At 32.9% G+C, this 144,179-nt stretch overlaps 2 protein-coding genes and 1 pseudogene across 2 annotated transcripts in view; 2 read left to right on the top strand and 1 right to left on the bottom strand.

The window, feature by feature from the left end:
* Positions 1-36,095, bottom strand: part of LOC145268780 (valine--tRNA ligase-like) — a 116,632-nt gene extending 80,537 nt beyond the window's left edge. Inside the window, exons 1-7 of the mRNA XM_080124392.1 lie at positions 35,771-36,095; positions 16,127-16,172; positions 15,883-15,986; positions 11,967-12,079; positions 9,232-9,393; positions 5,944-6,025; positions 2,517-2,636 (exon numbers count right to left, since the gene is read on the bottom strand). Coding sequence (XP_079980518.1) covers positions 2,517-2,636; positions 5,944-6,025; positions 9,232-9,393; positions 11,967-12,079; positions 15,883-15,986; positions 16,127-16,172; positions 35,771-36,064 — 921 coding nt within the window. The 5' untranslated portion in view covers positions 36,065-36,095. The remainder of the gene's footprint in view (positions 1-2,516; positions 2,637-5,943; positions 6,026-9,231; positions 9,394-11,966; positions 12,080-15,882; positions 15,987-16,126; positions 16,173-35,770) is intronic.
* A 13,520-nt stretch (positions 36,096-49,615) lies between these two features.
* On the top strand, positions 49,616-115,591 carry LOC145268779 (general transcription factor IIH subunit 4-like). The gene is made up of 14 exons (XM_080124391.1): positions 49,616-49,775; positions 57,978-58,082; positions 59,915-60,046; positions 65,701-65,794; positions 74,052-74,137; positions 75,476-75,587; positions 80,671-80,739; positions 85,398-85,481; positions 91,904-92,036; positions 96,204-96,255; positions 99,667-99,745; positions 104,400-104,447; positions 105,201-105,341; positions 115,255-115,591. Exons 1-14 carry the CDS (start codon positions 49,651-49,653, stop codon positions 115,357-115,359), a joined length of 1,365 nt encoding a protein of 454 aa, XP_079980517.1. The 5' UTR covers positions 49,616-49,650; the 3' UTR covers positions 115,360-115,591.
* LOC145268888 (5S ribosomal RNA) lies at positions 96,319-96,435 on the top strand (annotated as a pseudogene).
* Positions 115,592-144,179: the final 28,588 nt, after the last annotated feature.

Below are 144,179 nucleotides of genomic sequence, written 5' to 3'. Positions count from 1 at the left end.
GATCTAATCTATACGAGATACATAAACACTTGATCTAATCTATACGAGATACATAAACACTTGATCTAATCTATACGAGATACATAAACACTTGATCTAATCTATACGAGATACATAAACACTTGATCTAATCTATACGAGATACATAAACACTTGATCTAATCTATACGAGATACATAAACACTTGATCTAATCTATACGAGATACATAAACACTTGATCTAATCTATACGAGATACATAAACACTTGATCTAATCTATACGAGATACATAAACACTTGATCTAATCTATACGAGATACATAAACACTTGATCTAATCTATACGAGATACATAAACACTTGATCTAATCTATACGAGATACATAAACACTTGATCTAATCTATACGAGATACATAAACACTTGATCTAATCTATACGAGATACATAAACACTTGATCTAATCTATACGAGATACATAAACACTTGATCTAATCTATACGAGATACATAAACACTTGATCTAATCTATACGAGATACATAAACACTTGATCTAATCTATACGAGATACATAAACACTTGATCTAATCTATACGAGATACATAAACACTTGATCTAATCTATACGAGATACATAAACACTTGATCTAATCTATACGAGATACATAAACACTTGATCTAATCTATACGAGATACATAAACACTTGATCTAATCTATACGAGATACATAAACACTTGATCTAATCTATACGAGATACATAAACACTTGATCTAATCTATACGAGATACATAAACACTTGATCTAATCTATACGAGATACATAAACACTTGATCTAATCTATACGAGATACATAAACACTTGATCTAATCTATACGAGATACATAAACACTTGATCTAATCTATACGAGATACATAAACACTTGATCTAATCTATACGAGATACATAAACACTTGATCTAATCTATACATGATACATAAACACTTGATCTAATCTATACAAGATACATAAACACTTGATCTAATGTATACAAGATACATAAACACTTGATCTAATCTATACAAAATACTTGAACACTTGATCTAATCTATACAAAATACTTGAACACTTGATCTAATCTATACAAGATCCATGAACACTTGATCTAATCTATACAAGATCCATGAACACTTGATCTAATCTATACGAGATACATAAACACTTGATCTAATCTATACGAGATACATAAACACTTGATCTAATCTATACAAGATACATAAACACTTGATCTAATCTATACAAGATCCATGAACACTTGATCTAATCTATACGAGATACATAAATATCTAATCTATATGAGATCCATAAACACTTGATCTAACCTATAAGAGATCCATAAATATCTAATCTATATGAGATACATAAACACTTGATCTAATCTATACGAGATCCATAAATATTTGAATATTTCATTAAACTTCTCCTTTATCTCTTAAACACTGAGTAAAGAAGTTGATGCCATAATTTTCCTCTTTTCAATTGGCCATTTTAATATGTTATAGTATTAGCTTTCTTTTGGTCTCTTACTGGATTCCAGGACAAAAATTTGTCTAGTCTGGTGAAGTATCTGGCTTAGTGTTGTTACTTGAGGTAACATCACTTGGAGAAGGTGCACCATTCCTTGTAAAAGCCCAGTGTGGATTAGCCATATTGAGGGGATCTTCTCTGGGTAGTGAATACTATGTGATTTTTTGGTCAGGGTTTACTTGAAGGGAAAAGCATCCTCATGCCAGGTTGACCTACACAAAGAGTGTCTAGCCGGCATTCAAGTTCTCTTCAGGCATTATGCACACACATGTAAAATGAGAAAACACGTATCACTGAATAATCATATTTTAAAAATATATATGCTCCTATATACAGCAGCATTATACTGGTGAAAGGAAAAATTATTTTTGCCTAGCATTTAGATAAAATGATTTTCCATATAAATAGTTGAATATCTTCAAAGCATCTCAAGTAAACAAATATAAATAAAATAATAAAATAAATTGTGATACATTCTTTCCCAACCTTGAGTCCACATTAAAATAAAATGATATCTATAAATTATGATACATTCTTTCAAATTTTACTACTGGGGGTTGGCTCAGTTGTAGAGCTTCAGACATCAGTCTCTGAATTCTTAGTTTAGAATCTTGCTAGATCCAGCCATGCTGATGCATCAGAAAGCTGACAAAAAAATGTGTCCGTGGATAATTATATTTTTAAAATATACACGCTCCCATATATGGGGGCATCACATTGGTGAAGGAAAAAATCATTTATTCGGAGGAGATAGTTGCATCTTTTAAAAGTACTATTTTATAAGGTTAAATTTGAAAATTTTTGAAAATCAATTTATGAAATGAAAAATCATTTTTTTTATATAATTTTTTTCTGAAACTTTCAATGGCATCCACCCTAATCATAGAAAACTTTATATTTTTTTTCATTTTTATTCCATATTTTTTCCTCACTTTTCTCATGAAAAATTATTTCAAGTAAAATGTTTACACTCACCTCAATATCTGATATAGCTGATTGAAGCTGACAGGACCAGTTTACCAAACGATCACTTCGATAAATCAAACCTTCCTCATGGAAACGAATGAAAGCTTCCACAACTGCATTTGATAATTTCTGAAATCAAATATTTTTTTATTAAAAAAAAAATGATAAATTCTAAATTATTTCCAATTATACTTTTTAATGAAATAATTATATAGATTTGCAATTCTTTTTAAATGCAAAAGAAAATTCATCAACTGAATATGAAAATAAACACGTTTTTATATTATTTGGATTCTTTGGACTACTGTTCTCATCTTGAGTGCCATTTTCATAACATTTTGGTCAATATAACCTCCGATCTTCATCAGGTGAATCTTTTTGTCGAACTTGGGAATCTGCACAGAATTTTGAATGGAATATTTTATTTAATCCACAGAGGTAGTATGCGTTCATTCCGTCATAACTGGATATAAGTACTAAGTAATTTGCAATTGTATCTTGAGTATTGCCTGCAGTGAAGATTGGACCTTCAACCTCCAGAAGAGTTTAACTTTACAACTGAATTTTACCACATACTTTATCCACTATACCACAGATCCTTGCAATTTCCAAGTTTCACAAGATATGAGGTCCTTTCAATAAGTTTCCAGACTATTTTTGTCCAGGCATTTAAAATTGTTGTAGATTCCTGAAAATTCAGTATGTTATTGCTATACATCTTATGAGATGACTGGCCAATTTTTATGATTTGAAGTTCAAATGGACAGCTACAGCAGAAATTGGAATACATACTACTAAAGCTGGTGAATTTCAAAAATGCAATCTGAACATAAGGACACTTTAGAAGAACGATATGCAATAAAATTCTGTTTTAAACTTGGAAAAAATGCCATAGAAATGTATTGAATGCTTCAAACTGCTTTTGGACCATCTTGCATGAATCGACATCAATTTTTGAGTGGCATAAGAGACTTAAGGAAGGCAGAGAGTCTGTGAGGGATGATGAGAGGTGTGGGAGGAGTAAGGAAATCAGAACACCAGAGTTGATTGACCAAATAAAGAATTTCATCAATAAGAACTATCGCATATCTATAGAGATATTAAGTGCACAGTTTGATGTCACTGTGGAAACTTATTTACAGCATCTCATATCTTCAAATATTTATTCATGGCAGTTGGTTTGCTTAATTTGGTTGTTATTTTTGTGTTTAGCTTTTCAGACATGAAAAAAAAAACCCCGATAACATCAATGTTTAGTGTATTTTTTTTTATTCGTCCTTTTCAAGGTGTATTGTAATTTGAACGTGAGCAGTTTCTAATTGGAATCACGTCTACAAGGAAGCATTTAGGAAGTTGAGCAACAAGATGTTTGTATTATTATTCATCGGACTACTGTTCTCATCTTGAGTGTGATTTTCAAAACGTTTCGGTCGATATAACCTCCAACCTTCTTCAGATGTATTTTGTTGAACTTCGGAATGTTTCTGTTGAACTCTGGAATTTGGACGGAATTTCGAGCGGAACCCTTTATTTACTTCATGGGGGTAGCATGCTCTTGTTTTGTCAGCCATGACTGGGTAGAGGTCCTAAGTAATTCGCAAATGTATATTTCAGTCGCCCACACTGAGGATTGAACCTTCAACCTTCAGGAGAAGGTCACTTTTACAATTGATTTTTCCCAGTACTCTAACCACTGCACGACGGGTCCTTGTGTCTGCAAGGACCCGTGGCATAGTGTTTAGAGTACTCGGAAAACCGGCAGATATGCAACACTTTGGCGATGGGACAGAGGTTGGAGTACAGGACTTATTAAGTTGGAGACTCTTTTTTTTTTAACTCTTTTTAAGAGGGAGAGACCAACAGGAGATGCACCAGATGTGACAAGAATATTCCATGCATGGGTGAATTGTGGTTTTGTAAAAATACAAGATACTCTCAGGTGTGAATAATTTTCTAGCTTTGCAGAGGGAGCCCACTTTTTTCTGCAGCTACCTTGGCAATGTCCTCAATGTATTTCTTCCAATTCATATTGGGTGCGAATGTTAAGCTGGGGGAGTTTAAACAATTTTCAGACAGCTTGATTTGGTAACACCAAGATACTTTTGGAAGGAATCTATTTAGATCTGAAGTTGAAAATATGGCGTAATTTTATCTATTTGATGCGAAAACATGTATAAAGCAATGAATCAAATGAGGTTGTTTATCATTTTGATTATATTGAACAGTTCATTTGATTTAAATGCAATTCAAATAATGGAGCCTCACATCAGTGAAGAGGGGACAATATGCAGAAAAGCCACCGAGAATGCCCTGAAACGGTGCATATTCTTTCCTGATGATCCAACATTATTTAGAAACCGGAATGAAATATCCCACAAATGAAAACAGCTGATAAACACAATTATATACAAGTCTACACGGTACAGTTTGTTTTTTTTTCAAACAACGCTATCTTCTGTTGGTCGCTTGTTTCATAGCAAGTTTCTGCTACTGTTTTGGTAGCAAATATTCTATAGAGACATGTCTAGTCTGTTGACTTTCAGTTGAATGGTGACAGGGAATAGACCTGCAACACCTGGGGAGAGGAGGGACATGAAGAATGACCAGATGAACTCATCAGGCCAGCAATCCAGAGTTTATATAATCTATGCTATAGACAAAAATACAAGAAAATGCCCTCAATATCCATCAAAAAGGATAATGGATAAAAAACGAACTATCAAAAAACCACTTGAACAGACCATAAGTTCTTGTCCTTAAGTTGAGATGCTGATGCTTAAAATAACAAGTTACTTCGAAAAGACTGATTGGGAAGCCATCCGAAAACACATCTTTTCTCTTCTTGCTGAACAATGTGCTAATAAGATAACTGAATGGTGCAAAACAGACATTGAAGCACGTTCCCATATGGAAGTACTATAGCAATCCCCATTCTCCTCAATGGTTTATTTCAACGTGTGCAGCCACTGCATAAAGGTAGCAAGCATTCCAACAATTCATCCATCTACCTTAGACACCTCAAACCACTTCCTCCCTAATTTCCCTTTGCAGACAGAAGCCACACTCATAGATCTAAAAATCTAAAAGACCAAACAAGTTTAATAGTTTGTTAATAGTTGAAAAATAAAAAGAAAAGATTACTTTGTAACCCTTCAAAATTACAAAGAAATTTGAAAGAATTCAAACTTGAATAGAATGGTGAGCCAAAGAAGAGGAAAGAGGAGATGGAGTGGAGTAAAGAAAGAATAGAGAAGAAAAGAGGTGATAGGGTTGTGAAGTGATTAGTCAGGGTGAGGAAGGAAAGAGGGTGGAGGAAGGAAAGAGGTGATTGATAGAGGTGGGGAAGGAAAGAGGAATTCATAGGAGTGAAGAGTTGGGTTAGGTGAAAAGAAAGAGGTGTGGCAGTGTCTAGCAAAGCAAAGTAAATCAAGTTTACCTCATCCAGTGTGAAATATTCCCTTGACCAATCAAGAGAAGCTCCAAGTCGTCTCAACTGCTCAGTAATTCGAGTTCCCTTTCTGAAATTAAAAAAGATTACATTTAATAAGAGCACAATTTGTTGTGATTGACAGCTAACAACTGTCACTAATCAATCCAATATTTTATTTTCAACCAATCTATATTTTTGATAGCTGTAGTTTGGTTTAAATCATTTTACGACAATCAATTTATTCAGGTTTTATTTTTTTGCTTCAGGTTTTATTAATTATTTTTTTTAGATTTTAAGTTTCTATAACTTGGTTGAAGGATTCCAATATGGGTTTTTCATTCTTATATTTCTCATCGGTAGGTTCCTGTGCGTTTTTTCTGCTAAATGACTTCCGTCAGCATTCAATTCGTAGAAAAATCATGTTTAATTTTCGATTTTTGAGCGATTATTTGGAAAAATAGGTAACTTTACACGAATAGGGAGGATTTTTTTTTCATGTTTGAGTGATCTGTCCGTGATTTTTCATTTTAATATATTTCATAGAAATGTTTTCTTTATGTGAAAAAAAAAACTATTTTCTTTACGTCACAAGTGTCACGCTCATACATGAATTTCATAGCTAATATAACATACTGACCCAACAGGTCACGGGTAATCTAGTAGTTTATAAGAATTAAGGAATTGCTCTCTTTTACAGTAATTTAAATGGGAGAATTGTTTTTTTGTGACAGTATCGTTGAACGTAACAATAATGACGATAATGGTCGTGGAAAAAAGAGCATTAAGAAAGGTTGTTATGGTATTGATTTAATATTTAATACACATTAAATTGTGGATATATTGAATTGATAAAGAAGAAATCTGTTTTGTTTCCTGATAATTGGGATGACACCCAACAGCCATTAAAAATATGTTAGCTGAAAAAGCTGGCACCTTGGATTATGAAATGTCTCCAAAAAATATCAGAAATGATGCCTTTTAGCAATTCGACAAGTCTCATCTCAATGCCACTCTTGTTAAGAGAAACAGTTAATTGAATTCCTTGGGGTGGTTGAATTTGTTTGGGAAGTTACCTAAAATATAGGTAAGATGTTATGAGTTTCTTTGGATAAAAAAAACAAGATAGCAGATATGAATTCAAATGGCCATTAATTGTTGTTTAGGCCTTAGGATTATTCCAAAAGATAACCGATTTACTTATTTTTTTTTACTTATATGAAATGGCATTTTGGAAAACTCTTGATTATGCAAATGAAGCTCAAGAAAGAGGAAGGACCCTCCCACGTGAATGATGGTGAAAGGAAAAGAAAAGAAAAAATTTTTTAGATAATTTAAAAAAACTGCCTTTATTTTTTTGTTTTTTTTTACATGGTGGTCACCACTTATCAAGACCCAGAAGCCACTCGGACTCGGGGATAAGAGTTATTGTGTGTACAGTAATCAATGAGATAGTATCGTAGTAATCGTTAGTATTGGAGATTTGATAAAGTGTCTTACTTAAGGGGACGGTTCATCAGGAATTTGTTTATGTTAGACTTGAAGACATCCAAGTTGTAGTCAGGTGGGAAACAGGCAGATGGAAGAGAGTTCCACAGGCACGCAGTTCTAAGAAAGAAGCTTTGTTCATGGAATCTACGTTTTGATTTAGGCACAGATAATATGTGGGGGAAATTATTGACAATGGTTTCATTTAGACGAGTGTCTATCATGAAAGATTGGCGAGGGGGGACCAGAGATCAGAGCTCAGACGAGCACTTGCCATGGAAATAAGCACCAAATGAAAGATTGTTTCAGCAATCTGCCCCAGTATTATCTCTACAATAATCACCGATCGACCATGCATGGAGTATTGTTTTCAGATTTAGTCTCTTTCTCTCAAACAGAGAATCTTGGGCATTTTCCAGTATAGCTAAGAAAATAAAAAAAGTGGTAAAAAAAAAGCAACAAATAAATGTTACCAAAGGCAAGATAAGTTATACCCAATAAATGTAACCATAATATTTATTGTGTGGGTTTCTACTAGTATTTTGTTTAATTTTCAATTTTTGAGCGATTATTGAGACTCCCTAAATGAACAGCTAATGTCAGCCAATTATTTCTAACTTAAAACGCAACAGTTTCAAATTATTTTCAAGTGTTTATTCAATTAAAAACACAATAAACTTATCCAGGTAGATAGAAGACTCATCTTGCTTTTGGTAACATTTGTTTCTTTTTACAACATTTTTTGTTTTCTTAGCTAAACTGGAAAATATCTAGAATCTCTAATTTAAAAGGTCCTACAGTCTGCAGAACTCCAGCTTCTGTCCTATCACTGCAATGTGCTTGTTTTATAAGTACTTCAATGGAATGTGGTCCGATGAACTTGTTGCTCTGGTACTCCTTTGACGAACATACCTCCAACCAACTCAACATCAGCTAAACCCCACCCCTTTATTGCTGAGGTCCCCAAATGCTTGAGGGATTTCTACCTCTTTCCTTAAACTGCTAACTTTTGATATTTATTTCCTACTCCCCGTTTCCTTGATTGTATCAACATGCAGAAGTTTAAATGTAATGTGAACAAACATCTGGCTGCACAACTCCCCACTTAGAATGCCTGATGGACACGCATACAAACTTTGTGATACCTACGTGTTACCACGCTCAATAATGATTGCTGACCACAACACTGGTTCCATGGTCTTTTCTTTCATTTTCTCCTCTGGCCGTGTTGTTGTCTCTCACTTTAATGGCTGCACACAGGTTCACAAGTACATATGAAAAAATAAAACCACTCAAAAGAAAAAATAGAAAACACAATCTATTGGTGTCAGTTGGGCTCTGGGTGTGTGACACCATCGTGGGAAAAGTCTGTCATCAGTTGATCAATTCATTTCCTTATCTCGGCCTTCTGAAGCTTTTCGATCTTGTCCAAGTCAGGATCTATCTTCAACTGTGTCCAACTGTCACTATTGTCAACCATCGCAACCCAAGACTGTCTAAAAACTCCTCCCAACCACCATAAAACCCACTGTCACTCCTAAAACTAACTCCAAAATATTATTGAGCAATCTTTTGTTCATGTTATTGCCACACACTGATCAACTATCCTATCTCACCTTTTTTTGTGTGCCTTTGCGAACAACTTCCTATTTATTTTTCTGCCGATAAATTCATTTTTCCTTTCTTTATGTTATACATTTTTCTCTTCCTTCTTCACTTCCCAACACTGGGGCGGGGGGGGGGGGGGGAAGGTGAATTAAAGAAAAAATTTGTGATCTATAAACGTCTACACAATCAAAAAAAAATTACTGATTTTTCCAGTTCCAAACTTCTTCAACGAATTTCTCTCGTCCAATGTTTAACTTGGTCTTCTTTGTCTTCCACAAATGTTTTTCTACAATAACCTGGGTAGCAATTCCTGCATGGTCAGTGCCAGGTACCCATAAGACTTGGTGACCCCGCATACGGTGCCTGGAAGAGAAGGAATAAAAGTTTCAGTCTTGTTTTGTCTGTTTTAGGAAAAAAAATAAAATAAAATCAACAATTTCAGATTATTTAGTGATGAAAGTATTTTAATAGAGTGTGCTATGATAAACACATTGCGTTTGGACCCCTCCCCACCCCCTAATGTACATACCTTCCAACAAACCTGTTCGGAAACAAAATCATACTATTCCCTAGATACCAGAAAATACCTCTTTACTATAGATACCAGAAAATACCTCTTTACTATAGATGCCAGAAAATACCTCTTTACTATAGATGCCAGAAAATACCTCTTTACTATAGATGTCAGAAAATACCTCTTTACTATAGATGTCAGAAAATACCTCTTTACTATAGATGTCCCTACAAGCAGGAAAGCATTCTACTCCAACAGCTCCTTCCCTCGGACTGCTAGACGTTAGAATTCCCTCCCTGCTGTCCTGACTGCTCTGACATGCTAAACTTTAAATGTAATGTAAACCAATATTTCACTCAGCTCCTTATATAGTCCCCTGTAAACATGGTCCTTTAGGACCATGTTTATAGGGGACTATGTTGTAGCCCCTTATGTCCAAGCAGCAATGCAACTTATTTGAAGAGAACAAGACTAAAAAAAAAAAATTTATTGGAAGCGATGAATGGAACACAAGTTGCCATTTTACACATAGCTGAGGAGTGTGTTTATACTTCTACTAATGTTATTACTAATGGAGATTTGGGATCTGTCTTTCCGAAGCTGAAACTATACTCTTTGTTTTTTATTAATAAATCATCACTTAATTAAACCAGAAAGTCGCTCAAAGATAAGAGTTAAAGAGATTGTCCATTGATGATGAATAATAACACGAGAGGATTGGAAATGATGCATTAAATGGGTCAAATTTGACTACTTAAATTATATATGGCATAATCACATTGACACACCGGTTCCCGTCAGATCACCGAAGTTAAGCAACGTTGAGTCTGGTCATTACTAAAATGAGTGACCAATTTGGATGTTCTAGGCGCTGTATGTAGGAGGACGTTGACACCTCCCTGCAAAAAGTTGCAAAAACCTAACGGGGATATACATGTGACTGGGGACTGCTTGTGAATTTCATGCTCCCATGAAACTTCCTCCTTCGTAGGAAGCCGGTTAAACCCGAATAGGGTTGTGCTGACTGCACACACACTTAAATGGATGGCTTGATAAAAAATTGTTGACATTGGATTTAGAGATGACCATGTTGTAGGCTGCAGGGATGCAGTATCGTGGTATTGTATTCCACAGATGAAAAATTCTTTGAAAAGAACTTTATTCATGGAAATTCCATTTAGTTTTAAGTATACGGAGGAAAGAAAAAATTCTTTACAGTGGTTGTAGTTAGACAAAGCTGTGAATGATTTAAGAGGTTGGAACTCAGTCAAAGACTTACCATAAAAATAATGACAGAGTAGAGAAAGACTAGTAACATCTCTTCTGTGTAAAAAAGGGCTGTAGAAAAGAAAAGAAATCTCCCCACCTCCATAAGTCAATTTTTGGTTCTTATTCCCATATTAAAAAGTAAAAATACAGAAGAATCTGCAGAATGTACATACTCGTGATGAAACAAAAATACCATATTCCAAAAGTTATGTAAATTAATCAAGTAGTTTTGTTTTTATGAAGAAAATAATTTTTAAGTGATTAATGAGAATTCATAGGCATTAAAAAATAAATCTTATAAGTTTGAAGTATTGAGTTATGTCCCTTTGTGTTTTTTTTTTTTTTAATTATTTTCAAAATTGCAGACAAGACAGCTGCTCTTCCGTTACTCATAAAACTTGAGTTTCTTATTAAAAAAAACTATTTGATGAATTTACATAATTTTTGGAATATTATAATTTTATTTTGTCACAGGTATGTACATCATACAGATTTTAAAAAAAAATTTTTTATATAATTGTTATTTAATAGAAGGGGTATTCTGGACAAGAACTCAAAATTCTATTAATAATGAAAATTTGGTATCTGTCTGAAGCCGAACCATACTATTACTATGTTAATACCGAATTAAGTTTACTATTTCAGACTAATGCAGCATTTTTTAACCAGCAGCAGAACAACTTAACTGTTGCAGTTGAAAAAATTACATAAATAAATAAAAAAAAAAATTTTTCTTTTAGAGAAAATCCAAAGAAATGAATAAACAATTTTTTAATTGTTGTCGTACTGTGTTTGTTCACCAAAATCTGACCCTCTAGTGAATTTTGTTTGGCCCGCCATCTTACTCAGAGCAGAATATAATGACATTTTTTTTTGTAAAACATGCAATTTTTCTTTCTTTTTTATTTATTTTAATATTTCTGAAGTAAAACAAGTGTTTCTGTTTAACTCATATTAATACTTGTTTCAAACGCACATAAAATTATTTACTTATTTAATAACATTGTTGTCCTCCATGGCAATGTAGTCAAAACTGTTTGCCCACCTCCTATAATCAGCATAGCTTTTTGGCCCTCATGCTACAAAAGGTTGCCGACCCTGTTCTATAAGATTAATTCACATGAAATAAAATAGGTGTAAAATACAAACTGACCATCGGACAAGAACATCTTGGATTGAAGAGGTCAACGCATGTCCAAGATGAAGAGAACCGGTCACATTTGGTGGAGGGAGACAAACAACAAACTTTTTCTTTTTGGGAAGCTCCTATGTAAAAAATACAAAAACAAAAAGTTAAAAAAAAAATTTAATTTATTTCAGCCAGATAATTATTTGGTGAAATCTATGCATTTGAGGTGTCATTTGACCATTCCCTCTCCTATATATTTATGTAGTCATAATGAAGAGGAGCAGGTAAAGAATGAAAGGGGGAGGAAAGAAATAGAAGAGAACGAGTGAAAGGGGAGGAAGAAAGAGAAGGGAAAGTATAAAAAAGGGGGAAGAAAGAGAAGAGAAGGGAAGGAAAGAAAGGGAAAAGAGAAAGAATGAAAAGGGAAGAGGAAGAATGAAAAGGGAAGAGGAAGTATGTAAGGGGAAGAGGAAGAATGAAAAGGAAAGAGGAAGAAAGAAAAGGAAAGAGGAAGAAAGAAAAACTATTTTTAAAAGCTCACATTTTAATGTGCATTAAAAGTGAATTCTTCAACTAAACTGATAAGTTTCTGAATTTTTTAGATGACGATTAATTACATCGTATCATTTGGATACTTTGGACTACTCTTCTCATCTTGAGTATTATTTTCATAACGTTTCGGTTGATGTAACTTCTGATCATCTTCATGCAATCTTGTTGAATTCGAGAATCTGCACAAAATTTTAAACAAAACCTTTTATTTAATCCACATTTATTTAATCCTCCCCTTTCACTCTTTCCCTTCTCTTCTATTTCTTTCCTCCCCCTTTCACTCTTTATCTGCTCCTCTTCATTATGACTACATAAATATATAAGAGAGGGAATGGTCAATTCCATCAGCCATGACAAGGTAGAAGTCTTAAATAATTCACAATTATATTTTGGGTTTCACACACACCCTGGCGACTGAATCTTCAACCTCCAAAAGAGTGTGATTTAAACTAAATTTTACCAAGTACTTTATTCATTACATCAAGAGTCCTTCTTCAGTACGGGTGACACTCAAAATACAATTGTGAATTACTTACAATTTCCACTCAGTCATGGCTCACGGAACGAGAGCATGCTACCCCCATGGATTAAATAAAGTGTTCCATTCAAAATTCTCAAGTTGAACAAGATATACCTGAAGAAGGTCAAAGGTTTTATCAACCGAAACGTTACGAAAATAACACTCAAGATGAGGACAGTAGTCTGAAGTATCTGAATGCAAGTATCAATTAGGTATTTGTATTATCTTTTACATATTCCCATGCCTGTAAATCCTTCTTAAATAAATTCAGGTTGACCATCATGGTTGGATGTCAAAACAATCTATATAATTATAAAACTCCAATGACCTTGTAACAGGTGTTGTAACTCAACATCTGGTTTACAACTTCCGGTTGTGCATGCAGACGACAAACAAATAATCAACGCGACAATAAAACATATTGCTTTACTATTTACGTTTTCAGCATCCCAATTGTTTTTTTTCGTATTTAAATTATCCAAATAAACAATTGTTAATACTTTCTTCATTTTTTACATTGTTCATTTCCATATTACATTTAAGTTATTTTAACGCAATTTTCTTACAAATAAATCTACTTTAACCCGTTGACAACCATAAGAGCATTTTACAACGGCGATTTACCCACCGCCTTCCTCTTTTTTTAAAATTTATTCTCCATTTTTTAATAAACCTTTCTTAAAAACATTCATACATTTTCTTCTACACTACCAACATAAATAAATAACCCCAAAAATATTTTTTTTTAAATTGCATTACAAATAAATAATCAACACGACAATAAAACATTGTTTTACTGTGTACGTTTTCAGCATCCCAATTGGGTTTTTTTTTGCGTTTAAATTAAAAAGATATATCAAAATTTGAATTTAACTTAAGTATTATGGTATCTGTTCCGTGCACATTTATCTATAAGTATGGCAAACCACTAATAATTCAATGGCTGTAAGTTTTTTCTTTTCAAAAATAAACAATTATAAACAGAACGACTCATAGAAATCTATGTATATTCTTTTTTCATTTTAATATACTTTCATAGAAATGTTTCTGTTATTCCACAAAATCTATTTTCTTTATGTCACAAGTGTCACACTCATACATTAATTCCATAACTAATATAACATACTGACCCAACGGATCACAGGTAGTCTAGTATGATATAAATGCGAGTGTACCTCAAGAGTCGATCCTTGGACCTTTATTATTCCTGATATTCATAAATGACCTCCCTGATAAAATTGTCTCTGAGATGGGCATATTTGCTGACAACACCATCTATAATATAAATCTCACGTCTGTTTAAATGTATGTATGTATGTTTGTTTGAATGTTTGCCTAAAACTTTCGACAAAGGCAACAGATTTTCATGGGATGGTATCGTTTTGAAACTCAATGTCTTGGACGACAAATATCGAAAAATTGGCCAAAAACATTAATTCCTTCACCCTCAACTGGGCAGTTTTCTACAAGGAGGGATCGATTTTTTGTGAGCCATTTTTGCAAGTCAGGGTATCAGTTGGATTGACTTTGTCTAATTTTAATGTTCTGAACTTCCGGTCACGTCATGGAGAAGCGGTAAGACGTCAGATTTTCTTTCGCTTTCTTTTCCGCCTTCGTGTCACAGGTTTGAGCCTACCTGCCTACTAGCACTTTTTTTTTTTGCTCAACAAACATCCGGGCAATGTCGGGCACCCAGGCTAGTGGTCTTTATATATAAGGGGAAACGAATAGTCACATATCCAAGGCAATAGCAGAAACCCTAGAGGAAAACCTCTTGTCTGTAGTGGAATGGAGACAAAAATGGATAGTAACGTTCAATGCTGCCAAGACTAAGCTCGATCCTTTAATAATTACAAGAAACTTTCTCAACCACCAATAGCTATGGCTAATGATACATTACCTGAAATTACTTCGTTCAAACTCCTTGGCTTAATATTCACAGGGAACATGAGTTGGAACGGATACATCAAGAGCATTGCCAAGGTTACTGTGATGAAGGTGGGCTCTCTCTACCGTGCTAGAAAGTTACTTATGCCTGAAAGTATCCTGTACCTCTATAAGGCCACCATTTGCCCATGTATGGAATACGGCTGTCACATTTAGGCTGGTGCATCTGCTACTAGTCTCTCACTCCTGGACGGTTCAAAAGAGAGTCGCCAACCGAATAAGTCCCGAACTGTCAGCTAAGCTTCAACCCCCTTCCCATCGATGAAATGTTGCATCCCTCTGCCTGTTTTTACAAGTATTTTAATGGGAGATGCTCCAACAAACTACAAGCTCTTGTACCCCTCCACATAAATACCCCTGACAAGCAGCAAAGTCTCACCCCTACACTGTAGAGATACTCAGATGTCAGAAAGCCTTCTAGTCTAATAATTTCTTCGCCAGAACTGCTAGACTTTGGAATTCCTTTCTAGGTTCCTGCTTCCCCAACTGTACTGACATTCACAAGTTATAGTGTAATGTAAATAAACATCTTGCTTCTCAACTCCCTACATAGTATCCTTGCAATTTATGTCCACGATAGTAGCCTACATCAAAGTGGCACTGTGCCTTGTTTGGGGTGAAAATGTAATAAAAAAAATTTGAAACCTTGCATTCTTAATAGCTATCTTCGTATTTCTTCTCTTTCAATGCCAATTTTCAATTTCAAGATATATTTATGTAGCAAGGAAAATTCTTCAGAAAAAATATTGTTTTGGAAATTGCATCGTTTTATGATATTGCCCTGAAAATGCAGTTTTACCAACATTTTCCTTTTTAATAAATTTTCAAATGAAATCATTACACGAATCCAAACGTTTTTAGTTTATTTAGGAAGTGGGGAGTAAATAAAAATAAAAAAAACGAATGTCTTCTATTTCTTACCTCAAGAGGAGTTGGCTGATGAACACCTTTCTCTTCCCACCAATTATACCAGCCAGATTCAACATACGCAGGGTCATATGCTTTCGGAAGTTTCTTCGCAACATCTGAAACAAAAAATTCGACACAAACATAAATTCATAAATATTTGGTTTTGTTTGTTTTTAGTTAAAGAATTTATATTAGAATTTAAGAAATATGAAAATATTCAAGACTTTTGAAAAAATAAATAAAAATGGAGGCATACCTTTCTTTTGCCATGGTACAAAATTGAGATCTTTTTTTTCCGGATTCTGAAAAGAAACCAAAAATTGCAAAAAATTCATTAGAAAAAAAAATTAATAAAATTGTGAATTATTTTTAAAAAGTTTACATTAAAAACAAAATAAAAATGTGAAAAAACAAAGAAATATTGGTGCGTGTCAAGTATTCCCCGATATTAAAAACAAAATAAAAATGTGAAAAAACAAAGAAATATTGGTGCGTGTCAAGTATTCCCCGATATTAAAAACAAAATAAAAATGTGAAAAAACAAAGAAATATTGGTGCGTGTCAAGTATTCCCCGATATTAAAAACAAAATAAAAATGTGAAAAAACAAAGAAATATTGGTGCGTGTCAAGTATTCCCCGATATTAAAAACAAAATAAAAATGTGAAAAAACAAAGAAATATTGGTGCGTGTCAAGTATTCCCCGATATTAAAAACAAAATAAAAATGTGAAAAAACAAAGAAATATTGGTGCGTGTCAAGTATTCCCCGATATTAAAAACAAAATAAAAATGTGAAAAACAAAGAAATATTGAGCGTGTCAAGTATTCCCCGATATTAAAAACAAAATAAAAATGTGAAAAAACAAAGAAATATTGGTGCGTGTCAAGTATTCCCCGATATTAAAAACAAAATAAAAATGTGAAAAAACAAAGAAATATTGGTGCGTATCAAGTATTCCCCGATATTAAAAACAAAATAAAAATGTGAAAAAACAAAGAAATATTGGTGCGTGTCAAGTATTCCCCGATATTAAAAACAAAATAAAAATGTGAAAAAACAAAGAAATATTGGTGCGTGTCAAGTATTCCCCGATATTAAAAACAAAATAAAAATGTGAAAAAACAAAGAAATATTGGTGCGTGTCAAGTATTCCCCGATATTAAAAACAAAATAAAAATGTGAAAAAACAAAGAAATATTGGTGCGTGTCAAGTATTCCCCGATATTAAAAACAAAATAAAAATGTGAAAAAACAAAGAAATATTGGTGCGTGTCAAGTATTCCCCGATATTAGAAACAAAATAAAAATGTGAAAAAACAAAGAAATATTGGTGCGTGTCAAGTATTCCCCGATATTAGAAACAAAATAAAAATGTGAAAAAACAAAGAAATATTGGTGCGTGTCAAGTATTCCCCGATATTAAAAACAAAATAAAAATGTGAAAAAACAAAGAAATATTGGTGCGTGTCAAGTATTCCCCGATATTAAAAACAAAATAAAAATGTGAAAAAACAAAGAAATATTGGTGCGTGTCAAGTATTCCCCGATATTAAAAACAAAATAAAAATGTGAAAAAACAAAGAAATATTGGTGCGTGTCAAGTATTCCCCGATATTAAAAACAAAATAAAAATGTGAAAAAACAAAGAAATATTGGTGCGTGTCAAGTATTCCCCGATATTAAAAACAAAATAAAAATGTGAAAAAACAAAGAAATATTGGTGCGTGTCAAGTATTCCCCGATATTAAAAACAAAATAAAAATGTGAAAAAACAAAAAATATTGGTGCGTGTCAAGTATTCCCCGATATTAAAAACAAATTAAAAACAAAAATACAAAAAATCTGTATGGTCTACGATAAAATGAAAATATCATATTTCAAAATTCATGTAAATTAATCAAGTTTTATTTTTATAAAGAAAATCATTTTTAAGGGATTAATGGGAATTGTAGATATTACAACATAAATCTTACAAGTTTAAATAATGTAGAGTTATCTATCCTTTGCTTCTTGCCATGTTTTTCAAAATGGTCTTACAACAGATCTGATTATATTAAATATTTGTCTAGTAATAAATTAATTTTCTTGAAAAAAACCTTTAATTCGTACAAGATTTGTCGAAGGTTTCAGAGACCTCTAGCCATAGTGCTCTAACTCCGTCAGTCTTATCCACGTATGGTGCATATATTGTTGAGAGTAGAATGGAACGCGCTACATCTAAATGGTGTTTCAGAAAGGTTTAGTATTGTGTTACGTTGTGTGTATGATTGGTTGGTTGGTTGTTTTACGGCATATCAACCCTTTTCAGGTTATTTAATGCCAAATCCAAAGATTTTGAAGAAAAGTTTTTAATAGAATATTTGTTGTTTTCAAGTCAGTTTCTATTTAACCCATAGTTGGGATCCTAACAGGTACTACCACTCCAGGTCAGAGTGGACCTGAGAGCAATGGCAATTAAAGGGTTGCTCCACACTCCCCAAAGCCTGCAAGCTGGGGCCTCACCACTGGATATAGTTTAAGGTCATATCCAGGACGTTGTGTGTCTGAATATGTTCTATAACGACGTACATGCTAAAATGCGTGTATGTATATACATCGTATCATTTAGTTGATCGTCTAGTGTGTATATTTTAACATTTATGCAACAGTTCTAACAGGAAACGATTGACGTGGACGTATCGAAACAGTTGAAGACAAACAGTTCTTTTTAACATATGTAAATAACACAACACATACCTGAATTATTTACGAACATTTATTTTCATGATCTGGCCGGCATTTTCAGATATTATACAGCTTGGCTGCCTGAGATGATGCTGCTCCCTGCATCATGGAGACCAACTCCCTTCTTGAGTCGTTTGTTCTCTCTGATGTCCAGCTAATGAACAGCTGATGTCCCCAATCTAGTTATTTGTTTATGCGAACCAAAAACAATGTTTGCATCTATTTTCTATTTTCACATTCTTTTTGCAATATTATTATATGTCAATCCTTTTTTTCCCCAATTTGTTTATTTTTCTATTCATAATAATTGATCCAGCGACCCGCCATTGCTCGATAAACTAGTAATAATAATAAGAATGTTTTGCCCCTTGACCCTGCTTGACACAGTTAACACAGAGACTACGCTATTATCACAGCCGAAAGCGTCACAACATTACAATTGTTACATAATTGGAAAGTATAAGGTCTGACTCCGATTTCTAAGATTAAAAAAAATTTTGACGCAAATTCCTAGAATTTGAAAATATCCAACTCTGATTTCTTATTTTAAAGTTTTCCAGTATTTAAACTGCTGATTCTTTGGAGATTTAAAAAATAAAAAATCTAACTTTGACTTCTAACATTCTTATGAGTCAGATATCATCTTTTTCCAAAACATTCAACTCGACAAGCCCAGTTAATAGTATTAGAAATAATTTTTTTAACATAAAATTATCTTGTTGGATTTTCCAAGTCAAACCCAAATAGCATTTAAGCTGAAAAATCAAAATTTACAGTTGTAAATTTTTTTAGATGAAGATTAATTATTTAGATTATTTGTATTCTTCACACGTATTTTAAGTTTTATTTTTCACACTTCAGTTAATATAACCTCTAACCTTCTCCAGGTGTATCTTGTCGAACTTGGCAGTCCTTCTATTGGATAGAATTTCAAACAGAAACCCTTTAATCCACAAGGGTAACATACTCACATTCCATCAGTCATGACAAGGTAGAAGTCCTAAGTAATTCACAATTGTATTTTGAGTGTCACCTGCAATAAGGGTTGAACCTTCAACCTCCAGAAGAATAACTTTTACAACTGAATTTTACCAAATACTTTATGCACTATGCCCTTTTCAATTGTTATTGTTGTAATGTTTAATTGGCAAAATAATAATGTACTCAACTAAAATTTCAAACATTAGTTTCATCCAGATGATTGCTAATATGAAACATTTAAATCATCACTAAAAATTAAAAGTCAGCAAGGGGGATAACTCATTTTAAATTGAAGAATATAATAGGAGTTGTCTAACTTCAGATTTCAAACTTCCGACAAAATTTGAATGGTTATAATTCAATGGCTAATTGTGCTATCAAAATAAATTTTAAATTATAATATTACATGCGAGATACAAAGCTGTTATACGACATGGAAGACACCAAGTCATTAAGCATTCAGTTTTGATTATATTGAACAGTTTTGATTTAAATACAATTCAAATAGTAAGGCTTCACATCAGTAAAAGGGGAGTGGTATGCAGAAAAGCCATTGAGAATGCCCTGAAATATTGCATATTCTCTCCTTATGACCTGGCATTATCTGGAGGCTGAAATGAAATACACCACAAGTGAAAACAGCTGATAAACACAAGTATATACAAATCTACAAGGTAAGCCGTTTCTTCCAAATCTTCTGTTGATTGCTTGCTTCATAGTGAATTTCTATCAGTCTGGTATCATTGTTTATGTTTTGCAGAGATCATGTGGCCTCATTAAATTTTTTTTTAGATATAATCTTATGATTATAAAACTCTTGCTTGCTTGAAGTTTATTATAAAGTCATATTCCTGTCAGTTTGTTCACAAATTGATGTACAAAAGGTATACTGTTTCACAAATTAATTTTCATACTGAAAACAGACATTTACATATTTATATTCAAGCATGATATATATATATATATATATATATATATATATATATATATATATATATATATATATATATATACACACTATGTATATATACAAAGGAAATCTACATTCAAGGAATAACATCATTTGCATATTACATTAAAGAAAAAAAATTTTAATAATTTTTTTTTTTTTTACACGGTGGTCACCACTTATTAAGGCCCAGAAGCCACTCAGGGATAAGGGTTATTGCAAGTACAGTACGTTAGTGTGGAGATTTAATGAAGTGTTTACTTAAGGGTCGGTTCATTAGGAATTTGTTTACGTTGGACTTGAAGACATCCAGGTTGTAGTCAGGTGGGAAGCAGGCAGATGGAATAGAGTTCCACAGGCGTGCAGTTCTAAGAAAGAAGATTTGTTCATCGAATCTACATTTTGATTTAAGCACAGATAAAGAGTGGGGAAAATTTTTGACAGTGGATTCAGCTAGACGGGTGTTTTTCGTGAAAGATTGGCAAGGGGGGACTAGAGATTGGAGTTCAGACGAGCACATGGAAATAACGATAAAACAAGGATAGGCTCGCAACATCTCTTCTGTGGGAGAGAGGTTGCAGGGAAGAGAAAAAGGGCATCCCCCACTAAACCAGAAAGTCTATTTTGTACTCTGTCAAGGCAGGATAGACTGTTTTTAGCAGCTCCTGCCCAAATGTGGCAGCAGTACTCCACCCTTGGACATACTTGGTTTTTATATAGATAGAGAATTGCATCAGTAGTGAGATATCTTCTGGAGCGGTAGAAGGATCCCACCTCTTTCCAGCGACCTTGGCAACAGACTTAATGTACGTGTTCCATCTCAGATCAGGAGTAAAGGACAAACCCAGAAGCTTGTCAATACATGGGGCTTCTCCTAGACAAGAGCCATCCATTTCAATTGATGCCAGATGGGGATCAGAGCGTTGATGATGTAAAGATAGGAGTTTGGTTTTAGATGCATTCAAGGTGACCAGCCACATCTTACCCCACTAAACCACTCGTTCGAGATCAGAGGAGAGAGAATCAGAGAGAGCTTTGTCATTTACAGCCTTTGATGTGTTGCCGTAGATGGTCGTGTCATCAGCATAGATGTCAACGAATGATTTAGGTATGTGTTTAGGGAGATCATTGATGTAGATCAGGAAGAAAGTTGGGCCCAGGATTGACCCTTGAGGGACTCCAGCATTAATACTGCAGGCCTCTGATTTTTGTCCATCGATCACTACTCTTATGAGCCTATCGGAGAGAAATTATTTAACGATTGAGAAAACATTTCCAGTTATACCGTAGCTGGAAATCTTGTGAAGTAGGCCCTTATGCCATACCTTGTCGAAGGCCTTTGATATGTCAAGAGCAATTGCCCTAGAAAGGAAGCCTTTGTCAAGAGATTCACTAATCCTGTGAGATATAACTGTTAGCACATCTGTGGTAGATCTTGCAGAACGGAAACCATATTGTGTGTCACTAAGAAGGTTATTTCTGCTGAGGTGGTTGACTATTTCTCTATTTAATATGGATTCCAGCAACTTACTCATGACGCACAGGAGACTTATTTGCCTGTACTGAGAGGGAGATGACTTATCACCTGAGTTCTTAAATACAGGGCATACTGATGAGGTTTTCCAGGGAGTCGGAAAGCACTTCTCCTTAAGGCAACACTTAAACAGTTTCGTAAGTATGGGAGCAAGTTCTGGTTGAAGCTTTTTTAACACTATAATTGGGATGCCGTCAGTGCCAGTTGCTTTACTGGAATCAAGGTTCTTGATTAGCTTGGCGACCTCATGCACAGATATTTGTATGTTACCTAGTGTGTTCTGTGTTATAGGAGGAAATATGGGGAGTTGATGGCCTTTGTCGCATAGGGTAGAATTAGCTGCAAAGTTCTTTGCAAATAGTTTAGCCTTGTCTGATGCTGACGAGATGACCTCAGGTCCATTGATAATGGTTGGGATAGAACGCACACTTCTGTTCAGGATCTTATTTGTTATTTGCCAAAACTGGTGGGAACCAAGCCGCTGATCAGCTACTTTGGATCCATTAGATCCATGTTAATAATAATTTGTGGTAATAAATTTGTCTTCATTATTCTACTTAAAAATTTTATTTCAACTTTATTTTAATTTAATTTATATTTATTTTCAATTATTATCAGGCAACACCGATTGCCTATAAAAATGAAAGTTTATTTATTTAAGCTGTGAAAGTTATTTCCCGTTTAATTTTCATAGATAAAAACTGATGTATTTTATGCTTCCATAAATCCAACATGTGATCCACTTTAAGGAAAACTGTAAGAAGTTAAGATATTCAGTGTATCTTATATAGTATAGGACTAAATCCACCATTCACCAATACGTTTCAGTCTGGCAACGCTGGGTATACACAGCTAATGAAATTTAATACTTTGGGTTGGAATGCATAATATTAACTTGACTGTAGTAGAGGATGATCCAAAAACTCTGTTCCCAGAAATATAGAAGATGTTACTCCTTTTGCTGGATTACTCCATTTACCTTTGACCCCAACCTTATAATGCTAAGTGTCTGGAAAGGAGGAATGAAGGACAATTTTCTTTTTTTTTTTTTATCATTGGTATAAAAGGAACAAAATAATTAAATTTGTTTGTTTTGATCTATAGTTGCTCATTATTCATTTTCCATTTATATATATATATATATATATATATATAAAAGTGAACATGTTTGTGTGTGTGTCTGTGTACATTTTCCAACACAATAACTCTGTCAATTTTCAGTCTACAGACGCGAAATTTGATATACAGGGTACTGAGATTTGGGAAAATCTTTGTAATCCGTTTTCCGCCAGAAATTTGTCTGTTAAGGGGTCAAAGTTCAACGATTTGCCCCTTGAGAACTCTACCAAACTCCTCCAACAATTTTGGGTCTAAACACTTGAAATTTTAGATATAGGTTCCTTGGACATGGATCTAACTTAATAACTTGATTTGAGCCCAAAACAATAAAGCTTAAGGGGTTATAATAGGGATCAAAGTAAAAACAAATTGACCTCTGTGGTCTCTACCTAATTACTCAGATAATTTCTGGTCTAAATATTTGAAATTTTTCATAAAAGGTATTCAGAGATAGGGCAAGCTTTTTAATTGGTTTGGGTCAAAAATCTTTAGTTACCAATAAATAAATGTATGTATTTATGTATGTTTGCCTAAAACTTTTGACAGAGGCGACGGATTTTTATTGTTTTGAAGTTTTACCTTTCAGACGACAAATATCGAAAAATTGGCTAAGAACATTAATATCTTCACCTTAAACTGGGCACTTTTCTACAGTGTGGAGGGGGTCGCTTTTTTCGCCAATATTTTTGAAAGTCATCTTGTCCTTTCGATTTTCTAGCTTTAATTTAAACATAAGTCACTTCCGGTTTAACGGTGGTCGTAACAGCAAAGACGTCAGGTTTTTTTTTCCCCGTTCTTTTCCTCCTTCGTGGTACGGGTTCAAGCCTGCACTCCTACTACTTTTTTATTTTTTTGCTCAACAGACACATCCAAACACCTGGGCAACGCTGGGCTGAAATGCTAGTGTTATGTAATAACTGTTCATATTGTTGGATATAGTGACAGATCTCATATATTAAGGGACAGGGTACATTTTAATACAGGAGAGCCGAGAACATGTAATTCAATGAGAGGGAGATATAGATATATAGATAGAGAGATTGATAGAGCTATTGACATTTATACTGTTTGACAGTTCTGTGAATGCGAGTGTTTCTATAACATTGACACATATTTCTGAGATGAGGATTTCAGTCTTTTATCATAACGAAGGAACATTCATCATTTATAATAGCTGAGGGGGAGACACATTCTTAAGATGATAGTGACACATTCTTAGATTAGTTTATACACAAACTCCTTATAATACAAATGAGTGGAACACAAGTCTTATAATTCAAATTCACAATACCTTTGTTGTTGAATAATATAACACGAAGACGACAGTTACAAAAATATGGTGATGTTCGTTTATTCCATTTCGACCGGTCAATGGTTTTGCATCAAGGAATTCAAAGTCTCTACATGATTTCTTTCTTCTTCCTGTCGCTTCTAAGGTTCGGTGTCAGCTCTGTCTCACGGGCTTCTCTCTTCTCCCCTGACTGCCTGACTTACTGACCTAAAGCTCTCTATATTGAGAACTCATGACGTCATTGCGTGAACAAACACATGCATCTCGGACTCGTGGCCTGATATGCTTCCGTCTCTAAGCATGCATTGTTTTTCACGTTTCTACAAAGCAGATTTCTCTAACCTAATTTTTGATTATTCCACTTTACAAATAAGTATAACATTTTCCATTGTTCGGATCTAGATTCCTTATTTTAATTTCATTAACAGAAACAAAATTGCATTATCACATTCCTTTTTCAATAAACAGATATCTATTTTATGTGAACTAAACAATGGTTAATTCTACATTCCATTTTCAATAACATTCTGTGTTATTTATTTTAACTTATGATCGGAATTCTTAATTCCAATCCTAGCTTCGCAGGTTCAAATCCTCGGCTATCCTATCTCATATTTACTCACTTACAAGAAGAAGCGACTTGTTCGTGTAACACTAGTATATATCTATAAAAGTGATATTGTCTGTGTGTGTGTCTGTCTGTGTGTACATTTCCCTACCAAATAATTTTGTCAATTTTCGGTCTACAGACTCGAAATTTGAAATACCGGGTATTGAGATTTGGGAAAATCTTTTTAATCGGGTTTCAGCCAGAAATTTGACTGTTAAGGGGTCAAAGTTCAATGATTTGACCTTTGTAAACTCTGCTGAACTCCTCCGCCAGTTTTGGGTCTAAACTTGAAATTTTATATATAGGTTACTTGGACATGGATCTAACTTTATAATTTGATTTGAGCCCAAAACGATAAATGTTAAAGGGGTCAAAATTGGGGTCAAAATTTAAAAAAAAAATTGATCTCTGCAGTCTCTAACAAATAACTCAGCCAATTTTTAGTCTAAACATTTGAAATTTTACATAAAAATATTCAGACATAAGGCAAGCTTTTTAATTGTTTTTTTTTTTTTTTCTTAAAATTTGAGCTGCCAAGAGGTCAAAGTTAAAAAGATATGACCTTTGCGGTCTCTAGCAAACTATTAAGCCAATTTTGGGTCTAAACATTTGAAATTTTACATAAATAAAGGCTATTCAGATTTCAGCAAACTTTTTAATCAGTTTTTGGGCAAAAAAGTTGAAAGAGTTGACCTTTGCAGATTCTGCCAACCTCCTCCGCCAGTTTTGGGTCTTAACACTTGAAATTTTAGATGTAAGTTACTTGTATATGGGTCAGACATTTTAATCTGATTTGAGCCCAAAACAATAAATGTTAAGGAGGGTCAAAATTAGGGTCAAAGTAAAAAGAAAAAATTTGACCTCTGCCAGTCTCTAGCAACTTTTCTCTATGGTAGTTAAGGAAGCCTATTATATAGAAAGGCATTACGGTACATATGCACACTTTTTAATATATACATATGCATATAAAGTTATGAACAGTATATATGGCCTGAGCAAAGCCGGGCTGAACTGCCAATTCAAAAAATGCTAGTTTTTAAAAATATACATTTTACTTAAAGTCTGGAGTTTGTTTGAAATCAGTAGCAGCCTATCAGCCCTAACTGCTAATATGGAAGAGCAGCTTGGTTTCCATGAATTTGTGAATAACAAAACCGACGGTCCTGGACAGAAGCGGGTCTTCTATCCCAACCATTTTCAATGGGCTTGAGGTAATTTCAAAAGCATCTGACAAAGCCAAACTCTTTGTGAAGAACTTTGTAGCAAATTCTACTCTGCAATCAGAAGTATTTCTTCCTGTGACTGAAAACATGCTATGAGGCATACAAATATCGGTGCATGATGTCAAACTTATCAAAAACCTTGATTCCAATAAAGCAACTGGCTATAACGGCATTCCAATCATATTGCTCAAAAAAGCTTTAACCCATACTTACTTAGAGAAGTAGTCAACCACCTCAGTAAAAATAACCTACTCAGTAACATGCAATATGGTGTCTGTTCTGCTAGATTTACAGCTGATGTGCTAACTGTAATATCACACAGGATTAGTGAATCTCTTGATGGGGTTTCGTTTCTAGAGCAATTGCTATTGTCAATATGAAAAGGTCTACTTCAGAAGATTTCCGGCTATAGAATAGCTGGAAATGTCCTCGTGATTATTAAATCCTTTTTCTCTGGGAGATTTATAAGAGTAGTCATTGATGAACAGAAGTCAGAAGTTCATAGTATCAATGTTGGCGTCCCTCAAGGTTCCATCTTGGGCCAAACTCTCTTCCTGATCTTCAACGATCTCTCAAATCACATTCTTAGATCATCCGTAGACATTTATGCAGATGACACTACCATCTATGGCAACACTTCAAAGGCCAGCAATGACCAAGATCTTTCTGATTCTCTTTTCTGACCTTGAACACGTGGTGCATGTAGAGAAAAAGGTTGCAAAACCAAGCTTCTCTCTTTTCATCATCAATGCTCTGACCTCTAACCTGGAATCAATTAAAATGAATGTCTCTCGTCATGGCAAAGTACTACCACCATAGTTTAACATACTTCTGGAACTGACTTTTTACTCCTGAACGGAAATGAAACACATGCATCAAATCCGTTGCTAAGATCGCCAAAAAAATGGTTGGATCATTCTAGTGCTCCTGTAGATATCTCATTGCCAATCCACTCTACCTGTAAGAGCGAGGATGGAGTACTGTTGCCACATCCGGGCAGGAGCTGCTTGGAGCACTATATCCCGTTTTGACAAAGTTCAGAACCAGTTTCGAAACTTAGTAAGTGATGCCCTCTTCTCTGTACTCTTTCCCACAGAAGAGACATTGTGAGCCTATCTCTGCTCTATCATTGGCAAATGCTCATCTGAGCTTCAATTTATGGTCTCCCCTCTTGCCAGACTTTCATAAAACACTAGTTACAACCACTATCAATAATCTCTCTACATGTGCCAAAACCTAAACACAAGTTCCATGAACAAAGTTTCTTACCAAGAACTGCCTGTCTGTGGAATTCTATTCCACCAACCTACTTTCTGGCTGACTACATGATCGTCTTCAAGTCCAATGTAAACAAATTCTTGATGAGCTGTCCCCTTGTATAATCAAATTATACCCAATTTCCACCATTAATGATTACTACGCTATTGTTCCAGTGACCACCGTACATTCATTAACCCTTATCCTTGAGTGACCTTTGGGCCTTGATAAGCAGTGACTGTTTCAGAATTTTTAAGATGAGGATTGATAATTTGTATTATTTGGAATCATTCGGACTACTGTTCTCATCTTCGATGTTATTCACGCAACGTTTCAGCTGATGTAACCTCCGAGCTTTATTCATCTTGTTGAAGTCAGAAATCTGTAGGGAATCAAACCATGGAAATTTCATGCAGATCCCTCCCTTCCAGATTTTGACAAAAGGCATCTGAAGAAGGTTGGCGGTTACATCGGCTGAAACGTGAGAATAACATTCAAGATGAGAATCTAAACTCCTCAGCTTAACATCCACAGGTAACATGATTTGAAACAAATATATTGAAGACATTGCAAAGGTCGCTGCAAAGAAGATGGGCTCCTTTTACTGTGCTAGAAAATTACTTACACCTGAGAGTATCCTATATCTTTACAAAACGACCCTTCACCCTTGCATGCAGTATTGTTGCCACATTTGAACTGGTGCACCAACCACTAGTCTTCCCCTCTTCGACAGGATTAAAAAGCAGTCTCCAATATAATATGTCCCACATTATCAACCAATGTTGCATCCAATGAGCTCATAGCACTTTTTTTTTTTTTTTTTACAAAGGAATCACCACTTATCAAGGCCCAGAGGCCACTTGAACATAAGGGTTAAAGAGTGTACAGTGGTTAAAAGGACAATATAGTAATCGTGAGAAGTGTAAATTTGGTAAATTGGATTACTTAAGGGGAATGGTTCAAGAACTTGTTTACATTGGACTTGAAGACACCCATATTGTAGTCAGCTGGAAAGCAGGCAAATGGAAGAGTTCCACAGTCGAGCAGTTCTAAGAAAGAAGCTTTGTTCATGAAATCTACATTTAGATTTAAGCACAGATAAAGAGTGGGGGAAGTTATTGATAGTGTTTTCAGCCAGACGAGTATTTCTCGTGAATGATTGGCGAGGGTGGACCATAGATTGGAACTCAGATGAGCACTTGCCATGAAAATAACGATAAAACAGACAGGTTTGCAATGTCTCTTCTTTGAGAAAGAGGTTGCAGGGAAGAGAAAAGGGCATCTCCTACTAGGCTACGAAGTCTATTCTGAAGTCTGTCAAAGCAGGATAAGGTCTTCCTAGCAGTGCCCCTCCCTTGACATACATACTGCTGACTAACGAGACGAACAGCAAAATCCGACTTCTTTACTGTTAAAAAGCCTTCTACTCTAATAATTTCATCCTTTGGACTGTTAGACTTTAAACTTCCCTAACTGTTTCCTGCTTTTTTGACTGTTCTAACCTGCAGAATTAGTGTATTCATTTCTTTGCTTGTGAAACAATGATGAGGATGAGGATAACAGTCTGCAAAAAAAAAATGATTATATGAATTATAAAGCCTCATCTCAAAGGATTCCAAAAAAATAAATAATAAATAAAATAATATATGCAGAAGTTTAAATGCGATGTGAACAGACATCTTGCTACAATCCCAAAGGGTAACTCCTTATGTTCCAAGTGACAATATGTCTTGTTCGGGATGAAAAAGAGTTAAAAAAAAAAATAAATAAAATATGCGTCAAATGTGCTTGAAAGCCAAATCACAACACAATATTAAGAAAGTTAAAATATTTGTTTTCCTAATATTGCATTGTGTTTTGGCTTTCAAACGCACTTGATGTTTATTTTATTCAAATTAAATCAACGTTTTTATAATGAAACTCACACCCTTAACATAAATTTCGCGTAGCCAATGCCACATTCCAACATTTCAAAATACAACTGCTGAGAGATAATGTGCAGATTCTTACAGACTTTTCTTTCTCAAACTTTACAACATGGCAAGAAAGAAGAAAAGAAAAAAAAAGAAAGAAAACATACTGAGGATGGAGTTTAACTTAGAAATATATTTAAATTATAAATTTCAAGCAGTTAAAAAATTTGTTCATTTTCCTAATATTGTGTTGTGATTTGGCTTTCAAGCGCACTTGATGCACATTTTATTTCATTCAAATATAATCAACGCTTCTATAATGGAACTTACACCCTTGACGTTAAAAAAGTTTTGTTATCTTTTTAAACTTTTCTTTCAAATTTAAAACATATATTTGAAATTATTTCAGACCAGTAATCTATCTACATGAGCAATACCTGCTAGTAGTAAAATAAAAGCAAACTTATTTTATGCTGCCCCCCTCCCCATTCCCTGACACATCTCCAACGATGCTTCATCATTCATCCAAATGACTACATAACAATGAAACATATTTGGCTTTTTCTGAGTCAGCAACATCATTCCTCACCCCTGAAATCAACAACAGACACTGAACATCATAACTTCATCTATTTATAAACAAAATATTGTCTAGACATCTCATAACTATTTTAAAATAATTGCATAAAGTCCTTCTCTCAACAAGAGAAATCTTTTCTCTGCTCAACACTGGGCAGTAAAAAAAAAAAAAAAAAAAATAAGGTTAATTATTCATTTCTATATTTAAATTTTAAAGGTCGTTAATCTGATTATTTATTTCTGTCCTTTAACATGCATGTTTATATTTCTACTTGCTGTATTTCTCCGGTGTTACCCGGGAGCCTTTACTTCCATTTCTTTTTTGTCTTTTTTTTTTTCTTAAACTTTGCCATTTTTTTTTTTTTGACCAGATTACCATTTTTTAAAATAGAGTTTTAAAAGTTGAATTTAATTATAAGTTTATTTTTTGTTTATTCATTTTTTTTTATTTTACAGTTGTTTCTAAACTTTTTTTTATATAGTGGCACACTACAGAGATCTTTAAATTCTCACAGCATCCCATCACCAAAAATCCATATTCTTTTACTCATAAAACCTTTTTATGCAATAAAATTATAAAGTTTAGTCGGAAGCTTAGGTTAGTAGTACTGATGGGACAATTCCAATATTTTTCTTCCTAATTTTGATTATTTAACTAAATATTTAACTATATTGTTATTTTTTTTTCTCCAATTATTATAAAAACATATGTTTAATGGGCAGATATTTTCCTAAACATAAAAATGCACTTGTGAGGATTGTAGTTTTACTGGTCGTTTAAAATCTATAATTTTTTTATTTTATCATTACTACCAGCAGTGGAATATTTTGCTTTCAACAAAATCAAATAAAAAAAAGACAATAAAAAGAATCATTTTGGCATCGGAAAAGAGGCACAAATTTTTCCAATTCCAGTACTCTAAAATGTTCGGATTTTTCTGATTTCCGATTCCAATTAATCGTCCCAACACTAGTTAGTAGTAAGGTGTCTTTTCATCTACCTTGAAACCATTACTTCATTAAGCAACGTTTGGCTGCACATAACACACAATGGAGAAGGAACGTTTATATCTCCAGTCCAGTAAAATCTAAATTTCACGTAATCATTACCATACAACCGGTAAACTTTTGCTTTTAAAAAAATAATCTTATAGAATTATCATCATCACTTTTTCTTTTTAGAAATTTGTCCACAATTAAGGTTGAATTGAATTTAACATTGAACAAATAAAAGAGGATTTTTAACATCTTCAATCATATTTTTTCTCAAATTAAAACCTTAATTTACAAACCTAAATATCAGATAAGAAATATCAACAAACTGTTAATATGGTAAACAAGATTAATGATATAAAACATAACGTTTACCAATGTTTATTATGGAAAAATGAAAATATTTAATAATTTAAACAAATAATTTATATCAAAAAATCTTTTATCGTTTAATCATTAATATCACAAAAGTAATAATGTGGGAGTTTGTATTTATTAATAAAAGCAATTCTGCTTATAACGATATGAAAACTTGTAACTTTCACCTATAACCTCTTTGTGGAACTCCAGTAATTGTGCCATGGCATATTGGTTGGGAACCACTAAATTAGTCATTGCTTATCAAGGCTGAAAGTAGTGACGTAGCAACTGTTTTTGCTGCCCGGGATGGTTGTAAAATTTGCCCCCACCTCTGCCAGCATTTAATAACTTGTTAACTTTCAAAATTCCAGAAAGCCTTCAAAATATTTATTTTCATGGAACTACAATCAAGGGTCTGATTTGAGACTGCTGCTATTAGTCGTAGACTTTCATTTTATTACAGCACTCCTATACATATACAGTCGTCATCAAAGAAAACCAAAGATTCTTTCAAAACCAAAAACTTAATTCAAATTATTAAAAAAAAAATTGTTAAATTAAAGACTGAATACACAAACAAAAGGAAACCAAATATTTTACAAAACAAAAACGTATAATTCAAATTATTAAAAAATGTTAAATTGGCTACACAAATGTAATAAATTTAAATGAGAACACCTGAAAATTTGAAAACCTGAAAATGTTATGAAATGATAAAATCAATTTTATTTATTTATTTTTTTTGTTAAAGTCCAAATTTTTGCCAAAAATATGGTTTTATGAAGGAGAGGATGGTCCAAAAAGAGTTTCTTAGGTTTTTAATTTCATGTTATAGTCAGTTGGGAAGCAGTGCCACTGTACTATGTTCCACAGACATAATTCTAGGAACTTTGCTCATGGAATTTTTGTTTAGATAAGAGGAGAGAAAATGATGAATAGAATGAATTACTTATGACAAGAATCTGTTGACATTGGAGTTGAAGACGACCATGTTGTAGTCTGCAGGGAAGTAATTTCATGATAAGGTGTTCCACAGGTGGGAATGTTTTGTAAAGAAAATGTTCATGAAAGCTCTGTTTGATGTTAGGCACATGGAGTAAAAAGTTATTTACAGTTGTGGTAAGGAAGTAAGTTCTTATTGTGAATGTCTTAGGAGTAGGAACCAGAGATTGGAACCATGGAAATTACGGTAGATTAGAGAGAGACTATCAAATTTTCCTCTGTAAGAAAGGACCTGCAAGGAATAAAAAAGATCATTTCCCACTAGATTGCAAAGTTGATTTTGTACTGTCAGAAAAGAGAAAAGATGTGGCATTGTGGCAGTAGTACTTTAGTCATTAAATTGTTAATTACATCACATTTTTATAAAACAACTAGCAGGGAAACCCGACGTTGCCTGGGATTGAATGATGATCAACAAAGTTTCACATTCCCATGTTTTATTGTCATTGAAATCAGTGAAATCGCCCATTTTTTCAATCAAATTGATTGATTGCCTGCTCTAGCTGGGGACCCATCGCAGTGCACTGAGAGAAAGCTTCACATGCCTCTCCACAGTGACAATCCACATTACATTGTAGTCTACATTGCACTGTAGAAAACCTACTGTTGAATTTATACAATTATTATATTATATTATTATATATTATATTATATATAATATCCTGAATTAAAGTTTAAAATGCAAAAGTCAAAGGCTACTGTAATTTCTTCTAAACTATCATTAAATTCTGGATTTTTTAATTTCACTACGCAAAATCTATAGAGTGAGATAAAGGATGGAATTATTTGAAATTCAGGAATTCATGTTAGAATATTTTTGCATGTCCTTATAGCAAATCATTCTAAGTCTTATTTAGACAAAAAAATTGATTCAAAAACCTTTTAAAAGAAATATTTGAATGTGTTATCCATTGAGATAAAAAACAAAAATGGTGGTGAATGGTGTTTTTTGGGGGAAAATTTAAATTATATTAAAAATAGTGGAAAAAGTTCTTTATTATTCTGCTTTTCATGTTATTTTATTTTCATATATTATTCTGCTTTTCAGACTTTTATCTTTCTGGAAAAAAAAAGTTGCTCAAGATTAATGGATTTTAACAGATTTTAATCCGTTAAAAAAAAACCAAAAAAACAACTTGGTTTTTCTACCATTTCTTTGGTCGTGCCTACATTTTGGGCTTCCATAGAATCCATACTTAGATGAGTTCGTTTTGTTTTCGCGAAGCCAGAATCTCTCGCTTTTGGGGGCTAATTAAGCTATATTTTAGTATAAACAAGGTGTGTTTGTTTGTTTTTTTATTTAATATCTTAGGACTTCACTTTACTAATTATCTTTGAAATAGTCACAGAAAACTAATATTTATCTTTCAAGGGATTTTTACAATGAATTTATTTAACTTCATAAATTTAGCTGAACTTGTCAATTTCCGAATGTCGCCATGAAAACATTTTTCAGGTTTGTATTACTGTACACATAGATTCGAAAAAGTTGTCAAAAAACAAATATATAACAAATAAATGTTATCAAAGGCAAGATAAGTTACTTTTCTGCCAAACTGAATATATTTTTTGTGTTTTTATTCAATGTAACATATTTATTCAGCTCGAAAAACATACAGTGTTTACCGATGTATTGGAAAATTCAAGATGGCGTCTGATTCTCTCTTTAACACGGTAAGTTTGGGAAAAGGTGTTATAAATAAAAAACTAGAAAAAATACTACTAAAAACCCGCCGAATATATGTCAACCTATGTCACGGTAACATATATTGAGCGAGTTTTTAACAGTATTTTATCTAGGTTTTTATTTATAACACTTTTTCCCAAACTTACCGTGTTAAAGAGGGAGTGAGGCGCCATCTTGAATTTTCCAATACATCGGTAAACACTGTATGTTTTTCGAGCTGAATAAACATGTTACATTGAATAAAAACACGAAAAATATATCCAGTTTGGTAGAAAAGTAACTTATCTTGCTTTTGATAACATTTATTTGTTATATATTTGTTTTTTGACAACTTTTTCGAATCTATGTGTACAGTAATACAAACCCGATTTTTCATTTTAATTTTTTGTTTTTTCAGGTGTACAAATATTTTTTTTATATTTTGGGGATTAACTTTACGCTTTAATCTTTCAAATATAATTAAAAAGCAATCGGAAACCTACAAAGAAATTATGATAAACCAGCTTTCAAAACTATGCCCCCACCCCATCAGATTTTCGCCATTGTTGCTCGTACCTACTAATGTATTACTTTATAAATTTCAGTGGTCGTCGCCATTCTTAACATAGGGAGATGTAACAATTTGTGTGTGTGTGTGTGTGTGTGTTTTGTAATAAGGCTAGCCCGATCGAAACGTTTATTCCCGTCATCTGCCGGGCAGTGGAGTAACTTTGTGGAAATTGCCGATTCATTAATGCTGAAGCAGAAGCATCGACAATCTCATTGACTCTTATCCTCGAATGGTTTTGTGTCGATACATTAGTTAAAAAATAGAAACTGGTTCCAAATCTGAACAAATTTGGCTATGATCTCGCTGATATATAAATTCCCTTAAATCCAATGAAGTTAAGCAACGTTGAACCTGGCCAGTACAAAATGAGTGATCATTGGGGAAGACCAATTGTAAATATATTAAAATTAATCATGTCCGACTTCGGTGGTTGTTGATATGCCGTAAAACCCAACATAATCCGAACAAATTCGATAGAAAAGTTCAAATCAAAAAAAAAAAAAAAAAATATGTCAATGTGCACTTGCACTGGTTGCCCAAACCACCAAAGGGTGCTTATTCCGAAAGCCGTTCTTAACATGTGGAGGGGAGGGGGGTATTCTGAAAGGCATTTTCTTATTTTTTAAATCGTATTTCAAAGTTTAATTAAAGTTTTATGATGTTTTTTTTATTCAATTGTATAGAATAGTTACAAAAACACCCTCCCCTCCCCATGTTAAGAACGGCTTTTTAAATAATAACGTTATTATTTCAGCACGGATCAATAAGTGCACCACTGGGCCTGCACCACTACCCAAATAAATAGCACAGTACCTTCTCTGCATAAGTACCCAAATTTTGACGAAAACTAAAGGAAGTCGAAACGTCACGGTATTTACGCGATCGTCCTTCAAAATGTTTACGCGAAAAAAATCCAAAAAAAAAACACGAATGTCAAGGATGTTTGCCTTTCAAAAAAGCCTTAAAAAGTAACTTTTAATAATCGAATTGAAGGCCTTAAATAGATTTTATATAATATTCAGCTTCTGCTCTTTAATTTAAGGGGTTTCTAAAGGTTAGTCGATGGAAAATAAGGCCTGAAATATTGAAAACATGAAAAGTTAGGTGGGTAGAGATTTACGCTCACCTCTGATGAGGAGGGCGCTGCCTTGTTCTCGGTGTTATCAATCGGTGGGGTCACGTAAGTCCTTCGTGGGTAGACAGTGCAGGCAAATACGAGGTGATGGCCGTCTCCGCCGGGGTAGATGCCTCTCAGGGTAACCTTCCGACGAAACCCTTTCACTCCGAAACAAGAATAGTAAAACCGCATGGCAACACAAGTGCGTGCTGCCATCACGGTGAAGACTTTTCGCTCTTTTTTAACGTTGGTCTTTTTTGCTTTTCGGAAATAGGAGAGTTGCACACTTGAGGGAGAAATCATTATTTTCGCTTTTTTTATTGTCGACTTATCAGACACATTATAACCAATCTCTTGAGGCAACCCAATGCCAACATGAAAATGTAGATTTTTTTAGATAAAAAAAGTAAAACAAAGCAAAAAAAAACAAAAAAAAAAACTTTGCAATCATGTTTTACTATAGACAACAAACCTAAAAAATGGTCCAGAGACAAATAAATGTTACCAAAGGCAAGATAAGTTACTCTCCTATCAACATGAATACGTTTTTAGTATTTTAACTTATTTTAAAGCGTTCATTAAATTTGAAACGCAAGTAATAGCGAGCGCTTAAGTTAAAACGATAACAAATATGATGGACATGAGTCTACAGAATCGCTCAAAACTCGAAAATAATTGAAAAATAATGCTAAAAATTAAACAAATAAATATCATTGTGACATTTTTGGGATGGATTTCATTCAGTATTTTGTTTTATTTTCGAGTTTTGGGTGATTCTCAAGATTCCAAGTAGCATAAATTATATTTTAAATATAGAACTGATTAAAATGAGATAACTTAATAAGTACTGAGTGATAGATACTCAGAAAGTAATATTGCATTATATAATTCAATACAAATAATAAAACCACATTGTAAGAAACAATCTTCAATTTACTCTTTCAGTTCAGCACCGTTAGCAGACAATGTCTTTTTTTCTTTTTTCTCTCCCTGTTTTTTCGAATGTTGGCCTTTTTTACATAACATTTTTCTGACTGCTTTCCTCAGTAAAAAACTGCACATCAAAATTATTCCGAGTTTCTTTTCTTACACTATTACAACAATGACGATATATTATTATAATAAAAAAATTTGGAGTTTGTATTACTGTACACATAGATTTGAAAAAGTTGTCAAAAAACAAATATATAACAAATAAATGTTATCAAAGGCAAGATAAGTTACTTTTCTACCAAACTGGATATATTTTTTGTGTTTTTATTCAATGTAACATGTTTATTCGGCTCGAAAAACATGCAGTTGCAGTGTTTACCGATGTATTGGAAAATTCAAAATGGCGCACGACTCTCTCTTTAACACGGTAAGTTTGGGAAAAGGTGTTATAAATAATAAACTAGACAAAATACTATTAAAAAACCACCGAATATATGTCAACTTATGTCATGGTAACATATATTGAGCGAATTTCTAACAGTATTTTGTCTAGTTTATTATTTATAATACCTTTTCCCAAACTTACCGTGTTAAAGAGAGAGTCGGGCGCCATTTTGAATTTTCCAATATATCAGTATACACTTTATGCTTTTCGAGCTGAATAAACATGTTACATTGAATGAAAACACGAAAAATATATCCAGTTTGGTAGAAAAGTAACTTATCTTGCCTTTGATAACATTTATTTGTTATATATTTGATTTTTTGACAGCTTTAGAGTACAGTAATACAAACCCAAAATTATAAACCAAGGCTACATCAAAGAGAGGTCACTTTGTGCAGTCACTCACGCACACACACACACACACACACACACACACACACACACACACACATGCAAATAAACGAACCTTTATTCATTTCAATTTTCCCCGCGCATTTTGCAAAAAAATATCTTTTTTCAGCAACGGCACAATTTCAAATACGCCCACACACTTTTCTCAAACAACAAAAGTAAAATGAACATATTTTTGGCGAACGTAGTTGAAAACACAATCACGTGACACAAGTAACCAATGAGAAAGTTTAGAAGATTGTTTTTTTAACGCTGTTCCAAAAACCAAAATATCAGCAGTAGCAATCGTGTTCTGGAGCCGCCCAAAATCTATAAAACAGTCGTCTACTAAGAGATTTGAGCTTTTTCCCTCTCAGCTCACTTCTGTGATGGTGGTGAAAAATAGGGAAGATGAATTGAATTGAAAAAGAGATGAAGTACATGTTAAATTAAATTAAACGAACTAGGATTTATTTCGTGAAGAAACAAATGAAAGAAAAGGGTACAACACGTGTTCATGTCCACGTTCGTCTCTCACTGTTTACTGGTGAGAAGGAAAGCCTATTGTCATAGAGAGAGAAAGGGAGAAAGTCAATCCAGTTTGGTGTGCGTCTCTCGCTGTTAACTGGTGAGAAGGAAAGTCTGTTGTAGTATATATAGAGAGAGAAAATGAGAAAAAGTCAATCCTGGCCATGGAGATAGAAAACGTGTAAGGTTTACATACAGTCTGTTAGCTCGTCCCCCATACATAGTAGCAGGGGACGTGATGCGTGCGGCCGCCCCGAAAGGGGGGATGAATGGTCCGACAACCGCTCAGCTCGAGAGCTAAGTCAAAAAATAGGAGGAAGCAGCTTATTGCTCTTGCTTTTATATTTGTTTTTGGTGGTCTTTTGCACATGTGTGGATTTCCTTCGAAAAGGGAAGTGACGTTGCCCATGTGTGCGTACGTGTGCACGTATGTGAGTACATGTGTGTACGTTAGCATGTGTGTGTATACACGTGAATGTGAGTGTATGTACGTGAACGTGAATATATGTACGTGTGTGGACGTGCGCGCGTATGTTTGTGTGCGCGTATGTATATGACAAGTAATATAGCTTGAGATGTGAACTCGTGTTTTTGTGTGAGACTAGAAAAGGCTCGCGCACTTCGACAACACGAGAACATGCCTCTCATGTTCACAACATCGTCACTGCCAATACCACCATACACACGCCACGCAGACACTCAAAAATGACTTATACACACACGCATTCATTCCGCACATCTTCTAAATTGATAAAAACAAATCACTCTCTTCTCGAATTACTTTCCTCATGGGACTCTTTAAGTAAGGTGAACTTTGCCAGATAAACACAAACTTTAAATTAATCTTATTATTTTCACACAGGACTTTAACCTTCAAAACTCATTAATTCCACGAAGGACTTTCACCTAACATTTTAATCATAATGACTTTGAAAGAATTCTCACCGATTGGACCTTTGGGAAATCACCTTATTGTTTTTGTTAAAAAAATAAATGCAGTGCATTTAAATCAGAATGAGGTGTCGTTTTATTTCATTCCTTTTTGTTTTTATTATTTTGTTTGGGGCAAGGAAATTTAATTTTACTTAAACTTCGGAACCCCTACAACTTTCATGTTCTAATATAAAATGACAGCTCAAATAAAAAATATGATCAAGCGAGACACAAACTCAAACAAAATCAATTAGTTTCCTCCCTTGAGGCTTGCATTCACAAATATTCACAAACTTAGTACTAACTTAAATGATGTAGAATCATTTCTCTTAGCAAACTCCCCGGATATCTTAGTGCTAAATAAAACTAACCTTCACTCCTCCATCCTCTCTAACCACTTTAACATTTCTGGTTATCTCCATCTTACAAGGATTGCTCTCTGTGAGAAGAAGTAAAGAGTACTACTGCATTTTAAATACCGTTTTTCCTCAAGTTTCACTCGGCAACATCCAGCAAACAGCGTAAATTGTCCCAGAAAATGCTGAGTGAGCTTATCCAAAGAGAAACCGAGTCATTAAAAGAGACAGGAACGAGCAGACGACTCCAAATTGGAAGAAAAAAGAAAAGAAAGGAAAGAGTTTCCTTGCTTTTCAACAAATCTACTGCAAAAACAAACAAAAAAAAATGTTTATTTTTGTAATGAGAACCATTCTAGGTCCCGCAATGAACATTGGTTACACACACGCGGACATGAACCATGAACACATGTTATACTTAAAACATACGTTCCATTCTCTCAACAATAAGTGGTGACCCCGTTATTTTTTAAAATGAAACGAATGGAATTGAAGGAAACAAAAACTTAATTGATGAATAAGATAAACGTCGTTTATTTACTGTTCAAAGAATGTTTTAGATACAACATGTGTTCATGTCCGCGTGTATGTAACCAATGTTCGTTGCGGGACTGGTGGTGTAGAAAGAAATGGAAATGTGTGTTCATCTCAAGTTCAGGTCACTATCGTTTGTTCACGCGTGGGAAGAGAAATGAGTGTTTCAGTGGAAATTGGAATGATAGTCCAGCGTGTAAACACAGAAAAGGATAGAGAGTTGATATCAGTTAGTAGTCAGCTACGCGAAGGTTTTTTACGGGAACAGTAGTAGATAGAGAGAGAAAGAGTGTGAATGTGTACATACTGTCTGTTAGCTCGTGCGCCATACATAGTAGTAAGTTGGCATGAGGTACGCGTGTGCGTGCGCCGAAATGGCGGCGGCTAGCGCGCCGACCAGCCACCTAGGAGGCTAGTCTCGAAAAAGGAAGAAGCCGGTTGTTGCTCTTTGTTTTATACTTGTTTCCGGTGGTCATTTGCGCATGAGTGTATTTCCTTAGAAAGCGGAAGTGACGTCGTCCACGTGTGCGTTCGTGTGCGCGTGTGTGTGAGTACATGTGTATACGTTAGCGTGTGTGTATATACACGCGAATGTGAGTGTATGTACGCGAACGTGAATATATGTACGTGTGTGGACGTGGGCGCGTATGTTTGTGTGCGCGTATGTATATGACATAGCTTGAAATGTGAATGTGTGTTTTTGTGCGAGCCTAGAAAAGGCTCGCACATTGCAAAAATAAAACAAAAAAAAATGTTTATTTTTGTAATAAGAACCATTCTAGGCTGGAAGTTATCGTGAAGTTGCTGGAAACAATCCTCGTGTTATGAAGAAATTTTTGCATAAAATGTATTAAACAAAAAATTTGCCATCGTCGTTGGCTGCTTATAAAAACAACAAAACTTTTCTTTGGAAAAAAAAAAATTGATTCATAAAATGCAAAAAGAAAATAAGGAAAAAAAACTCCAAAATTGTTACAATTACCAAAAATTATACCTTTTCTTTGAAAAAAAAAATTTATGAATATCCCCCCCCCACCACCAATATTTGTTCTTTAATACTGCAAAAATAATTGTTTGTTAATTCAAAGAAAAATAATTTTCATACAAAATAGAAAAATAAAATAAAAACCAGTTGATAATAAAAAAATAAATAAAACAGTAAATTCCATTAAATTCTTATGGTAGGTTGTTGTTTTTTTGTATTGATCAGTTTGATCAGTATCCGGCAGTTTGTGTCGTCCACTGGGTGTTTCCGAGCAAGACTCACAGAAAAACGGGATTTAAAATGCAGTAGTACCAACTAAATGTTAGGTTTTTGATTCTTATATAAACACTGCCTGAAAAGATACCTGAATGAACTTCAAGCACACTAGTTTGCTCATATAACAGAAAGCTTGTTCTTGCCCCCACCTTACTCATCATTCGTATGAGACAACAATACGGAAATGATCTGTTTTTGTTCCTATGTGAGGAGAAATATATGTTAGGTTATATTATTACTGTGGTTATTACGATGCTGCTACACTGTTTTCCCAGTGACATGCCTTTATTAACCTTTATCTTCGAGTGGCCTGCAGGCCTCGATAAGTAGTGACTCAACTTGTAAAAAAATGTTAAAGAAAATGAAATGCTTCTTTTTTTGAATAGTTTTATTTTTAATAAATATAACAGATATGTGTGGCTGTCTGTGTGCACATATTTAACCGATAAACCCTTAAAACTACTGGTCTGTACTGTTTGTGTAAGTATTTAACCGATAAACTCTTAAAACTACTGGTTTCTACTATTTGTGCGTAAATATTTAACAGTCAGTCTGTCTGTGTGTAAATATTTAACCGGTAAACTTTTAAAACTACTGGTCTCTGCTGTTTGTGTACAAATATTTAACAGTCTATCCGTCTGTGTGTAGATATTTAACCGATAAACTCTTAAAACTACTGGTTTCTACTGCTTGTGTGTAAATATTTAACAGTCTGTCTGTGTGTAAATATTTAACTGATAAACCCTTAAAACTACTGGTTTCTACTGCTTGTGTGTAAATATTTAACAGTCTGTCTGTGTGTAAATATTTAACCGATAAACCCTTAAAACTACTGGTTTCTACTGTTTGTGTGTAAATATTTAACAGTCTGTCTATCTGTGTGTAAATATTTAACCGGTAAACTTTTAAAACTACTGGTCTCTACTGCTTGTGTGTAAATATTTAACAGTCTGTCTGTCTGTCTGTGTGTAAATATTTAACTAATAAACTCTTAAATACTGGTCTCTACTATTTGTGTGTAAATATTTAACAGCCTGTCTGTCTGTGTGTAAATATTTAACCGATAAACTCTTAAAACTACTGGTATCTACTGTCTGTGAGTAAATATTTAACTGATAAACACTTAAGCATCAGGGGTACTGTGTAGGAAGTTGGGCAGCAAGATGTCGGTTCATATTGCACTTGAACTTCTGCATGCCAGTGCAGTCGGGGAAGCAGGGACCCAGAAGGGAATTCCAAAGTCTAGCTATTTTGAGGAAGAAACTACTGGAGTAGAAGGCTCTCTTGCATCTAGGGATCTCTACTGTGAAGGAGTTAAATTTAGCTGCTTGTCGGGTTTGTCAGGGATATTTACGTTGTGGGGACACAAGTGCTTGCAGTTCGTCAGAGCATTCTCCGTTAAAGTACTTGTAGAACAGGCAGAGGGATGCAACATTTCGTCGATGGGACAGAGGCTGAAGTTTAGCTGACAGTTCAGGACCTATCAGATTGGCGACTCTCTTTTGAACCTTGTCTAGGAGCGAGAGACTAGTGGCAGATGCACCAGCCCAAATATGACAACAATACTCCATACATGGGCGAATGGTGGCCTTATAGAGGTATAGGATACTTTCAGGCGTTAGCAGCTTTCTAGCATGGTAGAGAGAACCCACCTTATTCGCAGCGGTCCTGGCAATGTTCTCAATGTAATTGTTCCAACTCATGTTTCCTGTGAACATTAGGCCAAGGAGTTTAAAAGAAGTACTTTCAGATAAAGAGTCATTGGCCATTGCTATTGGCGGTAGGGAAGGGTTCTTGTAATTATTGAAGGAAACAAGTTTAGTCTTGGCAGCATTGAAGGTGACCATCCATTTTTGTCCCCATTTCACTACGGATCGGAGATCATCCTCTAGTGTTTCTGCCATTTCTTTAGATATGTGTTCATTTGTTTTCCTGTCATGTCTGTTATAGAGCGTGATGTCATCAGCATACATACCCATCTCACAGACCATTTTGTCATTTATGAATATTAAGAATAGCAGAGGTTCAAGGATAGACCCCTGAGGCACTCCCGCATTTATATCATATTGTTTAGATGTACGACCGTCAAGGACAACCTGGATTTTTCTCTTATCCAAGAAGGATCTAATTATGTTATGTATTCTTCCAGTGATGCTATATGATCTGATTTTCTTGAGAAGACCCTCATGCCATACCCTGTCAAAAGCCTTAGATATATCTAGAGCTACTGCTCTACCCTCCCCTGCTTTGTCCAGTCACAGCAATCAGTTGTATGCCATACCCTGTCAAAAGCCTTAGATATATCTAGAGCTACTGCTCTACCCTCCCCCGCTTTGTCCAGTCACAGCAATCAGTTTTAACAGTTAAGATAAAAATGAAATGTAATAAGTCCCCAGACGTACCTCTCCACCGTACTGTATATCGATACTCTATGGCTGACTGGGATAGCTTCCGTACATTCATATCTGATCTACCTTTGCATTCCATGTTTAAAAAGGATGTGTCCTCTATAGTATCAGACCTGACCGAATGGTTACTTGTAGGCATAGACGAATTCATACCATCCAAAAAATTCCAACAAAAACCTAACAGCGAGCCATGGTTCTCCCCAGAATGTGCTGCTGCCATCGCGCACAGAAATCACTTTTTCCATAGCTACCAACATAATAGATGCACTGAGACAAAAGCTGCTTTCAGGATTGCCAGCAACCACCGTAAAAGAGTAATAAAAAATGCAAGAGAGCTATATGCCCAGTCTGTTAAATCCAAAGTAGCTGATCAGCGGCTTGGTTCCCACCAGTTATGGCAAATGACAAATAGGATCCTGAACAGAAGTGTGCGTTCTATCCCAACCATTATCAACGGACCAGAGGTCATTTCCTCAGCTTCAGACAAGTCCACCAAACTATTTGCCAAGAACTTTGCAGCTAATTCTACCCTATGCGACGAAGGCCATCAACTCCCCATATTTCCTCCTATAACACAGAACAAGCTAGGTAACATACAAATATCCGTGCATGAGGTCGCCAAGCTAATAAAAAACCTAGATTTCAGTAAAGCAACTGGCCCTGATGGCATCCCAATTATAGTGTTAAAAAAGCTTCAATCAGAACTTGCTCCCATACTTACGAAACTGTTTAAACGTTGCCTTAAGGAGAAGTGCTTTCCAACACCCTGGAAAACCTCATCAGTATGCCCTGTATTTAAGAACTCAGGTGATAAGTCATCTCCCTCTCAGTACAGACCAATAGGTCTCCTGTGTGTAAGTAAGTTGCTGGAATTCATATTAAATAGAGAAATAGTCAATCACCTCAGCAGAAATAACCTTCTTAGTGACACGCAATATGGTTTCCGTTCTGCAAGATCTACCGCAGATGTGCTAACGGTTATATCTCATAGGATTAATGAATCTCTTTACAAAGGCTTTCTTTCCCGGGCAATTGCTCTTGACATATCAAAGGCCTTCGACAAGGTATGGCATAAAGGCCTACTTCACAAGATCTCCAGCTATGGTATAACTGGAAATATTCTCTCTATCATTAAATCATTTCTCTCTGATAGGCTCATAAGAGTAGTGGTTGATGGACAAAAATCAGAGGCCTTTTTTTTTTTTTTTTTTTACATAGGCATCATCACATTATCAAGGCCCAGAGGCCACTCAAGGATAAGGGTTAAAGAGTGTACAGTAGAAATTGGACAATATAGTAATCATTAGTAATGAAAATTTGGTAAATTTGATAACTTATATGGAACGGCTCATCAAGAACTTATTTACTTTAGACTTAAAGACAACCATATTGTAGTCAGCCGGAAAGCAGGAAAACGGAAGACAATTCCACAGGCGTGCAGTTCTAAGAAAGAAGCTTTGTTCATGGAATCTACGTTTAGGTTTAGGCACAGATAAAGAGTGGGGGAAATTATTGATAGTGTTTACAGCTAGACGAGTATTTCTTGTGAAAGTTTGGCGAGGGGGGACCATAGATTGAAGCTCAGTTGAATACTTTCCATGAAAATAACGATACATCAGAGACAAACTCGCAACATCTCTTCTGTGAGATAGAGGTTGCAAGGAGGAGAAAAGGACATCTCCTACGAGGCTACGAAGTCTATTTTGAACTCTATCAAGGCAGGACAAGTCCTTTCTAGCAGCTCCTGCCCAGATGTGGCAACAGTATTCCATCCTTGGACGTACCTGGCTCTTATATAGATAGAGAATAGCATCAGCAGTGAGATATCTACCGGATCGATAGAAAGATCCCACCATTTTTCCAGCGGCCTTGGCAACAGATTTGATGTACGTGTTCCATTTAAGATCAGGAGTAATGGTCAAGCCCAGAAGCTTGTCAAAACTTGAGGCCTCCTGAAGACGAGAGCCATTCATTTCAATTGATGACAAATGTGGATTAGAATGTTGATGATGTAAAGAGAGAAGCTTGGTTTTAGATGCATTAAAAGTAACCAGCCACTCCTTTCCCCATTGTACTACGTGCTCAAGATCAGAGGAGAGAGAATTGGAGAGAACTTGGTCGTTTACTGTCTTAGATGTGGTACCATAAATGGTAGTGTCGTCAGCATAAATGTCTACAAATGATGTAAGGATATGATTTGGAAGATCATTAATGTAGATCAGGAAAAGAGTTGGGCCCAGGATGGATCCCTGAGGGACACCGGCATTAATACTGTGAGCTTCTGATTTTTGCCCCTCAACTACTACTCTTATGAACCTATCAGAAAGAAATGATTTAATAATTGAGAAGACTTTTCCAGCTATACCATAGCTAGCGATCTTATGAAGTAAACCTTTATGCCATACCCTATCAAAGGCCTGCAGTATTAATGCTGGAGTCCCTCAAGGTTCCATCCTGGGTCTAACTCTCTTCCTAATCTACATCAATGATCTCCCTAAACACATACTTAAATCATTCATTGATATCTATGCTGATGACACGACCATCTACGGCAACACATCAAAGGCTGTAAATGACAAAGCTCTCTCTGATTCTCTCTCCTCTGATCTCAAACGAGTAGTTCAGTGGGGAAGACGTGCTGGTTACCTTTAATTCATCTAAAACCAAACTCCTATCTTTACATCATCAACGCTCTGATCCCCATCTGGCATCAATTGTAATGGAGTGCTCTCGTCTAGGAGAAGCCCCATGTTTTGACAAGCTTTTGGGCTTGACCTTCACTCCTGATCTGAAATGGAACACGTACATCAAGTCTGTTGCCAAGGTCGCTGGAAAGATGGTGGGATCCTTCTACCGCTCCAGAAGATATCTCACTACTGATGCAATTCTCTATCTATATAAAAGCCAAGTACGTCCAAGGATAGAATACTGCTGCCATATATGGGCAGGAGCTGCTAAAAACAGTCTATCCTGCCTTGACAGAGTACAAAATAGACTTTATGGCTTAGTGGGGGATGCACTTTTCTCTTCCCTGCAACCTCTCTCCCACAGAAGAGACGTTGGAAGCCTATCTTTGTTTTATCGTTATTTCCATGGCAGGTACTCGTCTGAACTCCAATCTCTGCTCCCCCCCTTGCCAATCTTTCACGAAAAACACCCGTCTAGCTGAATCCACTGTCAAAAACTTTCCCCACTCTTTATCTATGCCTAAATCAAAACGTAGATTTCATGAACAAAGCTCCTTTCTTAGAACTGCATGCCTGTGGAACTCTGTCCCATCTGCCTGCTTCCCTCCTGACTACAACTTGGATGTCTTCCAGTCCAATGTAAACAAATTCCTGATGAACCACCCCCTTAAGTAGAAACTCTAAAATGTCCACACTAACGTACTGTACTTACAATAACCCTTATCCATGAGTGGCTTCCGGGCCTTGATAAGTGGTGACCCCCTTGTAAAAAAAAACTAAAAAAAAACCACACCTATGTATATGAAGAACACATAGGAATATGACGTCGTGAAACAACCACTGCACACATAAAGCAAAAGGAACTATGTTATGCTTCCTTGCATAGGAATACAGTAACGTTCGAAATATAAGGATTTGCCAAAATCAAACTAGTTTTCTCTTCAATTTCTCAAGTGTCAGCACATATTCGAATAAACTCCATTCCGGGAGGCGTACAAACATCCATCATGATTTTGCGCATGACAGGCATGAACTTTATTACCCCCATGGAAATTTACCACATTGAATGAGGACTTAAATTTTCCTTCACACAATTTTATTTCGAATTACTAATACAAACACACACACATGTATTCACTTATTTGATTTTTGGACTGTTCTTCTCAAAAATAGTCACATCGACTTAAAATGCTTGTGTAGCATCTGATCATAAAAAAATCAGTAATTTCAAGCCTCGTGCTATTTCCGCAAAATCCTCACTTCATTAATCGTTCATTATAAACATTCCACACAAGAAAACATTTATGTTGGAACAATTTAAACTAATATTCCTAACACGTAAATAAATGTTGTTCATTTCATATTAATACAGTGATTTTGTGTTCTTTATCGAGTGTTGCTATTTTCAGAATTTCATTTTTATTTCTTTATGTAAGGATGTGGATTGGTGAAACCTTTTTATTAATCAGTGATCTCATTAAATTTACCCTTAATGGTCCTGCGGACACACTTGTCACGGGGTCAAAATCACTGCCTCCATTTTTCCTTCTTTCTTCCCCTCCCCCATTGTCTCTTCACCTTCCCTTCCCATAAACAAAGGATGTGATAGGCTAACACGAGCTAAACGTATGAACATATCCAGTTCAGGGAATACATTCACCTTCCCTTTCTTTTCATCATCAACTTCGCTACGCACATCGGAATTCCAATATATCAAACAAAACGCCAATAATTCAGGCAATGAACTTTTTACTTTGAGACGAAATTAATTTAAATGGAACCAACAAACTCCCAAGCTATCTTTGATTGCATAAATTTTGTTCTAGAGTTAATTAGAGTCGTTTGTTTGTCTTATTGGTAGCGACGCCTCTAACATCACGTTGGCCAAATGAATACAGCCAGCCTCGGCCCAACCAGGGGAGTAGGAGGAGGCTCCCGAAGTGACAACTGACACTACCAGTCACGTTGACCGAATTCACCAGCCAAAGGATTCCCAGCAACAGCAGTAGTTCAAACAGCCCTTATCATGGCTAAACAAGTAGTGAATCGCATTAGTAGAAAAACTTATTAGTCCTGCCTCCACATCACTCCTGCAGTCTTCTGACAACCTCGCCTGCACCTCGCTCCTCCGACCTGCAACCTCGCCTGCACCTCGCTCCACCAGCCTGCAACCTTGCTTGCACCTTGCTCTTCTGGTCTGCAACCTCGCTCCTCCGACCTGCGACCTCGCATGCACCTTACTCCTTTGGTCTGCAACCTCACCTGCACCTGCCTCCCTACCGACCGTCTGTTCCTTAACACTGACCCCTACGCTCTCAGTGTTGTCCGTTCCTTAACACTGACCGCACGCTCTCAGTGCCATTTGTTCCTTAACACTGAACCTACATTCTCAGTGTCCACCGTCTGTTCCGGATCACCCTGACGTCCAGCCGATCATTCCAGACCCAGCGAGCAACCTTAAACCACACTACGTCTAGAGTATCTGTTCCAGACCTCCAGACCTTCGCCTCCAGTGACATGCGACCTTCCGGACAACCAGAATCCAGATCATACAATTTTTCGCTTCCTTTGCAAATAAAAGGTGAACAAAACAACCTGTGTCTGTCATTCTTCTTTGCCTTTTTGCTGTTTACTTTTTCCCTGGTGTCTACCTGGTGTTAGTTGTTGGGTCGGTTGTCCCTGGAGGACCGGCCCCGCAACACACTCCTACTCTCAACTTCAATAAAATTGCGACCCACACAACCTCAGTCCTACAAATTGATAAATCCCGATTACAAATTGGTAATTTCCCAACCTTGCCCCTTACGTCTATGATAATAAAAATGAGATCCGCATAAATTAAAATATATTAAGCTTATTTTACGACCAGCAATACGTTAAAATCAAAATATACTTTTTAGTCTCTACTTTGAAATGTTTTTATTTTTCAGAGTAGTTTTATATAATAAAAAATATATTTTAAAAGTTAAAAGAAAAAGTAGTCTTTACTTTGAAATTTTTTTTTTAATATCTTGTAAGAAAAAAATAAAGTTTTAATTTTTACGTTGAAGCATTTTTTTAAGTTTACATTAATATTAAAAATATTTTTATTACAAGATATTTCAAAAATTTTCTTATGTAAACTTCTAAAATATACTTTCAAAGTTAAGACTAGTTTTTATGTAGTCTTTTAAAGTTAAACTGGAATTATGTAAGTATTAATCAGAAGGAACTTTTCTTTTCACCGGCAAGGCTTGGCAAAACTTAACTAAAAAGAAACAATTTTATTTAACATTCGTCCTCTCCTATCTAAATCTGAAAATAAGGATTAACTCAACGTAAAAAAAAAAAAAAAAAATCCAAAAATGAAAATAATGATTGCTCCCTTACGACGAGGGGGGGGGGGGGGCGTCAATTATTTTCCATTTAGGTGTCATGGCCGCTAAGACCGCAAGTCGAAAGTTAGACTGCAAAGATTTATACGGTTACTTACGGACACTACCCCCAAATATCCTTGATCAGTTATATAACCATCCGGCAACATGTCTAGCTGTGTTCAGGTAAACTATGAATAGATAATTTATATAATTAACAAATATTTTAATTCCTTTTCGGGGTGGCTTTATTTTGGAAATGAGCCATTTTCGGCTTTCACAAACACATGTTATTGTTCGGAAATCGAAAAAAAACAAAACATAATTTGTAATTTTATTAAAAACAACAAAATTATTGATTCTGATTTCAGTTTTTGCAGGTTTATAAATTATTCCCATTACATATTTGAAATCATTCTAATACACTTTGTAAACAACGAAACAAAAACGGTTCTTTTTTAGAGTAGTGGCGCCTTCGAGAAATGCTGATGGTTGTATTATTTGATAAATTTGTAGATTAACACCCTCAACTACCTCACTCCACAAATTTTAAGCGATTAACTTGGCGAAAAACTTTTTTTTTTTTTTTTTTTTTAAATATATTAGAATTTAGAGTGAGGAATCAATTTCGCATATAATTTTCAAGCAAACTGATTCTCTGTTTCCGGCCTATTCTAACCTTGTAGGGCGGTTAACGAAGAACTTTGGCACTTGTGCATTTTAGGTTCAAAAAACAAATTTTTTAGTCTTCATTTTTGGAGAATTCAACAATGAACAAGGAAATACAACTCGAAAAGTTCTTTTAAAAAATATTCGTTTTTCATACAAAGAAAAATAAATTAAAAAAAAAAAAAAGACAAAATCACGCACGTTCCAATAATGACTTCAAAATTCTAACTTTTAATGCTTAATTTGATTTTGGTGCTAGTAGTACAGTACTGCAACTGCACTTATTGATCCGCACTATTTTTTAAATAGTATTTTCAAGTTTCATTAAAGTTTTATATGTTTTTATGAAATTGTACAGAATATGTACAAAACACGCCCCCCTCTCCATGTTCAGAATGGGTTTCTAAATAATAACGTTATTTCAGTACGAATCAATAAGTGCACTAGTACCATGATTTTTAGTATGCCAAATGAATAAAGTCATGACATGGCTGTATAGTGCCGGAAGTTACTACAAATTACTTGGATTGTGTAACCTAAGGAATATAGGTGCTCATGGGCATGGCTCCCATTTGGAACATGCATACTGTTTATGTAGCTCTGGCATGACAAGGCGAATGGGTTTTCCCCTTAACACGCCCCAATATTGGACTCGGAGGTGGGTGGGGAGCATAAACAATGAATTTTAGAATATACATATATGGCAAATTATAAAAATTCCAAGCGCTTACACGTTGACTCGAATAGTTCAGATAATGAACTACACCAAACATTCTCAAAATTTATTGTATTAGAATCCACCGAAGAAACCAATATAACGGACTTATCACCGTTTATTATACACAAAATTATATTGGCATATATTACTCCCCAAAAAATGTAAAAACTTTAAAAAATAAAACCCTACTGGTGGAAGTAGAAAGGGAAAAACATGCCACTTTTATCCTAGAAATAAAAACTTTCCATAACATAAATATCAAAACTTATCCACACAAGAATCTGAATACATCCAAAGGTGTAGTAAAATCGAAAGACCTCTCAATGTGCACTACTGAAGAAATAACAAAAGAACTTAAAAACCAAGGAGTAATAAACGTTAAAAGAATTGCAATAAAAAAAGAGAATCAGACTATACATACAAACACTTACATTATGCTGTTCGATAGACCCACTATCCCAAAAGAAATAAAAATTGGGTTCAACATTGAAGAAGTTGAACCCTTTATACCAAACCCACTTCGGTGCTTTAAATGCTAGAAGTTTGGGTACCATGAGGATGCATGTAGAGGACGAGCAGTGTGCGGCAGATGTGGCCAGAGAGATCCAGACCACACTGTCAATGACTTCAATCTTGATTGCAAATGTGAAAAATGTGAAGAAAAGCATCCTGCTTATGCTAGAGCATGCAGAATCTGGAAGAAAGAAAAGGAAGTCGTGTCAATAAAACATACCAAAAACATCTCCTTCCTCGAAACCAGGAAAATAGTAGATGGATACATGAAGGAAAAGACATACTCTCAAGTCAACTCAAGTTGTATATCATCCAACATCACTAACCAAGACTCGAAATACTAATAAACAAATTGTTACAATTGGTACCAAACGACTGGTCCAAATTTATAAATGAAATCAGACCAATCATATCATCAAAAATTAATCATTCCATTAAATCATCAACTAACATTACCAATCAAACAAATTCTCAACCAAAATCAGAACATCCAAGAAAACAGTCGATCAAAAGAAAGACCACAAAAATCACCAGTATGTTGTGCAGATGTTGAAAAAGACAAAACTAAGGAAAAACAAAATCAGTTAAAAGAAAGACCACACAGGTCACCAATACGTCTTCTCCATGGTAAAAAAAACACACTTGAAAAACAAACAAAAAATACATCTAAAAAAACAAAATAATATAAAGAAATTACCACAAACAGAAGCCACTACTACTACTACAAATAAATTTACGGAATTAGAAGACATGGAAACTGAAGTTACTCCTCAAACCAAAAAAAAATCATCATGAATTACAAGATAATCCAATGGAATTGCCGTGGATTTAAGGCAAATTACAATGAAATTTTATTGTTGCAAACCAAATTTAATTCTTTGGTTATTTCTCTCTAAGAAACCTTCCTTAAGAATGAGGACAATTTGAATATAAAACACTATCAACAATATAACTACATTCATAATACAGAACTTAGAGCCTCTGGTGGTGTATCAGTATTCATTAAAAATGACATACCCCAGGTCCAAATTGAATTCAAAACAAATTTGCAAATGGTTGCCATAAGAGCAACTTTACACAAATCGACAAGCATTTGTTCTTTATACATAACTCCACAGGAACAAATCGATGAAAATGAATTGGAGAACTTAATAGGGCAAATACCCAAACCCTTTATTTTCCTAGGGGACTTAAATAGTCACAACACCTTATGAGGATGCAAGGAAACTGATAGAAAGGGAAAGAAAATTGAAAATCTAATGAATAAAAATAATCTATGCTTGTTCAACCAAAAAGAAGTCACTCACGTCAATCCAACAAATGGATTGCTTAGTTCGCTTGATTTAACTTAATGTGACCCTTCCACTTATCTGGATTTTTCTTGGAGCGTATTCGACGATGCCTGTGGTAGTGATCACTACCCAATCATTCTCAAAAGCTATGAAAAAATATTTCAACATCCACCAAGATGGAAACTTAACAAAGCCGACTGTGAAAAATTTAAGAATCTCTGCTCAGAACAATTGACAGAAAACAATATCGATACAATCAAAACATTTACACAAACATTAATATTAATAGGAGACGAGTGCATTCCCAAAAACCAATTAATATTAATAGGAGACGAGTGCATTCCCAAAAACCAGGAAAAAGAATAGACCATGGTTTAACAAAGAATGTAAAGAATCAATAAATCTACGAAAAGCAGCATTAAGAAAATTTAATAAAGAACCAACAACAAGCAACTTAATTGAATACAAATTGCATAGAGCAAATTCACGCAGAATAATAAAGAAAGCCAAAAAAGAATGCTGGCAAGAATGTCAGCAAGATCAATATTTCCACTAAACCAAAGACAATTTGGGAAATGGTTAAAAAAATTTATGGAAAACATAACCTGATACCAATTAAACATCTTTTTACTGAAAATAGCAAAATAACAGAAACAAAGGCTCTAGCGAACAAATTAGCCAAAACATTTTCAGAGAACTCTTCTTCAAAAAACTATAACAAAGAATTCCAAACCATCAAGGAAAATATTGAAAAGTACAAGCTAAACTTCAATTCCAAAAACCTTGAAGAATATAATAAACCTTTTTCAATAAGTGAATTGGAAAATTCCATAAACAAATCACACAACACAGCCGTAGGACCAGATGAGGTCAACTATAGTTTTTTGAAAATACTTCCAAAAACTTCATTGGAACTTTTACTAAAAATCTACAATGACATCTGGATTAAAAAAAAAGTTCCCAGAATCTTGGAAACATACAACGATTATTCCAATACCAAAACCAGGAAAAGATTCTTCAGATCCTGGAAATTATCGACCAATTTCACTAACAAGTTGTATGTGCAAAACATTAGAGCGAATGGTAAATCATCACCTAATTTGGTATTGAGAAACAAACTAATAACCAATGCACAGTGTGGTTATCATAAAAATCGTGGATGTCTTGACCATTTGGTCAACTTAATGCTATGTCAGAGAAGCCTTCATAAGAGGGGAACACGCCACAACTGTCTTTTTCGATCTAGAAAAAGCTTACAATACTTCCTGGAAATTCGGAATTATGAAAGATCTATTTGACTTTGGACTTAAAGGTAGACTTCCCGAATTTATTCAAAATTTTTTAACAAACAGAACCTTCAAGGTACGTATAGAGTCTACTCTAAGCGATATAAATAAATAGGAAGGTGTGCCACAGGGTAGTATATTATCAACAACCCTATTTAATATAAAAATCAACAACATAGTAAAGGAACTTACCCCCAACATAAATAGAACATTGTACGTGGATGATTGCTATCGTTCCAAGCAGATCCATAGTATTGAAAGAAAATTGCAACACAGCATAAACAAAATGAATAAATGGGCAAAAGAAAATGGTTTTAAATTTTCAAAAAAAATAAAACTAAATGCATTCATTTTTGCAATCAACACAAATTACACAATGATCCCAAATTACAACTCGATGGAGAAGATATCCCCTTTGTTGATGAAGACAAGTTTTTAGGAATTGTTTTTGATAAAAAACTAAATTTTATTCCCCACATAAACTATGTTAAAAAAAAATGTAATAAAGCACTGCAACTTCTGCATGTTGTGGCTCATACAAACTGGGGAGCTGACAGTCAGACCTTGTTAAACCTGTACAGATCCCTAATTCGGTCAAAAATTGACTATGGCAGCTGTATATACCAAGCAGCAAGAAAATCCTATGTTAAAATTTTAAATCCCATTTACCATACAGGATTGAGACTTGCACTGGGAGCTTTCAGAACATCTTCAGTATAAAGTTTGTATGCAAATGAGCCTCCACCTAACCTCAGATATAACAAATTAACACTGCTATATTATACAAAATTGAAGGCAGATCCCCACAATCCTGCACAGGACTGCACGTTTTATCCCAAGTACAAAGATTTATTTCAACAAAAAGAAAAAACCATTAAAATATTTGGCCTATGAATGGAACCCATTATTGAAGACGCAGAGATCCCGATAACAAAAATTCACAAAACATTTACTCCAAAAATACCTCCTTGGAACATTATAGTACCAAAAGTTGACTTAAGTCTTAGCAAACACTGTAAAGGAAAAACTCACTCTCTTGTTTATCAAGAAGAATTTGAACAAATCAAATACAATTATCCTAAACATGCATACATCTTTACGGACGGCTCAAAACAGGTAGATGCAACAGGCAGTGCAGCTGTATGTAATAAAAATTAAAAAAAAAAAAAGCATCTCTTGAAAGAAACCTCAATCTTTAATGCAGAGGTTTGTGCAATAGATTTAGCGCTTGATTTCATCTCCAGGGATAACAACACAAAATATGTAATTTTCTCCAACTCGCTATCAGCTATAACAGCAATAAAAACACAAAAGTCTAACAACCCTACAGGCTAGAATAAGCAAATTTTTAAAAACAAAAGAAATTGTACTCTGCTGGATACCTAGCCACATCGGTATCAGAAAACGAATTGGTAGACATAACAGCAAAAGCTTCTCTAAATGAAAATCAAGATGAAAACTTTAAAGTCCCCTATATGGATTAAAAAAAAATATATAAATGAATGCATTAAAAAACAATGGCAAATTTGTTGGAATGGTTACACTAACAATAAACTATATGCCATTAAACCAACAATTGATAACTGGGAACAATATTCCAGGAAAAATAGAAAGGAAGAGGTTGTATTGACGAGATTGTGTATAGGTCACACATACATAACCCAATCATATTTACTTAAAGTGTATGGCATGTCAGGTTCCGCTGACAACAAAACATTTCCTTACTGGATGCATTGATTTTCTGCCTATAAGACGAAAATATTACAAAGACAGCAATATAAAAGAACTTTTTGAAAACATAAAAGTCAAACACATAATCGATTACCTTAAAGAAATTGATATATATATACAAAAATATAGATTTTCATATACATGTGAATAAGCAAGACAATACAAATCGATACGGATTAGTATTTCTAAACTAATCCTTTGCACTTTAATATACATAAGTATAATTAAATAAAATTTTACTTTCTTATACAAATTAACATAAATGCAACTACACTTTAGTAGTAAATATTTACTAATACAAATTTAACACGCGTAATGCAAATTCATTTTAAATATTTTTACGCAAGTATAATACTTTCACACAAATTTACACAAATGCAACTACACCTAAGTAGCAAATATTTATCATCACAGATTTACACAAACACAACTACACCTAAGTAGCAAATATTTACCATTACAAATTTACACACATAATGCAAATTCATATTAAATTTTTTTACTTTAATTTACTCGCATTTTAGTACATTTCATGCATTTACTTTTTTTAATTTTTTTATTAAAATGTTTACGAATTTAATTAAATCTTAGTGCAAACTATACTTCAACTATAAATATATTTATTCACATAATTTTGTTTATAAATAAAAAATATATTTAAACACTAAACCATGATTCGGCTAAAAATAACCCAACAAGGGTGGACATGCCGTTAAACACAAAAAAAAAAAATGATTTTTATTATGAAAACTTACTTTTTAAAAAACATTATTTTTAGTCATTTTTTTTTTAAATTTTATATAATGAATATTTTTTTTTTTTTTTCTGATTGTTCATTGAATAAAAAAAATTAAAACTTTATTTGGAAATTCTGATTATTTTATAAAAACTAAAAAAATATTTAAATTCAACAAATGATAATTAACGTTTTAGTTTGTGTTATTGTTTTAATTTAATGTTTGATTCGCTTTTATTAATTAGTTACAGGAAACTTTAGCAACTTTCTCAATTGTCACCCCTTGTTTCTAGTAGAATTATTCAAAAATGAAAACAAAAAATCTCCAAACCTAAACAAACACAAGTGTCAACATTTTTAACACTAAGTCTGACTGGCAATGCTTTAAAACCACAAATTTTCGCTTAAAAACAAAAACAAAAGACAACAACAAAACAGAAATTATCTCCCATAGCAAAAAAAAAAAAAAAAAAAAATTTTTAACTACCCTAAAACGTTTAAAAGAAGTGGCACTTGTACAGTTTAATCAAGACATTAAAAATGAAAATATTGAAAAAAGGTTATATTGTACGAATCTGTTTTGAACTGAAGATCTCCGAAAAAAAAAAATAAATAGACGACAAATATCGAAAAATTGGCCAAAAATATTCATTTCTTCACCCTCAAGTGGGCAGTTTTGTACACGGAGGGGTCGTTTTTTTCCTCAACATTTTTGAAAGTCATCGTCTCTGTTGGATTGACTACACTTAATTTTAAGCTCGACTTCTGCTTTGCACCATGGCTGCATCAACGAAGACATTGTTTTTTTTTTTTCCTTCTTCATATTACGGGTTCGAGCCTACCTGCCTACTACCACTTTTTTAGACAACACCTCTCTCCACCCAGGCTGCAGCTGAACCAGTGTGGGTTTGATGAAAATGTTTCTGTGGAACAAACTTGATTTGAACTTAACATACCCAGGTTGTCAGTTTGTGTCATTAATCACTTAACCACTGTCACCACCTCTTAGTGCGTTACTTTAATGATGATTGCCAGAGCTGCCCCTACCAGGCAATGCCAATGGGCTTGCTCAAGCAATTCTTGAGCATCAGAGTGCACTAATCCCAGTGAGCCGGATTTTCAAACACACCTGGCTTTGTGCCTAACTTCCTGGAGAGATAAAAAAAAATGTGTTGTCTAGAGGTCCATCCTCTCAGGCTTTACCTTCTCTTTGTGAAAAGATTAGTTTATCACTAATTGCCTGGTGCACTTCTACTGGGGAATGCAGATGGGGCTTATCAGGCATTTTTGTAGGCCAGAGTGCACTAATGCTAGTGCACTGTCTTTTCAACTTAACATCTGACCTTTTGTCTAACTTCCCCCAGAGAGGAGATAAATAAAATAAGCTAAAACTGGTTTTGTGAAATGTTTCATGTTTCAATGCTTCTTTAAAATGTTTTTCAGAGAACTTCCCGAATTAGCCAAACATTGTGTGATGAGAATTTTATTTGTCGAACAAGCCGTCCCACAGGCCGTCGTTGCACACTGGGTATCGAGCAAGCATCATGAGTAAGTAAGCTTTTTTTTTTTTTTTTTTATAAGTGAATTTAATTTTCATATAATTATCACTCCAGACAAAGCATAAAGCCACTTAAAGAGCTAGAAAGAAGAATGAAAGATAATTATCAAAAAGATAAGAGATGCTATTGACCTTAGTCTTAAAAAAAAAAAAGGTTTATTTTATTTTTACTTCAGTTATGTATCTGTGTGTGTGAATAATTTTTTTTCTTTTTTTTATATTACTCCTGACAAGGCATGAAACCGTTTGATGTTAGTAGCTAGCAAGAATGAAAGATTAATATCTTGAAGACAGGAGATACCTTATATCTTAGTCTTGAAAAAATATTAAGTTTATATCGAGAAAGAAAACGGTCAGCAGGGAGAGAGTTCCACAAACCTGCAGTTCTTGGAAAGAAGCTACAAAAATTGGTAGCAAATTGGTGAAGACCATGATCCAAACAAATCAAACGAGCTGGAACAAAGGAAGCAGAAAATAGATCAGACAATTCAGACACACAATAGATTTTATAGAAATGTCAGACGAGCAGCATCACATTTGTGAGAGAAAAGTTGCAAACAGAAGTTTTCACATTTTTTTTTATGTAATTCTAATAAATGTCTGATCCATTTTGATAACTTTCACAAAGGCACACAATAAAATTTTACTGAAAAAAAAAATCTTCATATTGGAAAATTAGATGAGAGCGATAACAAATTTAACAAATGGTGATCAGTGGGGACCATTCTGTCATTTTGCGATTAATCAGCATGATGTCGTAGCAGCTTCAAATGTGTATTTTGATTCGCTCAACCTTTCTTGTTAAAACATTTTTGATTACTAATGGGGGTCATGACTCCAATGATTTTGATGATCACTTTTATAACAACGGTTATGGCAATCAACCAATCAGAGGCTTCAAACGTTATTGTAAAAAATATCGAGTTTGGATTCAATTCAGTTTGCTGTCAACCTCTGTCTCAAAATGACTGAATCGTGACTACATTGATTCTTCGCTGCCATCTTTGTTACTAAAAATTACTTAATACTCGAGATCTTGACTGCATTGATTCTTTGCCAATTTGGTTTACTACCGCCTCCGCCATCTTTGTTCAACATAATGTCTCAACACTTAACCTTTCTCATTATCAGTAAGCATTCCGAGTTGTCTCACAATCTGGCAAATTTTTTACTTTAGACGGTCCACATATCTTGCGGTCACAGAGAATGCCAGTAGCGGTGCACTACTTGAGCCACGTCACATTGATGCATGCAGTAATTTCTCCAAGAAATTTGCCATCATGGCTCAGTGTCGAATGGAGATATTTGAAGGCCTGCATACATGGAAGATCCTGTCTGTTAACTTGTGATAATATTGGCATGTCCACTGATAGAAATAATGTTTTATGTAAAAACGAAAATTAATTGAAAATAAAATGAAATATGAAAAGAAAATTCTCTCTTCATTTCACTAGTGGTATTAACCCCGAGAAGTCAGGGATTAACCCCTCATGGAGAAAGAAAAAAACATATCTGATGTTTTTGATGGTTGTTTTTAGTCTGCAATCGATGTGTGGTTGGCATGTATTTTAAATAGAAGGAACATGTTAAATGAAGAGCAAACTAATAAAAAAAAATCTTTTTCAATGAATAAATTGTCTTGCACCAAAAGTTTCAGAAAAAATGATTTTAATCAGTTTATAAAATATTTTCTAACATTATTTTCAAATTTTGGACCAAACTTTTTCTTTATAAAATTCGATATTGGCGGCAGCAATGTTGGATTTTCTCGTTAAAGATCCTGATTATCATGAATATGATTTCTTTCTTTCTTGTTCTTCAGGGAACATAAGCTGGCAATGGCAGCCCTCACAGACCTGAGAGTGTGGCATGAGCAGCCTCTACCAGGGGGCATGTTAGGATTCATTTTGAACCAAACGTTTCGTTCCAACATGAAAATTGCATTGTTAGGAGGGTGAGTAGCTTTCTCGGATTTTTTTTCTCTCTTTTTTTTATGAAGCTGCTTTGATGCACCTTTGTTTGTTTTGTAACTTGGGTGTGTTGAGCTGGTTTCAAACAAGTTCACCAAGTCCAGATGATCCATTCACATACATTGGCAGCCATTTCCAGTTCAAGCAACGATAACAAAAAGACTGACACTCAGTTACCAGCTCCATTTCTTTCTCCACCATTTTAATCCATGTTTTCTGTTCGCCGCTTTTATGATACTATCAACATTAGCCCCTTTCCCCCAGGTGTTAAGAATTAGAAAAAAAAGAGGAAAAAATATAACAAAAAAAAAAATGGATGAAATAAGTTTATCAGGAGAACAAATAGTTGTTCACCAACGCACACAAAGGGAACTAAAATAGGATTGTTAATCAAGGTATGGCAGTGAGTGAGAACAAAAGACTGAACAATAGAGGTTAAGTTAGTTGGAATTAGTAAAAGGCAGATTGTGGTGAGCTGACGTCAACTGATGACAAAGAAGCCTCATCAGATTACGTGGATCTTAGTGTTCAGAGGTCAGCTTTCTGTGATGATGTCACACATGCGCCCAGAGCCCAACATCTACAGAGTGTGTTTTCTTTTCATTTGATTTATTTGCTTTTATACTTGTGAACCTGTGCACATTGCCAATGCGAAATACAATAACACGGCCAGAAAAGAAGATAAAAGAGAAGACTATGGAAAAAGAGTTTTAACATTTGCTATCAAGCAGATTAGTACTTTCTCCAGTGGATCTCATTGGAGCTATCAACTTGCAAATGAATTCCTCCTCAAGGTGTCGAAGATTATATTCAAACCAATGAAATAATTCCCCCTATATTAAAAAATAAAAATACAGAAAAAATGTGCATGATCTACATAACCATGCCAAAAAGAAAACCTCATATTCCAAAAATCACATAAATTGATCAAGTAATTTCATTTTTATAAAGAAAGTCAAATTTTATGAATATCTGAGATACAAGTTAAGAAGTAATTAGAATTATATATTGGTCTCTCCTCCCACGAACACTCATTCTCTAAATAAAACCTTTGAAAACCAGCAAGTCTCCATCATGTTTTCCTGCATGAGTAGATTTGTCTCGTGTTAAACAGAAGATCGACAACAAGGAGGGATCAACGGCCCACACATGGGAAAGTGATGATCGGAGAAATAAGACCAGCAACTGCGCAATGTGTATATATATATATATATATATATATATATATATATATAATTATTTTTTACTGTAATAATTAAATACCTACAGACACTAGTGTTTCATCCTTTCGAGATTCTTCAGTGCAGGGTGTCACGATTAACACCAGTCGAACGATTCGAACCCCGCAACACGAGACATCTCTGGCTCGATTAGCGGAGACCGTATCCAAACACGGAATATTCTGTGTAGCTTAATTACTATATATATATATAGATATATATCGATATATATGGCAATTAACCTACACAGAATATTCTGTGTTTCATCCACACTAAGATTCATCCAGGCATTGATGAAACGTGGAATATTCTGTATAGCTTAATTGCCATATATATTTTATAACTTACTACCTAACTCTACCCACGTATTGAGCACTGTTGAGGTAAATACTTAAAGTTTACCCATAAATTTATACTTTTGTATATTAATTTATGTGATTAAATGAAGTAATCATATACATATATATATATATATATATATAGATAGATATATATAAGACTTTGTTTTGTTGATTTTTCTCTTGATCACTCACTAATGAAAACATGCACTCTGTGCATTTGTTGGAAACAACATGTACAAATCGTTTGATTAACGCGAAAATGTGATAATGATGCACTTGAGATGGAGAAGGATATATAAAGACCTGGCCAAAATTATGTTCCTCTTTACTTGCATCCCCATGAGGGTAGAATTAGACACAGGGTCGATTTTTAATGTGGCAAAAAGGGGCACTCTGGATAGGAACAAAAATTAAAATTGTCTCAATCTAGAAAGGATTTCTCCTCCAATAATCGAGAACAGAAAAGGTGAAGTGCAATATCAGAACAGATACTACACTTTGCTCTTAGCCGAAAGACCAAAGTTATGTTAGTTTAGAAGTCACTCTTAAAGCAGTCCAATGCATGACAGCATGTAAAAATAAACGTTAAACAAAATATGGCATGTAAGTAAGTATGTGTGTGTGTGTGTGTTATGAATTATTACTTTCTATTTTGAACGTCAGAAACGTGCACCCTGTGCGTTTGTTGAAAACGTACAAACTGTTTAATTAACATGAAAAAGGTGCTTGTTAAAATAGTCGACAGACTGATTTTTAAAACTAGGTCATTTTTAGTAAAAACAATATTACGTAATTAATTGTTATGTCGGAAATAGTAATATATCCAAAAATTACGAAAATTCATTGAGTAGAAAGTTATTTATAATTAAAAATAATTTTTATGGAAAAATTGTATAAAATTGCATTTTTCTTAGAAGTTATAAAGTAGAGAGTAAAAGTCTACACACAGGGGACATAATTCTGAAAGGAATATTTTAGATTATTTGTTCATGGTTGCAATATTTGTTGTCTATAGCAATTATAGTATTTTTTTTTTTAATGTAAAATTAGTTTTCTTAGACGTTATAAAGTAAATACAGACAGGGGACATAACTCTGAAATAACTATTTTAGATGACTTATACATATAGCTGCAATATTTGTTTTCTCTAGCAATAGACATTTTTTTTTTACTAAAAACACAATAGCAGTTGTTCTACTTGATGAATTCTCGTAATTTTTGGATATATTACTATTTTCGACATGACAGTTAAGTATGTAATATTGTTTTTGCTACAAACGACATTTTTTAAAACTAAATCTATCAACTCTATCTTAACAAGCACCAGTTGAAATGTTAAAGTGATGGTGAGACACTTGAGATGAAGAATTAAAAATTTTGTTAGTTTAGAAGTCAATCTCTTAAAGCCATCCAATGCATGGCAGCATGTAAAACGAATGTTAAACAAAAGATGATGTGAGCTGTGTGCGTGTGTATATGCATGATGAGTGTGTGTATGAGTGCATGATGTGTGTGTATGAGTGTGTGTGTGTGATGAGTGTATCATGAGTGTGTGTGTATGAGTGTATGATGAGTGTGTGTATGAGTGTGTGTGTGTGTATGATGAGTGTGTGTGTGCATGCATTACACTGATCTGCAAAGTTTCGAAGGTAAAGCATCTGATAGGTGATTTTAGGGTAATTTGCTGTGCAGAATCTAAAAATCAAACTCATTTTGTTCAATCAGGTCATATTTTTGAGATACGAGGTGGTAAAAATAATTAAAAATGCCATTTAATGCTATTTATTCCCTTTAATTTTGGAAAAAAATTCTTGAGAAAATAAATTTTTCTTGCATAGTTTAGAAGATAAAGAGGATATATTACAGAAAATCTAATCATGGATGAAGGGCCTTTTCAGTGACTTTATTCTGTGTTGGACAGCCACCACATCTTGTTTCAAACACCAACAGTAGTTCGCAAGAAAGTTCACATCCCACGAGCATTGGTAGCATTCTTCCATGACATGGATATCTTGGTAGAAACGTTCTCTCTGTTCCCCACTGAAGTCACCACAGTTCTGAAGGAAATAGTCTAAGTGGGACCGTAGAGAGTACATTTTGACTGACATGCGAAACCCTAATTTTGAAAACTGTTCAAGAACTCATCGACTTCTTTCTTGTATTCTGCATTTTGGTTATTTCCTAGAAAGTTTCTTATCACTGACATAAGCGACCACCAAACGGACAGCTCAGCTGCATTCAGTGCATCGTCAAACATTGAGTCCTTCATAAGTTCCCTTATCTGAGGCTCATCAAAGATGCCAGCCGTAAGTTTTTCCAGACTGATCCGAGGAAACTTCTGCTGAAGAAAAGTAAATCCCATACTGTCCTTGCCATTTCCTTCACAAAGTTCTTCATCCCAGTTTGATATGTAAAGGTGGGAGTAAGACCTTGTTTGGTTCAACAAGAGAAGGAGCCTGAACATTGTGTGAACCACATTCCAAATGTTGTCGTGGTGGCTATTGTTGTCTGACAAAATGTTGATCACCAGCCCGACTATCCCATAAACACAAAAAGCATGGATACTTTGTATACCCATCCTGTAGTCCCAAAACCAATTCAACTACCTTAAGATCTCTGCAGATCACCCAATCATGGTCATTGTGGTTCAGAGCAGACAGTAGCTGATCCATGTTTGCATTTGCACCGAATGACTGATTGGAATTGAAGATTATTTATTTCCGTTGTGAAGGAGGACTGCCTTGAGACTTCTGCTGGAAGAGTCGATGAGCAACAATCTCCATTCAGTAACAACATAGTCCAGCGCCATTGATTGAATCAAACGAGCAATGTTGTTACTGGAAACTAATGACGAGTCCTTCTGGGTTGTGAAGAATTGTCTAAATTCTCTTTAACGCTCTCGCTACCAAAAGAATGTTGTCTCAGGTGCTAGCAGATTTTTCTCATGAAGACGAGAACCCAGAAGCTGTGCTGATACCTTTGATAGGTTTAGATCCCGTGTCGGGTCATTGAGATCTGCTTGTGTTAGAGGCATTAGCCGGTTGTTCTTTTCTGGCATGTATTCTCCACCCTCTGCCCTGTCTAGTGCATTATCAGATTCTGATTCAGAGCTAGATTCCATTACAACATCTCGCTTGGGAACGGGCAGGCCTGGACCATGAGGGACTGGTTGTATGGCGGACAGACCATTAAGATACTGGATACAATGCTTGTTCTTGCAGTTGACTCCTTTAAGATTAGTCATGCAGAAATAGCAGTCTGACACATGATCTTTACTCTCTCACCAAACCATTGGAATAGCGAATGCTATATTCATTCTTTTTTTTTTTATTTCTCCAATCACGCAAGTTTTCAACACGTTTTGCAGCTAACATGGGGTGCAAATGACTTGTCCTGGTCCCCAAGCTTAACTCCAAAGTAAGCATGATATGCATTCTTCACAAAATCAATTATATTTTCTAGTCGACGAGGAAGAATCACATTACCACATATGTAGCACAATCTATCAGGATGATTTGTGCATTTACGTTCCATTTTCTGTCAATCTAAGATACGTATCCAAAATAGAAACACAAGAAACACAGATTCTTGTAAAATCAGTCACATTGATTGGAGATCACACTTTTCGAAACCATTTTCAGTTTCATTGTTGTCACTGCAGTTTGTCAATGCAGTTTCAGTTTCGGTTTCCTGAAAGCAAAAACAAAAACATCATTAGGTTTCAGAATCAGTTTCGGGATGCTACAGTATAATTTTTATGCTAAAAAAAAAAAAAAAGAAGAGGCTATACTTGCAGCCTCATTTTCCTTATACTTAGTACTATACAAGGCCCAAAAAATCACACTTCTCATATCTCAAAAATTAGAAGACCTGATCCAAGGAAACGGATGGTATTTTTGGATTGCGTACCAAAAAACCTATAATTCACTTGAAAAACCTTCCACCTTTGAAAAAAAAAAAAAAAAAAAAAAAAAACGCAGGCCATTGTTATGAATTATTACTTTCTATTTTGATTTTCTTGGATTGTTTATTTTGCTTTGAGTTCTGCTAACTCTATAATTGTTTTCTTCCTCTCAGAGGTGACGCATGGACGGGTGGTGGACCTTTACCACCAGACAAACATGGCAAAGATGCAGCATTTCTTGATAACTATGCTGATGAACGGTGGGAAGTAAGTGAAAATAAAGATTTTGTGGTACTTCTGCAGTTTATGAACCGTGCTGAAATAAGGTTAGTTAAAAACTCATTCTTAACATGTGGAGGGAGGTGCTTTGTTAACTATTCTGTACTTTCACCTAACAATTTAATAAACAAAAGATATCATAAAAATCGAATTTAACTTGAAAATTTGGTTCTTGTCTAGAATTCTTCTTATATTAAAAAACAAAAATAAAAAAAATCTGTATGATGTATGTACCTGTGACAAAATGATCAAGTAGTTTTATTTTTAAATAAGAAAATCAAATTTTATCTGAGAAATGACTGTTTCGCCTGCCATTTTGAAAAATTGTCAAAAAACAAAGGCAGATAACTCAACAATAATTTATACTTACTAGATTTATGGTGTAATGCCCACAAATTCCCATGAATCATTTAAAAACAAAACTACTTGATCAATCTACATAATTTTTGGAATATGACATTTTCGTTTCATCATGGTTACGTACAACATACAGATTTTTCTTTATTTTTCTTTTTAATATAGATGGAATTCTAGACAAGAACCGAAAATGCTCTATAAAAAATAGCATGGTTCATAAACTGCAGAAGTACCAGATTTTGTTGTAATTGGAATTTTGTATATAAATAATTTTAGTTTAATTTTCTTTTTAGTTTTATTCTACATTAATACATTAGTACAAAATAGGTTTCTGAATTTCTTTTTATTTTTAAAAATTTTCTTCCTTTGTTTCAACCGAGACATCTTTTTTGGACTCTTCCTCTTTAAGTGAAATCGTGGGTGTTTGTTTAAAAGATCAACAATGTAAACAAACAAATTTCAGGTGAAAATGTTACGTACTTAAGCGTCCCATAAATAATCAAATTTAATCCAACTTGCACTGTTAATGATTACTACAGGGTGGAACAATAAAATTGTCGCCCTAGATAAAATGACATGATTCCATTTCCGTTTGAGGAAAACTGTTTTTTTTTTTTTTTTTTTGCGGACTATCTACTAGTTGACCAGTTGTGTAGAAATCCCAAGAGCGATAGGAGCCTTCTATCATATCTGAAAGTGATATAATATTCGACAAGCGAGATCAGAGATGTACTGCTGTACAACTCCTGCTCTCTACCGATCCAAGTTATGACAACAGGACCATTGCCAACACCCTCAAAATGCAAATCCGGGCGGTTCAATGCTTGAGGGTACTGCTCAACATATCGGACAACCTTTTGGAAATGATGGAGTGGAAACCCAAGGCCAAGGACACTGCCAGGAAGATTCAGACAAAGGAGTTCATCGAAAAGGTCCAGGCAATCATTGATGAAACTCCCCAGTGGCCTACTTAGAACATTGCCAGAGAATTAGGTATTTTAGACACACTGTAGATGCATGTGTGACGGAGGACTTGAAGTGTCGATCCTGTAGGCGGCAGACGAGCCAGATTTTGACTGAGAAGAAAAAGAACCTCAGGCTAATCAAGTTCATCAGGTTGCTCAACAAACTGAAGCATCCCGAAAAGCCAAATATGCTCTTGTTCTTTTCAGACAAAAAGAATCTGCCAGGACCAAGTGCACAACAACCAGAACCATCGCTGGATTGACATGAATAACAGGGACGTGCCCAGCGTGATGAAAACAAAGTTATCGGCCACGGTTATGGCTTTTGGTGTGGTTTCAAGTGAGGGCCACCTCATGCCACCTCACAACACCAAAATGTACCTGGATGTGCTAAGAGTGATGATCCCCTGGTGCAATCAGGTAGCTGCTCGCAGACCCCGGGAGTGGCAGCAGGACTTGGTACCGGCCCACAGGTCCAAAGAAACCAAGGCTTAACTTCAGAAGAAGTGCAACGACTTTATATCCTTCTTTCACTGGCAAGACTCCTCCCCTGACCTGAACCCACTGGACTACTTAGTTTGGTCATCCGTCAAGAAGATGACCTCCCACAACACTAAAGCCAGCCTGATTGCCGCCATCTGCTGAGTATTCTCCACATTGAATAGATGTCAGCTGTACTATATAATCAAGTTACCTAAATTGATTTTTTCATTAAAAGTTTTAAAATGAAGCAAAAGTGTTGTTTCCTTTAGAGCAACAAATGTATCATTCCACCCTCCACCTTAGATTAATTAGCCTTTATCATTTGAGCCTCGATAAGTAGTGACTCCCAAGTGGGGAAAAAAAAAAAAAAAGCGTCATGGGGGAAATTAGTATAAATTCAAAAAGTTCCAAAAAAACAATCCAGTAGAAAAATAATCTATCTATATATCTATAAAAGTTAAATTGTCTGTCTATGAGTTTGTGTGTCTGTACATTTCTCTATCAAACTAGTCTGTCAATTTTCAGTCTACAGACTCGAGATTTGACATAAGAGGTATTGAAATTTGGGAAAATATTTTTTATCAGTTTTCAGCCAGAAATTTGGCTGTCAAGGGGTCAAAGTTCAACGATTTGACCTTTGAAAACTCTACCAAACTCCTCCTTCAATTTTTGGTCTAAACACTTGAAATTTTAGATATAGGTTACTTGGACATAGATCAAACATTTTTAATTTGATTTGAGCCCAAAACAATAAATGTTAAGGAGTCAAAATTGGGGTCAACGTTTTTTAAAATTTTACCTCTGTAGTCTCTATCAAATTACTCAGCCATTTTTTTGGTCTAAACATTTGAAATTTTACATAAAGTGTATTCAGACATAGGGAAAGCTTTTTAATCAGATTTTGGCTGAAAATTTGGCTGCCAAAGAGTTGAAGTTCAAAAGATTTGATTTTTGCGGTCTCTAGCAAACTATTCAACCAATCTTGGGTCTAAACATTTGAAATTTTACATAAAGAGTATTCAGACATGCAGCAAGCTTTTTAATCAGTTTTGGGGTGAAAATTTGGCTGCCAAGAGATCAAAGTTGAAAGAGTTGACCTTTGCAGATTCTACCAAACTCCTCCACCAATTTTGGGTCTTAACACTTAAAATTTTAGATGTAGGTTACCTGGACATGAGTCAAACTTTTTAATATATATATACATATGAACATAAAGTTATGAACAGTACATAGGGCCTGAGCAAAGCCAGGCTGAACTGCTAGTTACAATTAAAAATAGAATTTATTGAATTATCGAGTTTTATCGGATGTTTTAATGTGGAATAGTTGGGCAACCAATTCAGTATGACAAACTGACTTAGCTCCCTTGACTTGAAATAAGTGTCCGCCACTGTTAAACACAAGGTAATTGTGAATGCATCTAACACATCTCATACTGGATCATTGTTTGTAATTTTTTATACAAAATTTTTCTGTTCAATTAATTTCATCTGTCCTGATGTTACATGAAAAGGGACAGACCCCAGTAATTAAAAGAGCAAACTAGATAAGTTTTAAAATGATATTTGGAAACGGTTAGAATCGAACCCAGTAAGAAACGTTAAAAAATAATACATATTGAAATCCTAGGGATGTTGAACGATTGTCATTGTTCTTGGGAATAACTAAATATTATTTATGTCAGAATTAGATATAAACAATGCTGTTTAGAAATAATTATGAAATAAATAGGTTATAAATGAAACAGTTCAATTTAGGAATTTCTTTGTTTGCTAAAAGCCTGTTTGGACATACATAGGTAAAATCTATGTGAAATTCATTCACGTGGCGAGACCTGCTTTGACGTCATCAAGAAAGAACATTCCCAATATATTGAGGCAGGGTTCGTAGTTAGGAGTCAGTCAAGAGTCGAGTCGGCCAAACTGGGAGCTGACGCCCCTTTGAGGCAAAGTGGGGAAGAAAAGAGAAAATACCACAATGTAATCGTAAAAGAGCTTGAGTTCCTGATTCATCAATCAACAACTCGTAGAATAAAAGGAGCATCATATATTTGTAAACGTTGTCGTCGTCGTCGTCGTCACAACTGAAAGGTAAATGTATTTTTGTCTATCATCTGTGAATGAACTTTGTATAACTCCCTCCAAGTATTATGTGTCCCCACCATTATCATCATAGAGAAGTATCTCCCCTCTGATGAGTTAAAAGACTGTATAAATATCTCTCCCAGCTCCGTATTAATAATATGCGCAAATAGAATTGTCAGCGCCGTTTACGCCGTTATACAAATGACGCCTCGTTCTGTGTAACGGTGATATATAAATGTCTCGTTCACTTATGAATGTATCCCCATCATCTGTCATCCCGATATACAGTCTCGATACATATATACATATACACACTGATACACGGTTCTCAATATAAACTGACACTACAACACTGGAATGGGTATTCAAGTACTTTTTATGATCTCAGAAATTCTTTGATACTGTTGCAGAATACTGGATTTTGAAATTTCAAGTGAAAACATTATTACATACTTACATGTCATGGCAAAATTAGTATCAATTCTAAAAATTACGAAAAATCATCCAGTAGATGTGCTGGATCTTGTTTTTACAAAAAGAAATCATCCACAATAGCGGACCAATATTTTGTATTTTAAAATATCAGATTTTCAAGAATTAAAATTATTTCATCAAAATGATCGATTGCAGTTATTTCCCTTAGAATTTAACTCTTCCATATTAACACATGATAAAATTCTATAAATCAATAAACTTTTAAAAATTTTATTTTTACTTGTAATTATGGTGCTTCTTTATTATAATAACAAAAAAATTACTGAATTTCAAATAAAACAAACAAGGTCGCTGAGAAAATGGTGGGATCCTTCTACCGCTTCAGAAAATATCTCACTACTGATGCAATTCTCTATCTGTATAAAAGCCAAGTACGTCCAAAGATGGAGTACTGCTGCCACATCTGGGCAGGAGCTGCTAAAAAGAGCCTATCCTGCCTTGACAGAGTACAAAATAGACTTCGTGGTTTAGTGGAGGATGCCCTTTTCTCTTCCCTGCAACCTCTCTCCCACAGAAGAGACGTTGCGAGCCTGTCTTTGTTTTATCGCTATTTCCATGGCAGGTGCTTGTCTGAGCTCCAATCCCTCATCCCCCCTCGCCAATCTTTCACAAGAAACACTCGTCTGGTTGAAACTACTGTCAATAATTTTCCCCACTCTTTATCTGTGCCAAAATCCAAACGTAGATTCCATGAGCAAAGCTTCTTTCTTAGAACTGCACACCAGTGGAACTCTCTGCCGCTTGCCTGTTTCCCATCTGACTACAACTTGGACGTCTTCAAGTCCAACATAAACAAACTCCTGACAAACGGCCCCGTTAAATAAGACACTCTATCAAAACCATCAGTACTAATGATTACTACAATACTATCTCATTGATTACTGTACACGCAATAACCCTTATCCCTGAGTGGCCTTCGGGCCTTGATAAGTGGTGACCCCCATGTAAAAAAAAAAAAAAAAAAAATTGCCTAGCATTACAAGCTATTTTCTTGGAAACTATTTCTTGGACATCGGCAATATTACATACCTAATGTGCTTCAACAAGTTATATCTTTTTTATTTGTGGGTCAATTTTTAAAAGAATTACATTGCTGGAAAGAGAATAGAATAAGCATTCCAATGATGTTAATATATTTTTCTTTTATGCGTTCAATATTTTTATGCTCTAAGTTAAAAATGAAAAAAAACGTAAAAAATGACAACAAAAAAGGAAACAGATTTTTCAATGTTTACATTTCATATGTTATGTTTGGATACATATGCGCAGACTCAAATTTGATTGGATATGGCTGTAAGCTTACAGGCTATATAAGCATCTCTACTGACCTTTGATTTATATTTTTACGACCACGGGAAGCAAAGTTACAACCGAACAAAGTTGACAAAGAATATTTCAAAATTGATAAGATAAATTGGTATATATCATCCATTTTCATATAGATAATAGTTTCAGAATTACTTTCATGTATAATATGTAAATATTTGATAATTATTAATTGTGTGGAAATTTCTTTAAAATGTTATCTTTTATAGAAATTCAAATTCGCTTGGGGAAAACAGCTTTCTATGCGCTCAGCTGACTAAAGAATAAAAAAAAAAAAAACTTTTTTTCTGCTTTCAAAACGAAAGCAGAGAAATCAGTTTCATTTTATATTCTGAGTTTGTCAATTTAAAAAAAATTATTTTCAAGTTTTTCAAATTTGATTTTCAAACAGTACTATTTTGTGGTTTTTAACATTATTATTTAGAAACCCATTCTTAACATGGGGAAGGAAGAGTGCTTTGTTAGCTATTCTGTATTTTCAACAAACAATTAAATAAAAAAGATATGGTGAAACTTGAATTTATTTTTAAATCATTGTCAAGACCATTTTTTCGAATCTGTAAGACAAACCTGTTTTTTTTTTTTTTAACTGAGGATATCTAAATAATAATAATAATAATTAGATGGTCGATAAAGAATTTCATTGTGATGCATTTTGTAAATTTTTACCTTGTTTCCACCTTAACATTTTTCTTGAAAATGACTACCTCATAAGGTTTTTCGGGTATGCTGAAAACGAATATTACATTTAAATTTTCAGCAAATAAGTAGCTTTATGGATATTAAGCAATGTCATTTCTTATGTTATTGCTGGTGGCCATCTTGGTATGTGCATTTGCGCATAGTTTCTTGGGGTTACATTTGCACACTCGCGCATACCAAGATGGCCACCAACGATAACATAGGAAATGACATTGCTTAATATCTGGAAAACCACTAATTTGCAGAAAATTTAAATGCGATATTCGTTTTCAGCATACCTTAAAACCTATAAAGTAATCATTTTAAATGTTAAGGTGGAAACAAGGTAAAAAATTACCATTTTATTTCTTTGTTTACATAGTTGAATTTTCAGTAAACAACAGAATAGAAATTAGAAAAATTACCATCAACTGGTGAATATATAGCTGTTGCTTATCAGGATACATCAAGGATTCATGTAGAGTATGATTTATGGTTGCATCTCAGAAAATAGGGGTATCTTTTGGATCAGATAGAGAGGATTTACAAAATTGAAAATTGGACTGGTCCCAAAATGCATAAGTTCTGGTCGACTATGGGAATTTCCATCTTTTACAGAAATCCAAAATCTATATAAAAAATTTTCTTCGATTTATTTCTGAGATTGATTCATATCTACTCAATTTTTTTTCTTTGAGGGGAGTAGTAAATACCGGCTATGAATGCTCTTTAGGCATTCAATGGCTTCACTCCAGACTAAGCTCTCCTTTGGTGAGGAGGCAGGAAAATGTCTATTCTCAATAAAGTTATATTTAAATACCACTATAATACTTAGTTTTGTTCATGAATAGACACTCACTGTATAATACGATTAAAAAAAATTGAAATTTGTACATCTGAATTTATAATTCATGGCTTATGGTAAAGAGATACATCAGATTTGACTGCATAATCAGAAAGAGCACACAATTTTACATAAGAGTGCCAAGTTTCATGAGAATAGCTTTAAAAATAAATAAATGGTGGCGAAATTACCAAATTTCTTGAAATGTTGAGGTCTGTAATTTAGCCCACTTTTTCTAAAGAAAAATGTCCACGGAAATGCCTAAATTTTGGCACTTGAAATTCTCATAACTTCAAAACTATTGATGGTATTTGCATAATTCAAACGGTTTTAAGCATCTTTTACATAGCTCTTTCCATGCAAGTTGAAAAAAAATAATAATGATCTAAAAAGAAAAAATCAACTTGTAATGTTAAATTGTCATGTCACAAATAAATTACAGAAAACTATGAGGTAGAAAAATAATTACAAATGAAAAACTGTTTCCGATAAACTTTATATGAGGAATAAACTTTGTCCGACATTCTGAATTATGTTCGTCATGTGACGTAAGCAACAGAATCTTTTTTTTTTTAGGAAGTGTAATATAGTGATTTCATTTCCTTTCAAAAATTTCTTTTTTCATTAGTAATTATTTTTTCTACCTTATCGTTTTTCATAATTGTTGAATATGTTACTATTTGAGACCTGACAATTACATAGGTACCATTTGTTTCACTTGAAATTCAATATTTTTTTCGTTTGTATGATATAGAAGTACCATAATTATTTTTCTACTGGATCATTTTTTATAATTTCTGGCATTTATACTAATTTCGACATGACATGCAAGTACATAAGTGTTTTCACCTGAAATGTGTTGCTTTCAAAATTCACCATTCTGCACAAGCACCTGATTTTGCATATGACAATCTCCCTTGTAATTTCAAAATCATTTTAATCAGTTTTTCATTTATTTATATTTTTTATTATTTACTTTTAAAAATTTTTTTAAATTTTTATTTTTTTAGTGCGTTCTTCATTATATGGTTGGCTCATCTGAATGTGTTAGCCGTGATATCAAAGGAGTTTTGCTTCATGCAGGCCTTATGAAAGCGTAAGTATATAATTTGTTAGCAAATATTTTCAGCACCCCGTTCCCCATTTTTACTGACAATTGAAAGACACGAGTTTAGCACAACACTATATTTGGCATGCTAAGCATTTGCAGCCTACACAGACAGCAACTTTGAAAAAATAAGGAAGAAGAAAATATCAATATGATTGGATGTCAAAAAATGAGAATTTCTTATCTATGTTCACTTTAGAAAAGATTTTTTGGCATTGAATCCACTGATCAAAACTTTAAAATATCAGACACAACGTTTTTTTTTTTTTTTTTTTTTTTTTTTTACTTATCTTTATCAAAGAAGTTACAGGCAGTCAAATTATTAAAACTTAAGAGGGATTTACAATAATTCATGTAGAAACTTTTCAAAGAACTAGGTTGAAATGCACAGAAATTTCAGCCCGATATACCAAAGATTATCAACAAGAGACATCACGCATCAGGATAAAACCTGAAAAGAGTTTGATTATTTGTTAATTTTGAACAATTGTAATATGCGCATTGGATTTGTTGCTGTTGCATTCAGATAGAATTGAACTATTAAACTTTTTGTCATCTCTACATCTATAAAAGTGAGAATGTGTGTGTGAGGACAACTCTCAACCTATGTACTCAATAAATTTTGGATCTACAGACTTAAAATTTGGTATATAGGGTATTCAGACTTGTGGAAAACTTTTTAATCAGATTCCATCTGGTAAAAAGGGCTGCTAATGGGTCAAAATTGAAAAATTGGTAGGTGGGGAGACATCAGATTTTTATCTGTTTGTCAACTGTTTCGCGAATGTGCATGTGTGAATCGTTCACATAACAGATTCCTTATATTAAAAATAAATAGGTTTGAAAACACTTTTTTAAAAATCATGTCAAGCTGGCCTAATGGTTATTGTTCTTGACTCACTGTCTTTAGGTTTTGGTTTCGATCTCAGCTCAAGTATTTTTTTTTTTTTTTTTTTTACTTACAAGAAATGAACTGTTTAGGAAAAACAATATGCACATGTCTCAGTTTCTGTATGAATTAAAATATAACATTTATGCGTATTTTACTACTGGGCATTGCCAGGCGCCTGCTAGTATTGAAATAAAGGACACATTTATATCGAAGGCTAATTTCTTTTGCTATATATATATATATATATATATATATATATATATATTTTTTTTTGCATTGAAGCAGCAAGGAGACTCATCCTCATAATTCAAAGAATAGACGAGGGTGTGATAGTGTAGTATATGTTCTGTCATCATACTAATTTAGTATAAATAATGGGATAAGTATAAATCACCAAATAAAATCTGTTCTGTCTTTTCCTGTTTTTATTTCAGTGAAAATGAAGAGGCGACACCCACCATAACACCACTCGGTTTTCAGTTCTTATTGATGGATTCTTCATCACAAGTTTGGTTTTTCATGTTGCAATACCTGGACACCTTAGTGGTACGTTGACCTTTATCTTCATGATCCACTTAGAGTTTGTAAATAACTTTTATGCTCGTCCTGTCGAGGCAGAACGAAAATGTGTTTCTTTCTCTCTTATATAGTAGCATTGCGCAGGGCTACTCAATGTTGCGCAGAGACAAAAATGAAATACCAAGGAATACAGTTGGAGAATAAACAACTTTTGCTTCACTATAGATAGTGCCAATTCAGAAAGGGGGGTTATGTTAAGGATTAAACAACCCTTGCTTCACTATAATCTCATCAAGCAAATAAAATTTGGAGTAATCAGCTATTAACATTTAAATTTGAAAACATGCTAACTTCTTTCTTGTATTGAAAGATGAGTCGGCAATTTTTTTCCAAATTTTTTTTTATTTTTAATTTTTTTTTTTTTTATTTCATTTTCACCCCAAACAAGGCACATTGCCACTTTGATGTAGGGGGCTACTATTAGGGACACAAGCTACAGGGGTACTAGGTGGGGAGTTGGGCTGCAAGATGTTGGTTCACATTACACTTGAACTTCTGTATGTCAGTACAGTTGGGGAAGCAGGAACCTGGTAGGGAGTTCCAAAGTCTAGTAGTTCTGGGGAAGAAACTACTGGAGTAGAAGGCTCTTTTACATCTAGGGATCTCTACTGTGAAGGGGTGGGATTGTACTGCTTGTCGAGTTTGTCGGGGGTTATTTACGTAGAGGGAGTACAAGTGCTTGCAGTTCGTCGAAGCATTCACCATTAAAGTACTTGTAGAACAGGTAGAGGGATGCTACATTGCGTCGATGGGACAGAGGCTGAAGCTTGGATGATAGTTTAAGACCTATCAGGTTGGCGACTCTCTTTTGAACCTTGTCTAGGAGTGAGAGACTAGTAGCAGATGCACCGGCCCAAATATGACAAGGTCCTGGATATGACCTTAAACTATATCCGATGGTGAGGGCCCCAGCTTGCAGGCCTTAGGGAGTGTGGAGCCACCTTTTAATTGCCATTGCATTAAATAACCTGAAAAGGGTTGATATGCCATAAAACAAAACAACCAAACCAAATATGACAACAATACTCTATACATGGGCGAATGGTGGCCTTATAGAGGTACAGGATACTTTCAGGCCTTAGTAGCTTTCTAGCACGGTAGAGAGAACCTACCTTTTTCGCAGCGATCTTGGCAATGCTCTCAATATAATTGTTCCAACTCATGTTTCCTGTAAACGTTGAGCCGAGGAGTTTAAAAGATGTGCTTTCAGATAAAGAGTCTTTGGCCATTGCTATTGGTGGTAGAGAAGGTTTCTTGTAGTTATTGAAGGAAACAAGTTTAGTCTTGGCAGCATTGAATGTGACCATCCATTTTTGTCCCTATTCCACTACAGATTGGAGGTCATCCTCTAGTGTTTCTGCCATTTCTTTAGATATGTGTTCATTTGTTTTCCTGTCGTGTCTATTATAGAGTGTGGTGTCATCAGCATATATACCCATCTCACAGACAATTTTATCAGGGAGGTCATTTATGAATATTAGGAATAATAGAGGTCCAAGGATACCCCCCCCCCCCCGAGGCACTCCCGCATTTATATCATATTGTTTAGATGTACGGCCATCAAGGACAACCTGGATTTTTCTCTTATCTAAGAAGGATTTAATTATGTTAAGTATTCGTCCAGTGATACCGTATGATCTGATTTTCCTGAGAAGACCTTCATGCCATACCTTGTCAAAAGCCTTAGATATATCTAGAGCTACCACTCTACCCTCCCCTGCTTTGTCAAGTGAATGGTATATACGCTCGGAGATTACGATTAGAATGTCTGCTGTGGAATGGGCTTGCCTAAATCCATATTGTTGGTCGGTCAGAAGTTTAGCATCTGTACTAGAGCTTGGTTAATTATGGACTCAAATATTTTGGCAAAAAGTGGGAGGAGACTAATGGGGTGGTAATTTGCTGGGTCAGGTCTTTTGCCAGAATTCTTGAAAACTGGTACCACAGAAGCAGTTTTCCGGCAGGCAAGAAAGCAAGATTCATTAAGGTATTTGTTGTAAAGTTTGGAGAGGATTGGAGCTACTTCGGTGTAGCACTTTTTTAATAGCACAGCCAGAATGAGATCAGGTCCACATGCTTTTGAAGTGTCAAGATTTTTTATGATAGCATGCACCTGAGAAGGGGTGATTTTCAGATCGTCAAGTGTGGCGTCTGTCTGCAAAGGAAAGTCTGGGATAGGGTGGTTAGCAGGGTCTAGTGTAGAGTTGGAGGCAAACCGACTGGCAAGCATGTTAGCCTTCACGGTTGCTGAGCAAACAACTTCATAATTGTTGGATAATAATCATCAAAAAGGTCCGAATCAGTAAATGATAACCTTCGAAATGATCCAAATTAGTAGACGCCTCAACAAAACCGGGACCAGTTTAAGGTTAAAGAATAAATATTTTTTTCTCAATTTTAGATATTATACATCTGGGGCAACACCAATTAAGAAAATATAAATTTTAGGTATAACAATTTCATAGCAAAGAAAAGTTTTACAATTGCAGTTTACACAAATTGACACACATGAGAACGTCTTTTTACACATGTGTGCATTCAACAAACGTGCATTATCGCTGGTATGTACAATCAAGCAACAATTCAATTAAATAAAAGTCTTTGTACATAAGGGTTAAATTTTTTTTGTTATCAATTTTCTTCATGTGTGACCACTGATTTTTATTGTTGATCATCCAGTAGTTTTGATCTTCTGTTACTCAAAATGAATAAATTTCATGCATGAAAACAATTTAAAGGTTTTATTAGTGAGAAAAAAGGGGAGAGAGGAGAATTTCTTCCTAATAGAATATATATATATAAAATGTAAGCTAAAATTAATTTCTTCCTATTTCCGGCTCAATTAAAAATTGGTTGACAAACACGTCTTGAAGAAATTTCTCTCAGGTTTCTACATTGTCAGCATGTATTGTTGCTTGATTTCTTCACGCAAACTCAAATCTTTGTGTTGAACGCGTGACGCAATTTACATCTGACAATTTGACACCTGCTTCTCACATTGATTTGTCTCGGAAGTTAACCTTTGACCTTTATTGCTTCACTTGGTAAGTTTATTTCCATTTGCCACCAGTCCGTCCTGACATGCACTTAATGAAATGTTCTTGAAATTCATACTAACTGACTTAATCTCTATTTACTAGCATAAGGCTTCTAAAAAAACACTTGGATTTTTGGTTAGTAGTTTCTGATTTTTAGCTAGATGTACATACATTTAAGAAAAAAATAAAAAATAAAAAGACTTCCTTCAGTCTTGACAGACTATGGATATCCACAGTAAGGGTGCCTGCGCGTGAAATGTTTTTTGTGGCAAGAGTTGCACAATCTCCAACCACATCTCTCCTGAGTTGACATTGTTGAATACCAGTGGCAAATGGAGGTTCAGGACGACTGGAAACAATGCCGAGATAAGCCTAGAATTCCCAAATGGTCACCCATCTGGTACTAGCCAGGCTCAATGTTGCTTAACTTTGGTGATCTGACGAGAACCGGTGTGTCAACGTGCTTATGCCGTACATAATGCACATACATACATACATACATGATGATTACTACTTTTTGGCAGAAGTTTGCCATCTTTTCAATTAATTGTTGCGCGTTTGAGTGTACGTAGGTGACTTTTTAATCCAGCTTTAGTCCTACATAAAAGTACACATATGTGACATAAAAACTTTCCTTCTTGTAAAGGTGATAATATTGTAAATCAAATGTTGTGTCAGGCCACTTTTAGATTTGCAGATTAGACCACAAATATAACAACTTAGTGTTGCTGGATATGCTGTAAAATCCTCCTCATAAGACTGTCGTTCCTGTCTTTGATTGTGTGATTTCAGATGATTTTTGTCAAAACCAACTTTTGACATACATACATACATACATACATGCACACAGACAACTGCCCTTTATATAATAGATGAAAATATATCTATGACAAGTAAGCTATACATAAATGTTTCATTCCCACAGGAGATGATCAGACCAAATGTGTAGCTGTATTGCTTGTGATTGCTTTTATATCTGCAAAGAAGATGGGCTCTCTCTACCGTGTTAGAAAGTTACTTACACCTGCGAGTATCAAGTATCTCTACAAGGCCACCATTTGCCCATGTATTGAGTATTGTTGCCACATTTTGCTGTGAATGTTTACAATGAGGAGGGGGGGCATAGATTGAAGCTCAGTCGAACACCTGCCATGAAAATGACGATAGAGCAGAGATAGACTTGCTACTTCTATTATGTGAGGAAAGGGTGGTAGGGTGGAGAAAAAGACGTCTTAAACTTTGTTTTCTATCCTGTCCAGGCAGGAAAGGATTAGGGTTAGTTGATAGTGATAAGATAGAAGTTTGATTTTGGATGCATTAAAATTAACCTTTCACCCCCCCCCATTGCATTACATGCTCAAGTTCAGAAGTTGAGAAAATGAAAGAGATCTTGGTTATTATCTGCCTTTTAAATGCTGCCACAGTGTCGTCTGCATAAATGTCTACAAATGATCTAAGAATGTGATTTGGGAGATCTTTGATGAAGATCAGGAAGAGAATTGGGCCCAAGATGAAACCCTAAATAATGTCAGCGTTGATACTTTGAGCTTCGGACTTCTACCTATCGACGACTACTTTTATAAATCTATAAGAGATAAAAGACTTAATGGTTGAAAGGATATTCCCAGCTATTTTGTAGCTGGAAATCTTGTGAGTATACTCTATCAGATGTGTTTGTCAAGAGCAATTTCTGTGAATGTTTCTCAACTCGTATAGTATTATTTTTTTTTACTTTTAATCTAAATTCTACTGAGATAATTATTAAAAAAAAAAATAAAATAAAATTTTATTTCTTTTCCTATATAACTAAAAATATACAACCAAAAAATTTTTAGGTAAAAGAGCATTGATAAATTACAGGCAATGCTGGGTCGGGACAGCTAGTTAATTATAAAACTATGCTTTTTCATAGGAATTTAATTTTTTTGTGATTTTGATAGCTTTTTCTTTGTCAGATCTTTGACTATTTTGCCAAATTAACAGGTGAAATTTTTAATTTCTTTTTTATTTAGTCTCGTGGAATGGATCTTGTCGAATCATTATCATTTTTGTTTCAACTCAGCTTCTCCATATTTGGCAAGGTAAGAAGAACCCAAGATTATTTTTCACCTTATTTGTTAAATTTTTTCTCTACAGAAATCTTGTATTAACTTCCTCCAAAAACCTTTTTCTGTCTCTCACTATCTTGATTTGTCGATAAGCCTTTGAACATTTGTACTAAGATTTAGATGCAAGTATCTAAAAATAAGGTTAATATGATAAAAAAAAAACTTACACCCATCTATCCAAAAGCAAAAGAAGCGAATAGGAAATTATATTTGATCTTTTTCAAAGGAAAGAACAAGCAGAATAATATACATACATATATATATATATATATATGTATATGTGTGTCTTAAAAGTCCACGTGTGCTTCTAGAATAGTGATTTTGATTTTTGTTTTGTTTTGTTTTTTTTTTTGAAGCATGAAAACGATGTTACTTTTTGTATTTAATATTTTATTTTTATATTTCAAGCAGTCCTCCGCTCTTGGTCACAAAAAAGTATAAAAAAAAAAAAGCTTTACAAAGATATATCTTTACCTTATTGTGAAATAGTAAAAATACTTTTTTGTAACCAAGAGCAGAGGACTACTTGAAATATAAAAATAAAATATTAAATACAAAAAGTAATACATTTTAATGCTTGAAAAAAAACTCTATAACCTTTTAATCAATACACATATCTCTCTCTCTATCTATCTATATATATATATATATATATATATATATATATATATATATATATATATATATATAAAATGAAGGTTATTTAATCTTATTTTTTAAATATTCCTTGACAATAATCTTTAAAATTGAGAAGAGATATTAAAAATGAAATGTCAACCATACTTAGAAATATCATTAATTATTAATGAAGTTTGTTTAACATCTTATATGTTAAACAGCAAAAGAAAAGGGGGGAAAAAGAGTCTGTTTTTAAAGATTCCATGTCAAAACCTTCCTAGTCAAAACATACTAGAAATGCAAGTGTTGATGATGTCACGTGTTTGGGGGACAGAACAGAATTTCTAGTCAATCGGAGTCGAGAAACCAAGATAGGCAACATGCGTGTGAAAATTTAAAGAGAATGCATTTTTTTTTAATTTGGTGAAGATTCAGGTAACTGGAAAGGAATATTCCTGATTAGAACAAAAAAAAAATAGCCTCAGTCTAGAAGAATTTCTGACAAGCTGTATGGGATCCTTATTTACGTGCCTCTTCAATAGGACTGATTTGGACACCGTTAATTTTTAATGTGGATAAAATCCGGATCCCCTAAAAAGGGGCACTCTGGATTAGAACAAAATTAAAAATTGCCTCAGTCTAAAAGTATTTCTCCTTTACTAACCTTGGATAGAAAAGATGACATGTGATATCAAAACAGATACTATACATTGCTCCTAGCTAGAATGTTTTTTTTTTTTTATTACATTTTCACACCAAACAAAGCAAATTGCCACTTTGGTGTAGGGGACTACTATCAGGGGCAACAACTACTGGGGTACTATGTAGGGATTTGGGCAGCAAGATGTCGGTTCACGTTACACTTGAACTTCTGCACGTCAGTACTGCTGGGGAAGCAGGGACCTGGAATGAAATTCCAGAGTCTAGCGGTTCTGGGGAAGAAACTATTGGAGTAAAAAGATCTTTTACATCTAGGGATCTCTACAGTGTGGAGGTGGGATTTAGCAGCCTGTCGGGTTCGTTGAGGGTGCTCACGTCGTGGGGGCATAAGTGATTGCAGTTCGTCAGAGCATTCACCACTAAAATACTTGTAGAAAAGGCAGAGGGATGCAACATTTCGTCGATGGGACAGAGGCTGAAGCTTAGATGCCAGTTCAGGGCCTATCAGGTTTGCGACTCTCTTTTGAACCTTGTCAAGGAGCGAGAGACTAGTAGCAGATGCACCTGCCCAGATGTGACAGCAATACTCCATACATGGGCGAATGGTGGCCTTATAGAGGTACAGGATACTTTCGGGTGTTAGTAGTTTTCTAGCACGGTAGGGAGAGCCCACCTTTCTTGCAGCGGCCCTGGCAATGCCTTCAATGTAATTGTTCCAACTCATGTTTCCTGTGAACGTTAGGCCAAGGAGCTTGAAAGATGTACTCTCAGATAAAGAGTCGTTGGCCATTGCTATAGGTGGTAGAGAGGGTTTCTTGTAATTATTGAATGAAACTAGTTTAGTCTTGTCAGCATTGAGCGCGACCAACCACTTTTGTCCCCATTCCACCACAGATTGGAGGTCTTCTTCTAGTGTTTCTGCCATTTCTTTAGAAATGTGTTCATTCGTCTTCCTGTCGTGCCTGCCATAGAGTGTAGTGTCATCAGCATATATACCCATCTCAGAGGCAATTTTGTCGGGGAGGTCATTTATGAATATCAGGAACAGTAGAGGTCCAAGGATAGAACCCTGGGGCACCCCCACATTTATATCATATTGTTTAGATGTACGACCGTCAAGGACAACCTGGATTTTTCTCTTATCTAAGAAGGATTTAATTATGTTAAGTATTCTACCAGTGATACCGTATGATCTAATTTTCCTGAGGAGACCCTCATGCCATACCCTGTCAAAAGCCTTAGATATATCTAGAGCTAGATGTAAATCCTTGAGACAAAACATGAAGCCATTTAATGTAAGATCCTAACAAGAACAAAAGATGATTGCCAAGAAAGAAGATTCCTATTGACCTTAATCTTAAAAACGCTAAGGCTGTAAGTTAGAGGAAAAGAGTCAGCAGGAAGAGTCACACAGTTCTTGGAAAATAGCTACTGAAATAAGAATCTGTATCAGAATGAGGTACCAAAACAATGAATTGATGAAGACCACTAGACCAACAAGTCAAGCGAACTTGAACAAAGGAAGCAGAAAATAGATCAGACAATTTTGAAGAACACACGCCATGATAGTATTTATAGAAAAGACTGAGACTAGCAACATCACATCAGAGAGGTTGCAAGGAAGAAGAAAGGATGTAGCAAATCAAATTAGATAGGTTTATGCACTTATCAAGAACCGTCAAGTGGGACTATCAACATCACATCTGTGAGAGAGAGAGAGGATGCAGAGAAGGAGATTTAATTTTGATGTTGCAAAAGGTCATGTGATACATCATTTGTAAACAGTCTTCATTCTTAAGCCTGACTCAAATAATGTAAGGGAGATAACTCGTATTTTAAATTGAAGATATATGAGTTGTCTACTTTACAATTATTACTTGGCTCAGTTTAGTGCTTAGTTTAGACGGCTTATAGGTGTCTACTGTTTATTTTATGATTGAAAAAAATCATGTAATTTTCTCTTATTTTATTTTTGATTTTACTACATATCTTATTAAATAATAAAAATTTAAACACGCACACAGACACAATATAAAGTCAAGTTTCAGAATTTTTATTTTTCTCTTTATTTTATTTATTTTTTATGGAAATAACTCTAAACAAGGCATGTAGCCACTTGATGTAAGGAGCTAAAAAATAGTACTTCAAGGTCAAAAACTTACTAATGATAGATAGAATAGATATTGACCCAGAAAACAGCAATTCTTTCCTGTTTGTCAGAAGTATTACATGTGGAATGTAAGAACTAAAGAACAAAATAATGAAAGCGAGAGAAAGCCAAAGGTCGACTTCCTACATTTTTTTTTTTAAACACCTGAGACTATAAATAAAATTTTAAAAAGTTTTAAAAATTTGAAATAATAGAATTTCTTAATTTAAGGTCATCCATTTTTTTTTTTCAGCATTATTCTGTACTAAAATCATAATTTATGTAATTTTATTGAATAAACACTATTTAAATTTAAACTAAATCATCAAAATGTTGACATTAGTCAAATAATATGCTAGTTTCCCTTAAATAGAACTCTTTAATGAAACTTGAAATTTTCCATTTTTTTTAAATTTATTATTTCGATTATATTCTTATATATTCATGAATATATTTCATTTTATTTTCAATTTTTATTTAAAATATATTTTGATTGTTGTCCAGAATTCCCCTTACGTTAAAAAACAAAAATAAAGAAAAATCTGCGATGTACTCATGGCTGAACGATAAGATCATGTTCTAAAAATCACGTAAATTGATCAAGTAGTTTTATTTTAATAAAGAAAATCATGTTTAAATAATTTAAAACGATTAATCGGAAATCTTAAGCATGGCAACGAAAATCTTACAAGTTTGTTTGAATTATTGTTGAGTTCTCTCCCTTTGTTTCTTGATGTTTTTTTTTCTTGGTTATAAAAATAAAAATATATAATCAAGAAAATCATTCTTAAACGATTTTAAGCAATTAATGGGAAATTGTAGGCATTACAAGGCTGATGCCGCAAGTTTGAAAATTGTGGAATTATCTGCCTTTGTTTCTTCAAGATGGCTATGGAAGACAGTCTCTTTTTGTTTACTCATAAATTTTGATTTTCTTAGTTAAAAAACTACTTGATCAATTTGTGATTTTTGGAATATGACATTTTCGTTTTGTCACAGGTATATACATCATACAGATTTTTCTTTTTAATATAAGGGAAATTCTGGACAAGAAGCAATATTTTTTTAATTTCTGATATATTCACAGATAAAGATGATTTAAAAATTTTGTTCCACTGAAAAAAAAAAGACATGTAATCTCATGATCACAATTATGTGTTTTGTTTTCTTTATGTTTGTCATAAAAGAATGGTTTTATTTCCAGGATTATGCAACAGAAGGAATGTCTGAGGCACAATTACGGTTGTTACAGCATTTACGAGAGTTTGGTTTAGTTTATCAAAGAAAGGTAACTTTTTCTTTATTATTTTTTTTAGTTCTCTTGCTTTTTTGTCTTTTTAATTAGTATGACATTCAATTTATATATATATATATATATATATATATTAGTGGACGATTAATTGGAATCGGAAAAATCAGAGTTTTTGAGGTATTGGAATCAGTATCGAAATTGGGAAAATTTGAGCCTATTTTCCGATGCCAAAACCGATTCCTTTAATTATCTATTTTATTTTATTTGTTTTTATCAAACATCTTTCCCTGCTTGTAGTAATAATGAAATAATAAATATTTATTGATTAAAACTTCCAGTAAGACTAAAATCTCTAGATCATCCCATCACAAGTGTGTTTTTACGTTTGAGAAAATGCATACACATTTAAAATGTGTTTTTACAGTAATCGGGACAAACTAACACTTTTATAGTTAAATATTTAGAGATTTTGTAAGAATCGGAATTGGTAATTGTATTGGAATCGGGAAAAATATTGAAATCGTCCCATCACTAATATATATATATATATATATATATATATATATATATATATATATATATATATGTTTTGAGAAAAAATAGAAAAACTGAATGAAATTATTAAAATAATCAACGTTTCGTCCTTATTTCAGAGGACATCTTCAGGATATTGAAGTAAAAATGCAAGAAAAGGAAAAGTCATAGATCATACGAAAAAGAACAGTTTTTGAATCCTACCCATTTCGGGAAGGACAAACATGTGTGCGTATGGGAAGGTTGGGTTGTTCAATGTCTATATATACACTTTTAAAAATGCGTTAAATAAATATGTACACTTCTTTTTTTTTTTTTTTTCTTCTGTAAACTTCATTTTGTTGAAATATTTAAGAAAAAACGGTTAGCCAGGATCTGTTTTGATATTTTGTTCTCTGATTATTATTTTCCCTATGCTAGGGGCTAAATGGTAGAAGCCTTTTCTTTGCGTAATAGTATTAGTATTTAATATTAGTGCTGATTCTAAAAGTCTTCTTTTAGCTCTATCTATCACGTATTTAATAATTTTCGCATGATCTAAATTAAATGAGTGATCGTGTTCTGCACAATGGCAAAAGAGTGCATTTAGGGCGTTACCATTCCTTATATCTCTTCTGTGTTCGTAAAGTCTTAATTTCAATTTTCGCTGTGTTTCACCTATGTACGCTTGTTGACAGTTGTTACATGGGATGGAATATATACCGGCGTCGGATGTGAGGGTTTTGGGAGAGTGCTTGGTAGTTTTTAATGTCTGTTTTATTGTTGAGGAAGTTGTTTGTATCAAGTGAAAACCAAGTCTATTAAGAGTGTCGTAGATTTTTGTATTTTTGGTGTGGGTGGGAATGAAAAGATGTCTGTTTAGTTGCGAGGTATTTGTTTTATTTTTCTGTCTGTTTATATTATAGTGTATTTTCGTAACTTTTTTCTTTGCGTAAGAAATGAAAAAGGATGGGTACTGTAGTTTTTTTAAAACATTCGTAATGTATTGAAATTCATCATTAAGATATTGGGGGCTGCATATTCTAAAAGCACGCAAGAAAAAAATTAATAATCATACCAGTCTTTATTTTATCATTGTGGTGCGAGTAGTTGTGAATATAATCGTTTTTGTGTGTGGTCTTTCTATGTACTTTGAAACTCAGATTGGTTTCTGATCTGATGAGGAGTCTAGAAAGCTAGGGAGTTGTCTTGTTTGGATTCATGTGTAAATTTTATAGATGGTTCCACTGAATTTAATTTATTTCTAATTTGTTCTATTTGTGTGTTTTTAGGTAGGAAAATAAGAATGTCATCTATATATCTAAAATATGTGGAGTTGTTAGGAAGTCTGTGTTTAAAAGAGTTGGTTTCTAAGAATTCTAAGAATAAGCAGGCTAGTACACCACTAAGGGGGTTACCCATAGGGAGTCCAAATTTCTGTCTGTAGTAAGAGTTATTAAACTGAAAGTATGTTCTATCGGTGATGAGTTTTATGATTTGTATTAGTGTATCTGGGAAAAAGGTAGGTCGGCTATAATTTTGATTAGGTGCTTCTGAAGAAGATTGAGGCATTTTTTGATTGGAATATTGGTGTAGAGGGAAATTATGTCTAAACTATGCATGGTTTTATTTTGTATGTCCATATTTTTTATTCTATTTAGGAGGTCACCAGAGTTTTTGATATGTGAAGTGCTGATGGTGCCCAATAGTGGAGTTAAAATTTGGGCAATAGCTCGTGCTAATTTATGGGTGACGCTTCCGATGTTAGATACTATAGGTCTCATAGGGACGTTTTCTTTATGTGTTTTGGGGAGGCCGTATAATACAGGAATAGTGGGGTGGTATTCTATGTTATTTATCCATTTTTTATCATTTCCGATAAGATTTTTTACGGATTTATTAAAAGTTTCAAAATCTTTTTGTATTGATTTTAAATCTATCGGAGTATATATATTTCCGCCTGCCAATAATGTGTGCATTTTCTTTAGATATATGTCTTTATCTATTATAACTATACCGCCTCCTTTATCGGCTTGTGATATGATGATGTCTTTATTTTTTTTTTTAAATTTTAAAGCATCAATGTATGTCTTTGGTAATGCTAATTCTTGAGGTTGGGTAGTTGTTAACGTTATTATTCCTTGTATGAAGCCCTTTGTGAAATCTGAGTCATCTTGTCTATAATTTTTTAGGGTTGTGTTAGTGGTGATTTTCGAATGTTTGCCGGTAGCAAATTTAAGACCGAAACTGAGAGCTTCAATTTCAATGTCCGAGAGTGGTTTTGAAGTAAGGTTTAGAATAAGGTCTGGACGTCTTAAAGTTTTCCATTTGCTGTTTTATATATATATATATATATATATATATATATATATATATATATATATAAAAAGAACTTTGTGAGTTCATTCCCTATGGACTCGAAAACAACTGGGCCAATTTTTATAAAAACTCACATGATGGTACTTTATGTACCTGGCAGTGTTCTTAGATGGGTTTTGTATCGGAATGTCTTTGATAAGTATTAATAATCAAAATAATCCAATGGATGAAAGAAGGAACAGGTAATTTTGACAACAGTTAACACCTTACACAGCCTAACATCACAAGTGCATTTAAAAAGTTTTGCTACCACACAAGCCGAAAGGCTCGACATATAAAATCTAAAGTAGGTATTTGATATGACAGGAACACATTTGAAATTAATATTTCTAGTTAGAGCACAACTGAACCATGATACTTGACTTTTGCATTTTAAACTTTAATTCAAGTCATTACATATAAAAAATAATTTTACACAATCAACAGTAGGTTCTCTACAGTGCAATGTAGACTACAATGTATTGTGGATTAAGTCACTGCGAGAGACATGTGAGCTTTCTCCTGGTGCACTGTAATGTGTCCCTAACTAGAGTAGGCAATCAATCAATATCAGTTATCGACGATAATTCTTGTCCTGAAGACGTAATCCCCCAACGCGGGTGATTACAGAAACATGTATGCACATATGTAGCCATCAATGTTTGTATAAATAAATTTAATATACCTGTTCTGTTCACTCATTGAGCACTCTTTGGTAGACACATGTTGTTTCATTGGATGTACTTCTAGGAAACTAAACTCTACTGGCTTAATATATATATATATATATATATATAAAATAAAATAAAAATTACAATCAAATTTACCAAAATGATCCAAGATGGTAAAATTAAAGTATATTATAAATATTAAAGAATTAATATCTATAAAATTATCTCAGCCAGATGTAAAAACTCGATAAAACCAAATAGGAAATAGAGCTTATAATATGAGCAAACAGTTAATAAAATATGTTAAAAAACACTTTGAAATGAGTTAAAAACATTTAATATGAAAAGGAAACACTAGATAAATGGATAGTCCTTAATCCGCGGAGTTTCAAAGAAATACTTTCCTTCTCATCAGAGGGTAGGAATTAGCAAAATGCGGGATCGGATTTTGCATGCAGAAGTATTTGATGAAACAACAAGTAAGTCAAGAGAAGTGGAAACAGTATAGACACAGCACTCTTCATTGACACTAGCGCACAAGTACATGTATTTGGTGACTTTAATGTCCATCACAAAAATTCTCTTACACAGATGCAGCGGGCACCACAACTCATAGCTTCTCTATATCTCACTCCCTATCACAAATTGTTACTTTTCCAACCCGTTTCTCTGACCAGGAAGAACAACACGCATCACTTTTAGATCTGTTTTTGACCACAGTTCCTGATGATTGTATAACGAATGTATAACGAATGCCGACAGCCCACTTGGGAACGCTGATCATGCAGTGATAATGGTTGAAATCGCCCTAAACTCTAGAGCCAAAACTGAAGAGCCACTGCTCAAAACAATGAGATATTATAAAAAGGCTGACTGGGAAGCCATCAGAGATGCCCCATGGGGAAATATTTTTTCTCTTCCTGCTGAACAGTGTGCAAATGAGACCACTGAATGGTTCAAAACTGCAATCGAAGCACATGTTCCCATGCAGAAATTTTATAGCAAGCCTCACTCTCCCCAATGTTTTATTTCGACTTGCGCAATTGCCATTGCTCAAAGGCAGCAGTCATACCGCAGATTTAACCGACATAAATCCAGTTCAAACAGACAGAAGTACATAGAAGCGAGAAATAACGTTAAGAAAGAAATAGCGACAGCCAAGAGAGAATTTACTGAAACCACTAAAAAACGCATCGAAGCACAAAAACTAGAAACTCGTGACTTCTGGAAAATCTACAACAGTGTAGTAAATAATGGGCAATCAACAATTCCCCCACTAACCAACAATCACGAGGTTGTTTGCTCAGCAACCGAAAAGGCTAACATGCTTGCCAGTCGGTTTGCCTCAAACTCCACACTGGACCCTTCCAACTACCCCCTACCTGAATTTCCTATGCAGACAGACGATCTGAAAATCACCCCTGCTCAGGTGCTTGCTATCATAAAAAACCTTGACACTTCAAAAGCATGTGGACCCGATCTCATCCCAGCTGTGCTATTAAAAAAGTGCTTAGCCGAAGTAGCTCCAGTTCTCTCCAAACTCTACAACAAATGCCTTAATGGATCTTGCTTTCCGAACTGGTGGAAAACTGCTTCTGTGGTACCAGTATTCAAGAATTCTGGCGAAAGAACTGACCCATTAAATTATCCCCCAATTAGCCTCCTCCCACTTTTTGCCAAAATATTTGAGACCTTAATTAACCATGCTCTAGTCCATCACCTTACAGATGCTAAGCTTCTGACTGACCAACAATATGGATTTAGACAAGCCCGTTCCACAGCAGACATCCTAACTGTAATCTCTGAATGTATATACCATTCACTGGACAAAACGTGGGGGGGGGGGCTAGAGCGGTAGCTCTAGATATATCTAAGGCTTTTGACAGGGTATGGCATGAGGGTCTCCTCAGGAAGATTGGATCATATGGTATCACTGGTAGAATACTTAACATAATTAAATCCTTCTTAGATAAGAGAAAAATCCAGGTTGTCCTCTATGGTCGTGCATCTAAACAATATGATATAAATGCGGGAGTGCCCCAGGGGTCTATCCTTGGACCTCTACTGTTCCTGATATTCATAAATAACCTCCCCGACAAAATTTCCTCTGAGATGGGTATATATGCTAATGACACTACACTCTATGGCAGGCACGACAGGAAGACGAATGAACACATATCTAAAGAAATGGTAGAAACACTAGAAGAAGACCTCCAATCTGTAGTGGAATGGGGACGAAAATGGATGGTCACGTTCAATGCCGCCAAGACTAAACTAGTTTCATTCAATAATTACAAGAAACCTTCTCTACCACCTATAGCAATGGCCAACGACTCTTTATCTGAGAGTACGTCTCTCAAGCTCCTTGGCTTAACGTTCACAGGAAACATGAGTTGGAACAATTACATTGAGGGCATTGCCAGGGCCTCTGCAAGGAAGGTGGGCTCTCTACCGTGCTAGAAAACTACTAACACCCGAAAGTATCCTGTACCTCTATAAGGCAACCATTCGCCCATGTATGGAGTATTGCTGTCATATTTGGGCTGGTAGGAGTTTTTTTTTAGGGTGGTTGCCATTCAGACTTAAGGTTAGTGATAAAGTTAAATGAGGTATTTGCAGGGGTGGGCTTTTTCGTTAACTAAAATAGTCCACAAATGGAGAATCATTATACGTTACATATATATATATATATATATATATATATATATATATATATATATATATATATAAAAAACTGATCCTCTTACGGTAAATTCTAAAATAATTGTTTATTTTCTTCTTTTTTCTGCCATGTTTTTAAGATCGTTCACATATAATTATCTTAAAAACAAACTAATCTCACATTTTGAATGGTAAGAAGGGTTATTTTAATGGAGGGTGCTTATCTACAAATTTACCAAACTTTTTTTTTTCCAGAGAAAATCACAGAGGTATTATCCAACAAGGTTAGCAATTAATTTGGCGTCTGGCTTATCCCAAGTCAGCACCACAAAAATCCAAAAAGGATTCATCGTTGTCGAGACAAATTACAGATTATATGCATACACAAGTAAGTAAATTCTTGGTGCTTGTACAGAGTACCCCTATATTAAAAAAATAAAGAAAAATCTGTATGATGTATGTCCCTGTGATGGAAAGAAAATATCGTATTCCAAAAATAATGTAAATAGATCAAGTAAATTTTATTTTAAAAAGAATCATTTTTAAGCGAATTTTTTCAATATCTTTTTCCTTTCCATCTTAGAATGGCCTTCAAAAATCTCATAAATTTGAATTATTTTCAATTATTTCCCTTGTTCCTTCAGACTATTTTTGAGATGGCATTGTGGGGCAGTCACTGCTCAGTTAGCCATAAAATTTGATTTTCTGATTTAAAAATAAACCTACTTGATCAATCTACATGATTTTTGGAATACTATATGGCATGATGGTCTTCATTAGATCATACAGTATCACTGGATGACTACTTAACATAATTAAATCCTTCTTAAATAAGAGAAAAATCGATCTAAAAAATTCCGAAACCCACAACCAGAGTTGTCTGTATGAATATGTGAGGTTAGAAATTAAATAATAAGCAGTAGTGCATAAATAATTATACTTTTTAAAGAAATCACGCAGTGATGTGGGAGGGGGGTGGGTGAGAGGACTTATTTGATGGAGAGTAAAACTGTTTGCTACCTTCTTTGTGAGAGTACATATTTGCGAGAGACAGTTTGTTCAAAATGTAATAATTTTAAACAAGGGTGTAATATATGTATAGTTTTGCAAAACAGCAGTACAATTTTTACAAATGATCAATTCTCATCTCAAAATCACTTAATAATTTAAACCTATTCTTAACATTCTTAAGCCAGAGAAAAAAGAATGAATGAAAAAGTTGTTTCATTTAATATTAGTACTTATTGATTAGTCATTTCCGATTGGTTACTTTTTAAGGGTGATGAATCTTTTAATTTTTCGCTTTTTGAAATCAGGAATTATGGTTAAAATACTCATTTAGATGTTTGCTATAGCTTTTTATTTTATTGAATAATAATTGAATTTATTTCAATAAAATAAAAAGCTATTGCAAACATCTAAATGAGTATTTTAACCATAGTTCCTGATTTCAAAAAGCGAAAAATTAAAAAATTCATCTGCCTTACTTTTAATGCTAGGTTTATTTATGGTGTCTTTTAAATTTAATAAAAACCCTTCAAAATTTGCTGATGAGGAGACCTTGCTTATCAAAAAACTATATATAATTATTGTACGTAACTTGATGTATACCACAATAAAAAGCATTGTTTTCCAAAACGATCGTACAGATAATTGATTTTGTTGTTGTTCCTTCTTATGAAACGGATTTTTAATTTTATTATAATTTGATTTTTAAATTTTAAATTATCAATCACATTACTTATATATATATATATATATATAGGCATATTTCTATATTTTCTTTTTTCATAAGCATCTTATACGTATTTCATTGTGCATATAGCTGATGCTGCCATCACACAAATCATCAGGAACAGACAAATTATAGAGACAGTCACACATAGCAGAATAGAATAAAGAAGGGGAAAAATGCTTGCTTCAAGAAAGGAAAATGTGTATTCCACAAATTTGATAACACTTACTAAAATATGGTATCCGAAGGAAAACGCCCCACCAAACAAATATTTGATCGCATGAGGAAAATATCCCACAGCATCATCTTGAATTTAATTGAGAAAACTTCTCCAGAGTTTACAAGAAGCCGATTATAAAATCATTTTAAGAAATATCTATAGATAAAGAAATTAAGAAAATATCTTCATACGACTTCTGGAAAAAAGATAAAAAATCAATATCATAATTGTGTTTACTGAAATGTAATTTAACTATATATGCTCTGAAGCTGGGAATACATCTTCATTGAGCTTATTATTTGTAACAATGTTGACTATTTTATAAGGAATATATCCTTCAAAAAAGTATATACGAGTATCGTTTCAAAAGTAATACATTCTATTATTTTAACTTAAAAAAAAAATGTTGATGAGCTACGAAAACAGGATTGTTATTATTAAAACAAGTGACCTTTTGTTCTCCAGAATTTATTTTCCTGCAACTATTCTCAAATGCATTTTTGACAGCAATGGGATATTGGTTGTGCATGGGCATTTGGAGTGCACTTTGTAACTCCTATCTCTGTAACGACTTTGAAATCTACAAACCCATCTCCTAACTGTGCTGTCATCAACTGTGTCAGCTTCATAAATGTTCAACAGGTGCCGGTCAATGTTGATCAGTTTAATTTTTTCCGCAAGAATTCAATGACTCATCTCTGCTTCTAACACGCATCCATGACAGGGGTTGCTTTCTTAGGGTCTCACACCATCACTATCTGTATTAGAGAGATGAAACTTTGAGATCATGAATGCATAAGTTCAGTCATCATAACAATGCAATTTGCAATCTTCTCTCATCCATTTGAACATAATAAAAAAAAAAGGAGGCATTACTTTTGGAATGCCCCTAGTATTTTCATAAAAAATCAACATCCTATAAACGTTACTGTTACTGCAACAGGACAAATGGCTGAGACTTTAAATTGAGGTGTTGACAGAAAACACCTGTTGTGACATGGTTAACCTGCTGACAATGCAAAATGCTGCAGAGACAGACATTTTCAAAATTCACTCTCATTGGGATGCCTTAAAGTCATAGAGGAGGATCACCTCGATGACATATCTTTTTAAAGCTCGTTTATGGAGTATTGTTTCCACACTGGGCTGGTGCACAAACCACTAGCCTTTCCCTTTAGGACAAGTTGTAAAAAGAATTTCTAACCAAATAGGTTTCGTATCTTATCGCTGCAGCGTTGCATCTTTGGTTTATGGAATGTGCTCCAATGAACTTACTGCACTTCCTCAACGAAAAAACACCCCAAACCGACCCAACTAGTAGCAGAACCACACCCCTTTTTCTTTAGATGCCAAAAGATTTTCTATTCTAATAGCTTATTTTCTCAGACTGCTTGCTATGGGAAATCCATCCCTGCTTCCTGTTTCCATGATCATACCAAGATGCAAAAATTTAAATGTAATATGAACAAGTAAATCACTCCAGCTGGCAATCTTTATTCATTTCGAATGCACCTTTGTCATATCAAAGAACCTTTTGATTGAACTGCAGATTGTATATGCTGGACCTTTCTGTTTGTTTGGTAATGTTAGGCTGTGTACGGTGTTAATTTTGGTCAAAATCACCTGTTTCTTCTGTCATTGGATTCTGATACAAAACCTATCTAAGAACACTGCCAGGCACATAAAGTACCTTTGTGTGAAATTTCATAAAAATCGGTCCAACCATTTCGGAGTTCATATGGAACTAACTTACACAAAGTTCCTTATATATATATATATATATATAAAATACTTTTGTCGGGTTAGGGAATAGTAACATATGAACGAGCGAAACAGTTTTCCACAACAAATTAACATAATTTGTAATTAACAATATATAATATTATACAAATAATAATGATTTTAATTTCATGCTCTAAAGAAGAGCGGAGCTTATGAATTGCAATATAAAATATAATTATGATTTTTTTCCCGCTTGAAATTCTAATTTAATTGAATCTCTTGAGACGTGCTTGATGTTCTTAATTGCTTCTTAGAAACTATGAAAGCACAATTGAACCATCATACTTGAACTTTTCATTTTAAAATTAAATTCAAGCCATTATCACCACACAAGCAGAAAGGCCAAGCATATAAAATCAACAATAGGTTCTTTGATATGGCTGGGGTTTGTTTGAAATGAATGTTTAGAGCACAATTAAACCATGATACTTGACTTTTGCATTTTAAATTCCAGCCATTATATATAAAAATAATTTTATAAAATCAATAATAGGTTCTCTACAGTGCAATGTATTGTGGACTGTCACTGCGTAGAGGCATGTGAAGCTTCCTTCAGTGCATTGCGATGGGTCCCCTATTGGAGCAGGCAATCGATCGATTTGATTGAAAAATGGGTAATTTCACTTATTTTGATGACAATAAAAATATTTGATTGTGAAATATTGTTGATCATCATTCAATCCTAGGCAATGTCAGGTCTATCTGCTAGTATAATTGATACTTATTTTTAAAAAAATTCTAAAACAAATATGTAAAATCATTTTGTATGTTTTATTTCTTAAACAAAATATCTCAGATATATTTTTTTTTTGTTTCAGATTCTCAACTCCAAATTGCCCTGATTGCCTTATTTTGTGAAATGCTTTATCGGTAAAAAAAATTCTAGTTATTTCTCTTTCCTCTCATCTTTATCATTTGTGATTGTGTAACTATATATACAGCATAATCACGTTGACACACCGGTTCTCATCAGATCACCAAAGTTAAGCAACATTGAGCCTGGTTAGTACCAGATGGGTGACCATTTGAGAATTCTAGGCGATGTATGTGCTCTCCGCTTATCTCGGCATTTGTTTCCAGTCGTCCTGCACATACACTTAACTTGCCACTGGTATTTAACAATATCGACTCATGAGAGGTGTGGTTAGAGATTGTGCAACTTCTGCCACAAAAATTTCATGCGCAGGCACCCCTGCATGAGTATTTATAGTCTATCAAAGATTGAAAAAGTCTGCTGCTGTGTAACTATTATCCTTGGATTAACAGGCTTTTTCTAATGACTCAGCACAAATCAATTTCAAATGTTCTTTTAAAGATATTAAACCTACCTGCGACCTACCTTTTATTGACCTTCACCCAGATATACTCAAATTAAATTGGTTCTCAATATTTGATATCCATAACCAATATTTGAGTCAAGTTTGGTGGCGATTTGTCAAGTGATATGGATGTAAAAATGAACAAATTTGATTGAAAACATAAACTTTTCAACAAAGGTAAAAATAAAAAGTCCTTATTATTAGATAGAAGTATTATTATTTTTATATATTATTATTAGTTTATATAAATATATCTACTGAAGTGTGTGTGTGAGGACAGCACTCAACCTATATACTCAACAAATTGTTGATCGACTCGAAATTTGGTATATAGGATATTCAGACATGTGGAAAACTTTTTAATCGGTTTTCATCCATAAAAATGGGTTTCTAAGGGATCAAAATTAAAAAATTGGTACGTAAAGGGTCTTTGGATTTTTATCTGTTTGTCAACTGTTTCACAAATGTGCATGCTTGAATAGTTCACATGACAGATTCCTTATGTCAAGAATAAGTAGGTTTGAAAACACTTTTTAAAGAACGTATCAAGCTGGTCTAATGGTTATTGTCTTTAGATTTTGGTTTCAATCTCAGCTTGAGTATTTTCTTTTTTTTTACTTACAAGAATTGAATAGTTCAGAAAAATACATAATATTCGCATGCACATGTTTCGGTTTCTGTATGAATTAAAATATAATATTTATGCATATTTTATGACCGGGCAACATCAGGCGACCTGCTAATATTATTATATAAGTATATATATATATATATATATATATATATCTTACTTATTTTCATATATTATTATTAGTATATTTATTATTCTTATTATATAGAAGTATTAATATACAAGTTTATATATTATTACAAGTTTTTATTATTTTTAGATATTATAAGTTTGTTTTTATTTTTTATTATTGCATAGAAATTTTATTATTTTAGTACAGTTAAATGGGTCTATCTACCGTCGAGAACTACTATTTGGAGTGTCATGCCAGTATTCTGGACAAGCCATTACACTTTTTTGTGGACCCATTAATGCACAGGTGTTACCATAACACTTTTTATGGACCCATAATGCACAGGGGTTACCATAACACTTTTTGTGGACCCATAATGCACAGGGGTTACCATAACACTTTTTGTGGACCCATAATACACAGGGGTTACAATAACACTTTTTGTAGACCCATAATGCGTAGGAATTAATATTACACTTTTTGTGGACCCATAATACACAGGGACTGCCATCAAGAAAAAAAAAAATCCAAACTATTTTTTTTCTTCCCAAATAACCATCCTAGTCTGATGACAAAATGAAAGTTACAATTTCTCGTATTATTTGGATTACTCCGAATGCTGTTCACATCTTTCTGCAAAAATGACATTCAAGATGAGAATAGTAGTCCAAATAATTCCAATGATACAAATTGTCAATCCTCCTCTCAAAAATTCTGAAATCTATAAAATCTGTACAGACGTGAATTGATTCTAAAATGGAAACGACTGGGAAAACTCTACCAGGAATAACCAATCACCTCACATTTCTATACCAGGAATAACCAATCACCTCACATTTCTATACAGACGCCCCTGAACATTGAAGCTACTACTACTACTAGTCAGTTTCTGGAGAACACAAACGATTGCAAGACAAGTAGGGCATGAGCTCATCTGACATATAAGGTGCCTTCAATAAGTTTCCAGACTTTTTTATATGCACACTTTTATCGATAGTACACACATGAAACTCTAGCCTTTTTGAAGTAATCTCCTCCGGCTGCAATGCACTTGTTGTACAATATAAATCAACAATACAAGTAAATGCAACTTACCCATTTTTCAATCAAATCGATTGATTGCCTGATCCAATAGGGAACCCATCGCACGGGAGGAAGCTTCACATGCCCTTCTGCAGTGAATTAGTCCACAATACATTGCACTGTAGAGAACCTACTATTGATTTTATAAAATTATTTTTATATATAATGGCTTGAATTAAAGTTTAAAATGCAAAAGTCAAGTATCATGGTTTAATTGTGCTCTAAGCAGAAGCATTCATTTTGAACACACACCTGTCATATTAAAGAACCTACTGTTGATTTTACCTGCCTGACCTTTCTGCTTGTGTGATGATAAGAGCTTGAGTTTAAGTTTAAAATGAAAAGGTGAAGAATTATGGTTCAATTGTGCTTCAAACAGAAATCGTCATTTCGAATGCGCCCCTGTTGTATCAAAGAACCTATTGTTGATAAGTGCATTTACTTGTTACAACATTGATTTGTATTTTTGATTTCAACAACTTCTGGAAGACCCCATGGAAGACCTCTTGTGTGAGTGTGTCAATGACCCTCGTCACAGCCTCTTTCATCTTGTCTCATAATGGTAGCTTCTAAAGTTTCTTTGAACTTAAGGAATAACCAAAAGTCCCAAAGAAGCAAGGTCTGGACTATAGGGAGGGTGAAGAACTGTCTTGATGTCCATCTTGGTCAAATAGTCTGTGACAAGGATGGGGTTGTGGACTGCACCTTGGCAACAAACTTTGCGCAACTCTTCCGCATCTTCAATTCCTCACTGACATCAAACACATCCAGATTGCATTTTTGAAATTCAACAGCTGTGACAATCAGGCTTTAGTAGGGTATATTCCAATTCCTGCTGTAACTGTTCATTTGAACTTGAAATCATAAAAATTGGGCAGTCATCTCATAAGATGTATAGCAATAATATACTGGATTTTCAAGTGTCTACAACAATTTTAAATGCTTGTACAAAAAAGTCCGGAAACTTGTTAAAGGCACCTCACCTCATAAAATCCACAACAACAGATACATCGATCGAAATAATAACAAAATAAATAGTCCAAAGAATACAAGCAATACAAATTATTACTCCTCATTTTAAAACTTGAAAAAAAAACATTTAATTTAAAACTTGTTCTTCATTTTTTTTTCTGAAGGTTTCCGAACATGGTCGTTGGGAACATCACCCGAGATAGTGTACGTTCAGCCTTAAGTTGTGGTATCACCAGTGACCAAGTAAGTAACTAAACTGCACAGTTATTCTATATTTCTCTTTGTCTGTTTGTCTCTTCCACTTTTTCTAGAAAACTGTTTGGCCAATCTAGCTGAAATTTTGTATAGACCTTTATGATATGGTGCAGCAGACTAAGTATTATGGTATCCATTCAATGCACAAATAGAGATTAATCATGATTAGTCATCACAGTACCACATTTACTCTCGCTTTTTTTTTTTTTTTCAGAAACTACTCGTCTGATCTAGGTAAAATTTTGTAAGGACCTTTGTTGTGGTAAGGTGCATCAAACTAAGTATTATGGTATGCATTCAATGCACAGTTAGGGATTAATAGGATTGGTATTTAATGCGAAAATGAGCACAACCATTAATTTGGCATAAAGCACTCATTCTGAGTGAACGGGCCATAACTTTTTCCCATTTTTAATGAACAAAAGGTTAAATAATAATCATAAATACCATAAATTACACCCCCACCCCCACCAAATTGCATATATGCACATATATGATGGCATCAACTGCAGCTGATATCACACAAAATAGTCATGAAGGGTTAAGGAAGGAAGAAAGACCGAGGATAGAAAGCACCAACCAGACTTTCACTGAAAGGTTCAGGAGGCTTATTGCGATTTAGATTCCCGAGAAGACTAACAATGCTAACGATAAATTGATGTTAAACTCGTGTTACTGTAATGCAAAATAACTGCAAGGTTTATCGAAACATTTGAAAATGTTGGAAATCTGAGGATACTTGATTGAGATTGTCGGACTGACTTCTTGGTTGTTATTGTCACAACGTTTCGGCCGTTTTGCCCTCTGGCCTTCGTCAGGTGTTTTGTATCGAACTGGGGAACCGTTTGTTAGGAGTCTCGAACCCAACCCTTTATTATTATTACGGGGGTACCGTGTTCGGACTCCAGCTAGGCTTTGCTGATTCTGTTTTGAATGTTACTTTTTCACTGCCTTCGTTCAGGATTGAACTCAGCACCTTTGGGTAACTGTAAACTTTGATACAACGTCTAGGACCACTCGACCATATGTCACTAGAACAATTCTTAGTTGGTTTTTGTTAATGTTAAACCTATGTTGTTATTCAATGTTTTCTCTCTCTATTAGAGGTGTCCAAATTGCATTCAGCTCTACGCTTGGTTTGCTCAGTAGGTTGTTATGTCCGAGCATGTGAGCTGTTTCTTTAAGTTTTCTCACTTTCCAGTGGGTCTCTCTGTTTATTATTTTTACTTCATCCCATAGGGGGCGATGGTCCCCCCTCTCCATCCAGACATGGTTGGCTATACCCGATTTTTCCGTCTCCCCTTTAGTTACCGCTTTTCGGTGTTCTTCCACCCTTACTTTAAGAGGGCAGCATGTTTCACCCTTGTAAACCTTTCTGCAACTGCATGGGATGGAGTATATGCAGTTTTTGGTCATGTTCTCCTCCATGCGGGGCTTCACTCGTACCAGGTGTCGTCTGAGTGTTGACTCGCTCTTGAATACCATCCTGATGTTGTAGGGGGCACATATTCTCTGAATCTTTTCGGAGATGCCTCGTATGTATGGTAGGCAGACCTTTGAAGGTTTTTGGGTTTCATTCTCCTCTCTTGTACCATTAACACGTCTGGTGGATAGTATGCTATCGGGGTAGTTGTTACGACGGATGGTATGCTTCAACCTGACCATTTCTTGGTGGTATGTAATGGTGTCGCTACTTATTGTCTCTGCTCGATGTTGTAAGCAGCGTGCGATTCCATGTTTGATACTGTATGGGTGATGGGAGTTGAAGTTTAGGTATTGTCCGGTGAAGGTAGGTTTGCGATATACGGATGTCTTAAACCCATGCTCTGTGCATGATATGAGTATATCAAGGAAGGCCAGTTGGTTATCTTTTTCTTTCTCCATTGTGAACTGTATCGATGGTCTTATTGAGTTCACATGGTCTAGGAGAGCCTGGATGTCTTCCTGATGGGGCCAGAGTATGAAGGTGTCATCAACGTATCTTAGCCACATGGTGGGCTTTAAGGGAGCTGAACCTAAGGCCATGTCGTCGAAGTATTCCATGTATATGTTCGCCATCACTGGAGATAATGGCGAGCCCATAGCTAGTCCCTCCTCTTGTCGATATAGGTCAGTACCCATTCTGAAGTAGGTTGTTTCTATGCAGAATGTCAGCATTTCCATTTTGGCAATAGTACACATGTGCGCTCTTCTATGGAGCTAGTTTGTCTTGAATTACTGCTAGTGCCTCACTAGTTGGGACTTTAGTGAACAGGCTAACCACATTTAGGCTTACCATTTGGTTTGTACTGATGGGTGCTCCCTTGATCAGTTCTGTGAAGTGGGCAGAATTCTTTACATGTGTTGCTGACTTGCCTGCTAATGGGTTTATTATATCCACAAGCTACCTGCTCAGTGGGTGGCATGCTGAGCCTCGGCAGCTCACTATGGGTCTGAGTGGAATACCGTCTTTGTGTATCTTGGGGAGACCGTACATATGTGGTAGCTTACTGTAATGCTGGACCAGCTGTCTATATCTCATCGGAGCGATGTGTTCCTTGTTTTTGGTAAGGTTTTGTAACAGCTTTCTTTCTGTTTTCAAAGTTGGGTCCTTCTTTATTTTACCGTAGCTACCATCTGCGATTAGGTCTGCCATTTTTTCAGAGTACTCCGACATGTCCATCACCACAGTAGCATTGCCTTTGTCTGCTGGCAGAATTATTATACTGCTGTCACCCTGTAGGGTTCTTATAGCTAGCCTATCTTCCCGAGAGATGTTTGATTTAGGAGGCTTGGCTTTCTCGAGTACTTGTCTCACTTTCCATCTTATTTCATCACCTTGGGTTGATGGAATTCTCAAGGCTATATCTTCCATGGGTGTTATGATATCTTAGAATGGAACGCGTTTGGTTGTTGTTGCGAAGTTGAGACCTTTATTTAGTACTGCTTCCTCTGAGTGACTTAGTTGGCGGCTGCTGAGGTTGATGACCGCTTTCACAGGTGAGCAGTGTTTTGATGTTAGATTCCTCTGGTCTTTGAGCTTTGTGAGCTTCTTGATTTGACGTCCTTTGACCTTCTCATATTCTTGTCTGTACGATTTATCCAGATCTGATTGGATTCTCACCCTGTCTTCCTCGTGTTAAAGAGAGTGTCGGGTGCCATTTTGAATTTTCCAATACATCGGTAAACACTGTATGCTTTTCGAGCTGAATAAACATGTTACATTGAATAAAAACCCGAAAAATATATCCAGTTAGGTAGAAAAATAACTTATCTTGCCTTTGATAACATTTATTTGTTATATATTTGTTTTTTGACAACTTTTTCGAATCTATGTGTACAGTAATACAAACCCAACTATAAGTCCTTAGTAAAATTCTATTTATAAATACTTTTTAAAATGAAATTATTTAATTAATCGTAAATCTTATTTAGACATAAAAATTAACTGATTACAAAACCTTTTAAAAATATATATATTAATTTCTTTTTCGTTCGGCAAAGAACTGCGCAAAACACTTTTAATTTTCAATTTAAAATTCTAGAAAAAAGATTATATTATTCTGCTTTTAATATAATCAAATTCAGGGTTTTATCTTTCTGGAGAAAAAAAAAATAAAAATAATGGATTTTATTTCAATGAAATTAAAAAAAAAAAAACTTGACTGAATTGAATTAATTACCCTTAAATTAACGAAGGGATTATTTAATAACTTTAGGTTTGGAAGAGATAGGTATGGGGTCGATTTTTTTGAAACTTCAAAAGAAACCGACTACTGTCAAAATTTTGCGAAATAATACAATGTGATCAATTTCATTTTAGAGATATTTCTTTCAAAAGCCTTCTTTTAAAAAAAGAAAAAAAAGTATATTGTTCTATTAAACTTTTTACTGTTTAAATAATTTGACTTTGCTCGTTTTATTTTAAGAAAATATAAGTTGAAAAAGCATTTTCATTCAGTATTAGAAGATTTGTCAGTAAAAAAAAACAATCGCCAAAAAGATAAGCGTTTTTTTTTATTTTTACTCGCAATGTAGAGCCCTGCATACTTCTTTTCAAGTTAACTCTTTTGTAGTTTTGATTACAATAGATCTGAATGAATGAACCTTGTAAGGGAGGGGCACTAGGCATTGCCCTGTTAATAATGAATTTCTTTGGTTTCTTTTTATTTCTCTTTTGCGGCTAGAAATATCAGGAATTTTTTTTCTTTTTTTCAACATCAGACTAAAAGAATCGTAATGAAGGAATCGGAAAATTAAGGTATTTTTTAACGATGCGATTCCGATTCCGATACCTCCCAAAATACACGATTCTTACGATTAACGATTCCGATTAATCGTCCCACCACTAGTTGTGAGTCTTGAGTTGATTTACGTCAATGTGAAACAAGCACAGGGATACAACATTGCAGTGATGTGACAGAGGCTGGTACTTGGTAAACAGTGTGGGACCTATTAGATTAGAGTTTTTTTTTCCCTTTTTTGGAACCCTAAGAGGGAAAGACTAGTGGTCTGTGCATCAGTCCAGATGTGGCACCAATATCCGATGCATGGACAAATGGTGGCTTTATAGAGATATAGGATACTACAGATGTAAGAAGTTTCTAACTCGGTAGAGGAAGTCTACCTTCTTTAATGACATATTTTATCTTTTTACTTTCAGATAATACATTATTTAAAAAGTCATGCTCACGAACAAATCTCTCTCAAGGTAAGTTTTTATTTAGAGATGCTTTTTTGGCCTATTTTTGTACTTGTTATTGTAAAACAATTTTATATGTTATTGTAAAACAATTTTATATGTTATTGTAAAACAGTTTTACATGTTATTGTAAAGCATTTTTACATGTTATTGTAAAGCATTTTTACATGTTATTGTAAAACATTTTTATATGTTATTGTAAAAAAAAAATGGTAAAACTTTACAGCATTTTCTTGTTCAACTAAATTGTCTAAAATATAAATTGTATAAGATTTAAGGAGAGTAAAAATTGGATGTTGAGTTCACATTCGTCAATCTTATTTTGTTCTTTAGTCCTTATATGAGTGACGTTTCTGACAAAGGATGAAGAATTGCTGGTTTCTGGATCAAAATTTATACATCTAATAATTACTGTTAGCTAGTTTTTGACTTTTAAGTAGTATTTATTATTTTTTATCTTCTTACATCAAGGGGTTTCATACCTTGTCTGGAGCAATTTCCATAAAATAAATTTTTTTTATATGAATGTGTACAGTTTGAAGTGATAACAAGCTTGTCATGGCTAGGCATTTCATGGTAGGGTCTCTGTACCAATATTCATCTAAATTTAAATCAGATCACAAATGTAAACAAGTACCAGAAATTTATTTTGACGATGGTTCATTTTTTCTTTGGATTTTATTATTACTAATTTGTTATTGAAAGGAAAACAAATGTTTTTAATATTTGCTTTTTTATTTTTTTTTTCTATGTTGACCACAGATTCCGATCATACCTTCGGCCGTCACAGATCAAATCCACCTGTGGGAATTAGAACGAGATCGATTCAAATTCACCGATGGCGTCCTCTACAATCAGTTTCTTTCACAGAGTGACTTTGAACTTCTCAGAGATTATGCTCGGGTAAGTTTTGATATTTCGTTACAGAATTTTCTGTATGATGTATGTATCTATGAGAAACCAAAAATATCATATTCCAAAAATTACATCAATTGATAAAGTAGTTTTATTTTTAAGTAAGATAATAAAATTTTATGAGTAACAGGAGTGTCTGTTTGAACAGAGTGTGGATGAAAATATCAGCATCAAAGGATGGATGGCAAGCGATTGTATTAGCAGTAGGAGCAGCATTTGAATGTGTGTGCAAATTGGCAAGTGTGCTCAGGCTTGCATCTGAAGAAAAAGAAAAAAAGGACACCACATGGTCGGGAAGAAACTAAGTCAACGCCAAAGGAGATAAACATGTAAAGTGAAGGCGAGAACGGGCTGGCTGTGGCCAACGTGTGGTCGGAAGAAAAAGAAATGCGCGCCAGGTTAGATGGACATGTGGCAGCGAGCGACAAACTTTTTAAGTTATGTTGAGACGGGAGAGAATTGGTAATGAAAGCGTTTGTTAAAAAAGAAAAAATGCTGACCTGAATTTTTATTTATTTCCTTTGTTTGTTCTTGCAACATTACATGTCTTGTCCATTATATTGCAACATTACATGTCTTGTCCATTATATTGCAACATTACATGTCTTGTCCATTATATTGCAACATTACATGTCTTGTCCATTATATTGCAACATGTCTTGTCAAATATATTGCAACATTACATGTCTTGTCCATTATTTTGAAGCATTACATGTCTTGTCCATTATTTTGAAGCATTACATGTCTTGTCCATTATTTTGCAACATTACATGTCTTGTCCATTATATTGCAACATTACATGTCTTGTCCATTATATTGCAACATTACATGTCTTGTCCATTATATTGCAACATTACATGTCTTGTCCATTATATTGCAACATTACATGTCTTGTCCATTATATTGCAACATTACATGTCTTGTCCATTATATTGCAACATTACATGTCTTGTCCATTATATTGCAACATTACATGTCTTGTCCATTATTTTGAAGCATTACATGTCTTGTCCATTATATTGCAACATTACATGTCTTGTCCATTATTTTGAAACATTACATGTCTTGTCCATTATTTTGAAACATTACATGTCTTGTCCATTATTTTGCAACATTACATGTCTTGTCCATTATTTTGAAACATTACATGTCTTGTCCATTATTTTGAAACATTACATGTCTTGTCCATTATATTGCAACATTACATGTCTTGTCCATTATATTGCAACATTACATGTCTTGTCCATTATTTTGAAGCATTACATGTCTTGTCCATTATATTGCAACATTACATGTCTTGTCCATTATTTTGAAACATTACATGTCTTGTCCATTATTTTGAAACATTACATGTCTTGTCCATTATTTTGAAACATTACATGTCTTGTCCATTATATTGCAACATTACATGTCTTGTCCATTATTTTGAAACATTACATGTCTTGTCCATTATTTTGCAACATTACATGTCTTGTCCATTATTTTGCAACATTACATGTCTTGTCCATTATTTTGAAACATTACATGTCTTGTCCATTATTTTGAAACATTACATGTCTTGTCCATTATTTTGAAACATTACATGTCTTGTCCATTATTTTGAAACATTACATGTCTTGTCCATTATATTGCAACATTACATGTCTTGTCCATTATTTTGAAACATTACATGTCTTGTCCATTATTTTGCAACATTACATGTCTTGTCCATTATTTTGCAACATTACATGTCTTGTCCGTTATTTTGAAACATTACATGTCTTGTCCATTATTTTGCAACATTACATGTCTTGTCCATTATATTGCAACATTACATGTCTTGTCCATTATATTGCAACATTACATGTCTTGTCCATTATTTTGCAACATTACATGTCTTGTCCATTATTTTGCAACATTACATGTCTTGTCCATTATTTTGCAACATTACATGTCTTGTCCATTATATTGCAACATTACATGTCTTGTCCATTATTTTGCAACATTACATGTCTTGTCCATTATATTGCAACATTACATGTCTTGTCCATTATTTTGCAACATTACATGTCTTGTCCATTATATTGCAACATTACATGTCTTGTCCATTATTTTGCAACATTACATGTCTTGTCCATTATTTTGCAACATTACATGTCTTGTCCATTATTTTGCAACATTACATGTCTTGTCCATTATTTTGCAACATTACATGTCTTGTCCATTATTTTGCAACATTACATGTCTTGTCCATTATTTTGCAACATTACATGTCTTGTCCATTATATTGCAACATTACATGTCTTGTCCATTATTTTGCAACATTACATGTCTTGTCCATTATTTTGAAGCATTACATGTCTTGTCCATTATATTGCAACATTACATGTCTTGTCCATTATTTTGCAACATTACATGTCTTGTCCATTATATTGCAACATTACATGTCTTGTCCATTATTTTGCAACATTACATGTCTTGTCCATTATATTGCAACATTACATGTCTTGTCCATTATTTTGCAACATTACATGTCTTGTCCATTATTTTGCAACATTACATGTCTTGTCCATTATTTTGCAACATTACATGTCTTGTCCATTATTTTGCAACATTACATGTCTTGTCCATTATATTGCAACATTACATGTCTTGTCCATTATTTTGCAACATTACATGTCTTGTCCATTATTTTGCAACATTACATGTCTTGTCCATTATTTTGCAACATTACATGTCTTGTCCATTATTTTGCAACATTACATGTCTTGTCCATTATTTTGCAACATTACATGTCTTGTCCATTATTTTGAAACATTACATGTCTTGTCCATTATTTTGCAACATTACATGTCTTGTCCATTATTTTGAAACATTACATGTCTTGTCCATTATATTGCAACATTACATGTCTTGTCCATTATATTGCAACATTACATGTCTTGTCCATTATTTTGAAGCATTACATGTCTTGTCCATTATATTGCAACATTACATGTCTTGTCCATTATTTTGAAGCATTACATGTCTTGTCCATTATATTGCAACATTACATGTCTTGTCCATTATTTTGAAACATTACATGTCTTGTCCATTATTTTGAAACATTACATGTCTTGTCCATTATTTTGAAACATTACATGTCTTGTCCATTATATTGCAACATTACATGTCTTGTCCATTATTTTGAAACATTACATGTCTTGTCCATTATTTTGCAACATTACATGTCTTGTCCATTATTTTGCAACATTACATGTCTTGTCCATTATTTTGCAACATTACATGTCTTGTCCATTATTTTGAAACATTACATGTCTTGTCCATTATTTTGAAACATTACATGTCTTGTCCATTATTTTGAAACATTACATGTCTTGTCCATTATTTTGAAACATTACATGTCTTGTCCATTATTTTGAAACATTACATGTCTTGTCCATTATTTTGAAACATTACATGTCTTGTCCATTATTTTGCAACATTACATGTCTTGTCCATTATTTTGCAACATTACATGTCTTGTCCGTTATTTTGAAACATTACATGTCTTGTCCATTATTTTGCAACATTACATGTCTTGTCCATTATATTGCAACATTACATGTCTTGTCCATTATTTTGCAACATTACATGTCTTGTCCATTATTTTGCAACATTACATGTCTTGTCCATTATTTTGCAACATTACATGTCTTGTCCATTATATTGCAACATTACATGTCTTGTCCATTATTTTGCAACATTACATGTCTTGTCCATTATATTGCAACATTACATGTCTTGTCCATTATATTGCAACATTACATGTCTTGTCCATTATTTTGCAACATTACATGTCTTGTCCATTATATTGCAACATTACATGTCTTGTCCATTATTTTGCAACATTACATGTCTTGTCCATTATTTTGCAACATTACATGTCTTGTCCATTATATTGCAACATTACATGTCTTGTCCATTATATTGCAACATTACATGTCTTGTCCATTATATTGCAACATTACATGTCTTGTCCATTATTTTGCAACATTACATGTCTTGTCCATTATTTTGCAACATTACATGTCTTGTCCATTATTTTGCAACATTACATGTCTTGTCCATTATTTTGAAACATTACATGTCTTGTCCATTATATTGCAACATTACATGTCTTGTCCATTATTTTGAAACATTACATGTCTTGTCCATTATTTTGCAACATTACATGTCTTGTCCATTATTTTGCAACATTACATGTCTTGTCCATTATATTGCAACATTACATGTCTTGTCCATTATTTTGCAACATTACATGTCTTGTCCATTATTTTGCAACATTACATGTCTTGTCCATTATATTGCAACATTACATGTCTTGTCCATTATTTTGCAACATTACATGTCTTGTCCATTATATTGCAACATTACATGTCTTGTCCATTATTTTGCAACATTACATGTCTTGTCCATTATTTTGCAACATTACATGTCTTGTCCATTATTTTGCAACATTACATGTCTTGTCCATTATTTTGCAACATTACATGTCTTGTCCATTATTTTGCAACATTACATGTCTTGTCCATTATATTGCAACATTACATGTCTTGTCCATTATTTTGCAACATTACATGTCTTGTCCATTATTTTGAAGCATTACATGTCTTGTCCATTATATTGCAACATTACATGTCTTGTCCATTATTTTGCAACATTACATGTCTTGTCCATTATATTGCAACATTACATGTCTTGTCCATTATTTTGCAACATTACATGTCTTGTCCATTATATTGCAACATTACATGTCTTGTCCATTATTTTGCAACATTACATGTCTTGTCCATTATTTTGCAACATTACATGTCTTGTCCATTATTTTGCAACATTACATGTCTTGTCCATTATTTTGCAACATTACATGTCTTGTCCATTATATTGCAACATTACATGTCTTGTCCATTATTTTGCAACATTACATGTCTTGTCCATTATTTTGCAACATTACATGTCTTGTCCATTATTTTGCAACATTACATGTCTTGTCCATTATTTTGCAACATTACATGTCTTGTCCATTATTTTGCAACATTACATGTCTTGTCCATTATTTTGCAACATTACATGTCTTGTCCATTATTTTGCAACATTACATGTCTTGTCCATTATTTTGCAACATTACATGTCTTGTCCATTATATTGCAACATTACATGTCTTGTCCATTATATTGCAACATTACATGTCTTGTCCATTATTTTGAAGCATTACATGTCTTGTCCATTATATTGCAACATTACATGTCTTGTCCATTATTTTGAAGCATTACATGTCTTGTCCATTATATTGCAACATTACATGTCTTGTCCATTATTTTGAAACATTACATGTCTTGTCCATTATTTTGAAACATTACATGTCTTGTCCATTATATTGCAACATTACATGTCTTGTCCATTATTTTGAAACATTACATGTCTTGTCCATTATTTTGCAACATTACATGTCTTGTCCATTATTTTGCAACATTACATGTCTTGTCCATTATTTTGCAACATTACATGTCTTGTCCATTATTTTGCAACATTACATGTCTTGTCCATTATTTTGAAACATTACATGTCTTGTCCATTATTTTGAAACATTACATGTCTTGTCCATTATTTTGAAACATTACATGTCTTGTCCATTATTTTGAAACATTACATGTCTTGTCCATTATTTTGAAACATTACATGTCTTGTCCATTATATTGCAACATTACATGTCTTGTCCATTATTTTGAAACATTACATGTCTTGTCCATTATTTTGCAACATTACATGTCTTGTCCATTATTTTGCAACATTACATGTCTTGTCCGTTATTTTGAAACATTACATGTCTTGTCCATTATTTTGCAACATTACATGTCTTGTCCATTATATTGCAACATTACATGTCTTGTCCATTATTTTGCAACATTACATGTCTTGTCCATTATTTTGCAACATTACATGTCTTGTCCATTATTTTGCAACATTACATGTCTTGTCCATTATATTGCAACATTACATGTCTTGTCCATTATTTTGCAACATTACATGTCTTGTCCATTATATTGCAACATTACATGTCTTGTCCATTATATTGCAACATTACATGTCTTGTCCATTATTTTGCAACATTACATGTCTTGTCCATTATATTGCAACATTACATGTCTTGTCCATTATTTTGCAACATTACATGTCTTGTCCATTATTTTGCAACATTACATGTCTTGTCCATTATATTGCAACATTACATGTCTTGTCCATTATATTGCAACATTACATGTCTTGTCCATTATTTTGCAACATTACATGTCTTGTCCATTATTTTGCAACATTACATGTCTTGTCCATTATTTTGCAACATTACATGTCTTGTCCATTATTTTGAAACATTACATGTCTTGTCCATTATATTGCAACATTACATGTCTTGTCCATTATTTTGAAACATTACATGTCTTGTCCATTATTTTGCAACATTACATGTCTTGTCCATTATTTTGAAACATTACATGTCTTGTCCATTATATTGCAACATTACATGTCTTGTCCATTATTTTGAAACATTACATGTCTTGTCCATTATTTTGCAACATTACATGTCTTGTCCGTTATTTTGCAACATTACATGTCTTGTCCATTATTTTGAAACATCACATGTCTTGTCCATTATTTTGAAACATCACATGTCTTGTCCATTATATTGCAACATTACATGTCTTGTCCATTATTTTGAAACATCACATGTCTTGTCCATTATATTGCAACATTGCATGTCTTGTCCATTATATTGCAACATTGCATGTCTTGTCCATTATTTTGAAACATTGCATGTCTTGTCCATTATTTTGAAACATTGCATGTCTTGTCCATTATTTTGAAACATTGCATGTCTTGTCCATTATTTTGAAACATTGCATGTCTTGTCCATTATTTTGAAACATTGCATGTCTTGTCCATTATTTTGAAACATTGCATGTCTTGTCCATTATTTTGAAACATTACATGTCTTGTCCATTATTTTGAAACATTACATGTCTTGTCCATTATTTTGAAACATTACATGTCTTGTCCATTATTTTGAAACATTGCATGTCTTGTCCATTATATTGCAACATTACATGTCTTGTCCATTATATTGCAACATTACATGTCTTGTCCATTATTTCGAAAACAACGTTAAACGAAACAAAAAAGCAAAGGGAGATAACTAATTAAAACTTATGAATTCTTATAAAAAAATGTTTTCTTTATAAAAATAAAAAGATCAGTTTGTGCGATTTTGGAAATATATTTTAGTTTCTTCATGAGTATGTACATCATACAGATGTTTCTTTATTTAGATTTTTAATATAAGATGAATTCTGGACAAGAACCTTTTTCTTCATTCGATTTTATGTATTTAGGATCCTGCGAGTCTCCTAGACTCTTTAGTTTTTTTTATTTGTAAATAGAATCAGAAATAAAAGCAAGAAAGAATGTAGAAGATGGTAACATTTAATGCTACTAAGACTAAGCTTCTTTCCTTTAACAATTACAAAAAATCTTCTCAACCACCATTCAAACTTGCAGGAATAACGTTGTAATCACTATGAATTCCCATTAATTGTTTAAAAATGATTTTATACTAATCAATTTACTTGATTTTTGGAATATGATATTTTAGTTTCGTCATGGGTATGCACATCATACAGATTTTTCTTTATTTTTGTTTTTAATCTAGAAGAAATTTTGGACAAGAACCTTTTCTTTTTCTTCATCCAATTTTGGTATTTAAGATCCTGCGAGTGTCTCAGACTCTGCTAGCTTTATTTTTTTTTTAATTTCTAAATAAAGACAGAAATAAAAATGAAAAAGAATGAAGAAAAAATACTTTAAACAAAGTAGTATTTAAAATCACTTCCACAGACAATTGGAATTTTTTCACTTGTCTAGAAATCCCCCCTCACTTATTAAAAAATAAGGAAAAATCATACATATAAATTGATTAATTTTATTTTTATGAAGAATATCATATTTACATTAATTTCAATTTCTCCAATGCCCCTCCCTCCCGTGTTATGAATTGCTTTCTAAAATCTCACAAGCTTGAATTATTTGGAGTTATCTCCTTATTCTTTCAACCTGCTTTGAAGATGATATTGTGAGATTGTCACTCATCCTTTAGGCATAAAAATTTATTTTCTTTATAAATAAAATTACCTGATCAATTTATCTGAGCTATATATTTTTTTTCCATCATAGGTATGTACATCATACAGATTTTTTTTTAATATAGGAAGAATTCTGGACAAGTACTAGAATTTTCGTATTAGTAACAAGCGCATTTTTATTGGCTGCCCATTATTCAATCAAAAAATAAGTGTAGGTTGTAAATGTGTCTTACTAAAGGAAATATTGGGTTGGATATAGTGTGTAATTAATGAAATAAATTGGAATTTGGTGTCGATTAGTTTGTGTTTGATATGTTTCATTTATATATTACATATAAGAGTTTAATAAATGCAAACATGTGCAATTGATCTGGAATTATTTTGAAAAGGAGGCATTATTTCAAAATATTAATGTGATACAATCAACCTCAAATGTTAGAAAGTAAAAAAAATAAGAGGAAAAAATATAAAAAATAGAGGAAATAAGTTTATCAGCAGAACAAAAGTATAGTTGTTCATCAATGCTCACAAAGAGAACTAAAATGAGATTGTTAATCAAAGTGTGGCACTAACAGGAACAAAAGGACTGAATAATGGAATTCAATATTTTTAAAGTTAGTTTATAAACAGTTTTAGGAGTGATAATGAGTTTTGTGACAGTTCATGACAAAGATAGTTGTGGACCGTCTTGGTTTTGCGAGGGTTGACGACAGTTGAGAATAGTTGTGAGTATAACACAGTCGAAAGCAGGTCATGACTTGGAACAGATCGAGATAGCTTTAGCAGACCAAGATTAGCTGACATCAACTGATGAACACAACCTTGACAGACTATGTTGATGTGGTCCTTAGTATGTAGAGGATCAATGGGGTCACGCATACACACCCAGAGTACAACTGATATTTATAGAATGTGTCGCAGTTTGTGTTTTTTGTTTTTTTTTTGTACTTGTGAATCTATGTTCCCCCCTTGGAGATTACGACACAGCCAGAAGAGAAGACAAAGGAGAAGACCACGGAAACAATGTTGGGGTTGGTGTTGCTGAGCAAGGAACCACGTGGTATTACATTAGAACCTGACAGGAATTTGGTATCTATTAGTTTGACTTTGATGTTACGTTTCATCTATGTATTCAAATGTAATTGTTTAATAAATGCAAACATGAGATTGATGTGGAATTACTTTGAAAAGGAGGTATACCTCAAAATATTAAAACCTGACAGAGGTTGGCATTTGATATAATCTGATACATGGTTTGTTTGTTTTAAATATTTGGAAGTAGCATACTTTTTGTCTGATAAGTTGTGGTTATATAATCGCTTCGTGCCTGTGTGTTGTATATTGACTTACTTTGAAAAGGAGGTATTACCTCAAAATATTAATCAATCTTAGATGCCATATAACACACAAAGATGGGAAAAACAATTAAAATACCTTTAAATGAAAATATCTGATACAGACTTACTTTGAAAAATAACTTTGAAATATTGGAAAAACTTGAGCACTGTATAAGACACGATTGATTGAAGATTTTTTTTAAAAATCAGTAAATAGAAAATAAAATTATTACATTATATATTGTCTCTTTGTGTTTATCATCTCATTTCTCATGTAGACATTCTTTCGATTCAGTGATAATCTTGCATTGTCACATCCTTAAAATAAATTCAAAACAAATATATTCAGTATGCGCAACACTTCAAACAAATTACAACAATCACTTAAATTTTTTTTTTTTTTTTTATTAGGATCTTGGAGTTTTGGTTTGGGACAAGCCAGCTAGGCGAGTTATGGTTGTTGCTCGAAGGGGTCATGATGAGGTCAAAAGATTTTGGAAGCGTCAGAAACAATAGTAATCGGCATTATTTCTTTTTTTTCTCTTTCACTTTTTTTCTTTTTTTTCTCTCTCTCAGTGTTCTCTTTCAACAATTCTGAACTTTAAATATTTCATTCGTTCTTGAAAATGACTAACTTGAAAGCTCAACATCAAACAGACATTTTGAACGATTTTGATATGGATTTTTGATCTGGAAACAATAAAATTTTATAAAAAAAACATACATCAAAATTTATTTAAAAAAACAATATTATCAGTGTTTGTTGTTTTTAATACATGTAAAAAAATGATTGATTCCTAATTGTGCACACACACACACACATAATATAAATATATGTATATATATAAATATATATATATATATATTTATTAACAAATAGAATTACAAAGATAATTAATATCTTAAAATTGTAACCTATCAAGAAAAATTGATAATGAAAAATAAAATTGAATAAATTACGATATTGATCCAGGAATTATAATGAATATTATATAATTATTATCATCCAAGAAACGCTGAATATTCAGTGTAGCTTAATCGCCATATATATTTTATAAATTACTAACTAGCTCTACCTACGTATTGAGCACTTTTGAAGTAAATACTTAAAGTTTACGCATAAATATATACTTTCGTATATTAATTTTATGTGAGTAAATGAAGTAGTTATATATATATAGTAGAATCAAAGATGGTGTAACTAAAACAAAACACAATTGCAACTGCTCTTCTGAATTTTTTTTTTTTTTTTTTTCAGAATTTTTTCAATCCTACCCATATTCCTTTATTTTCTGTTAAAATTGATGGGTTCATATTTTTATAATGAGTCAGAGTAGAATAGAGTAAAAAAAAATTGGCATAATAATTACAAAAAGGATTCTGCACTGTAAAACAGGTGCTGTCAAGAATTGAACATTTTAACATACTTAAAGAAATAAATGGTAAGATGGACAACATCTTGTAATTTAGACTTTTTGTCATTTATTTAATTACATCGAGCTTCATAAATTAAAGGATTGCCATAAATAAAGGATGAAATATAACTGAATAAGCATATTTTTTAAATCAATAATGTATAAACTTATTTCATAGTCATGTAAAAATTAGTAAAATTCCAAAACTTACGAAAAAGGATCACATAATAGATCTGCTAAAACTATTTCTTATAAAAAAAAAAATAGCATAGCAAAAAAAATGCCATTTTCTATCTTTATATAATAATTGTAAACTGCTATTTCAATAACACATCAATACATTTCAATAGCACATTAATACATTTCAATAGCAGATTACAATTATTTAGTCAAAATCATAGTTTACAGTTACTTCCCCTGGATTGTAAGAGTTTTGAAAATTAACACATACACTCAAAATTCTATAATTTGATATACTTTTATTTTTATTTGGAATTCTTTTTCTCCTCGATCAATTTTCGTAATCGTTGGAATTTTTATTCCTTTCGTCATGGCACGCATATAATAGCGTTTTCACCTAAAATGTATTCAGTTGAAATCCCATTATGCACACACCAGTTTTATAACATGTTTCGAGCATGTTTGGCTCTCTTCAGATATTATTTTGAAAAAATATTCTAACTTTGAGAAAAATATTGTAGTTTTGCAAAAAAAAAAATCTAGATTCATGTTAAAAGTTTGGTATTTGTGTGAACATGCACCTCTGCAGGGGTCACTTTTCTCTTCCTATCATCATCATCATCATCATCATCGGGTTTGTTGAACATGATGTACACGATTATGCTGCTTTTGCAAAATGAAGATTATTCCTACATCCTTACACACGAAACAATTATTTCTTGTCCATAAAAAGTAAAGCAAAATCTGTACACTGCAGGTGCCTGTGACGAAACGAAAATATCATATTTCAAAAAGCACATAAATTGATCAAGATCATTTTTAAGTGATTAATGAGAATTCATAGGCATTACAGGTTACTTGTAAGTTTGAATTATTGAGTTATCTCTCTGTGTTTTTGTTTTGTTTTTTAGATTGTTTTCTAAATGGCGAACAAGACAGCTACTTTTCAGTTACTCAGAAAGTATTATTTTCTCTTTTAAATATAAAAATACTTGATCAGTTTACATGAGTTTTGGAATATGATATTTTATTTCGTCAATGTTACATGCATCATACAGATTTAAAAAGTTTTTCTTTATTAATATTAGGGGAATTTTGGACAAGAACCGAAAACTTTATAACAAAATTCATATTGAACAAATAAAATGATATGCAGAAACACACAACATACAAAGCACACATACATACGTGTGAAAATATATGTGCATGTAGACAAAACAAAAAACATGTTCACACATACGTATGCAGATACATTGACTTAAACGCACATACACACTACATACATGCAAGTGTGGAACAATGATGAAAAGCCCTTTTCGGAAGAGCTTGAGCTCCTCATGTTTAAAAACCTTATTTGACAAGCATAATCCGCAAATGTAATTATGCCTGCCTTTCTGTAGTCGTAATTTAAATCATGTTCTTATAAACATGGCAACTTCAGAGCATTTCATAAATCAGAGGTTGATTAATACTGGCAAAAGTTTAAATCAATTTATCTATTATCTAATAATAAATTTTTGCCTTTATTTCTTTCTCTCTTTCTATCCCTCTCGCTTTTTTTGCCACAAAGGAAGATTTTTAATTCAGTTGAAAACCTGAATTCTGAGGCAAGCAGTTGGGATCCAATCTTTGTCTGTGATGGATGGGTCATGCAAGCTCAATGTTTAGAGTTTTTGAAATGCTCCTTCAGTGTTGGAGTAAATTTCTATTTTTGTTGAAAAAAGATGCATTGTTTGCTTGATTCATGCAGCATTCAATTTGAGCCAAATCATTGATTTTTAGGAGGGAATTGGTTACGATCAGTCTTGCCTCTTGTGATGCCGGGAGTTTGTGAGGGAGACACGTGTGTTTGTAAGTAATAATAATAAATGTGTGTGTGTGTGTGTATATATATATATATATATATATATATATATATATACATTTTGGTCTTTAAAAAAATACTTTACAAAGGATGCGACAGAGGTAAATTGTTCCCGCTTGTTTTCTTTTCCTCATAAAGGAAATGTTTCTTTTCATTAATGTTTCGTTGTTAAAGTGTTTTTTTATTTAATAAGCCTGAAGAAAGGCTGTTGTTGTGAAATTTTTCAAACGACATATTGTTTGAATTCGTCCAAATGGTCTTGAAACAATTGTTACTAAAAATGAAATACACTTTTTGTTGCTATCAACCCATTTCTTGAAGTCTTGGTTTTTGCTAAAACAGTATATATATATATATATATATATATATTAGGTTAGTGCAAAAACAATATTGTATCATATGTGACTTTTATATATGATTTCTGAATTATTTCATTGATATATATATATATATATATATATATATAGCCACGTTATATATTATTTTGAACCGCATTTTCTGCTCCATCAAATTGTATTATTCGTTACTGTTCTCAATCTCTTCATTCATTTTTTTGCAAGCTTTTCGACAGCATGGACAAAATTGAAATCCGCACGATTTTCTTGTTCCAGTTCAAACTAGGCCAAAAAGCTGCTGAGACAGCTCGTGATATCAATGATGCATTTGGCCCAGGAACCACTAACGAATGTGTGGCACAATGGTGGTTCAAGAAATTTTGCAATGGTGATGAGAGCCTCCAAGATGAATACTGGCCGACTGCGCTTGATAACGAACATTTGAAAGCCTTAATTGAAGCCGATCCTTGTAAAACCACATAAGAAGTTGCATTTGAACTCAAGGTCAACCACTCAACAGTCGTTCGCCATTTAAAGCAAATAAGGAAGTCAAAAGAATTAGATAAATGGGTGCCGCATGAATTGAACGATAATAAAAAAAAATCGTTTTGAGGTGTCTTCTATGCTCCTTCTGCACAATAAAAACGACCCATTTCTTGAGTGGATTATGATGAGAAGTGGATTCTCTACGACAACCGGTGATGTTAAGCACAGTGGTTGATTGCTGGAGAAGCTCCACAACATTTCCTGAAGCTGAAATTGCACCAAAAAAAGGTTATGGTGACTGTTTGGTGGTTTGCGGCCGGTCTCGTCCATCACAGATCCTTGAATCCAGGCAAAGTGATTACGGCAGCGAAGTACTGCCGACAAATTGACAAAATGCACCAGAAGCTCCAACGTATGTGCCCAAGATTGGTCAATATGAAAGGACCAATTCTCCTCCATGATATGCTCGCCTGCATGTTGCTCAACTAACACTGCAGACGCTGAACAAATTCTATCTGCCTCACCTGCGATACTTCTCACCCACTAATTATCACTTTTTCAAACATCGTGATAACTTCCTGCATGAGAAATGCTTCAAAAACCGAGATGATGCCGAATCGGCCTTCAATGACTTCATCGTTTCCAGAACTTCAGATTTCTATGCTAATGGGATAAATAACTTGTTTTCATTGGCCGATCCTAATGGTTCTTATTTCGATTAATAAAGTTTATTATGAAAGGACATTATGAAAACCGACATTATTTTTGCACCAACCTAATATATATAAAAACTGTGTCAATCGCTTTATTGCAGATTAGTAAAATATCAATATTTCACTAAATATACATCACAACAAAATAAAAATTAGATCATCAAACGGCTGCTTTAAGGTTAGTTATTTCTTAAAATGTTATTCAAATTCATGCGATATTCACAAAGTTATGACATTTTATTCTTTATCACAGAATTTCTGTGGCACAATGGCTAGCCCCTTTTGAGGGAGTTGGGTCTTCTATATTAATGAACCTTGTTTCTAACTTATGTGGAGTCAAACTATGTTGACATTATAATTTTGAAAAGCAAATCGTTGCATGAAACGCATCATTCTTTCTCTCTCTTTCAATGAAGGGAGAAATAAAATATACTTTCATTGTTTTAAAAACAGTCGAGATTTACTCGCTATGTGCGATGGGTCGACAAAATATGTTTCCAACTTGTTAACTGTTAAATAAATTATATATATTTTTATAAAAATGCATTTGTCGCTATTTTTATACAAGTGTTCGATTTCAGCATGCCATTAATGCCGACAATGGGAAGATGCCTGCAATGACCACACAAGATGCGACCCATGCCAGACAGTTATAACCGACGACATATCGACCCGTTTTAATTGATGTTTCCAGCATGTGCCTATCGTTGGATATCGTTTATTGCCCGGGGAGCTGGTTGCATTCCCAAGACGTTCCTCAACCCAGTAACCCTCTCGGGGAGTGATAGTGCCACATTTCCACTGTTCATCACTTGATTGCAGATCTTTTAAAATGTTGTTTTAGGGCAAAAATACAATATCTTATCATGCTAACTTTATTTTTTATTATATTTTTCTGTCAAAGAATGAGAAAAAAGCACATCCTAGGTGCTAGGCCTTAAAAAAAAAAAAAAAAAAAGGATTATTTATCGACATATCCACCATTTTTTTTTAAATAAAATAACCTTTTGTCTCCCGGGGAGGTCAATTATTTGATCTTAAAAAGGAGTTATGACTCTAGCAATATCAACTATGTTCTCCACAAGGCATCCTTTGTAGTAAATTGCTCTCCTCCCTCATAAACTCCTCTTTTTAATATTGACCAGAGACATTCAATGGGGTTATGGTCTGGAGAACACAGTGGTCAGCTCATGAGATTTTCTCCAAAGAAGCCCATAAATTCAAGGAAGGCTGCAGTCGCCCTAGCAGAATGGGATGGTGCATTGTCATACATAAAAATCATCTGAAAGCGACGTGACAATGGTAGGTCATTTAGCCATGGTGACAAATGTTTATCCAAAAAAGGGCTGTGTACGCATTGCTGGTAAGTTTTACACCATCTGGAACTTGGAATGGTCCAACCAACTTATCCCTAATGATTCCCGCCCAAAACATGACGCCACCTTCTCATTGGCGATGAACACTGTAAGGGGTTGGAGTTCCGTTCGAGTTCCAAACTTTGGCCTATCCATCTGGACCATCAGGAGTAGCATGGGTCTCATCTGTAAATGGGACACGTTGGAAATCCATTTTCATGTAATTCTGTGCCCAAGCCTTTCGTTTTTCCCAATGTTGTTTGATCAATGGAGACTTTGAAATAGTTTTGATGTTTCTTGCCATCTCATTCAACACATTACATCGGGCCTGCCTGGATCTTGGAGCAATTCCAGCTCTTACAAAAATGGAAGTACTGGTGCTGTTTAGGTTTCGGTTGACTTCCCTACAAATTTTTCCGAATATCACGATGTGAAAGGTTTCTCTTGGTGCCCTTATCCTTTCTGGATTTGGTGTCGGGATTGTTCACTAATGAATCCAAAGTTCCTGGATCCCTTTTCAGCTCCATAGCTAAATCTTTGATGAACAATCTTTCTGCGAGTCCAGCAACAATCCTTTCCTTTTCAATAACTGTTAATCGCCCCTTTTTTTGGCATTTTAAAAAACCTGCAATAAAGCGATTGACAGTATAAATTACTTGATAAAAAATAAAATATAACTTTGTGAGTATCGCATGGATTTGGATAAAATTTGGGGAAATAACTAACCTTGAAACAGTCATTTGATGATACAATTTTCATTTTTGTGTTGATAACTCCACTTATAAATACTAGCATGCTGTCTGGTATTGCCTAGTTATAAAATATGTTTAAATATAATAATTTATGAAAATTTCATATTTATTATTATAGAGCAGTGATTTCAATAGTTAAAAAAAAAATGACCTGAGTGCCATCAGCTAGAATCGAAATGATCCCTTAGCAGCTATTTTTACTGGCTATAAGCTAAATCAAATTTGTTCCACAGGTCTGAATCCCCTATATATTAAGTTTCGAGTTTGTATAGAACATCACTTTATACCTAAGATAAGAGGTGGGTGTAGTTTGCTTGAAGCATTGTATAGTATGTAGTTAAATAGAATTATAGAAGGCGGTACAATGCAGAAGTAACGGAAAGACACAAGCTGAAGCAGGTGAGAAATTTTATTAATACTGGGAAACCAGGTGACCACTGTGCAAATATAAATATATTGCGTATATGAAATATATGAATATGTACACATGTATTTATAAGTTGTATTAATAAAATTTCTCACCTGCTTCAGCTTGTGTCTTTCCGTTACTTCTGCATTGTACCGCCTTCTACAATTCTATTTAACTTCATAGTAATCAGTTCATTAGTTGAGAAGATATATAAATATTTATCATTATTACTTACAGGCACTAGAGTTTCATGTTTATGCAATCTTCAGTGTAGGGATAATAATTAATGTTGGTCGAAGGATTCAAACCTAGTTGGACAGTCACATTTGATTCTGCTATCTGATATTTAACCCCCTAGACCAACATCAATTAAAATGAGAAAAAGATAATTTAAACTCTAAAGTTGAATCCGAAAGACACCTGCAGTAAACTCAGTCATATAGTGTTCAACAACAGAGGCTGAAACATCGCTTTGATATGTAGAACCCTACGCCAGTAAGTATAGATTATGTATAGGTGAGGGTTGCATTGAGTACATGTCAGGATAACCTAGCAACAAATGGAAATATACGCAGTTGCAGATAGCGTGATTGAAATGAGATTCAACACTTGGTTACATTGTAGCTTATTTTTTATTACAGTCTTTTCTGAGGTTTTTAGTACAAGAACTCTTCTGGTCTGGTGAAGTATCTGGTTTAGCATTGTTAGTTGAGGTGACATCACTAGGAAGTGCAGCATTCCTAGTGTGAAGACATTTGAACTTTGAATACTATGTGACTTTAAATATTTGGTTGCAGTTTACTTGTAAAGCAAAGCATCTTCATGTTAAGTTGTCTTGACAAACCACTGTACAGAGAGACACTCGAGGATAGTGTAAGCATTCTTGTGTGTGTGTGTGTGTGTGTGTGTCCAGCGAAAAATCACTAACTACACAAGACACATCCATAAAACTGATATCTATTTTCAGCATTACTTTGTTCAGAATACAAACATATTTTATTAATTTACTGTTCACCAGGGACAAAGTTGATCAGAGAAGAAGTGGACAAAATTTACAACATTATTCTTTTTTTTCATCAGCATTTAGTATGAAATTCAAATGAAAATACACTTTTTTAATCTTTAGTCTGTGAGAAAGTGTAGTATCTGTTCTGTCCTTGATTGAAAGAAGAAAAATCTTGACTTTGAAAGAGAGAGGAATAGATAGAAGTTTTAAAAGATATTACCCACACATTTTGACTTAATATTAATTTTGTTGTCCATGCTCCTGGGCAACATCACATAACCATGCTAGCTTGTCATAAACGTTATTTTTAAAACTTAGAATATAAAACATTTTTAAAAAGTGTTGGTCAAAGTTTACTCCAAACCCAATATCAATATTTTCCTAACATTTTAATTCAAATTATTTGGATTCTTTAGACATGACCGTTCTCATCTGGAATGTTATTTTCACGTTTCGGTCGATGTAACCTCTGACCTTCAGGTATATTTCGTTGAACTCGGGAATCTTTTTGTCAAACTCATTTATTGGCACAATATTTTAAATGGAACCTTTTATTTAGTCCACGGAGATAGCATGCTTTTGTTCTGTCAAAATCCTAAGAAATTCGCAAGTATTTTCTGTGCCACTCTAGCCATTATTCCATGGCTCCTTGTACAGTTCTCATTTTGTGTGTTATTCTTACAACATTTCAGTCAATGTAATCTCTGACTTTTGGCAGGAGTGCCTTGTAGAACTCTGGAATCTTTCTGTCAAATCAACAAAGAATTTCTAATGGTACCCTTTATTTAGTAGCAAAGATCCATGACATAACGGATAAAATACTTGGTAATATTCAGTTGTAAGTTACAATCTTCTGGTAGTTGTCAGTGAGAGCGACACTCAAAATACAATTGCGAATTACTTAGGATTTCTACCCAGTCATAGCTGATGGAATAAGAGCATGTTCCATGGTTGAAAGAAAAGTTTCTTTTCAAAGTTATGTGCAAATTCCTGAGTTTGGCAGAAAAATTCCAAAGTTTGACAAAATACACTTGAAGAAGGTCGGAGGTTACAACAACCGAAACGTGAAAATCACACTCAAGATGAGGATAGTAATCCGAAATATCCAAATAATACGAATAACCAATCCTCATCTCCAAAATTCAGAAACGTTTCAGTCGAAATTCTAAACAAAATCTCATTTTTGTGAATTTAACGATAGGATCAAAGTGTAGTAGCTGTTCTAATGCTGCATTTGGCCTTTTTCACCTTGGTCAGGGAAGAAGTCCTAGACTGAGAGATTTTTTATTTTTGTTCTAACTTTAAGTTTCTCTTTTTGGAGAGCTAACTGACCTTGTGTCTAACTTATGCGATGGTAAGTAAATAAGAACAACCAAATCAGAACATTTGGTTCTTTTTTAGATCAGTGACTCCTCTGAGAAATATTAATTAGTTTGGATCTGGAGGAGCACAATTGAATCGCAATACTCCATTTCTTGTCAGACATTACATTTATTGGCAGTTTAATTCTAATTTCCAATATACACGCTAAACATTACATGTTCTAGTGATGATAATGAAGGAGTTGGAAGTGATACTAGCGACGTCCCCCCACCACTAAGTGTTAAGAAGTAAAAAGAAGAAAAAGGAAATAAGTTTATCAGCAGAACAAGGGTATAGGAAGTTGTTCATCAATGTACACAAAGGGAAGCTGAAATAGGATTGTTAATCAAGGTATGACAGACAAAAGACTGGACATAAAGGCAAATATATTTAGAGTTTACGCGCAGTTTTAGGAGTTGCAGTGAATTTTATAACAGTTTACGATAGTTAAGGATAGTTTACGGATAGTCTAGGGTTTGCGATAGTTGAGGACAGTTTTGAGTTGAAGAACAGTTTCCAGTTTGATACAGTTGAACACCGCTTGTAGCTTTGGGCAGATCGAGATGAGCTGACAGCAACTGATGAACTCTACCTCAGCAGACGATTATGTAGCCGTGGACCTTTGTGTGTAGAGAGTCGATGGTGTTACACAATGCAACTGATATTTGCAGACTATGTTGGAGTTTGTGTGTTTGTGTTTTTTTTTGTTTCTCGTTTTATTTTATTTTTTTTATTTTATTTTTTATATTTTACTTTTTTATTTTATTTTTCATATTTTATTTTTCATTTTATTTTTTTATATTTGTGAACCCATGCATGCATTCCTCGGCAGCTGGCAATATGAGAAATGACGACGCGGACAGAAGAGAAGACAGAGAAGAATACCACAGAAACAATGTTTGTGTTGTTGAGTGGGGGGACCATGTGGGCCTATCGTATTATAATCTTTATTTCTATAAACTTAGGTATGTATGTGTATATATTTCTATGCCCCGCCATAGGGTGATTTCACCTTATGATCCCAACCCTGGAACGGATTAATGGCGTATCCCAGGGTTCTACTGCATATAGTTTAATTTAATTGTATGCAAAGTGGTTGGGGAAAGAGAAGATATAAGCCAGTTGTGAAAATTCAAAATTTGTCAAATTTTAACAATAGGTATTAGACATCAATTAATGAATATTCACCAAATTTTATTTTAGTAGTTTCAAGGATTTTAGGGGCCATAATGAACACAATCCCTGATTTGAAAATTCAAATATTTCAAATTTGCATCATATTTGATCCATTGTCATTCAACAACCATTAAGCAATTGTAGAATAAGAAGATAAGAAATCTCATTCTAACATTTAAAAACAGTTTTATTGATTATCTTTGTTATTTTATGACTTGTATAGAGAAACGGTTGGTGATCCGGTGTGGAAACGTAGATTAAAGATTAGACAAGCCTGTTGGAAGAGAAATGTGTTCATGTGTGAATGTGTTGAAGGTATGGTTCATAACCATGATGTATTATTTGTCTCCTTAAAGTTAGTAGAAACATACGTCACAAAATATTAGAGACAGTGCTGTAGGAGGAGAGAGTTTGTATGTGTACCGCATTGGAGTGCGTGTGTGGAGATAACCATGTTGGCTTGTTTGTATTCATGTCTTAGTCGAACCCCGAGCCCGAAGGCTGGGTGAGATCTTTTGAGTCCCAAGAGAGAAGTTGGGGGTGACAGGTTTGTTCCATGTGAAGTTGTTGTCAGTCCAAGATCTAGGAAGAAGGAGAGAGGTGTGTGTGAGTGTGTTGCCGATTTAACCTTTTATAAACTCGGTCACGTGTCTGAGAGCTGGCTTCTGATTGGACTAGCCAGGAAGGAAGTATAGTCAAAATCTTGAGCCGCAAGAATTCACTCCTGTTGGTGTTAATTACAATTATGTCTACTTCACAAGATTCCCTGAAGTTTTAATTTTATAATTTTACATTAAGACTCAGTCAATTAGAAATACCAAAATTATTCACCTATATATATATAAATATATATATATATATATATATATATATATATATATATATATATATAGGGTAGAACAATAAAAGTGTCGCTCTAAAGAAAGCAACACTATAGTTTTATTTCAAAACTTTTATTTAAAAATCAATTCAGGTAACTTTGCTATGTAGTAGAGCTGGCATCTATTCAATGTAGCCGATTTCAGCCTCAATCACTCTCTTGATATAGGTCTGAAACTGGAAGCATGCCTTTTCCACAAGCGATGTTCTCGACATATGACCAAACGAAGTAGTCCAGCGAGTCCAGGTCAGATTGTAGTACTCCTTCTGAAGCCAAGCCTGGGTCTCTTTGGACTTGTGGGCTGGCACTGAGTTCTGCTGCCTCACCCAGGTTCTACCAGCAGCCATCTGATTGCACCAGAGGGTCATCACACTCTTCAGGTACACGTTGGTGTTGACATTTCAAGCCAACTTCAAAGATGTGAGGTGGCATAATGTGGCCCTCACTTGAAACCACACCAAAGACTATAATCCTGGCTGGAAACTTTGTTTTCAGCACCCTGGGCACGTCCCTGTTATTCCTGGCTATTCAGTGATGTATTTTGAGGATATTGGCAATAGTCCTGTTGTCATGATTTGGATCGGTAGAGAGTATGAGTTGTAGAGCAGCGCATCTCTGATCATCAAACATTGTGTCACTTTTAGGCATGGTAGAAGGCCCATATCACTTTTAGGCATGGTAGAAGGCCCATATCGCTTTTAGGCATAGTAGAAGGCCCATATCACTTTTAGGCATGGTAGAAGGCCCATATCGCTTTTAGGATTTGTATAAAAAAGAAAACCGGTTTTCATCAAACAGAAATGGAATCATGTCGTCTATTCTAGAGCGACAATTTTGTCCTTTCACCCCGTATATATATATATATATATATATATATATATATATATATATATATATATATATATATATATAAAGACAAAGCTGTATATTGGTATATATAGATTTATTTGCTGATATAAGAAGGAAAAAAACATCAACTGGGGTAGGTGATATACACTATGCTTTTCCCTTATTTTGTCGGCAAATAAATCTATACTTTGTCTTGTCTATAATCTTATTATTATATTTGAGCTATAACTGTTGAGCTTTACATATCTTGAGAGGCCCACATTTAAAGAATCATTCAATACTTCTTTAACTTCTCCCTCTTCAAATATTTATATATGGGGGAGTGCAAAATAGGTATGCAATAAAGTAAAATTAATGACATGATATGCTGAAGTATTTGTTTTCTCTTTTTATCACTGTACCACTTTTGCACCCTCCTGTATATAGGTAACAACAGTTATTCAGTTATGATCAGAGAAAAACGCCTGTACACTACTATTACTACTAATACTAATAACAACAGCAACAACAATAATAGTAATCTTCTATTATATAAATCTCACCTGTCTGTTTAAATGTATGTATGTATGTTTGCATGTCTGCCTAAAACTTTTGACAAAGGCGACGGATTTTCATTTTGTAGCTTGACCCTTCGGAGAACAAATATCGAAAAATTTGCCAAAAACATTCATTTCTTCACCCTCAACTGAGCACTTTTCTATAGGGAAGGGTCACTTTTTTTCGACGATATTTTCATTCCCTCTTTTCGATTGTCTAGCCTTAATTTAAACCTACATCACTTCCGTTTTGGCAATGGGCACAACAGCAAACACGTCAGATTTCTTTTTTTGTTTCACTTTCTTTTCCTCCTTTGCTCAAGCCTACTTATTACTTCTATTTTTTTTTCTTGCGCTCACAATTTTCCTTCTTTTTTTTGCTCAACCAACACCCTTACACCCACCTCCATTTTCTTTTTTGCTTTTACGTCACGGGTTCGAGCCTGCCTACTACAGCTTTTTTTTTTTTGCTCAACACACACCTAAAAACACCTGGGCAACGCTGGGCACCCAGGCTAGTAATAAATGAATAATGAAAAAAAATAACAAATAAATAATGAAAAAAAGTAACAAATAAATAATGAAAAAAAAGTAACAAAGACATTGAGGAAAAATATACAGTATAAAAATTACTACATAAGATAGACACAAACTCATATTTGAAAATTGAAATATTTTAAATTTGCATTGTATTTGATCCATAGTCATTAGACACCAAGTAATCAAGATTCCCCGAATTTTAATTTCTTATTAAGGCCTTTTAAGCTTATGTCTTAGAGTTTAGCCATTTTTAGATTCAAAAGTAATGGATTTGGAGGAAATTGGAATACAGATTCTAGACATCTCAACAATAACAACAAATGCAGGTTCTGCCACACAGAAGTAGAGAGTGTGAGCCATTTGATATCCAACTGTAAAGTTCTGTTTACTATATGACAAGACACAATTGAGTGTGTAAATCTCTTCACTGGACTATCTGTAAAAAGTTAAATATTGAATGCAGTAGTAGCAAGTCCTGGGAACATGTTTACCAGAAAGAACAATTAAAAATAAGTCATACGCTGTCTACTATAACTATGCAGTCTCTACAGCTACGCACCTAGAAAACAGAGCTATTAAATGAGACATAGTGATTTGAGACAAGAAAAAGAAAGAAGCAACCTTAGTAGAAGTCAGTTTTTAATGTAACAAAAACAAAACAATTCCCCAAAAGGGGCACTTTGTACTGTGCTCCCATTGGTTGCATACTTTTGCTCATCTATGTAGCACTAAAAGTCTGTGGAGTTTGTTAATTCATGGTGAGAGTTTAATATCGCTACTGTTGTTATGAGACAATCCTCCCAAGCATTAACTCCTCTTTTTGGCGGTGGGGGAAAGTAATGTTCTGTTATCATGATACCATCGTCCCTAAGATGATGATCTTTTTGTTTTGGGGGAGGAGGGAAGATGAGGCAACTCTCTATTCTGTTGTCATAATAGTGTCCTCCCAGTTAATACCTTCTTTTGGATTCTTGCCTAGAATTCACCCTATATTAAACAAAAGTAAAGAAAATAGGTATGATGTACGTACTCATATTGAAACGAAAATCTCATATTCCAAAAAGCATCTAAATTGACCAAGTAGCTTTATTTTTAAACTAGCAGGGAGACACAACTTTGTCCGGGATCGAATGATGATCAATGAATGTTTCACATTCCAATATTTTTATTCTCATTCTTTTATTAAATCGCCCATTTTTCAATCAAATCAATTGATTGTCTGCTCTAATTGGGGACCCACCACAGTGCACCGGAGGGAAACTTCACATACCTCTTCACAGTGATTTAGTCCACAATACATAGTAGTCTACATTGCACTGTAGAGAACCTAATGTTAATTTTATAAAATTATTTTTATATAGTGGCTTGAATTAAAGTTAAAAATACAAATGTCAAGTATCATGGGTCAGTTATGTTCTAAACGGAAACATTCAGTTCAAACGTGCCTCTGTCATAACAAAGAACCTACTGTTGATTATATATGCCAAGCCTTTCAGCTTGTGTAGTAATAAAACTTCTCAAATGTACTTGTGATGTTAGGTTGTATAAGGTGCATTTACTTTGATCAAAATTACATATTCCTGCTTTCATTGGATTATTCGATTATTGATAGTTTTTGAAGACATCTAAGATCACTTCCAAATGCATAAAGTACATTTGTGTGAAATTTCATAAAAATCGGCCAAACTGTTTAGGAGTCCACGGGGAACTCTCTCTCTCTCTCTCTCTCTCTCTCTCTCACACACACACACATACATTCAGTCCTTTTTATATAATAATAGATAGAAGAAAAACAAATCAAATTTTATGAATATTACAGGAATAACTGTCTAGCCTAATACAGATTTTTTTGTTTTTGTTTTTTGAAATATAGGGACAATTCTCAACAAGAACCTTCTTTCTGGGGAGAGGCAGTGTAGTATATATATATTCTTAATGATACTATCCTCCAAGGCATTATCTCCTCTTTTCTGGAGTGTCTTAGAGAGTGTAGTATCTGTTTCGTTGTCATGAACCATCCTTCTTAGAAGGGGGAAGGGCAGTGTAATAAGCATTCTCTCACCATAGACGTTAAAAAAAGAGGAAGCACATCTTTCTAAAACAAAAAAATCCGTTACGTGTCAATCCCTCTCCCTTTTTAAAAACACCCAAAGGGTGGCTACCTTCCAGATCACCAGTCATATCAGGGGTAGCCATGTTAGACTGATGTGTGTGCGTGTGACGATTCATGCCAGTTTTACAGTCAGGCCTGATTTACTTGGCCCGATCTGGCTTGGCATCAGCTCATTTCCTCTCTTCAAAATATGACCTTGTCTGAACTTGTGTCCTTGAAGTCTGCACACTCAAAAGTCAAACTTTTGTTTAATTCTTTTTATTTTATCTTTATTGTATTATGAAATGTATTGTATTTTAAACAATTGTATTATGAAATATATTGTATTTTAAACAATTGTATTATGAAATGTATTGTATTTTAAAAAATGAAATTTTACAAATATTGCTTTTAAAAATATTTTAATATATCAGGTTGGTGCAGAAGTTATTGCCGCTTTGTAGAAAAAAACGATATTAAACGGCTGTAATTTATTTGAATATAAAGTTAAAGGTAATTTATTTTACGCATATTATTAAGGGTAATTTACTTTACGTATATTGTAAAGGGAAATATATTTTATGCATATTGTTAAGGTTAATCAATTTCATGCATATTGTTATGGGTAATTTATTTCACACATATATGTTTATATTGTAAGAGTAATTTATTTTATGCATATTGTTACGAGTAATTTATTTTATGCATATTGTTAAGGGTAATTTATTTTTATGCATATTGTTAAGGGTAATTAATTTTATGCATATTGTTATGGGTGATTTATTTTATGCATATTGTTAAGGGTAATTTATTTTATGCATATTGTTAAGGGGAATTAATTCATGCATATTGTTAAGGGTAATTTATTTTATGCATATTATTAAGGGTAATTTATTTAATGTATATTGTTAAGGGTAATTTATTTTATGCATATTGTTAAAAGTAATTTATTGCATGCATATTGCTAAGAGTAATTTATTTTATGCATATTGTCAAGGGTAATTTATTTTACGCATATTGTTAAGGGTAATTTATTTTTCACATATTATTAAGGGTAATTTATTTTACACATATTGTAAACGGTAATTTATTGTACACATATTGTTAAGGGTAATTTGTGTTATGTATATTGGTAAGGTTAGTTTATTTTATGCATATTGTTAAGGGTAATTTATTTTACGCCTATTTTTAAGGGTAATTTATTTTATGAATATTGTTAAGGATAATTAATTTTATGCATATTGTTAAGGGAAATATATTTGATGCATATTGTTAAGGGGAATTTATTTTACACATATTGTTAAGGGTAATTTATTTTACGCTTATTGTTAAGTGTAATTTAGTTTATGCATATTGTGAAGGGTAATTAATTTTATGCATATTGTTATGGATGATTTATTTTATGCATATTGTTAAGGGTAATTTATTTTATGCATATTGTTAAGGGGAATTAATTCATGCATATTGTTAAGGGTAATTTATTTTATGCATATTATTAAGGGTAATTTATTTAATGTATATTGTTAAGGGTAATTTATTTTATGCATATTGTTAAAAGTAATTTATTGCATGCATATTGCTAAGAGTAATTTATTTTATGCATATTGTCAAGGGTAATTTATTTTACGCATATTGTTAAGGGTAATTTATTTTTCACATATTATTAAGGGTAATTTATTTTACACATATTGTAAACGGTAATTTATTGTACACATATTGTTAAGGGTAATTTGTGTTATGTATATTGGTAAGGTTAGTTTATTTTATGCATATTGTTAAGGGTAATTTATTTTACGCCTATTTTTAAGGGTAATTTATTTTATGAATATTGTTAAGGATAATTAATTTTATGCATATTGTTAAGGGAAATATATTTGATGCATATTGTTAAGGGGAATTTATTTTACACATATTGTTAAGGGTAATTTATTTTACGCTTATTGTTAAGTGTAATTTAGTTTATGCATATTGTTAAGGGTAATTAATTTTATGCATATTGTTAAGGGTAATTTATTTTACGCATATTGTTAAGGGTAATTAATTTTATGCATATTGTTAAGGGTAATTTATTTTATGCATATTGTTAAGGGTAATAAATTTTATACATATTGTTAAGGGCAATTTATTTTATGCATATTGTTCAGGGTAATTAATTTTATGAATATTGTTAAGGGTAATTTATTTTACGCATATTGTAAAGTGTAATTTATTTTATGCATATTGTAAAGGGAAATTTATTTTACACATATAGTTAAGGGTAATTTATTTTATGCATTTTGTTAAGGGTAATTAATTTTATGCATATTGTTATGGGTAATATATTTTACGCATATTGTTAAGGGTAATTAATTTCATGCATATTGTTATGGGTAAGTTATTTTACACATATATGTTTATATCGTTAAGGGTAATTTATTTTATGCATATTGTTAAGGGTAATTTATTTTATGCATATTGTTAAAAGTAACTTATTTTATCCATATTGTTAAGGGTAATTTATTTTATGCATATTGTTAAGGGTAATTTATTTTACGTATATTGTTAAGAGTAATTTATTGTATGCATATTGTCAAGGGTAATTTATTTTACGCATATTGTTAAGGGTGAATTATTTTACACATATTATTAAGGGTAATTTATTTTACACATATTGTTAAGGGTAATTTATTTTACACATATTGTTAAGAGTAATTTATTGTACACAAATTGTTAAGGGTAATTTGTGTTATGTATATTGGTAAGGTTAGTGTATTTTATGCATATTGTTAAGGGTAATTTATTTTACGCATATTGTTAAGGGTAATTTATTTTACGTATATTGTAAAGGGAAATATATTTTATGCATATTTATATGGGTAATTTATTGTACACATATTGTTAAGGGTAATTTATTTTACGCATATTGTTAAGTGTAATTTATTTTATGCATATTGTTATGGGTAATTAATTTTATGCATATTGTTAAGGGTAATTACTTTTATGCATATTGTTAAAGGTATTTATGGTATGCATATTGTTAAGGGTAATTTTATGCATATTGTTAAGGGTAATTAATTTTATGCATATTGTTAAGGGTAATTTATTTTATGCATATTGTTAAGGGTAATTTATTTCATACATATTATTAAGGGTAATTAATTTTATGCATATTATTAATGGAAATTTATTTAATGTATATTGTCAAGGGTAATTTATTTTATGCATATTGCTAAAAGTAATTTATTTTATGCATATTGCTAAAAGTAATTTATTTTACACATATTGTTCAGGGTAATTTGTTTTATACATATTGTTAAGGGTAATTTATTTTAAGCATATTGTAAAATGTAATTTATTTTACGTATATTGTTAATAGTAATTTATTGCATGCATATTGTTAAGAGTAATATATTTTATGCATATTATCAAGGGTAATTTATTTTACGCATATTGTTAAGGGTAAATTATTTTACACATATTATAAAAGGTAATTTATTTTACACATATTTTTAAGGGTCATTTATTTTACACATATTGTTAAGGGTAATTAATTTTACGCATAATGTTAAGTGTAATTTATTTTATGCATATTGTTAAGGGTAATTTATTTTATGCATATTGTTAAGGGTAATTAATTTTATGCATATTGTTATGGGTAAGTTATTTTACGCATATTGTTAAGTGTAATTTATTTTATTTATATTGTTAAGGGTAATTTATTTTACATATATTGTTAAGGGTAATTTATTTCAAACATATTTTTAAGGGTACTTTATTTTATGCATATTGTTAAGGGTAATTTATTTTATGCATATTGTTAAGGGTAATTTATTTTACGTATATTGTAAAGAGTAATTTATTGTATGCATATTGTTAAGAGTAATTTATATTATGCATATTGTTAAGGGTAATTTATTTTACGTATATTGTAAAGGGTAATTTATTTTACACATATTGTTAAGGGTAATTTATTGTACACATATTGTTAAGGGTAATTTGTGTTATGATATTGTTAAGGGTAATTTATTGTATGCATATTGTTAAGGGTAATTTATATTATGCATATTGTTAAGGGTAATTTATTTTACGCATATTGTTGAGGGTAATTTATTTTACACATATTTTTTAGGGTACTTTATTTTACGTATATTGTTAAGGGTAATTAATTTTATGCATATTGTTATGGGTATGGTTATTTTACACATATTGTTAAGGGTAATTTATTTTACGCATATTTTTAAGGGTAATTTATTTTATGCATATTGTTTAGGGTAATATATGTTACGCATATTGTTAAGGGTAATTTAGTTTATGCATATTGTAAAGAGTAATTTATTTCACGCATCTTGTTAAGGGTAATCTATTTTACGTATATTGTTAACAGTAATTTATTTTACGCATATTGTAAAGGATAATTGATTTTATACATCTTGTTAAGAACAATTTATTTTACGCATATTGTTATGGGTAATTTATTTTACACATATTGTTAAGGGTAATTAATTTTACGCATATAGTTAAGTGTAATTTGTTTTATGCATATTATTAAGGGTAATTTATCTTACACATATTGTTAAGGGTAATTTATTTTATGCATATTGTTAAGGGTAATTAATTTTATGCATATTGTTATGGGTAATTTATTTTACGCATATTGTTAAGTGTAATTTATTTTATTCATATTGTTAAGGGTAATTTATTTTACGCATAGTGTTAAGGGTAATTTATTCAAACATAGTTTTAAGGGTACTTTATTTTATGCATATTGTTAAGGGTAATTTATTTTATGCATATTGTTAAGGGTAATTTATTTTACGTATATTGTAAAGAGTAATTTATTGTATGCATATTGTTAAGAGTAATTTATATTATGCATATTGTTAAGGGTAATTTATTTTACGTATATAGTAAAGGGTAATTTATTTTACACATATTGTTAAGGGTAATTTATTGTACACATATTGTTAAGGGTAATTTGTCCTATGTATATTGTTAAGGGTAATTTATTGTATGCATATTGTTAAGGGTAATTTATATTAAGCATATTGTTAAGGGTAATTTATTTTACGCATATTGTTAAGGGTAATTTATTTTACACATATTTTTAAGGGTACTTTATTTTACGTATATTGTTAAGGGTAATTAATTTTATGCATATTGTTATGGGTAATTTATTTTACGCATATTGTTAAGGGTAATTTATTTTATGAATATTGTTAAGGGTAATTTGTGTTATGTATATTGTTAAGGGTAATTTATTGTATGCATATTGTTTAGGGTAATATATGCTACGCATATTGTTAAGGGTAATTTAGTTTATGCATATTGTAAAGAGTAATTTATTTCACGCATCTTGTTAAGGGTAATCTATTTTACGTATATTGTTAACAGTAATTTATTTTACGCATATTGTAAAGGGTAATTTATTTTATGCATCTTGTTAAGAGCAATTTATTTTACGCATATTGTTAAGGGTAATTTATTTTATGCATATTGTTAAGGATAATTCATTTTATGCATATTGTTAAGGGAAATATATTTTATGCATATTGTTATGGGTAATTTATTTTACACATATTGTTAAGGGTAATTAATTTTACGCATATTGTTAAGTGTAATTTATTTTATGCATATTATTAAAGGTAATTTATTTTACACATATTGTTAAGGGTAATTTGTTTTATGCATATTGTTAAGGGTAATTAATTTCATGCATATTGTTATGTTTTTTTACACATATATGTTTATATTGTTAAGGGTAATTTATTTTATGCATATTGTTAAGGGTAATTTATTTCATGCATGTTGTTAAGGGTAATATATTTTACGTATATTGTTAAGAGTAATTTATTGTATGCATATTGTCAAGGGTAATTTATTTTACGCATATTGTTATGTGTAATTTATTGTACACATATTGTTAAGGGTAAATTGTTTTACACATATTATTATGGGTCATTTATTTCACACATATTTTTAAGGGTAATTTATTTTACACATATTGTTAAGGGTAATTTGTGTTATGTATATTGGTAAGGTTAGTTTATTTTATGCATATTGTTAAGGGTAATTTATTTTACGCATATTGTTAAGGGTAATTTATTTTATGCATATTGTTAAGGATAATTAATTTTATGCCTATTGTTAAGGGAAATATATTTTATGCGTATTGTTATGGGTAATTTATTTTACGCATATTGTTAAGGGTAATTTATTTTACGCTTATTGTTAAGTGTAATTTATTTTATGCATATTGTTAAGGGTAATTAATTTTATGCCTATTGTTAAGGATAATTAATTTTATGCATATTGTTAAGGGAAATATATTTCATGCATATTGTTATGAGTCATTTATTTTACACATATTGTTAAGGGTAATTTATTTTACGCATATTGTTAAGTGTTATTTATTTTATGCATATTGTTAAGGGTAATTTATTTTATGCATATTGTTAAGGGTAATTAATTTTATGAATATTGTTATGGGTAATTTATTGTACGCATATTGTTAAGTGTAATTTATTTTATGCATATTGTTAAGCGTAATTTATTTTACACACATTTTTAAGTGTACTTTATTTTATGCATATTGTTAAGGGCAATTAATTTTATGCATATTGTGATGGGTTATATATTTTACGCATATTGTTAAGGATAATTAATTTCATGCATATTGTTAAGGGTAATTTATTTTAGGCATATTGTTAAAAATAACTTATTTTACACATATTATTAAGGGTAATTTAATTATGCATATTGTTAAGGGTAATTTATTTTACGTATATTGTTAAGAGTAATTTATTGTACACATATTGTTAAGGGTAATTTATTGTATGCATATTGTTAAGGGTAATATATGTTACGCATATTGTTAAGGGTAATTTCGTTTATGCATATTGTAAAGAGTAATTTATTTCACGCATCTTGTTAAGGGTAATTTATTTTATGCGTATCGTAAAGAGTAATTTATTTTACACATATTGTTAAGGGTAATCTATTTTGCGTATATTTTTAACAGTAATTTTTTTTTTTGCATATTGTGAAGAGTAATTTATTTAATGCATATTGTAAAGGGTAATTTATTTTATGCATCTTGTTAAGGGTAATTTATTTTATGCATATTGTAAAGGGTAATTTATTTTATGTATATTGTTAAGAGTAATTTATTTTATGCATATTGTTAAGGGTAATTTATTTTACTCATATTGTTAAGGGTAATTTATTGTATGTATATTTTTAATGGTAATTTTTTATGTATATTGTTAAGGGTAATTTATTTTATGTATATTGTTAAGGGTAATTTATTTTACTTATATTTTAAAGGGTAATTTTTTATATATATTGTTAAGGGTGATTTATCTTATGCACATTGTGAAGGGTAATTTACTTTACACATATTGTAAAGGGTACTTTATTTCACACATATTGTTGAAGGTAATTATTCTACACATATAATTAAGGGACATTTATTTCATGCATACTGTTAAGGGTAATTCATTTTACACATATTGTTAAGGTAATTTCTTTTACTCATTATAAAGGGTAATTTATTTTACTCTTATTGTTAAGGATAATTTATTTTACACAAATTGTTAATGGTAATTGATTTTACTCATATTTTAAAGGGTAATTTATTCTACATATATTGTTAAGAGGTCATTAACTTTACGAATATTGTAAGGGTAATTTATATTACGCACATTTTTAAGGGTAATTTATATTACACATGTAGTTAAGAGGTAATTTATTTTACACATATAGTTTAGGATAATTTATTTTATGCATAATGTTAAGGGTAATTTATTTTATGCATATTGTTAAGGTGTAATTTATTTTACGCATATTGTTAAGGGTAATTTATTTTACGAATATTGTTCAGGGTAATTTATTTCCTGCATATTGTTAAGAGTAATTTAGTGTATGCATATTTTTAAGAGTTATATATTTTACGCATATTGTTAAGGGACATTTATTTTATGCATATTGTTAAGGGTAATTTTTATGTATATTGTCAAGGTTAATTTATTTTACACATATTGTTAAGGGTAATGTATTTTATGCATATTGTTAAGGGTAATGTATTTTATGCCTATGGTTAAGGGTAATTTATTTTATGCATATTGTTAACGGTAATTAATTTCATGCATATTGTTAAGAGTAATTTATTTTATGCATATTGTTAAGGATAATTTTTTATGTATATTGTTAAGGGTAATTTACTTTACACAAATTGTTAAGGGTAATTCATTTTTCACATATTGTAAAGGGTAACTTATTTTACAACTTATAAAGGGTAATTTATTTTACACATATTGTTAAGGGTATCTTATTTTACACATATACTTAAGGGTAATTTATTTTATACATATTGTTAAGGGTAATTTAGTTTACACATATTGTCAAGGGTAATTAATTTTATGATATTGTTAAGGGACATTTAGTTGATCTATTTTCCAGGATAATTTATTTTACACACATTGTTAAGGGTAATTTATTTTATGCCTATTGTTAAGTGTAATTTATTTAATGCATATTGTAAAGGGTAATGTATGTTACACATATTGTAAAGGGTAATTTAGTTTACACCTATTTTTAAGGGTAATTTATTTTATGCATATTTGTAAGATTTTTATGCATATTGTTCAGGGTAATTTATTTTATGCATATTGTTAAGGGTAATTTATTTTACGTATATTGCTAAGTAATTTATTTTACACATATTGTTAAGGGTAATTTATTTTACGCTTATTGTTAAGTGTAATTTATTTTATGCATATTGTTAAGGGTAATTAATTTTATGCCTATTGTTAAGGATAATTAATTTTATGCATATTGTTAAGGGAAATATATTTCATGCATATTGTTATGAGTCATTTATTTTACACATATTGTTAAGGGTAATTTATTTTACGCATATTGTTAAGTGTTATTTATTTTATGCATATTGTTAAGGGTAATTTATTTTATGCATATTGTTAAGGGTAATTAATTTTATGAATATTGTTATGGGTAATTTATTGTACGCATATTGTTAAGTGTAATTTATTTTATGCATATTGTTAAGCGTAATTTATTTTACACACATTTTTAAGTGTACTTTATTTTATGCATATTGTTAAGGGCAATTAATTTTATGCATATTGTGATGGGTTATATATTTTACGCATATTGTTAAGGATAATTAATTTCATGCATATTGTTAAGGGTAATTTATTTTAGGCATATTGTTAAAAATAACTTATTTTACACATATTATTAAGGGTAATTTAATTATGCATATTGTTAAGGGTAATTTATTTTACGTATATTGTTAAGAGTAATTTATTGTACACATATTGTTAAGGGTAATTTATTGTATGCATATTGTTAAGGGTAATATATGTTACGCATATTGTTAAGGGTAATTTCGTTTATGCATATTGTAAAGAGTAATTTATTTCACGCATCTTGTTAAGGGTAATTTATTTTATGCGTATCGTAAAGAGTAATTTATTTTACACATATTGTTAAGGGTAATCTATTTTGCGTATATTTTTAACAGTAATTTTTTTTTTTGCATATTGTGAAGAGTAATTTATTTAATGCATATTGTAAAGGGTAATTTATTTTATGCATCTTGTTAAGGGTAATTTATTTTATGCATATTGTAAAGGGTAATTTATTTTATGTATATTGTTAAGAGTAATTTATTTTATGCATATTGTTAAGGGTAATTTATTTTACTCATATTGTTAAGGGTAATTTATTGTATGTATATTTTTAATGGTAATTTTTTATGTATATTGTTAAGGGTAATTTATTTTATGTATATTGTTAAGGGTAATTTATTTTACTTATATTTTAAAGGGTAATTTTTTATATATATTGTTAAGGGTGATTTATCTTATGCACATTGTGAAGGGTAATTTACTTTACACATATTGTAAAGGGTACTTTATTTCACACATATTGTTGAAGGTAATTATTCTACACATATAATTAAGGGACATTTATTTCATGCATACTGTTAAGGGTAATTCATTTTACACATATTGTTAAGGTAATTTCTTTTACTCATTATAAAGGGTAATTTATTTTACTCTTATTGTTAAGGATAATTTATTTTACACAAATTGTTAATGGTAATTGATTTTACTCATATTTTAAAGGGTAATTTATTCTACATATATTGTTAAGAGGTCATTAACTTTACGAATATTGTAAGGGTAATTTATATTACGCACATTTTTAAGGGTAATTTATATTACACATGTAGTTAAGAGGTAATTTATTTTACACATATAGTTTAGGATAATTTATTTTATGCATAATGTTAAGGGTAATTTATTTTATGCATATTGTTAAGGTGTAATTTATTTTACGCATATTGTTAAGGGTAATTTATTTTACGAATATTGTTCAGGGTAATTTATTTCCTGCATATTGTTAAGAGTAATTTAGTGTATGCATATTTTTAAGAGTTATATATTTTACGCATATTGTTAAGGGACATTTATTTTATGCATATTGTTAAGGGTAATTTTTATGTATATTGTCAAGGTTAATTTATTTTACACATATTGTTAAGGGTAATGTATTTTATGCATATTGTTAAGGGTAATGTATTTTATGCCTATGGTTAAGGGTAATTTATTTTATGCATATTGTTAACGGTAATTAATTTCATGCATATTGTTAAGAGTAATTTATTTTATGCATATTGTTAAGGATAATTTTTTATGTATATTGTTAAGGGTAATTTACTTTACACAAATTGTTAAGGGTAATTCATTTTTCACATATTGTAAAGGGTAACTTATTTTACAACTTATAAAGGGTAATTTATTTTACACATATTGTTAAGGGTATCTTATTTTACACATATACTTAAGGGTAATTTATTTTATACATATTGTTAAGGGTAATTTAGTTTACACATATTGTCAAGGGTAATTAATTTTATGATATTGTTAAGGGACATTTAGTTGATCTATTTTCCAGGATAATTTATTTTACACACATTGTTAAGGGTAATTTATTTTATGCCTATTGTTAAGTGTAATTTATTTAATGCATATTGTAAAGGGTAATGTATGTTACACATATTGTAAAGGGTAATTTAGTTTACACCTATTTTTAAGGGTAATTTATTTTATGCATATTTGTAAGATTTTTATGCATATTGTTCAGGGTAATTTATTTTATGCATATTGTTAAGGGTAATTTATTTTACGTATATTGCTAAGTAATTTATTTTACACATATTGTTAAGGGTAATTTATTCAACTCCTTATAAAGGGTAATTTATTTTACAGATATTGTTAAGGGTAATTTATTTTACACATATTCTTAAGGGTTATTTGTTTTATGCATATTATTAAGGGTAATTTATTTTACACATATTGTTAAGGATAATTTGTTTTATGCATATTGTTAAGGGTAATTTTTCATGTATATTGTTAAGGGTAATTTATTTTACACATATTGTTAGGGGTAATTTATTTTACTCATTATAAAGGGTAATTTATTTTACTCATTATAAAGGGTAATTTATTTTACACATAATGTTAAGGGTAATATTTTTTTACTTATAATGTAAAATGTAATTTAATAACTCATATTGTTAAGAGTAATTTATTTTATGCATATTGTTAAGGTTAGTTTATTTTACACATCTTTTAAGGGTAATTTATTTGACATTTTTTATTTACGGTAATTCATTTTACACATATTGTTAAGGGTAATTAAGTTTACACATATTGTTAAGGGTAAATTATTTCACTAATAATGTAAGGCTAATTTATTTTACACATATTGTTAAGGGTGATTTATTTCACTAATGTTGATGAGGGTATTTATTTTATATATATTGTTAAGGTTAATTAATTTTACACATACTGTTAAGGGTAATTTATTTTACACATATTGTTAAGGGTAATTTATTTTACACATATTGTTAAGGGTAATTAATTTTACACATATTTTTAAGTTTAATTTATTTTACACATATTGTTAAGGGTAATTAATTTTACACATATTTTTAAGGATAATTAATTTTACACATATTTAATGTATATTGTCAAGGGTAATTTATTTTATGCATATTGCTAAAAGTAATTTATTTTACACATGTTGTTAATGGTAATTGATTTTAGACATATTGTTTAAGGTAATTTATTTTACACACCATTTTAAGGGTAATTTATTTTACTCATATATTAAAGGGTAATTTAGTCTACATATATTCTTAAGACGTAATCAACTTGAAACCTATTGTAAGGGTAATTTATTTTACGCACTTTGTTAAGGGTAGTTTATTTTACACATATTGTTTAGATGTAATTTATTTTACACATATTGTAAGGGTAAGTAATTTTACTCACATTTTTAAGTGTAATTAACTTTACACATATTTATTTTACACATATAATTAAGGGTAATTTATTTTATGCATATTGGTAAGGGTTATTTGTTTTATGCATATTGTTAAGGGTAATTTATTTTATGCATATTGTTAAGGGTAATTCTGTTTAAAGCATATTGTTAAGGGTAATTTATTTCATGCATATTGTTAGAGTTATTTATTTTATGCATATTGTTTAGGGTAATTTATTTTGCGCATATTGCTAAGAGTAATTTATTTTACACATATTTTTAAGTGTAATGTATTTATGCATATTATTTAGAATAATATTTTTTATGCATTTTGTAAGGAGTAATTAAATTTATGCATATTGTTAAGGGTAATTTATTTTACGCATATTGTTAAGAGTAATTAAATTTATGCATATTGTTAAGAGTAATTTATTTCACGCATATTGTTAAGAGTAATTTAATTGATGCATATTGTTAAGGGTAATTTATTTTATGCATATTGTTAAGGGTAATTTTTTATGTATATTGTTAAGGGTAATTTATTTTATTCATTATAAAGGGTAATTTATTTTACACATATTGTTAAGGTTAATATATTTTATTAATTATAAAGGGTAATTTATTTTACACATATTGTTAAGGGTAATTTGTTTTATGCATATTGTTAAAGGTAAGTTATTTTACACATATTGTTATGGGTAAGTTATTTTACACATATTGTTAAGGGTAATTTGTTTCATGCATATTGTTAAGGGTAATTTATTTTACACATATTGTTAAGGCTTATTTATTGTATGCATATTTTTAATGGTAATTTTTTATGTATATTGTTATGGGTAATATATTTTACGCATATTGTTAAGGGTAATTTATTTTACACATATTGTTAAGGGTAATTCATTTTATACATATCGTTACGGGTAATTCATTTTACACATATTGTTAAGGGTAATTAATTTTACTCATTATAAAGGGTAATTTATTTTACACATATTGTTAAGGGTAATTTGTTTTATGCGTATTGTTAAGGATAATTCATTTTAAACATATTGT

Source organism: Euprymna scolopes, chromosome 44, assembly GCF_053919585.1.
Source record: "Euprymna scolopes isolate OS-2025 chromosome 44, ASM5391958v1, whole genome shotgun sequence".
Lineage (NCBI taxonomy): Eukaryota > Metazoa > Mollusca > Cephalopoda > Sepiida > Sepiolidae > Euprymna > Euprymna scolopes.
Note: the sequence above shows the minus strand (reverse complement) of the source record. Positions and strands in the feature narration are given on the sequence as shown.

Coding starts and splice junctions, on each gene's coding strand:
- LOC145268779 (XM_080124391.1), top strand. CDS start 49,651: ATGGCCGCTAAGACCGCAAGTCGAAAGTTAGACTGCAAAGATTTATAC. Junction 85,482..91,903: donor GTTTAGTTTATCAAAGAAAG/GTAACTTTTTCT, acceptor TTTTTTTTCCAG/AGAAAATCACAGAGGTATTA. Junction 105,342..115,254: donor TTCTCAGAGATTATGCTCGG/GTAAGTTTTGAT, acceptor TTTTTTTATTAG/GATCTTGGAGTTTTGGTTTG.